The sequence below is a fragment of the Passer domesticus genome, chromosome 1 (assembly GCF_036417665.1).
Source record: "Passer domesticus isolate bPasDom1 chromosome 1, bPasDom1.hap1, whole genome shotgun sequence".
Taxonomy (NCBI): domain Eukaryota; kingdom Metazoa; phylum Chordata; class Aves; order Passeriformes; family Passeridae; genus Passer; species Passer domesticus.
This window is the reverse complement of record NC_087474.1, coordinates 43,197,625-43,314,039: the sequence shown is the minus strand read 5'-3', so window position 1 is coordinate 43,314,039 and position 116,415 is coordinate 43,197,625. Positions and strand designations below refer to the sequence as shown.

The following is a 116,415-nucleotide window of genomic DNA, read 5'->3' as shown; positions in this document are numbered from 1 at the left end:
AATGGTTGATAGTGTGGTGTTTGTTTGGTCATGGGTTGGACTCTATCTCAAAGGTCCTTTCCAACCTAATTGATTCAGTGACTCTGTGAAAGACATAGGGAGAGATTAGTATGTCCACAAAAAGTAAGAGACTGGGAGAAAGCGGATGTGAAACTGGAACAAGAGGTTGCTTCCTGACACAGGGTGTGGGGAGTACAGGGACACAGGGTCCCTAACACTCCCAGCACCAGGCTCCTACAAGTAGGTTGTTTCCTCTTTTCAGCTTTTATCCCTCCCATAATGCATATGATTCTCTGAAAGGACGTTTCTTTCCCAGTGCCTGAAATAGGCTATGCTTGTTTGGCACTTGAAGTGCAAACTTCAAAAACTTCCTTTGCTTTTTTTCCCCCACATTTCTTTGGTAAATAACAGATTTTAAATTAAACTTGTGAGTAAGCAGTTTGTCATCAGTTCTTGCCACAATGCTTGTGACTTTCTTAGCGTCATAAACATCAGCTTAAGCTGAAGATCAAAGCATCAAATTTTCAAGAGTCTTGAGGAAATATATGTACTAGGTGGTCACTGGCATGTCTTCATCATCCTTCACACATAAGATGACTAAGTGACCTTAGGTTTTGGTGATTAATCTTCATCTAATGTATGTTTTTTTGAATAGCTCAAAAGCATTTTAGTGCCCTCAGAAATGCAGGTTATTTGCATTTGGGATGCATGGGATGCAGTGGAATGTCTTACACCGTTTGGAAGCAACCTTCAGGGTTACTTTTCTTGGCACGCTTTGCTGAATCATGCAGCAGTGCCAAGAGCATCTGCTGAAAATGAGTGTTTGTTTTCCATTGATCTCTAGGCAACTGGGTGTCCTCCAAAAGTAATGTCAGGGTCATCAGACACAAATAATGGCAGATCAAATCCCATATAATTTCACTGCAATGAATTTTATTTTACAAATTTTCAAAAAGTCTGTGTGAAATTCTACTTTTCCCTCAAAAATAATAAATTAGAATGGGTTGTTCCTCTTTTTAATTATGTAGTAACAAGCTGCTTTCAGAAATGTTTCGTTATTGATGTTAATTATTGAATTATTGCCTGTTTATGTACACATCAATTTCTTCAGGCAAAAACATGTTGTTTCCAACTAGGTCCATAGCTGACCAACACTTCCTTAGAATTTTCCATATTTCCTCATTTCTTAGCAGTAGAAGTTGTTAGAGATCTTTCCTTTTTGGAAGCTGCACTAGAAAAACCCCACATTGTTTGCTTCACCAGTGTTACTTTCCTGTATGTTTACTCTGATAAAATCTATTGATTAACTTCTTCACAAACCATGGTGGGCTAGATGGGAATTATTTTCAGTTTTACTAGCCCGGAAAGGCAATGTCAGTCATGCCAACAAAAGGAAAGTCCATAGAATGCGTTCCTTCCATCTGTCTGACGTTATTGTTATATGTGCTACATGTTTTCTTTAAATTTTTTACAAGAGTTAATTGATGTTGTATAATGACTGGAAGGGCTTTGCTTCCACTAGCACTTGAGGTATTTTATGAGGGTAGCTAACTCCCAGTTCCCCTCGTCACCCTCAATGGATTAACATACCATTGTAGCTAGACTGAACAACAGGCTGCTGTTCATCATCAGAAACCTTCTGTGTCTGTGGGGAGAAAGCTTTGGAAGCACTTTTTGCATTTGTTTGCATTCTGTTTTGAATAGGTGGACAAATAATTGTCAGTAGGTATAAAGCTGGGAGTAGGCAACATAAAAAGAACCAGCAAAGCTCTGGAAAACATCTAGAAGCAAATATGGCATTTTAGACAAAGTGGCTGAGGAGCTTGGAAGAATATTCTGCTAAATATCAGGTCAGCTTCCGAGACTGACTTCCACCAGAGCACATCAGAGTTAGGAGCTATCACTAATCAGAACTTCCTGCATTTCACTCCTGTTTGGACAAAGTAGGTACCAAGAATTTTATCTGGTTTGGTGCTGATTCAACTGCACCAGCAATAATAAGACATAGACTCTGGACTGTGCAGTTTAAATGAAACAGAGTCTTTTATATACATCTATATGGGTGACACAGGGCTAAGGAGGTTTTTGTTTTGTTTTGTTTTTTTTTCTCTTTGTTGGAAGAAAGCAGCGTTGTTTAGAGGAATGAAACAAACTCAAATATGTTTTAGTTCGGTTACCTCAGCAGTTCCTGAATATGGAGAGAGTACTCCAGTCTCACACTTTTCTTTGTCCTTCTCAGTATTTTGCTTCTGTGGATGAGCAAGGGCATTTTCAGCTGCAGAGTAACCATAAGGAGAAGATAAAATAGAATTTCATTTATGATTGCAACAAACTCAATATCTCAAAACATTGAGAATGTGACGGTATCCTGACTCTCAGTTGAAAACACTTCTGGCAGTAAAGAAGTGCCAGAGGCTGTGCTTTGCTGAAATTACACACATTTATGCATCTGATTCTTGCATGATCTTGATTATGATCAGAAGCAAATTATCATTGATTTTAGTGGAAACAGGGTGTTTCCTTAAACATGGGGTGAGAGGTCAGCTTTGCCAGAAAAGACCTTGGATTTTGAGTGGACAAAAACTTGAACACAGGCATATGGCCTTGCAGCAGTGAGTACTAACTGTTTATGGGCCTGTGCTGCCATCGGGCTGAGGGAAACCTTTATTCCACTCTGCCTGACATCCTCGTGGTCACTGACAATGTCTCACTACTGCAGGTCTATTGATCTGCAGTAGAGTATCTAGTTTTGGGGCCACCAATGTAAGACATATTGACTGACTGAAGTCAGCCCCATGAAGGATGACCAAGATGGACAGGGAGTGAGAACACATGACATATGAGGACACTAAATTGGCTGGGATATGTTTAGCCCCAGGAAAAAAACAAGGTTTAGGGGAGATCTAATGGCTCTTTTCCATTCTCTAATGTGAAGACATGGAGAAGGCAAGGAAAAAGTAACATACCAGGATGCAGCAAAAGAATTTTGTTTGTGTGGAAGCAAAAACATCCACCATAAGAGCTACTAAGCATTGCAACAAGGACTCAGAGGAATTATGGAGTCCCTGTTCTTGGAGATTATCAGTTTGACCAGATAAAGCCCTGAGTGACCTTGTCTGATCAGGGAGATAAAACTGTGAGCAGCCTGGAGTAGTGGATCACCTCCAGAATTCCCTTCCATGCTAAATTAACCTATGACAATTCACAATTACTTCTTCAATTGAAAATACCTTAATAGGTGGTTATCAGAGGCTGACAACAATAGTCACAGGGTAGAATTTCATTGGATTTCTGAATGTTTATTAATACTACTTCATAATATTAGGAGGCAGCATATCTGCATTCTGAGTTACTTTGGTTATGGCAGCAATACAGTTGGGTAATATCAAGAATTATTTTTACATACTCAGATACATTGTAATAAAATAACAAAATATACTGAAGTCACAAACAGGTTTAAATAATTTGCTAAAACCTGGGCAGAGCAGGATCATTTCAGACTTTGTGCTTCTATTGTAATTCTCAACTTTGTTTTAGACAGACGTAAAATATATTAACAGTAAATATTTCACAGTCATTGCTCCAGGACAATGAGTTGAACAACAGCTTGTTGAAATTATGTAGGTGCATGAGACCTTCTTGGTATTCATGGTCACAGTAGTTTACTCCTGTGGAGATTTGCTGGTAACAATTAAGTGGTCCTGGCTTGCCAGAATAGAATAAATTGGACTAATTTAAACTTCAATAAGTTATTTAATAATTCAATAATATTGAATAAGTCAATTCAATAATTCAATAATTGACAGTATTCAGTCCCCAGCCCAAAGTCTCTTGAAGCCACATTAATTTCAAATGTTTCTTGTCAGGTAGCAATAGCCAAAGGCTGGTCTCCACCACAGCCAGAAAAAATGACAACTTCTATCTTTCCATGGTTTGTTTGAACACAAGTGAATTGGACCCCTGTAGAATTAATGAGTCCCCTTTTAAAATTTTTTACATTATAGGCAGTTGCTGTAGTAAGTGAAATACCAGGACTGATCTGTTCAGAAAGGTGCATCTGATGGAAAGGGACATGATGTGAACACTTTGTTCTGGCAACTAAACCAAAGCACAAATTAAAAACTATGGACAAGTCCTAGGAAGACTGTATGGGTCTATGTCATGTATGTTCACCCCATTCTTATGCTCTTCCTTAGGTACTCTTTCTTCTGGGTATAATCAGAAATAGGATACAGGGCCTGTCTGAGTTTCTTCTTTTTGTAAACTACATAGCAGCTGTGAATAATCTGTTGTCTGCTCCAGATAATCTTTGGAGGTCAAATGAAATAGTGTAGAAACAGCACAGACATTTTAAGACAGATGTCTGAAAAGCCAAATTGTGGCTTAGAACCATTGCTAAACCATTGCTTGGTGCCACTGCAAAGCTACTTTGGCTTTCTGTATAAATGCTGGGAAATTAAATATCCTTTGTCATTCAGCTACACTGGAGTAGGCACTATATGTTACACTGCTTGGGATTAAAAAATACCTATTGAGCTAGAATGAAGAAGGGTATCAGTTTAAAAAACCAAAAACAAACAAAACAAAAACAAAACCCCAAACATTAATTTTACAAATTAAGCAAGCAATTTTTATCCTGCTATTTAAAAAGCCATTTGTTCTTGCACTATAACCTGTTTATAAGTTTAAATGCTCTCAGCACCATGTCAAAGGGAGAAAAGGAAGGAAAGAGCAATTGGAGGCAAACAGGCTCCCACTCTGCCCAGGAGATGAGCTGTTGATCTGCTGCAATCATCTGAAATTGTATTCAAAGTCTGGAAGAATCCTGTGGCAAAGAGCAGTAACAGAAGGAAAACTAATATCCTAGTGAAGTGTCTGTTTAGCAGCTGTGTTCCTTCTAGAGCTCTCCTAAAGTTTCCATTTCAGACCAAAAAGACTACTTTTACACAAAGCTAGTTTTATATATATTTGTCTATCAAAATATAAAATAACATTTGCCCTGAGAACTTCATAAACTGTAAGGTCTTGCAGCTATTGTCAGAACAGTTAATCCACATATATCACTCCCCACAAAAAAAGACCAATGAGTAAACTGATAAACACTGATAAACATTGAAAGGCATTAAAATTTACAAAAATACATGTGTGTCTATTGCTATATACAATCCAAGTATTTTAAGTCAGGTAAGAAAGAGATATGCAACAACTTTTATGTTAAAACCTATGTTTTAATGCCCAAAGGAAAAAGCATTTTTTTTTTTATTTTCAAAAGAGAGTACAAGTGAGAGAAAATCCATCTCACTGTTCAAAAAATTGTGAACTTAAGACTTTCAGGCCAGTAAAGTAATTTCATGGCATTCTCATCTCTTCATCCCACTGCAAATACATTTTGTTATCTTCCATACACATCATGCAAAGAGTAAATTTGTGTGTCTTTCTCAGGGAATTGCCTCTAAGAATTAGAGGCTATCCATAGCATACAAAATCTGAAAGTTCATTCATGATTAATCTCTAATAGTTAGGTCTTGCTTCAGTAGAGGGATGTCCCTTCAGGCTGGAATTTGCCGGTGCTGGGGCTGGAAGGTTGACCATTGCTGCAGTGTAAACACAGACTGCATAACTGTGCCAAATGCCTCTTGAATTTGACTCCAACAAGTACATAGAGCACAGGGTTGAGGCAGCAGTGGGAGAAAGCAATTTTACGGCTGATGTGAAAGGCAAGGTTGGAGTCTTTCACATACTGACAGGTAGGCGGTGGAAAAGTAGTCAGGAAGCTGAGGATGTTGTAGGGTGCCCAGCACAGGAAAAAAGCCACCACAATAATGAGGATGAGTCTCACAGTTCTGTGCTTTCTGCGAGATCTTGCTCTAAGCAGGATTTTGAGTATCTTGAAGTAACAGAATATGATGACTCCAAAGGAAAACAGGAAGAGTACATTTCTCACGTAAATGTCCACTTTTTTCCAATTCCCATCGGCATAATCACAGAACCTGTGGTCTTCCAAGTCTTCTTGCACTGTGGTGTGAATCACCTCAGGAACCACAATTAAGATGCTAAGAGTCCACACAGCCAAGGACACCAGAACACCACAGCACTGCGTCTGGGATCTCAGAGTTGAAAGGGGGTTCACTACAAACAAGTACCTCAGGATAGTCATGAGAGTCAAAAAGAAAACACCGCTGTAGTAGCCAATGGAGAAAATAGCATTTGATGCTTTGCAAAGGAACTCACCAAAAATCCATCCAAAGGACTGGTCCACTACCCAAAAAGGCAGCATGCAGGAGAAGACTAAATCAGAGATACAGAGATTCATGATGAAGATGTTTGTTAAAGATGTAAGGTTTTCATATTTCAATAGGATCCATAACACCAAAGTGTTTCCTAGCAGACTGAGGAAAAATACCAGAATGTAGAGGACAGCAGTGAGATAGATGTTAAATGTGAAATAGTCACCCATTTCACAGACGTTGGTTTCATGAGGGTATTCATATGAGGAATTATAATCTAAATAATAGTCTTCATCCATTTTTCTGGCAAATCTTGTACTGTTCTCCAGCAGCTACTTCAAAGGACTGCAACAAATCAAGTGAAATCTTTTGTGAAAATCAACTCAATAACTAAACTCCCACTGTGGAGGCTTCTGTTTTAAGACAGAAAAAGCAGCAGTGAAACTAGTAATTTGGGGAGACAAAGGACTCATTTCTTCTTATGACTAGAACATGAACAGGTAGCTACCAAAGACTTACTGCAAAGTAAGTCAGAAATTCAGTTTCTGAACCAAAATGTTTGGTGACAACTTTCAATTACTGAGTCTCTACTATATGAATGTGCATTGTTTTTTGATGTAAATGTCTCAGGTGCCAAGACTTTCAAATATATTAGTGTTTTTTCAGTTTTCTGGAGTGGTATCCAACTCCTGAGCACTTCACTCTATAAATGATTCTTGGTCGCCAAAGTTCTGTACTGTGTAAACCTAAAAAGCTGAGCAGTACCAGTAGCAAAAACTGTAAGCACTAAGAGCAGGAAAAGTCAGGTTTCTTACAGATTTTTATCTTGAGGTTTGTTGATACTTAAACATCTCGAAGCTGTGGCAGAAGCATCATCATGCTGTGTGCTCTGTGCATCTCTGTGGCCTGATGATTCTCAGGGATGCAACAGGAGCAGAGATCACATCACAGAGCTTTTCTGAGAGTGCTGCTTCTCTGTCTGTGTGCAGGCAGGAATTTAATCCCAGGTGGATGGTGAGTTGAAACTGGCCAACAGGATCAAAAGTTAGTAGGACTGGGAAGATGGCTTACAATCAAGTCACATTAGCCTAATTTCTTTATGAAAATTAGCTTTAAAATAGGTGCAGAAAAATCAGTAATGCCTCCGACCAGTGGTTTAAAGTCTAAATTCACTTTATCCTAGAAGAAGGCTTGTCTGCAACACTATGTTTGGATCTTGCTTTGACTGAAGCCAGAGAGAGACCTGCCACCAAGTTCCTTCAAAGTACAAAGAAACTCCACAGCTCAGGCCAAAATTGTGCTGGTGACATTTTCCTTTTTTAATTAGTGAAGGAAGAATCTGCCTTCTACAGCCAGACAAAGACATGCTGCCTTTGGAGGACAGGAGAGCTATGTCTACACCAGGAGAGCATGTCAGGGAGCACTCCTGGCTGCCAGAATTTAATGCCATCCATGGGTCGTTCAGGTCAGCCGGAACATGACACAGGCAGCACAGGACCATCTATCCAGTGGGTTGTGATCAGCAAGTTTTGGAGGCAAGGGATGTGTAGGATTCAGTACTGTGACAGCAAGTGGCCCTGGAACATTTACCACCAGAGCCACAGCTCTAACTGGAAAGATATTTGTAGCCCTCAGTTTGTATGATGCTGCAGTTTTCAGGCATGCAGGGTAAGTCCTTGCAAAGGCAGTAGCTTTTACATGATACTACAGACAACATTTAAGCAATGAATAGTTTAGACTGAGGTCCTGACCATCATTGTGTCCTATTTCAGCTCAGGCTTGGGTATGCTGCTCCTAAGCAGCTCATTCCTTCCTAAGGAAGAAGAGAAGTATCTTCGTGAATAATCAAGGTTCTCCAGGGATGAGAGAACAGTCCTAAACTGTGTCTTCACCACTTACTGTCTCCTTTCCTGCTGACCACTCAGTGACAGCAAGCCCCAGGGCAGGTTTGCCCACAGGCCAGGAGCTTCACAGCAGGCTGCTCCTGGACAGCTCCTGATCTCTGCCACAATTGCTGCTGGCCTCTGATACAGGAACCTTCTCACAAAGACCTCAGCCCTGATCTCTGCCTCTGCCTGAGAAGTATTCTGACCTGCATATGCCCTGTCCCTCATCACATCATGCCATTCTGCTCTTCACACCCTTGCTGCAGGGTAGGCAGTGGTTAGAGGGCAGGTATTTGCTGGGGAGCTTTGCTCACCCTCCTGCTTGCTGTCAGGAGCTAAGCAATACTTGCAAGGCAGAAAGCACCATTTTACAGAGGTGTTTGGAGATTACATCAGATAACAGTTAACTGCCAAAATAAAGAAGTGTACCAGCACATCTATTTTCTTCACAGTTCAGATGATGGGAGATAGTAAATGCAGTCCAAAAAGTCTTTATTTTTCTCCATCTTCCCCAAGGACACTGATGCTGAGTGTGCAGGCACTTGATTTATGCTGGCAAACAGCTGTGATTGGAAACCCTGTTAGTAACTCTTGCTATTTCCATCTCCAAATTTCCATATGCCATGGCATCTTACCCACCTGACCCAAAAGGCTCTGTCTTGCTCTTTGGGAGGAGCCAGAGGAATGCTTGGTTACATGGGGACAGGTGTCCTCTCTCTGATTTTGTGTCCATCATTTCCAGAGAATGTAGGAAAATGTTTCTGTGAGGTAGCTTGTTCCTGGTTGATTTTTAATGCTGCAAAGTTAGCTCTTGGATAATGCCACATTTCACAAAACAAGTTCATTCATCATATGTCATTCCTGCTGCAGGCTCCATGGAATTACAGATGGAGGCTCCAGCCTACAAAGCATCAGACCTTGTGGATGGTTCATCAGGGTTATATGCTCTGATATTATGTTTCTACCAGCTGAGAAGCCCTCCATCAGGTCAGTGATGGTAAGGAGAACCTTGCAGCAACCTAAGGCACTTAGATATTTTTCTTTTTACCTCAAAACCACTTAAATCAAAACCTGTATTTTTGTTCTACTGTATTTTATCTTCCCCATTTCAACTCCACAAGTAAGAAAAGCTGTCTATGGATTTTCAGTTAAGATATATGCAAAGGAGATAAAAATTACGTGATTGGATCAACAGGTGAAAAATATGTCAGTGTCTCATGCAACTGTTTTCAATGTATATATACAATGGTACAAGTGAGAGCAGAAGTTGGTTGAAAGATGGAAATTACCTTAATTTCAGTTGTCAGGACAAATAGTAATAGAGAAACACATCATACAGTTTCAAGTCATTCCTGCCTTTCTGAAGAGCACTCAGCAAAGCATTCAACATTCATTTCACTTTTGTCCAGAAAAACTGCTTCTCCAGAAGCCTTCATTTTCTAGCAGGGCTGTGCTTTGTCTTGGAGCATCATATTAAAAAAACTCTTCTAATACAGAAATGGGGAAATGATACTACAAGTGACGTCCAGTTCAATTTTCTTTTTCTCTGAAAATTCAGCTTGACTTCTGTCAGATGAAGTTACATATTATTCATCAGTTTATTTCATTTTCAAACTGAGCACTTGAGAGAGTGGCTGGGAGGAGTTGTCCGCTTATTTTGCAGTCAGTGGAGAGAGAGAGAGACACTGGCAGAAGCCACATCAGCCCCCACTCTGTACTCTACCAGTCTCCTCCCCAGGCAGAGGCAGCTGAGACAGCCCCCTTGAAGAAGATTCCTGGCCTTTCCACAGACAAGCTGAGGTTAATCTCATCTTATTTGGAAGAGACAAGGGGAGCGCAGTAGAGAGAAGCCCCCTACCATAAGGCATGCACTGATGGCATTTTTTTATTCATTTTATTCAAAAAGCCTCTGGACTTCACAGCTTGTTCTCCATGTTTCTCAGGGAAAAAAAACAATCAGATGTTTTTGCAGGCTGGTTCACACAGGCAACAAGCATTGACACATAAAATAATTTTCTGTTCCCCTAAACTAAATTTATCTGGTAGCTGCTTCCTTAGCCAATCTCTTGTTCCAGACTGAGATAGGAAGAAAAAAATCCCAAATGTGACCTTTTCTGCCAAGAAAAGGCTTTAGTTTTTCAAACAGGTTTATGGAGCAAGCATTTAATTTAAGGAAATTAAAACACAATAAATAACATTTCTTCTTTCTTGACTGTGACTGGTGTCTGTGTCTTGGAGCACAGCCTCGGAGTCACATGTAGGAGATAGACAGGAAAGCCTTGGAAGTCATGACTGGCAGGTAGACTTGGTCCAAAACATAGAAGTACCCCAGACAATGTGGTCTGTGCTCGTAGATGAACTTTTTGTCTGCCTTAGAGGAAATTTGCACACGGTAACAAAGTCTTCCAGGACATGGATAAAGCAAAAGATCAAGGTAAAGTGAAAAGTCAGTAGGAATTCCCTTGTCCAATTCAGTTTTGCAAAGCCTCAAGAAATCCATCTCATCGAGGAATATCTTACCCTACTTTTAAAGCAAAACATTCTGTTGGGTAGGGATCATTTTCTGAGACAAATGCTCCCACTTTTGCCCTATGGGTTTCACAAGGCAAGTACAACACTCACAGTGTGCCCAGAATTTTGGTGGCCTCCTATTCCCCCTGAGCTCTACCTCTTAGTCCTCACCATCAGCCCTGTGATATCCACAATCTATGGAAGCAGAAACATCCCAAATGAAGACTCTGGAACCCATCCTGAAACACACACTTGAGTTCAAATTTCCATACTAAGTTGGCAGCCCGTGGCTTGGACAGGTGCAGCCTTTGCTGGGTTAAGGACTGGCTGGATGGCTGAGCCCAGAGAGTCACAGTGAATGGTGCCACTTCCAGCCCCTAGTGGTGTCCCCCAGGGAGCTGTGTTGGACCCAGTGCTATTTAATATCTTTATTGATGATCTGGGTGAGGGGACTCAGTCTACCACTAGCAAATTTGCAGTTTTATTGTGCTAAGGCTGGTCAGAAAGGCTGTAGTGCCAGCAGCTGGGCAGCAGCTGGGCAGCAGCTGTCCAACAGAGCACAGGCAGGAGCAACCTTGGCCAAAGAGGTTTGTGTGGAAGTGGAGGTTGTTGGTATCCTGCCTGTGGTTTCCTGCAGCAGGCTTTGTGCCAGCAGGATTGCAGCTCTAGGTATTCTCTATTGTCCCCTAGGGCAAGGGCAAGGAAAAATCCAGCCCCTTATTTTTTGCAGGATGGTGCAAAGGAGAGCATTTCTCCCTGCTTGCAGACAGGCAGGGTTTGGCCATGGTTTTCCTGGTAGTTCATGCAGGGATGGGATGAGTAAGCAGTTCTGCAGGATGATAACAAGTAGTCCTTTTGGTAATAGTTGGCTGTACAGGAAACAGAAAACAAGAGCTTTCTGGGTTTTTTTGAGTGGAGAAATTGTCAGTTTGTTTCTACAGTGTAGACGAGTGTGAGTTTAAATGCACTCCTTGCAAGCAAAGAGCTTGCATCGATCTCTGTGTCTGACATGTAATTCTGATTTTTCTTCATAGCAGCACTCCTGCCAGGCCCAGAACACCAGTCCATTTCTCTTTGCCAGGCAGCAGTGACATGGGATATCACTTTCCTCTCTGCTCCATAGAGAACATAAATGCTCCATTTTTTGCCCATGAAAAAGAACATCACTTGTTTCTTAGTAGCTGTGTTTCTTGGCAGTTGAAACCAAGAAAAACCACTTCTTATTTTTCTTGCTAAAGCGGAACATATCTGCAGGTTTCTGCTGCCAACAAAATGTTGACCCCTCCCTGTCTCTGTGTGAAGATGTACACATACTCTCCTCACAATATACTGGAAGATGGGGCTGTCCCTGAGAGATCTCACCAGCCACTGCACTATACATTTAAATAGCAATCTTAGACCTGAATAAGGAGTCTGTTAAGTAAAATGTGTGTAAAGAAGCTGATTCTATTCCCTCAGAGGTTCTTATAGACAAAAACCAAAGACGATTATTAAGACAAAGGAGCACATCACAGTTTTGGAAGAAATAACCTCATGTCTTTCTCTAAAGCTTAGCAAAGTTCAAGCCTCCACATAAAGTTCATGAACTCATTTTTATGCCTCAGAGACCACATGAACAATAGGGTTGTATTTTTCCACAAAATTCCATTCTACTGGTGTATTTAACCTATATTACCCTTTTTTTTTTTTTTTCCCCAAGAGGACTATAAGCCATATGTCTAAAGAATTTGTGTACAACACTTTGGGTGGGATTTCCAGTGTTCCTGCTGGGCCCATTGCTGCAGGAATGATGCTGAAACAGATGGAAACTGTGCTGACAGCCATTGATATGACCAGTATGCCCTGCTCCTGAGGCTCCTGACTGCAGGCTTAGGATGTGATCTAGGGAGAGATGATGGGGGGCAGCCTCAGCATCTGTGCATGCAGTAAGAGGGAGGTGTATTTTCTGGGGAGATGGATGAGCCGTGTTGCTGCAAGGAGCCCAGCTTTGTCACAGAGTCTGTCCTTGTCCCTGGCAGTGCAGGCACAACCTGTTTTTGTTGACTATTAAATGGGCTCACTCGTACCAGACCATTCCCGGTCATGAAGCCATTCTGATGCTGAAGTCCCAGAGATTTGCAAGGCTTTAGCCAAATGGAGAAAGAAGAGAAAGAGAGAAAATCCTACCCACTGAGCCATGCTTGCACAAAGTGAACGGCTGGGCGTAGTGTAAGGAAGCAAACAACATAGAATCATAGAATGTTAAGGGGTTGGAAGGGACCTTAAAGATCATCTAGTCCCAACCCTCCTGCTTTGGGCAGGGACACCTCCCACTAGACCAGGTTGCTCAATGCCCCATCCAGCCTGGCTTTGAACACTGCCAGGACTGGGACATCCACAAGATCCCTGGGCAACTTGTGCCAGTGTCTCATCCCTCTCAGAGTAAAAGTTTTATTTCCAATATCTAACCTAAATTTCTCCTCTTTCAATTTGAGCTCGTTACTCCCTGTCCCATCACTGCAGTTCCCTATGAAGAGTCCCTCTCTGGCTTCCCCGTAGGCCTCCAGCAGATACTGGAAGGTTGTTATGAAGTCTCCATGCAACCTGCTCTTCTCCAGGCTGAACAGCCCCAACTTTCTCAGCCTGTTTTCCTGGAGCAGGTGCTCCAGTCTCCTTATCAATTTTGTGGCCTACATTTCCATGTTGTTCTTTTGTCAGGGACATGAGAACTGTACTCAGCACTCCAGGTGGGACCTCACAAGAGCAGAGCAGAGGAACAGAATCACCTTTCTTTACCTGCTGGCCACACTCCTTTTGATGCAGCCCAGGATTAATTTGGCTTTCTGGGCTGTGAGTACACACTGTTGGCTCCTGTTGAGTTCTTTTTTTTTTTTTTTTTTTTTTTTTTTTTTTTTTTTTTTTTTTTTTTTTTTTTTTTTGCTTTCCCTTCATCATATCTGTTATGCTTTGCAGAACATCAGAGAGTTTGAGCTTGCCTTATTCACCCCACTTGTACTTACCGGCATCAGCTACTCCCTACCCTGATCCTGGATGGCTCTTTGGCATGCAAGCCCAGCTGTGTGCCTCCACTGCTTCCAATGGGCTGCCCTGGTCAGGCTGGGAGCCCTTGCATGCTCCCCCCAGTGTGGAACTCAGCTGAGGCAGCCTTTTCATGTGGATGCAAAAGCAAGACTGAAGAACAAAGGCTGCAGCCAGGTCAGTGTATGAAGCATCTCTGTATCCCACTCTCCTCTGGCTGTGTGATGGTCCCTGATGGTGTGAATTGCTACCTGCTCTCTTAAAAGGACGTGCTGCATGAAGACTAAATTAAGACTCTCATGAAAACTAAAACCTCCTTACAAGCAGCCTCCTGTTCCCAGAGAGGTAATGTGCCTCAACACGGGGCAAGTGACAGTATGACACTTGCTTATAACCAGGAAAAATTAGTTGGCTGCTCTGTAATCCCTACTTTTTCTCAGAGTGGCAGCTGCTCTGTGTTTTGACAGAAGTTTGGATGGGGCAATCTTTGGCACAGATCTCTTGACATTGCAGACCAGAAGTGCTGCCGCTGTCATGGAGGTACAGGACGTCTGAGCTCACCTTGCTGCTGTTCTGCTGCCCCCTCCGCTGCCACCCATCTGAGTTACTTGGCTCCCAAAATTGCCACTCTGCATTGCAGCCTGTGAGGAGGGTGATGCTAGAAAACCAGATGAAACAATAAAGGAAGACAAAAGAAACCACTCTGCTCACCACTGACCACTCATTTCCTGTGAGTTTTTGAGAAGATCATATACAGATTGCCTATATTATATATATATATATGTTCTCTTTGCCCCTGGTGGCCATCTACTTCTGGAGAGAACCAAAGGCTGGGGCTGTTCGTTGGGTTAAATTTGGAGTCAGAGAAAAGAGATGCAGGATGCAAGGTGGTCAGGACCATAACAGCTTTAAAAAAAAAATTGCAGGGGAGAATGGCCTGAGGCTTTATTAGGTTGATAACCTGATGACATCTCAAATGGTGGTTGGGAAGTAGCTCAATGAGGGGATGGCTCAGACTTTGGGAAAACAGAACTGACTGGTGAAAACAAAGCTTTTCATAATTAAAATTATATTTTCTACAGAAGACAGAGTTGGAGGAATTTCCTTGTGCAAGGACATTTCCAGAGCACAGCCAGTTTCCCAACACTCTTTGTCTGATGAGTCAAAGCAAAAATAAATCACATTTGATAAAACAACCCCAAAACACTGTATATTCAGAGCACTGTTTACGTTAGCAGTGAGGCAATTAATATCTTACACCAGAAACAATTGACCACAACCGAGAACATTCCTGTCCTGTTTTAGTCCCTACTTCCCCAAACCCCAGCACTTCCTCCTGATGTGCCACGCCTGCTCACAAGCTAGAGGCACAGCCCAGGCACGGTGCATCTCTTAAAAAATGTTTCCCCCAGCTCCCCCAGAACAGCAGCAGCAGCAAGGACTTCTCAAGCCACTGATCCTGCAGTGACTGCAGTTCAGACAGCCCTGGACTGCATTTGGTCTGTGTCACCAGGTGAAATCCATCTCCTGGCAGACAGAGTCAGTGCATGCTTTCCTCTCAATAGGCTTTTCAGAGAAACCCTTTCATTTGGCTACCCCTGTGAGCACAGCTGTTATTTTCAAAGATTTGGGCTGAAATACCGCTGGCTGAAACATTCAGTCTGAGCTAAGAAATTCTTAAGATCCTGCTAGACCTGGCTTGGTCTCACACTCCCACATCTTTTTCTCTAGCATTTTGTTCATTTGTTTATATTGAAGATTCACTGTTGTCACAAGAGGCATGTCAAAGTGCTTTACCACTTTGTTGAAGACATCTGCACACTCTCATATGCCACGCTGTGCTGCTTGTACACACATATTTCAGCACCACAGTATGAGCAAGCAGGTGGCCAGCAGCAGCAAGTCCACCCAGAAAAGGGGCTCTTTAGCAGAAAGTCAGCTGTAGCCCACATTCCCCAGCAGGGGATAACATCAGGGGCTCTGTGTGTCAAGCATTGGTGAACCGAGACAAAATCTTAATATTCCAGTTCCTGAGCCATTTCATAACATCTCCGGCCATCTGTCCCTTGGCAAGATCTTGTGGTGAGTGCAGTGAGGGCAAACAATTCTTTATGCAACAAGGGCTGGCATGCTCTTCCCAAAACTGTTCCCCAGCTCCTAGATTGCACTACACTTACCTCAAGATGGCTCCAGTCACTCAGGCCACCTGTCCTCTTTAATCCACCTGGCAGAGGCATATTCTTCTTCTTTAGTGATGTTGTACTCAACCACTGTTCTGTTTTTCAAGGAAAATCAAGTTTGTGAGCTGGGAATGGTGGCCAGCTCCTTCCCACAAATTAAAGGGCAGAAAACCAAAAGGCAAGAAGCTGAAGGCAGTAATTCAATTAGGAGCTGTTAGCGAGAGTCTCCAGGCCTGCTAATAGGTGAAATAATCTAGAAAACTGGTCTCCTTGGACACTTTCTCTTTTCAAATTATTCCTTACTTAAAACAGACTTTAAATACATTTGTGGACGACATCAAGAATCCACACAGGACACAGAATTAACACACACATTTTCTTCTTCAAAACTGGGATGTGATCCCACCTATCGCCTCCCAGTCCAAAGAAGCAGTTCCATGGTGTCTCAGCACAAGGAAGCATATGCAGTTTCCATGCAAAGGCTTTAAGACTCAGAGACAAAACTCTTGAATTGTGCTACATATTTTAGCCACCATCCCAAGTGACCAGAGCTACTTCTGTACATGTCAGTACCTCTTCTCCAGCAGCTGAGCTGACTGAGGTGCAAAGAGCAAGCCCTGATCTTCTAGCAGGCACTTGTGGGGCTGTGCAGTGCAGTGGAATCAAGCGTGCATTTGTAAAACCACCTGGTGTGATAACTGAGGCTGCTTCTTCACTGGGGAAGAGGCAACCAAGCACAAAGGATGTGGGTAATGCAAAGCTCTTGGTCCTGGGGGTCTGCAGCAGCCTGTCTGTCTTGGAAGGTATAGCCAAGGTGCTGTGTAGTCATGGCTGTGTGAAATGCAACAAGCAGATTTTGTGAACTGCTCCTGAGCTTTGTGCCAGTTCTTGTGTAACTCTGCCCTAACCAGGGTCAGGACCCTGCACCAACAAACTCCCTGTTCAGCTCCAAAGGCCAGAGATCACTGGAAGTGTAAACCCCAGCTCTGAATGTACATTCCCATCTCAACCAAAATTGAAATCTGCATTATTTCAGAGTAATGTCTGTGTTTTGTTCCCTTTTGTCACAAACTACCTCTTCTTTTCCTGAAACAAAATGCAATTCTCCCTTACTTTGGAATTTCCCACAGCACCAAAAAGGCCAACTTCTGCTGAGTCCTACTCAAGATGCTGCCACCAGCGGTGTATAAAATTGTCTCTGTGGTTGATGTGAGCAAAGTGAGGTTTGCAGAAGGAGGTTTTTAAAGACCAGACATGACAATGACACAGAAAGAAAAACCAAGATGCTTGGGGAGCTTGTCTGCTGGTAGAGGAGCCTCAGTGAGTCCTTCCCATTCATGTTTTCTTCTGTGATTGAGATATCAAATATCTGAGCTTCATGCACCCATTGTCACTTTCCCCACCAATATCTCTTGTTCCAAGAAAAAGATACAACCTGCGGGTAAAGTCTGGCTGACTCAGCTATTAGGAACAAATTCTTCACTATGGGGATGTTGAGGCACTGAAACAGGTTGTCCAGAGAAGCTGTGGATGCCCCATCCCTGGCAGTGTTCAAGGCCAGGCTGGATGAGCCTGTGAGCAGCTTGGTCTAGTGGGAGGTGTCCCTGACCATGGCACAGGGGTTGGAACTAGATGGTCTTTTCACCTCAAACCATTCTACGATTCTATGACTCCAGGTATAACAAAGCTCCCTAGAGCACATGCACGTTGTGGGAGGCACCCCAAGAACCAGAATGATTCTTGGCATGTCAGCTTTGGTAGCCATCCTGCTCGGCAGCAGCCCACCCTGCTCATGCCCTCCAGCAGCAGCACTGTGCTTCTCTATCCGGGTCAAGGTGTGTGTCTGCTTAAGTTTGACTGCATATTTCTAGATATTACTGGGGTTCTTAGATCTATAAGTGAAGCTGTAGAGATTTGTCTGGTTTTTGCATTAGGACCGGCAGGTTTGGGGCATTGTTCCTGCAGTGACTGCAGAGGGAAGCAGGCTGCGTGCATCGGCCATGGTTAGCCATAGGTGGCAGGCTTGAACAGGGCAACCCCTGCCTTCCCTCGGCAGCCTGAGATCCCTGGTGAGGGACCTGACAGACATAGCTCTCCTCCAGAGGATGAGTTAGATGAACACCTGCTCTTCAGCAGGCACATACCTCCACACCTACATCAGCTGCTGATAAGCAGAGGTGCTGGGAAGCCAGATTTGATTAGGTCTTACACATGGCTGCAGGTGGCTCCACATCCCTTGTGGTGTTTGCAGGGCGCTGGAGCGCTGGTGGTGTGCTGTCCATCAAAGCTGTTAGGACAAGTCCTTTCTTTTGTCTCCCTCTCCACCTCTCCTACTCCCCTCAGTCACTCTCAGGGAGCCTTTGCAGGACTTAATCTCCCATCCAGTCTGGAATTCCAGACTGGAGCAGCAGCCTGGAGCTGGCTGTCTTATTGCTGCCTCACCTTCTCCCTCCCTGCTGCCTTCAAACCACCTGGCTGGGATGTTTCTGGGACCTGTGATTTTTACCAGATGACCAAGTCTCTTCTGGAAAGCACATGAGTGGCTCGAAGCACCTCATGCATATGCATAGGTAATTTATAGTTCAGTTTGTGAAGCCAGACTAAAGCCTTGTCAGCAATAGTGTATTTTCAGATATACTGAGAATGAAAATATTTGAGGTTTGTTCTTAGTGAAAAAGTAAGAAAAACACCCATGTTTTTGAGACAAAATATTTCATGAGGGGCAGCAAAAGGGCATTCTAATTACCCAGAGGTTTTCTTATTTCTAAAAGTGCAAGCAACATTTTCAAGAAAAACCACAAGAGCAGAACATGAAGAAGGGCAAGCCTTGCTTTTAGAAGATGAAGTCTTGGAAGCCAACTTTTCACAACGTTTCTATTTTCCAGCTGATGCTGTTCACTAAATGCTCCCCACTTCCCAAAGGCTGCTGGAAATGACTCAGGCGTGCACAGGGCTGGCAGGGCACAGCTGTGGCTGGGCAGGGGCAGATGCTGCTGACTCAGGCTGGGCGCTGCCCCATCACCTCTGCCTGCCCAGGCTGGACTGGCACCTCTCCAGGGCAGGGACCCCTTCTTAGAGCAGGTTGACACCACCCTGGCCCCGTGGGAGGTGCCCTTGCTCCAGCATACAGGCCATGCATCCTTGAGCCTCACTGTCCTGGTCCCCAGCTTGCCCCCGGGCAAGAAGAATGACAAATTGTTTCTAGAAACTTCACAGTGTTTCCAAAGAGAAGGAGTCTCAAATGAGAGGCACCATATACCCAAATGTGATGGGCAAAAATGCTGTGGTTTTGCTTGAATTTTAAATAAGAATATGGAATGTTTTTTCATCACAACTCCCATACCAACAGCCACTTTCACACTTCATCTGATAAAAATCCCATAATGTCATAACATGGTAAGTAGGTTTCAATGTTCCCTTTCTCAGATACCCTCATACTTTGTCCTGTCTTGGCTTCAACCTGGGTGTATCCACGTTGCTGATTAACACCAAAGTTCTTAAAATACTCTTTAATTTTTCTTATAAACAAAAAAATAATTTATTCTTAAGACATTCTTTAAAATTATTAAACATATTCTTAAATTATTCTTTAAAATGTTCTTAAACAGCTCCAGAAGGCAGGTGATAGAAACATGCAGAAAACAGCAGAAAGAGACAAAAGGATTATATCAGAACTGCAGTCATTAAGGCTTTTTCTCCCATGTAAAGACAGTCCCTTGGCTTCAGTGTTATTTCCAAGACAACAAGTAAATGACCGTGCTACAGTCTCATGGAGTGCAGCTGGAGAAGAGATTATACAAATTGATTAAATACTTGATGTGAACTTATAGTTACCTCTAGTGGCAGATCTGAATTTGTAATGTAGACACAACACTATTTGAAATTAAAGTATTTTTGTTTCAGCCCTTCATCTAGGATTTTATAAGTCTGTCCCTGGAGATGTCTGAGCAACAAGGTATAACTGTGTTGTTTTTATGCTGAAAGAGCAACATCTATCCTTTTTTTTAATGATGGAAGAGGAAAAGTGAAAAAATTTGCACCTTGGCTTGCATAGCCTTATCAGATGTAAAAGAAATTTGGAAAATTAAATATGGGCAAAAAAGATGAGGAAACACTGCCTGTGTCACTGCAAATGGCAGATTTGACTGTTCTGGTTTTCCTGAAGCGCTCTACAGCTTAGTGCAGAGATGATCTGATACCTGGCAAATGAAATATGACTAATTGTGGAAGTGGTTTACCTGAGCTTAGATTGATTTATTTAATATCTCTCTACCTCAAATGACAAAGGAACACTTTGAAGAAAACAAGTTTTTTAAAGTTCTGAGTTTATTTCCACTTCAGAGCTGAGGAAAGCATCGACCCTAGGGAGTCAGGGACCTCTCCCACTAAAACCAGAATTCTCAATCCCAGTATAGCTGAGGCAGAGAGTGAGCAAGTTTGAAAAACTCCTTAAAATGGCAGCAGGTTTACATCTCCTACTACAAAGAGCCAGCCAAAAATAAAGTCAAAACCAAAGAAAACACCACCAAAAGAGCTTCTGCAACACTCCAAAGACTGGTCTTGGCCAGCCCTAGGGCAGGTTTTGCATCCCCTGGTGAGATGAAATACATGCTCACACCTCTGATGCAGCTGTGCAAAAGTCAGGTGGCACAGCTTAAACAGGTTTAATGGAAAGTGAGTTTAAAACTAGTGCCTACCTTTGCCAGCAATGACTGAGCACCCTATTTTGTTGCTTTAGCACAAGGAGGGAGGCCTTTGAGATGCTGGGAAAAGAAGCTAGGAAGCTTTGCTTGACCATGAACAAAATTGATATTCATGAGCTGATCTAACTAAAGCACTACAAAACCATGCAAATGAGATCTCAGTTTAAGTCTAGCTACATCTATTTATGTATTTCTGCACCAACTTCATGCCTTTCTCGCATCAAAGCAAGTGAAATTAATATAAGCCACATTTATCTCAGCCTCAGTATAACCTTTTGTATGCAGGTTTCTCTACAACCTGCTTTTAAACGGTCTTGAAGACAAACCAGCATACTCATCTTTTCTAGAAACTTAGTCAAAACACCACCACATGTTCCTGCAGCAGGGACTGGTACATTTTTATTTACTTCCTGCACTTTTACCAAAGTCAGTATGAAACACCTTTGGAGCACCTCAGCCAGTGCTTTGTGCAGTAGCCCTGCTGTGGTCAGTGGGACTGCACTTGTGGGACTAAATTTGGCCCTGTGGGTCACTGTCCTGCTGAGCTGCATTGGGAAAAAGGAAAAATGAAAATGGAGGAGAAATATGCAAGGGTGAACTTGTATTCTACTGTGGAATTGGAGCCATCATAATGATTAAAAATATTTATTCTTAATTTTACTCTTGAAAAATGAAAACCAGGCAGGAAAAATCTAGGCAGGAACAATCTGGACCTTCATGCATTTTCCTCTTTCCAGTGCTCCTCTAGCAATTTTAGCTCTGGCCCTCCTTTTCCCGCAAATTGTTTTGCAACCTCTGCTCCTTGTTGCACTGTGTGCCGCAACACAAACAGCCCCCTGATGACAATCATGGTCTAATGCACGATGGTGAACAGTCAGGATATTTAAATAGGGTGGGTTTTGGAGTCAGGACCTCAGTCCAGTAGCTGCATTACCTCAGAAAACTATTTTTCTTAGCTGTCTGGAAAACTCTCCAAAACAAGAGTAATGCTAGAGCACAAGCTTTGCTGTAGCTGACCCAGGTTGTCCCATCTTTTCCTCCTTTAGTTAATTTGGACCACCAGAATCAGCGCTGGAGCCCCCATATCCTGTTGTATTTTGGGGCTGTGACTGGATCCTGATAGAGGTATGAGCTGAAACTGTCCCCAGATAACAAAACTCCTGTAAAGATTCCCCTATTCCTCTCTTCCTGAGACACCTCAGCTTATTTTTTTCTCTTTTTTCTCTCTGCCTCAGCTATACTGGGATTGAGAATTCTGGTTTTAGTAGGAGAGGTCCCTGACTCCCTAGGGTCAATGCTTTCCTCAGCTCTGAAGTGGAAATAAGAGAAAACAGCACATCTCAAGGGTGTAAAAAAATAACACTGCAGAATGAACAGTTGAGGGTGAGGTACAAGGCTGGAAGACAAAGAACTTGGTCTAAGGTAGATGGAGGGGGTGTGGGTGTTACAGGATTGTCTGCACCCTTGGTTACCCTGACCTGGCTCAGTTTCCCTGTCCTCTGATGAGCAGGTCTGATCTTCACAGTACTTGGCCCACAAAGCTTTGTGCTTTGGTGGTTTTGCCCTGTTTTCTGGAGGGCGTGTGAGGAGAAACTGACAAGAGCTGGTAGCAGAGCAGAAGGCTTGTGGGAGTCCTGCCCCCAGCTCTGCAGACCAGACAGCTGCACAGCTGCCATGCCAAAAGTGGCAGCCAGGGCACACAGCCAAAATGGCTTTGCACAAAGGGGAACCAGCCACGTGCTGGGGGCCCAGATCCTGCTCTCTGCTTACAGCAGGTAAATTTAAGGGTTAGGTAGTTGCAGAAAGACAGTTCCACACCCAGCTGGCAATGGAGGCAGCAGAGCTTTATTTCTGAGGTCAGTGTGGTGCAGCAGAAGAGGAAGAGACACTGGAGCATCTGAGGGCACAGAAAAAGAAGTTTGGCAAGATGTTCATCCTCATTGCCTGCATTCTGTTTCCTTCTCAGTGCCACACTGACCATTCTGCCCTGTCCCTGGCTGCCTGTGGCCTCCCTGGATCTCCCCTCAGCATGCCACAGGTTTGTGCTCCACTGCTGGATCCATGCTAGCGAAGGCAGACAAGCAGCTGCATGTAGGAGTGAGGGGCTGGCACAGGAATGGCTGCACTCAATGGACTGTCTCCTGTGTTGTGGAGACATCCCTTGCTGGAGGGCTGTGGGCAGCAGAGGCACCACCAGGGTGCATTTTGCCATGGGCTGGTGAGCCCCACAACAGGTGCCATACAGCTGTCTGTATTCCTCCTCTGGCTCTTCCCTGAGTGCCTGTATAGCCCTTGCCATCCTGTGCTCGAGGCTGCCCCTGATGTCCTTGGTGGGGTCCAACAGAGATGAAAGGACTACTCCGAGTAGATGGGACACAGGGAAAGAGACTGTGCAAGTGTAAAAACCCCTAACATGTAGCTGTCTGAACTGAGGAACTCACACTGTCCTTCCTACTCCGGCATTGCTCCAACATGGAGCATTTTGCTCATTTTAATCACATACCGTGAAATCTGTAGGCACTCTAGGACCACATTCACAATTAGAGACAGAGAAGCTGGGTAACAGCTGCAGCGGTCAGGGAGACAACAGCTCGCATATATTAAAACGTACAGAAACACTCTTTCCAGAAAACTGGACTGAAAAAGTCTGACTATTTGCTTAGGGGGGGAACATCAATGCCCAAAGGCAGCCAGTGCTGTCCCCATGCCAGCTTCCAGCTCCATCTGGGCATCCCTACAGCCTCAGGAGCCAGCAACTGCTGAGCACACCACAGCACTGAAAGCTGCTCTCTCACAGGCTCCTGCACAGGTCCTGCTAGAGCGCACGCTGTCAGACGAGGAGGAGGAGGAGGAAGGCACTGAAGCAAAGCCAAGCTGAGAGGTAGGTAATGATCAAAGGCATGGCAATTTGCTTTACCTACCAAGCACTGAGGAAAACCTTCCCAAACCTTGGCACTTTGCTACAAGGGGGCTGACCAGTGGTGATATTGTATCTTTAGGACAGCCTGTAGTTTACTTTCTGATGCTCCTCTGTTATTTTTTTGGACTCCAGGAAGCCGAATTGCTGCTCCTGCAGCTGTCTTTGCACTGTCTTGGAAGGGGCTATCTTGAAAGTCGGTCACTTCTTCCCTGACTGATCCCTGTATTTTTGCATCCATGGCTCTGGATAACCTGGTGCATCAGCGTCCTCTCACCTTTGGCAATCCAGTCCCTATAGTGCCTGTGCTGGAGATGAGAGAGGATGTGAAACACAAGTGTGCTGGGGATGTTTTCAGCTCAGGTTTTTAGCTGTGTGTTCACACTTTGGTGATGGCCAAAGTGTGTGATCCTTTCTCTCCTGTGTAGTTCTCTGAAAACACTCCAAATGAAGTGTAAGACCTGTGTATCCCTCACTGCCAGCAGAGTTGGCTGCTTTTTATGGCAGGCGGGATTTTCTCTCTGCATGCAGCAACTCCCTGCCCTCTGTTGTCACACCACAGGTAAGGCTCCTCCTTGCAGTGCAATGTGCTCTCAGTGGCCACGAAGCAGCCACAGTGGGATGTCAGGGCAGCAGTAGGAAGCAGCTGCCTGCCCAGCTGCTTCTTCCCCAGAGCCTGTGGCTCAGCCCTGCACTGCACAGTGAGACAGTCACTTTGCTGATGCTGCTGAAAACTTTTTGTTTCCCAGAAGATTGGATGCCCTTGCTTTTTGAATAAGATTGATTTTCAGACAGAGAGGGCAGAGTTCCCTGCTGTGCCCCTTGGAATGCTTCAGGACAGCACTGCCAAGCTGAAGCTGGAGCTGTGCTAACTGGAGTTATGGCTGTTTTGCTAGACCAACCTCTCTGAATCCCAAATCCTTTCAAGGTTCCTCCGTTATTTTTGTATTGGTTGTGTGAATTATTTTTTCACTAAGAGTTTCTTGGAGGATCACCAAACACTCTTGGGATCATCAAGATGGAGGGTGCTGAATGCTGTTTCTGATAGGGCTGTGTAACACCTGAAGGCCATTTGTGTGATCTTATTAGCCAACAGCAACTTAAGACAGACCATAGCTTAAGATTCTAGACATAAGGTTAACTAAAAACCAACTTTGTGTTAAAACAAGACTGGATGTCAGACTTGCAGATGTTTCCAGGACTGAGTTTTTAACAATCCCAGTGATTTATTGATGCTATTTTGTCACAAGTTTCTAGAGAGTCTGGAGTACAATGTGTAATTTTCCTGTGCAGTCACTTTCTTCTTTTGTGCAAAGAGGTGTGTTTTACACCAACCTAAACAGCAAGAGCATAAATGAAATCATGATGGGAGCACACTCACACTCTTGAATAGGATGCCTTACTGGGATGTACATTAAGTTTTAACCTCCCTTGGTTTATGTGGTCAGCTGCTGATTGATGTCTTATCACAACACCAATTCACATTTCAAAGAGCAAAGAAAACCCCAAAATGTTGTGCATATTTTTTTTGTATAATGTGATTTCACTTTGTTGCCTTGGACTGAGGATCTATTTTATTTATGTTACAGAGAAGAACTTCTGCTTTTAATTTGCTTTAAATTTTCCAAGCTGAAAGGAGCCACAGTGGGAACAAACGAGAGCTGGTTTGTTCCGTCTTCAGACCCATTTTGCTGATAAAAGTCCTAAATAGTCAAAAAGACAAGTTTACTTTATCCCAGCTTATGGCATCTGTCACTGACAAAGTGAGGTGCAAAGGTTTCCCAGTGCTGACTGCCCCCACCTGCATGCTGGGGTCTTCTTTAAAAAAAGCTGACACTGGGAAGAGTTTTCCAAGTTTGGAATCACTCACTTTGCACATATTTGATAGAATAAAGGTAAAGAAAGCAGATAGCATTTTGGATTAAGGAAACTTAAACATCCAAACCACTTTTTTTTTTTGTTTTGAACATCATTTGAGATTAAATCAAGAGCCTTCTTTTTCTTCAAAGAGTGCCTAAAGAACTGTGACTCAGCTCTTGACTTTGGGATTTCTCAGATGTCCTTTGCTCTGTCCAAGAAATGTGGACACATTACTATTTTTCTTGCCTATGAATTAGGTCTGGTCTTGAGTTAGGTCCTGCTCAGAAAGACCCTCAAAAGGTTAATGCAACTTTTGACCTTTTAACTGTCCTGCCTACCAACTTACAGCGTGTAGGATGTCTTGAATTATTTGTCCTTGGAACTATTTGAGCTTATCAGAAGAGTCAGCAAAAAAAAAACCAAACTGTGTTTTGTAAAAGGAAAAATGAAATTTTAACTATGCAGTGGAAAAGTTAATCTGCTTTATCCCACTCATTTGAAACCCACACCAGAAAAAAAGTAAAGCTGCAGTTTGATATCAAGAAGGAAATCTGACCCACACATCTGCATACTGGAAAGTGACTCGTCCTTCTCTTATTCAACCCAGCTTCTTGCTGGATTTGTTATTTTTTGAACATTTTAGGCCATATCTATTATCTTCATTGAGCTATACATGTCCCTCCCCAGCCCACAGGAGCGGAGGGTGGTGTAGGTGGTGAGAATCTGTTTTACTCTCTCTAGCTTAAAGGATCTTCCTCACTGCTGTGGTGAGAAGCAGATAAGAAGGTGAATGCAAAAAGCAAGCTCCTTTCTGTCAGTGCATGCTCAGCCAAAGTCACTTGCAGCCCCAGGCTGCTGCTGCTGAAGCCTTTTCATGCCTCAGAGAAAGCAGCAGAGGCTTCATTATTTCCTTGTTCTCTCAAGCAGCGCTGTGCAGAATCAGGCGAGAGTTTTTACGTGGTGAGCACTGATCCCTGCAGGTTTTGTATCTGCACTGCTGCCTTCAGCTTAAGACAAGATGGGGGTATGTGATGCACAATAGAACAGTCTGCCCTGCTTGCTCGTGGTGTGTCTGGACACTGAGAGCAAGGGTTGCCCCTCTCCCCCACCACACTCTGGCTCACGAATCCAGCACAGCAGCTGGATGTTTTGCTGTGCTTGTTTTGCTTGCTTGCAGTGGTGTGGATGGTGGGTGTGCCTGGTGTGGACAGCAGGGTGGGTCTTTAGTGTGGAAAATGAGTTCCCAAGAACCTGGTGCCACACCTCGCTAGAGACCTTTGCCCCTGGATGTCTTGACCAGAAAGGTTTGAAATTCTCTCTCTGATATTGGTGAAAAGCCCCCACAGATTGAACACAGCACAAAAGTGTGTCAGCGTCTGCATTCTGCATTGTCAGACTCCTTTAGCCTTATGTTCATCATTGTGATTTTGACCCTTACACTTCCAGCTTTTGCCAAAGACATTCTGATGCCCTCATTGCCAGGGCCTTTGACTCATCACCTCTCATAGAGAGGGCTGAGCAAACCTTGAAGTTGTCAGCACTAGGTATCTTGCACATTTCCTGCAAGAGGTGACAGAAAAAATGTGTTTCCTGAGATGAATAGCTATGAAAATCAGACCAAAAGAACCTAAAAAACGAAGAAAAATAGTAAAGCTGTTCATCAGCTTCCTGTTTACCAGCAACTCAGACAAAGATTTATCTGTGGCATTGCCAAGCTCTCCTCACACCTCTGCTCATACTGCAGCAGCCAAGGTGTGTGTTACTCCAACAAAGCCTCTTTCCATGCCCCTGGCCAGGGCAGAGGCCTGAAGGAGACAGGACAATGCCACACAGATTTGAGATTGCAGCCATTGTGGTCAGGATGGGAAATGCCAGATGTGCAGCTTTCAGAGCATGATGCTTTTGTGCTGAGAGCAGCCTGCCAGTGGCAGGGTGCAGGTTTGAATCCAGACCTCCTGAGTCATCAACCCAGTTTTAAAATACACAGACTTCCCTGTTTTAGGAGCATGATTTCATGTGTTTTACCTTTTTCCTTTAAAAATCAGATAATCATCAAGAGTTTCTTCCAGAGGAGGCTCCGGCAGCATAAACAGAGAGAGACACGGGCCCTGGTACCCACATGGAGAGTTTCCCACCCTGAGGCCTCCTGGCTCCTCACAGCCACTGGGCTGGCGTGGTCTGAGGCTGGTTGAGAGGCAGAAGTGGCACGGCCACTTGTGCTTTTCATGGTCTGTGACAGGCACTGCCTGGCTCAGTGCTGTGCCCTGGCTGGGCTGGGCAGGGTGGAGCAGCTGGGTGCTACTGGTGCAGGGCCACCCAGCAGTGGTGATGGTGGCTGGTGGCCACCTTTGCTCTGAGCCAGTGTGGCCAGTGGCAAGGTGTGGTGGTGAGCTCTGGGCAGCCAGTCAGCACAGGGACCCTTGGTAATCCATCAGTTTATGCCAGAGAAGGAATTACGTGCCAGTCAGTGCAATTAGAGTTGCTGGAAAGCACTAGAAGGAATAAGCAGGCTGCAGGAAAATGAAAAGAGAAGGGGCTGATACAGATTTGCCAAGAGGCAGCTATGTCAAATCAGCCTCAGTTACAGGCTCATGCCACCCGGCAAAGCAGTGGTATCCCATGCCTCAGACCTAGCAAGATTTCTGAGCACCTCAAACAAACTTGTGGGTGCACGTGTGCTCAGACAAACTCCTGAGCTGTTGCCACTGGACAAGGAGCTGCTCAGAAGTGTAAGAGCCATAATGAGGGATGCAGGACTCCAGGCAGCTCTTCAAAATGCAGTTTATTACATCCAAGATGTTAGAGCAGTCCAGGGTCATGGGTGACAGAGCCTGTGCCTACAGCTGTCAGCTCCAGCTGCAGGCAGGGCTGGAGACCCTAAGCTTAGGTTACAAATGCATTATATACTTTTCTTTGCCGAGCATCTTAATACAGTAGAACCAATCTATACTTTGACTTTTATCTATAGCTCATCATAACTACTATAATTACTATATTCATGTTACTATTCTCCAATCACTAGAAATTAGTACACTACAGTTTAAGCTAGAAGTTGTTTTTCAGTTTTCTTGCAGTGGAAAATTCTGAGACCTTTTTTCTACTTGCAACATCTGCTGACTTGTCTGCCTGTGCTATCTTTCTGCTTGGTAAAAACATCTTCTTCTTTGAGGTGGGTTTATCTTTTGCTCTAAGTTATAAAAAACCCCTTCTAACTAACATACCCCTTGCCTCCTTGGTTATCCAGAAAGACTGGCTCAGCAATTCTTTTCTCCTATATCAAAACTTGCTTCCATCTCTATTCCTTCTTCAGCTTCTACATTCAAAAATCTTTCTGCTAAGCATACATATCTGTGAGACTTTCTTGTCAAACTTTCATCCTTCCCAACACAGAAGGATTCTGCATCCAGGACTGCACCCTGCCCTTGCACAAACTTGCACTTGCTGCACTTTGCTGCTCTGGATGAAGGTCTGGTGCATGATTTTGCTACCTTTACACATGCCATCATATTGGGAAGGAGTACAAATGTACTGGGGGACAGGATGACTGCTTAAATTGCCCTTGACAGATGGAAAATCCTGGCAGCAATGGGCTGCAGTGCATTAAAGACAAGTGACCACTTCTCCCCATGGGCAGGGTCAGCTGAGGCCACAGACACAGCATGGGGAAGGCAGCACTTCTGGGGAAGGCAGCACTTCTGGGGAGGGCAGCACTTCTGGGGAAAGCAGCACTTCTGGGGAAAGCATCTGGGTGCTGAAATCCAGCATGAAACAACTGTGAATCATCAGTGCTACCTGACTGCAAAAGAAAACAGCTACCCCAGACAGATTACTCTTCCAGTCTGCTTTGCCAGTTTGGGGCACTGCAATGCAAAAAAAGACTAAGAAAAATTGGACAGTCACCAAAGAAGAACAGAAACTACAATGAACAGTTTAGAAAGCATGACTTCAGAGGAAAAAAAACATTAATTGTGAGCTGTTAAGACTGAAGGAAAATGTTGTCTTGCAATATTTTAAAATAGCTAGAAGTAATTGTTCCTCCATGGCTAAGATAAATAACTGGCTCAAATTATACCAGGACAGTTCTGGATGAAGACAAATTTACCAGGAGTGAATCTGGAGAAGCACTAGGATGATTCATCAGGAGAAGCTGGGGGAAAGCAGGGGCTGTAGGAACAGGTGGAACAGCTGCATAGGAAGAGTAACAGTGGGACAGTGGGACACTGCCCCTGCCTTCAAGGGAGAGGACAGACTCGATGATCGCCCAGTGTCCCATGCAGCCCTGTCTTCTGTGATTTCTCTGTTGTAATTGATTCTTGCTTGCAGCCTTCTCTGCTCTCCACCCTCAGCCAAAACACTGTCAGATGCAAGTCCCAGAGGTGCCTGTGCGCTGGTGAACCAAAGGTTTGGGACAGCAAATATTTAAAAACCTGTGTGCTCCAGGGTGAGAAAAAAAAGCATCAAGTAAGGGACGGATGGATAAGATGTTTGTTCTCAAAGACTCCATATGCAAGAGATGTATTTGTTTACTCCTTTGTGTCCCACAATTACCCTGTTGTAACGCTTGGGTGAGAAAATTCCACTCACTGCTGACACTACTATGAATAAGTTACTGTGCTGGGAGTTTTGCAACACACTGATTTCTGCTTGGGTGAAACCAAACGATTGTGCAAGGCTGCAGCTGTCAGAGCCATAATCCTTGTGGCTTCAGTGCTGGCAGCCAAAAGCAGAGTGTGGAACAGAGCGGGCTGGTCCAGGCCCCACCAAACGCCGCCAGCTGCTTCTCCTACACAAACTCAGCAACAGTTTTTGGAGGATTCTCTGGCTCACAGACCTTTTTATTGCACTGAGCATCTGCTGCAGGAGAGAGAGCCAGAACAATGCCCAGTAGGTTTTTCTGGTGCACATTTGTACATGTCTGCATACACAAGCACTTTGTTACGGTAATACAACTCCACATTTTAGTGGAGGGTGTAAATTTTTTTTGCTGATCAAGCTGAGAAGAAAAATAAAAATTTTTGCCTGCTATCAGCAGAAAAGACACATCTTAGTTCAACTGGAAAGTTTTTGAAACTTTGAAGTTTTTGAGAAAGAAGGGTTAGAAGAAGAGGTTATTTATAAAGCAAAATGCTATATTTGAAAATGACACTTATGAAAATGAAAAATGGCAGTGTTCTGTCTGGGTCTTCTCAGAATAAAGTATTGCAATTGTTCTTCCTTTTTCTCTTTATTTGGAGGGGGGAAATACTTCCCCCAAACAACTTGGCACTTTCAGTGATGTTTTAGTCAACAAAAAATATACTTTTTTGATGTCAAAAAACCCATCACTCATAATCTTACCTGGTCACAAAGTCTTACTCCACCCCCTTTGTACATGGGTATACAAACATGTTATTTGCCTCAAGAAAAGGAAGTGAACCATTCTGCCATATGGCAGATTTTTACCTCAACACTGGCAGTGGTCTGATGAAATTAATTTTTGTTAAGATAATGTGGTCCTGCTAAGATGGTGTGTTGATAGCTGATGCTAATAGACCCAAACACTGTGAAAATAACTAAAGCAGGCAAGAATTCCTCAAAAGATAGCTCCCGTGTGGCATTTCCTCTTGTACCTCACAGGTGAGTGCCAGCCCTAGACATCCAGGGCTCGGTGCCCCCTTGTCCACCCCTGCTGCCCTAAGGAAGAGGGGTGCAAGGTGCATTCACTGAGGGTGCTGCAGCTGGGGAAGGGCAGTTGCTGGAGAGGTTTATTGGGACAGAGAGATGGCCAGGAGGAGGAATCTGAGTGGGACAGTCATCAAAGCACTACCTGCCAAGCTGCTGCAACGCTGCAGAGAACACACTCACCCTGACCCTCCACTGCTACCTTCTGCAAAACTGAGCTGTCCTCATTGTTCTTCTCACTAACAGTGATGACTGCTGGTATTTTGCAAGGCATTTCAGCTGAACAACCCAGCATCTCTGAACATCCCGTAAACCCCTATTGCAGTTAACACTGTTTGTTTTCCTCTGCTGAACTAAGTCATCTCTTCCCTCTTCCAATATGACACAGTAAGACCTCTGAGATGTAAATTGAGAGCAGATGTGAAAGGGAAAGGCCTCCTTTTGACTAAGAAACTTATTTTATTTTGCTGTTGAGCAAAGGCGGAGGAAAGTGATCTTCTTGGATAACAGCACCTGACTTGGCTGCTTACAACAGCTCTGAGATAGGTGGAAGATGAGCATCACATTGAGGTAAATGTGTCCTTCACTTTCTAGATGGGTGCTATGACAGGAAGCAGATCCAGGAAATACTCAGCCTTTTCTTGGAAAATACCCTACCAGGTAGGCTCTCCCACTCTGCTTTTTTTGCCATATTTTCCTAATGGCTGCTACCAGAAAGGTGCCTCCCATCCACCTTGGCGAACAACAGGAGCGATACCAGGGCTTGAGGCCAAAGCAAGCTCTTGCTGGTGGTTTCTGTGGCAACTACAGTTTCCTTTCTGTGTTCAAACTCATTTCATCTAAACCATCTGTAGGAAGAAGGAGATGGTCCTACAAGAGGAGGCATAGGGGTTTTGCAGGAGCTCAGCTGACCATTGCCCCCAGGCTGAGGAACTGCAGGGATTGCACAGGACAATGAAACCCTCTGGGACTGATGCCAGAGACTGAGCTGGTGTGCATGGGGTGTTGCCATTGCCATTGATCATTTCTGGCTGTAGGAGCTGGAGATATGGCCGTGCTGTTTGTCTCACAGCAAGATTCCTTCTGGTAACAGCATTTGCCACAGTCTTTCCATGTAACAGAGTGCTGCAGTGAAGCATTACTTCCCTGACCTGGGGGCTCCGAGTAGTTTGGAGGAGTGGAAGTCTGCATTACTCCAACGTGCTGATCACTTTTGGGCTGACAGTGTCTTCAGCTATAGGAAGGGTTGCATGGGAGTTTTTCCCACACTAAAGCAACTTTTCAGAACCTGCAGCTTTGAGTGCAAATAAAGGAATGGCTGTGGTGGCAGCTCAAAGGGAAATGTGAGCAGTGTGGTGCACGGACACTGGAGACTCCCCAGCCCTGCCATCTGTCTGGGGCTGTGGTGGCTGCTGCAGGCTGATCCTGTCAGCCACTGCCAAAACATGAGCAGAAAAAACTGAAAGCTCCTCATACAGCAATCTTTTTTCTATGTTTTTAAACTTAAATGGGGAGTGCCTGCACCAGCCTTTTCACAAAGTGGTGAAGCCATACTGCTCTCTCCCCTCTGTACTCACAGTACTAAATAGGTGCATGGACCTAAAATGGCTCTAGGCTGGAGCACCAGGGATACCCACAGCCAGATGTCTCTGTTTTGCTGTAAAGTATTTCTTTCCCACAGGAGTATGGAGAGTATCATTAGCCCTGGTGTCAGGGACCAACTAAAATTGAGCTGGAGGGACACTGCAGGGCAGCAGTCAGGTCTCCTGGAGAAGGAAGCTCTGGGGTGGATTTTGTCTAGGGTCTTGACAGGCAGATTTGAGAACTTCTTGTTCCTCAGCTCCCACCCAGCACCTTGGGAAAATCCTGAGGCCCTGGGGGGTATTGCCTGGTGCCTGCTGTCCTATCCCCGGCTATGAGAGCCCCTGATCATGCATTCCCTTCAGACATTTAACCAAGGACCATTCTACACCAGCTGCCTGTCTCTCCTCCCACAGCAAGCCGGGTCCACAGCCCCAGTGCCTCAGCAGCAAACTCACTTGAGCCCAAGGGGGTAAATATTGGGTAAATATTGCTGTCATATGGCTGTACTCTTTGAAGGTGAGAAAATCCTCTTTTCCCCTGGCCATGTCTTCACTGGGTTGTCTGTATGTAGCAGATACATCCTTTCCATGACCTTGCTTTACCACCCTGAGCCCTTGCACTGCCTGTCCTGCCACCTTGCAGCCTCTCTGCACCACTTTCCGCCAGAGTTTAGCACTTTCGAGTGCAGATGACCTTTAACTTCTGTGTTCCTATCTTAACACTCTTGCTGGCTTACCACATTTTCTTTGTTATCCTCCTCACGTGAACTACAAAGGCTGTGTCTTGGCTTGGTAGAAAATTCAGGTTTGACTGTGTAGCCCCTGTGTAACTCAGGGCTTGGTGTTTGCTACTCACAGACTGAAAAAGTGTTGGGAAGGATACAAGTCCTTACAGCCTGGCTCATAGCTGATAAGAAGGATATTGGAAATGTGTACCTCTCCTCCTCCCTCCACAAGATATCTTCCTCTGAGCTTTCAAGGGAAGTTCAGCACACCTGCATCTTGCAGCACCCACATCTGTGAACATACTGGTGGTTATTTGTCTCTACTGTCCTTCAGCTCAGCAGGGCTCTGTCTGTCCATGGCCCTCTTGGATTGCCTGTAGGAGAACCAGTAGGGCTCAAAGTGGGAAGAAGAAAATCTGTCTGTGGGCTTTCCCTGTCCCCCAACATAGGCATCTCCTATTAGTTTTCATCATTGTAATTATCTCCATTTCAGCCAATATCATAATTATATTCTCTTCAGTTCTAAATCCCATCCCTGTGTGTTTTACCTCCCACACACGCTCACACGTGCCAGTCAAAACCAGCCCCTTTCCTAAACTCATCTCTACTCCATTCCTTTCACTGCTTTTGACAAATGACATCCTCTTCTTCCTTTCAAAAATTCCCTTTCTCTGCTGAGAAAAGCTCAGGTTTCAGCTGTGTGTCAGGAAAACCAACCACCACAGAAGCAGCTGCACATAAACCTTCCTGAAAGCCAGGTAGGGCCAGGGACTCACACCTGTATATCACTTCCCAAAACACAGCAGAGATACCCTTGGAAATGTTGCATCAGACTCCATAATTTTACTGTTTTCTCCAAAGCACCGACACCACCACAATTTTTTCCTCTCTCTCTCCTTATTACCAAGCTGTTATCCATGTGCCTTGGTGTGCCCAAAGCACAGCAGCCAGCCCAGCCATCCTCCAGCCATATCAGTCACCAGGACTGCTCGCTTCTCTTTCAGCTTCTGTTCTCTTGAATTTAAGCTCTTTTTCTCACTTATTAGCTCATCTGCATCTTCTTGCTTGCTCCAGTTTTCTGCAACTCATGGAGCATTTCCCTACTGCCTCTCCCAGCTTCGTGCTTCTCTTTGCCTGACTGTGCAGAATTCTGCCTGGTAAAAGTACACAGCTGGGAGATTTCCCAATTAAATTATTCATTTTGAATGAACTGAAATATTTTTGCAAGATCATAATTTGTGCAGCAGAAAATAAGAAAAAATACAAGATTTTTTCAATTTTAGAATATGTACAAATGTTTTAAAATGAAGAAAAGTTTTATTCTTTTATTGGTTTAATGTCAAACTATTGTTTTATTTTTTATATGTATTAAGTTTATCAACCAAACTATTGCAAAAAAGCATATGCTAGAAGAGGAGGCATCTTTAATTTGTTAATGTTTTGTTCCTAAGAAATAATGAAATCTGACCTTATTGATTTTTAAACAAATATAAATAAACCTAAATAGGATAAAGCTACATTATGTCATATGATGTGTCTGTAACACCAGGATATACTATTGACAGATTATTAATCATATAAGTAGTATCTATAGAACACAATAAAATAAAGCTCTGTTGCAACAATTTTCAAAAATTAGTTCTGAAAAAAATATAAACAGAATAAGAGGAGCTGGTCTCTCTTGTGCAATAAGACCAGCTGGGTACTTGGAGGCAGGATGATGCCCTGGTCACTGTTAATATTTTGAACACCTCATCACAGGACAGTTTTTTTTATGACTGTGCTACCAACTAGTACCAGGTCTTTCATTGCATTACTGCTTTTTTCCTCCAGCCTGTTTTCTCACTTTTCTTTTTCTTTCCCCCTGCAGTATTTAGCTTTTCTTCTCTTTGAGACTCTTTCACTACTCACTTATGCAACAACAATCAGTGACCTGTAAAGGTACTTTGGGCCGGAACTGCAACCAAAGAACATGCTAATAACTTCAGTAAAAATTGCGTTTTGGATCTGCCACATACTCGTTTGGGATCTCTTGGGTGAACCTCTGGTATTCTCTGTGCTCTTAAATGTCAGGAAAATTGTGCCTGTTGAGATTAATGCATAAAAAGTGTATCATTTGTCTGACTTATAAAGCTCCACAATGGACAATTTCAGTGTTCCACTAAGCATAAGTAATTTAAAGCAATTAAATAAAATACAAAATATCAAAACTGTCTTTGTTTCAATATTTGTCCTTTTGCATCCTCAAGTAAACAAAATAAACTTGAAAAAAAAACCCAAGGTAGCAAAGAAACTGAAATACCCCACTAAATAAGAACTGATTAAAAAATTATGGCTAAGTGGTATCAGTAGCTTTGAGTTCTTCTTTTGCTCAAAATACTAATGAGTTTTTAATGGGTAGGGATATAAACAGACTGCAGGATACAAGTTGTTACTAGCTGAAGAAAATGAAAAACTAAAATAATGATAACTAAAACTGGAAATTATATATGAGCTTCTGTAAAAAAGCTGCAAATTTATTAGGGTGTCTCCTGTGATGGAGACATGTGAACTTTAACATTTTTCCCGTAAATCAGGTGGGGCTGTGAAGAAGTGGGGTTTATCAAACACGTTAAAAAGACCCATTACCGTGTTAAAGAAGAGAGGCATTTGATCTTTGTTTCGAAGAAGGTGCCTGATACCCCCCTCACTCTTTTCCTGTTTACCACAGATACAAAATCTTCTATTTGTCCCCAAGCCAATCCTGTGTCTGACAGCTGCCCATTCGACAGCCACATAACACAAATTCTCAGCCCTCTGCACAAGCCAAGAGAAGGTGAAGTAAACCTGGAAAACCCTGATCCCAAGCAGCAGGGCACAAGGAGAAGGGGGCCAGGGCCATCTGAGAGAGTAGAGGCTTCCTGCTGTCAGAGGTAAAGTTCATCCATATTCACTGTGCTATTACTGGGCTGACTGTGGCAACAAGGGGACCTGCAGCAGCCACCTCTCCCTTGATACCTTCCGTAAAACTGCTTTTCCAGTTGGACTGTTCTGCTGAGTGATGTGGAGAGGGGAGAAAATGGGAAATGCTGTGGCCTGGTTGGGAGCTGTTGAAGGCATTAATGGTATAAAGGTGGCCTGAAGTAGAACATCTCTGGTCTCTGTTTAGCCCAGGAAAAACACTTGAATTTTTCTGGAAGTAGATGCTTTTTAGCTATAAATCTAGATTTATGTATCTCTACATATCTATCTACACGTTTATAGATCTATATATTTATAACACGGTATTCACTGTTGTTCAATGAATACCGTTTTATAAATATATTCATTTCTTAGTTTTGGTAGTTGAATCTATGCACTGCTTTTAAGAGGTCCTTGACAGACAATAAAGAAGCGAGAACCAGTGCTGCATCACTTAGTCATGGTGTATCAGTTTCACACATCAAAAGCATTAGCAGGAAACATTTTCTACCTTTATCTGTTGCTGCAAGAAGAGTCACATTATCTAGTCACTCACCAACTAAATATTTGAAGATTTACGCCTTATACAAAGTTAAAATTAATAATGCAGATGTCCTAGCTACAGCTAAGTGCTCAGTGTAGTAGAGAACTACACTGTCGATGTGGATTGCAGCGCAGCTTTTCTCTCATTATTTGTTATTTCTGGACAAGGAATTCTTGTGGGGTTGAATGCTGTACTTGTAATAGTTTTCTCTGCATTGTGCTTACCAATTGAAACAGTTCTGGTGCTCCAAGGAAAGCTGAGGCAGGTCAGTGGGGCACGAGCAGCATCCTTACCTGGAGCAGAGGATGGACACTGGCACTCCTCTGGGCTGCACATACAGATCATTCTGTTCTCCCCACAGATGGCACGGCCAGCCAAGAAGGGGTGAACTGTGATTCCTTCCTATCAATACAAAAAGTTCTCACTGTTCTCTCTCTATTTGTATCTCCAGGCAGCAATCTTTAATTCAGGAGAGCACATCATCTACTTCTATAGAATTATCACTTCCATTCATGTTATTACTTCATCTTAACAGCAATGATTATTACAAATTATTCTTCCTTCCTGGAAACTCTGTGTCTTTGAAGCTCTTTCAAAATGTGGTCAACCTGTAAGCAGGTGCACCAGAGGTGCAGCAGAGCCTAAGCTTTCAAATGTCTTAGCGAAAATGAATGCCTTAGTGAAAAATAAAACTATTTTGAAAGAATCATCACTTAAAATGTGAACAGTCAAGTCTGGAAACCTGATCTGCTTTTATAAGGGTCATGAACTGACATCTGAAACAATGAAAAAGTTGGCTGAAGCACTGAGTCAGTCTTGGAGAGCATGTCAGATTATTTTACTATTTTGAGGCTACCTTTGTTGCCATTCTTCAGAAATGAGAGAGAAGGAGCCACTCCTGCTAATGTTTTGGTTTTCTCTGTGCTAGAAAACTGAAGATGGACAGAACAGGCAGGAGCACTAAGCTGCTGTGTTGTGGCAAAAGGCACAGCCAAGCTGCTCCCCAGCTGCCCTGGAGGCTGGTGGCAGCTCAGAGCTTGGCACTGCAAGTGTTGCCGTGCAGCCCTGTGAAGTCCTTGTTGCTGCAGAGCTTTTTGTATGCAATCCGGGACCCACCCATGGAAAAGTAGCTTGCATGTCTCTGCACTCTGTGCCAGTACCTAGCCCTGATAAGCTCTGCTAAAAAAAAGGTTATGCTGCTTGGTGACAGCTACATCAACAAAACACTCTTATGGGGATTTTTATGCTACAGGCAAAAAGTTTCTGCACCCCAGGGAAAACAATAAAATTGAGATCCTTAGATCAGATGCAGGATTTGTATTTTTTTAATCATTGTGACTATTCAGAGATCTGAATTTTTCCCTATCATTGTAATGATGAGGGACTGGTCCACTGGCACTAAAGCAGTTTCAGGAAAAACAGAGAGCATCCCAGAGCTCACACTCACACATGTGTAGGAACAATCAGCAGGCTGCAGGGCAGCCCTTTGGGTGGTAAAGCTGTTCTTAACCAGCCAGTGAGACCAAACCTGCATTTTGCCGTCACCCTCTGCCTGGAGGCTGATCCACAGGCTCAACACAGCCCACACAGAAGTAGAACCCACTGTGGGAGTGCTGTGCCAGGACAGCCAGACATTTCTAATCCTTTCTCTTTCCTGCACAGGTATCTGAGATGAATCCCACCAGCCAATTCGTTGGCACAACAGAATATGACTATGGATATGATGAAAACACTGCTCCGTGTAGCGAAGGAAACAACTTTCGCAGGTTTAAATCCCTCTTTCTGCCAATTCTTTACTGCCTTGTGTTTGTCTTCTGCCTCCTGGGAAACACCTTGGTCCTTTGGGTTCTCCTGACCAGGAAAAGGCTGACAACAATGACTGACATCTGCCTGCTGAACCTTGCAGCCTCTGATCTCCTCTTCGTTTTGCCCCTCCCTTTCCAAGCCCACTATGCTTCAGACCAGTGGGTTTTTGGCAATGCCATGTGTAAGATAATGGCTGGCATTTACTACATAGGTTTTTACAGCAGCATTTTCTTTATAACCCTCATGAGCATAGACAGGTACATAGCAATTGTCCATGCTGTCTATGCCATGAGGATACGGACAGCCACTTGTGGCATAATTATCAGCTTGATCCTGTGGCTGCTGGCTGGCTTGGCTTCTGTACCCAACATCATGTTCAGCCAGGAGCTGGAGATTGAGCAGGCATTGCAGTGTGTCCCCATGTACCCCCCAGGTGACAATACCTGGAAGGTTGGTTCTCAGTTTGCAGTCAATATCTTGGGCCTCTTGATTCCCTTTAGCATCCTTGTTTGCTGCTACACTCAGATACTAAAAAACCTGCAAAAATGCAAAAACCGGAACAAGGTCAAGGCAATCAAGATGATCTTCATCATCGTCATTGTCTTCTTCCTCTTCTGGACTCCTTTCAACATCGCGCTGTTCCTGGACTCTCTGCAGAGCCTGCACATCATCAATGACTGCAAGGCCAGCTCCCAGATAGCGCTGGCCCTGCAGCTGACAGAAACCATCTCCTTCATCCACTGCTGCCTGAACCCCATCATCTACGCCTTCGCTGGAGTGACATTCAAGGCCCATCTCAAAGGACTCCTTCAGTCCTGTGGTCGCGTCCTCTCCAGCCCTCCCGGAGGTGCCGGGGCTGGACAGTCATTTTCGGCACCCTCCCAGCTCTCTGGCTGGTCTGACAGTGCAGGGGTTCTGTGAGCACACCTGAGCCGCCTTCTGCTGGTGAAGGGGCTGGCCAAAGGTCTGCTGTGGTCCTTGAGGTCGCACCATGTGTGCAGCATCCCCTGGGACATGCAATATGCCTGTGCCTCCTGTTGGGATAGGCTGTGACCTGCCACATAAGAATTTGTGACATCGATTTCCCAAGAGAACCAGTGTGTTTGTAAAACGGTGGCCATATACTGACACAGAATAATTTTTAAGTTTTAGAGCTCCTTTAATACAAGCAGGCTGCTTCCTCTAGTATCTCTTTTCTCCTCTGACAAAAGCGTCCCTTCTGCCTCACCCCAATTATATTGTGCCTTGTGGAAGCTGAATCCCTACAACCCTGGGACAAGTGTGTGACACTCCTCTGGAAAGTGGGAAGTGGACAGGCATGGCATGACCTGATATGGCAAACAGAGAATCACCTCAGACACTGTCACAGTTTCCCCTTTGCCTCAGATCCCAGAAAAAAAGCCCCCTCAGCACAGGACCCTGCTTGTTGTGGGATGGTCCCAGGGACACAGCCCTGGAATCCTTGGAAGTGCTGTCACCCAGAGCAGCCTTTGGTAGTGATGCCTCCAAAAATAACAAAACAATAGCTCCAGGCGTCCCCTATACTGATCACTCGTGGAGGATCCTACACTTGAAAATGTTTTCCTCAGAGCAGGTGGGGGCTCTGCGTCACCCCTGGAGCTGTGGGAGCTCTGACTCTGAGCCTCCAGCTCTCGCTGCTAAATGTAACCATCATGAAACTGCCTGTAGCAAAGCAGGCTCCTTCTCTTTTCCCAAATGTCTCCGTTTCCTGCCATTTTATAAATGCTTTCTTCAAATAAACATTAGCTACACCTTTCTTGTCTTGGTTCTTGATATTCTGCCTGATGACTCACAAGCCTTGATTAGGATAAGGAAACTTTGTGCATTTTTGAGTGGGTATCACATAAATGCATCTGATTGAATTGAGAGGCACCCTGAAGCTCTTCAAGAAAATAAATCTTATCTCCACTTTTCTGCTGAGGAAGGTTCGTTCTCCAAATCCCAGTAAAAAATCACAGGGAAAAAATAACATTTATGTTATGGTTGTATTACTGTAAACATACATTTTTAAAAGTTAATCAAGAGAACACCTGAAATCAGGGAAAACAGCGTGGATATTGTCAAAGATTTTATTTTTTAAGGTAATAAAAATTTTAAATATTTTCCTAACTTTATCTTTCCTTCTGAAAATATAATTTCATGTTTTTATCCTTCCTAAAAATTAAAAAAAAAGAGAAAAAATTAACCTTGGTGCCACAATTTTCTTGCTATTGACTATATGGTATAGAAAATACTTCTTTCTTTTATTATAGATAGCATGAGTAGCATTTCTAGGTTTTATTCCCCAATGGAGAAGAAATGTCCTGCAACTCAATTATGATATTGTTTTACTTCACAGAAAACTTCTATTTAGAAATAAAGCTCTCTGTTAGTGCATTTCTGTGGTTTTTTTTGGACTGCATACTGTCTTTAATGATTGAAAAGAAACATGGGTCAGCATCTCAGGTATCTTCTCTCTGTGGCCAGATTTTGGAGTTTGGATGAAAGTATTTAGTTTAAAATATTCAGTGACATTTAGCATCATTTTTCCTGTTGATATTTCAGATCAGGATGGGACAAGACAGAGAACTTATATTGCTTTAACTGATATTTTGAGAAGAAGGGATAATGGAAATGTTGTCTGACCAGCCCTCACTCACTGTCACTTTGCCAATGAGCAGTAAGATTCTCTCCAGGTTACAAGACAAAGGTCAAATTCTGGTTTCTATTTTTTCTGGTACAGCTTCTACTGAAATAATGCTCTGTGTGCAGTAGCAGAACTTAGTCCAAATGATATGTGAAGCCTTAATCAAAAAGTAAAAAAAGTACTTTGCTGGGCTCCCTGAAGAGTTCTTTGCCCCATCTTCCACTGCTGTATTTAAAATACTGGTGTTTAAGAATGCAGGAGTGTAGATCCAAGCCTCACATCCTCTGTCCAAGCACAGCCAGCCTCAACAGAGCCAGACTGCAAATTCTGAGGACACTTTTCCCTTCAGCAGACTCCTCCTTTGGATAATGTGGCTGTGAAAAGGAATGATACATGTAGATATTTTGCCCCTTTTGTTGTAAGAACTACCAGAACAGAGACACAAACACACCCACCATCACCCCAAAGCACTTGTACACAGCAAAGCACCCAGAAGCATTGTGCTTCTTCTCTAAACATGAAATTTTATTTACAATGGTTTGGACCACAAGACTTATGTGATGGAAAGAATCTATGGAGACACTAAACAATGTTCAAAATTTTTGCATATGTATGCACTGAAAGAGTTTTGGAAAACAGAACTACATTCACAGGATAATAAGAGTAATGAGCTGGTAATGCCATTTCTTCAATTATACTTTTCTTTTTTTTAAGGCAGAAACTTGTCAACAACAATCTACTTTTCTCTGTAGGTGTAATAATTTTGGAATAAAGCAGGTAGCAGTTGCACTATTTCCTCAGTTTCAAGGTTCTGACACACAGTAAAATTGGTAAAAGGAATTTTGCAATCAACTCATAACCAGATCAGCTAGTTTTCATGTGATCAGATGCTGTCAGCTGCAAATACCACTGCAAAAGCACCAAGTAATAGTCAGGTTTAATGCTACCTAGATTTCCTGGGGCTTGGTGTGATACTGTGAATATATATGCCAAAATAGATAGCTCAATCTTGTTCCACTAAATTAGTGGAAATTTGATCACTGTTCAGAAGAGGATGGAATAAGGAAATTATTGCTGTTTGTAGAACAGATCTAATGAGATGTTGCACATCCAAAGCAATTACGGTTTCTCCAGAGACCAAGCTGCATTGAAACAGTTGATGTCAGGTTTCCAGTTAAACTACTGAATATCACTTTTCACATTTAGTAACTTCCCTGCCTGGTTCTGAACTGTTTGTGTCCTGAAGGGCTTGAGCTTTCTGACTCTTGATTTTCATCTAACACGTTTCACTGGCTTTTCTGTCTCATGTTTCTCTGTCCTTTTGTAGCATGATGCCTGTGGCACTGTAACCTTGTCCAGGTCCGACCTTGCTCTACTCCAAGGCCTCTTGGCCAAATGTGCACATCCTCAAAAACACCTCCCAAACCTTTAAAGTAAGTGAAGTATACTAATGCTGTGCAAAGCACTGCAAAGGTGCACTGACAGTTAGAAAAGCAAAATAATAATGTATAATGCGGTGCTGTTTGTGATTCCTCCTGGCTTTTCTCCAGCCATGACTGCCAAGTTCAGAGCTTTCACAGTGTTCCTCAGGTCTGTTGACTTACCATGGGATAGCCCAAACTTAAGATGGTATGAGACTGAATTTCAGATGTCCTCCATTTTGCCCACCCTGTACTATGAGAAATCTGCCACATATTTTAGATCCACCACTGAATTCAGTGTGACAGGATACAGCACTCAGTGGAAAATTCCATAATATTTCCTAGGGCTTGACATTAGAGTTAAAAAGATCCAGGAAAGAAGTATGTATTACCTCCTTTTCTTATTTAAGTTCCAGTTATAAAGAAGGATAGCCGGAATAGCCAAAATCAATGACATTGTTCATTTGTGGCCTCACACTTCAACTATTTGTAGTCCTTACACTAAAACCTTGGCTACAGAAACACACCTCACACCACCTTCTGCCTTGTGCGGGTTTTGCTCTTCTCATTAGAAATATGTTGTACCAAAATACATTATCCAGTGCAAGCCCCAAACACATTAATAAATTAACCCAGAAGTGAGATACAAAACTTTCTGTGGTTTGCAGTTTCTGCTGAAATGACCTCATAATGCCACTAAGTTTTGAAGCATGCCTAGCTATAACTTTCTTTAAGAACCCAAAAATCTCAGAGGTGTGCTCACCACTCTGGTGGCCCTTAGATGACTCCTGTGCCCAGCTGTTTGCTCTGTCAGCAGCTCCTTTCCTTCTCTTGGCCTGAAGAAGATAACTGGGTGTCCTATCTCATCCATCCCAGTGCACTGCAGTGTCAGCTGGTCAGTCCATCTCTCCCCCTAGAGACTCAACCTGTTCTCCTCCTTCACACTGATTCTCAAGCTAGCTGACAAACTTTTCACTTGTCACAGTGTTCTGACACAGCTTCTCCAGGCTGTGGCTCATGTCCAGAGCCTTTGGCCCTAATTTTTTTAAGCTTCTTTCTCAGGTAGAGAAAATGTTACGTTATACCTCAGGAGAGACTCCCTGATTTCAAAAATTTAAAAAAAACCTACTACAGGCTGATAGGTAGCACGTGCAGTTTTCATGGGCATGAGCAGAGTACAGTCTTCATAGTGCCATAACAAATCTGTTCTGGGTGCACCACCATCTGGGCTTTAGATCTACCTTATATCTATTCATTTTCAGCAATGGAAGTAGACAGCATTATCAGGCTTACTTGCTAAAAAATCACCTTGGCCCCAAAGAACAAAGAACAAAAAACAAAAGCATTTTACTTGATGTTTTTTTCCAAAATGAATGGTTTCTCATCACCAAAAGCCTTGAAGTCTTCATTCAAGTTACCTGAAAGTTTTATCAATGCCCAGGTTGGCTGTCTACCCTGAACATGTTTCCTAAGGCTGCTTATATCATTAAAGAGAGCTCCATACACTAGGCAATTTATTCCAGCCTAAGGTGGAGTAACTTAAAACAGTTTGCCACCTTCTGCAAATACCTGCCTCTGTCCCTTGACTAGAGAGGGAACCCTTAGATTAGCTAGCCAACGACTAGCTAAGGGTGGGAGAGATGATTCCTGCAGCCTACACCTTCCAGTTTGAAGGAGCTGGGAAAGAATTCCCTACTAACAGACCTTGCAAAGGTCTGCTTTCTGCTCCTCCTTGTGCCCAACCGAAGTTGCCACATGCCTGTCCCTGTAAACTTGAAGACAGTCAGCAAAATGTCTGATGGCAGCTGCTGTGGGTGAAGGTGCTCGAGAGGAGTCCACAGCACAGGTCTTGTTAAGATGTTTATTGAATTCCTCTTTTAGCAAAAAAGATCTGCTTCATGCAATTTCATCATAAAAAGTGGCTGCAGCACACTGGAGCAACAGGAAAGCAACTGCCTCAGTATGCACCTTCCTTCATGCTGTTCTGCTTGGCCTGAAATTCTTGAACAGGTTTGACACAGGCACTGAAGCCAGCATTTCTCCTTCCATGGAAAGCCCAGAAAATGAGATTAACTGCAAGGTCTCATCTTTGCTATAGTTTTACTGGCATATAACTGAAGACCAGTCATTTTTATTTCGGTAAGCTGGTTGGTAATATTACCAGTACTTTTGCCTTTAGTGACTTGTCTCCAGCATCCCCTTCCCTCCACAGGAAAAGATACTTCTTCAAGAAAAAAAGAAAAATTATTTCAGTGCCTTTAAGTGTATCCCCACAGCCTGACTGCAGTGTGCACATAACATGACATTATTGTCACAAAAAGGTCATTTTCTCCTACATTCAGCAACTGAATAATATAAGTAATAAGGAGTAATACAAGCACATCATGGTTTGATTCCCCTGCTTTAGTTCTCTCAGTGGTAGTTTTGTGACAGCTTGTAGAAAGCTCCAAATGAAGTAAGACAGTTTTGTTGCAGAAGTTCTTCATGCTTTTTTGATTCTTCCCTTTGGTAAAGAGTACTTCCCTATTTCTAGAATTTCAATGGATTAGCATGCCGAAGTTTATGTACTCTTTTTTTACTGTTCATTCTAATTTTTTATGGAGATGGAGAACCTAATTTTAAATGGCAATCTTCTCCTGGCAATGTCTCTGACTTTGGGAGACTTTTCTCCCACTGCTTCCTCTGCTTCTATCTCCTAGGAAGTTATATGAATTAGTTAATGTTTATAAAGCCCATTAAAGCCATACAGGAAAGATACTATGAGTAAAATCATAGAAAATAAGTCTGAGACATCCTCTAGTCCTTCACAGTCACTTCTCACTGGCCATGCTTTCTAGACCAATAAATACAATTTCTTTCCCCTGAATTTCTTCAGAGTCTCAACATGGCTGAAAAAGAGATCTTCAAGGGGTTCTGTCTTTTATAACAGGCTCTGTCCTCTATAATATGGCTACAGTTCAAAATGTAGTCACAGGTGCTTCAAATTAAGTGCCTGATATGAAGTGTTGCCTTTCCTTTGACTACATCTTTTTTTGTCTCCTGTATTTTAATCTTGCTCAAACTTTTTGAAGTTTCAGATTATTTGCATTGCCATTTTGGAAACAGGCCATTCCTGATTTTCAAAGATTGGAGCAACTGGGGCTCAGGCAGCCTGAAAACACTTGTCCACTTGTCTTCAGTCTAAGCACCCAGATTGGAGGCACAAAGAATTAAAATTATTTTCAAACGATATGTGCAAAACCATGCCTTTGTCATCAAGTTACACTGGTTGGTCAGGAGTGGTTCATTCACCAACACAAGGATCCACCAAACCCATTATGACAAACTCAAAACTGCTGTTTACCTGCCAGGTTATGAAAATAGAACAGGGGTCTTCCTAGGAAGACTTCTCCTGTGATCTTTCCTAGAACTGTTTGGAGTTTGGTGACTCCAGGAAGACCCTGAGCAAGGCAGAAGGAAGCCCCAGTTTCACAAGACAGGGAGAAAAGAAGTCAAGGACCACCTCTGCTATTCTCAGAAGATTACACCCACATGAAGACCCTGGATGGTGGATTCCAAAGAAGTTTCTCCCTTAAGATCTGAGATAAGGCCCTTCTCCAGGTGACACCCTTCCTTTTCATGAGGCAGTGAAAAGGAAGTTCTTTAGGCAGGATTTTGGATCCTGAAAGCCAATTAATTTCTTTACCAGACAGAGTAGTTCACAAAAGATGAAACATGCTAACGAGACTTCTGAACTAGCAGCCTGTACATTGAGTAGGAAGAGGTGTCCTGAGTGGTAAAAAAGAATTTCAAATTCAGACAGCAACTCAGAGGGAGATAGTATAAAATGGAAATGTGTCTTGGGTCCCCCTGTTATCCACTGTGTCACTGTAGGAAAGGCACTTTCTGCTCAGGCTTGAAAGTTTACAATGTTTTGCTGTCTGTATTACAGCAAAATCTACACAGCCCCTTCCCTTATGTGATTCCAGCCATCACATCCCTCTTCCTATAGCCTTACTTAGGCACTCTTTCTGAAACACCTTTATGAGTCTCTTTAATACACCCTGTAACATGTGAGATCAGGTTATATATCCCTGGGTTTATTGAAATAAATTTTTTAGGAAATGAAAAAATTCAGCTATAATTGTAGCACAAGCCAGTCTTACAGATTTTCAGGAATACTGTAGGAAAACACCCTGCAGTCTTAGAATGGTCAAGAGCTGCTGCCAAGAGTGCAAATTTGAAATAAGTGGCCTTGCTATAAAATTGAAAAAGACTGCATAAGGAGCAGAGAAGTGGCCATATTATTAATAAATTCTGTTTCATAAAGATCTGTGTGACCCAGTGAGATGCATCGCAGAGTCCTGAGGAAATAGGTTGACAGTAGTTACCAAGCCCCTCTCCACAATACTTGGAAAATCATGGTGGTCAGGTGGAGTCCCAGCTGACTGGAAAAAGGGAGACATTGTACCTATCTTTAAAAAGAGTAGGAAGGATGACCCTGGGAACTGCTGACTTGTCAGCCTCACCCTGTGCCTGGGAAGAACATGGAACAGATTCTCCTGGGAATTGTGCTAGGGCACATGGAGGGCACAGAGGTGATTCAGGACAGCCAGCACTGCTTCACCAGGGGCAAGTCCTGTCTGACCAACCCAGTGGCCTCCTGTGATGGAGTGACTGCGAGAGAGGGCAAGGGAAGAGCTATGGATGTTGTTTATCTGGACATCTGAGCAGCCCCCACAACATCCTTCTCTCTAAGTTGGAAAGAGATGGATTCAGTGGATGAATTGTTAGATAGATTAACAAGTGGTTGGACCGTCCTGTCTTGAGGGAAGTTGTCAATGGCTCAGAGTCCCAGTGGACATCAATAACAAGTGGTGTCCCCCTGAGGTCTGTAATGGGACCAAGCACTATTTAATATCTTTATTATCAAAGGAATTGTGTGGGCTCTCAGCAAATTTGCAGATGACACCAAGATGAGTGAGGCTGCAGACACACCTGAAAGATGGTATGCCATCTGGGGGGAGCTGGAAAAGCTTGAGAAGTGGGTCCATGGGAGCCCTGTGAGGTTTAACAAGTCCAAGTGCAAGGTGCTACACTTGGGTTAGGGCAGCCCCAGGTATCAGCACGGGCTTGGGTATGAACTGACAGGGAACAACTCTGGGGAGAAGGACTTGGGGGTGCTCATGGATGAGAGGCTGGACATGACCCACTGATGTGCGCTTCCTGCCCAGAAAGCCAAACACATCCTGGACTGCATCCAGAGCAACATGGCCAGTATGCAAGGGAAGGGATTCTGCCCCTTGCTCTGCTCTGCTCTGCTCTGCTCTGCTCTGCTCTGCTCTGCTCTGGTGAGACCCCACCGGCAGTGCTGCATCCAGCTCTTGGATCCCCAGCACAAGAAGGGCATCAAACTGTTGGGGCAAGTCCAGAGGAGGCCACGAAGACAACTAGAGGGATGGAGGATTTTTCCTATGAGAAAAGTCTGAGTAAATTTGGTTTGTTCAGCCTGAAAAAGAGAAGACTTCAGGGTGATTTAATTGCAGCCTTCCAGTGTCTGAAGATAGCCTCCAAGAAAGGAGAGGAACCTTTTACAAGGGCATGGGGTGACAGTACAAAATGCAATGGATACAGACTGGAAGTGAGTAAATTGAGATTAGAAGTTTCCAGAGTGGTAGAAATACTTATTGATCTGAGAATGGGATTTTATTGAACCAGCCAGTCTTAACCCTGTAGAGATGGAGTAGTTCCAGCTGGAACAGAAGAAGCTGTCACCCATAAAGTCTTCATCCATCAGTTCTGATCTCATCCAGGAAATCAAGCTTTTTCAGAGGAGAAGAAACTTACCCCCCTTTTGCAATATGTCACAGGAAGTGCTGTTTCCTATTTTCAGATAAGTGCTCGTTCACAAAGAAGAACCCACAGTTAGACCAGCTTGATGAAACAGTGAGTAACTGATTTTTTCCCTTATCTTTCCATCTAAAGTTGTGTGTATATTTGAGAGAAATTTACTAAGTAGGGAGGCACTGTGCCTAATGACAGTGGCAGTAGAGCTGACATTGAAGCAGAGATAATATCTTTGGGAACAATTGGGTCTTGTAACTAGCTTAGAGCTTGGGATAAGGCTAAATGTGAAAGTAGAGAATTCAACTGGACAATTGGTGTAGAAAAGGATAATCTGTTTTTGTACCAGAAACTTATTGGGTCTTGGTTTTGAAGGAGTTCCAGGAGACTGATAGCTTGAAGTGGCATTCTGCGAAGGATAAAAATTGATCAGACATTAAATCCTTCATGCTTAACCTAAATGGTTACTTTTTAAACCTAATTCTACTTTCAACTTGCTCTGTCAAATGCAGTTGGCAGGTGAACTCCATCCTTATCCTATCACATGGTTTCTCTGTATTATTCAAACATTTAATCTATTCCATTATCATGTTCTAAAGGGATATTGTGACTGGGTCCTCTTTTTAATGTGATGTCTCTGTGCCACCACATTAGAAAGTCTTTACTCCATACCTCAGCTACATCTCAATGAGGTATTGGTTTTATACTCAGATTGTAATTTTTGTTAAAGAGGTTTTACATTAATAAAATCATCAGTACTACACTGGAATTTTTCTACTCACACACAAGAAAAGGTGAGCTCCTCTGCTTGAATAAATGAGATTTACCACTTTTATATTAGCAAAAAAGCTACAATAGACTACAAATTATTTTTCATTATTTTTTATGTTCTTGGGAGAATTTCACTGTCATTTGCCTGGAACAGCTGACAGCAACAGAGCAGGGGGCTTGAACCTCTCAGTGTAGGCACCCTTGGGGCAATAACAAGACATCACATGATCCTATGGCATATGCTGGCAACCTCCACTCCAAGCTATTACCCTTCCATTTTGTACTTGAGTTCATCCTCAGAATGGTTGGGTCTCCAGTTGCTGCTTGAACTACTCTGAATTCAATGTTTTATCAGATACTGAAAAAAAGAAACCCAAACCTAACCACAGCAAAAAAAACCCCTAATGCACATACGAGCGCAGAAGTTAGCTTACACAAGAGAAGAGCCCTTGTATACATATATTCATGATTTGGAAGAAGATACTTAACACGTGTCAAATTTCTCTTTCTCAGAATTCTATTTTTCAGTGCTTATGATATTCCTTTACTGTAAATTTGTTTAGGTAAGAACACATCCTACTTCTTTTGTCTTGAGGCCCATAGACTGACTCTATTTAACTGCAGAAAAGCTCAGAATTTTTGCCAGACTGCCTCTCTGGTTTTGATGGGGAACATAAACAATCAGATCCCTAGGGCTCACAGAGAATTAGGCCTGCTTTTTTCAGCCCAGGATATATTTTACTTTCAAAGTTTTGCAGGGTTGAAAAAAACCCATCAGTTAGGAGGTAAGTAATTCTGAATGCTTCAAATGCTCATCTGTTAGAAAAGAGGAAGCGGTTTCCCAGGCAAGGTTTAATTTTGGAAGGGGCTCTTTGCCCAGTCAATCCTAGAAAGAAATCCTGTGGTCACTACCACATGAAAAGTTGTGTTTGAGGGAAACTATCAGTTCAGAGTCTTACACAGATTATTTAGTTTACACTGCCATCTTTTCCTTCATCTTTCCTGGTAACTTAAGGAAAAATTCTTACTTTTATGCTTGCTCTCCAAGCAAGTGCAGGTGTCTGTGCAGTCTGTCTCTGCAGTTTTGCTCCTCCTAGAAAGTCAAAGTTAAAGAGGTAGTGCTGTTAGCAGGAAACACTGGGTACCTCTCTTGCAGAGCCTGCCATCAGAGTATGTGGTATTATATTTTGTTATTTAAGTTTCAGTATTACTCAGTGCAATGTTGCACTTCTCTCTCCATGAAGTGCCCTAGATGCTGCTGACACATACTTTTAAGCTGGTTACAAGTCATTAAGCAATTTCTTTTTCTGTATGCCAAATGCTGGCATTTGTGAAAGGAGGAGAGTGAGGGTGAGGGCAGTAGCACTGTGTTACCCACTCATACATTTTAAAAGAGAAATCTTCTCTTAAATTGAAAAAAGGTGAAAGGAATTTTGGGGAGATCATTCAGTTTTGAAATAAGCAACTCCATTCATGCACAGATGCTCTTGTAACTTGTAGCTATTACAAGTTCTTGTTTCTGAGGGCAAACTTTTTCCAAATCCCCTCTAGAGCACAGCAGACTCATTGGGCTGTGACAAATGTCATCCCTAAATAAGTCACTGTAGCAACTCAGGAGCTGTTTTGCTTGAATGACATGACAATATCATGTCTAATAGTCCTACCAGCACCTAGACATCTTCTAGCTTAAAGTGACACTGCAGACAGCAGCTAATGCTCAAGAGCTAGTGAGGCTTCTCTCAAAGCAGCCAAAACACAGAAATCTGGAAAGACGTGTTTCAGGGCTACACCTTCATTGCAAGAATCTCTGATGTTGTCATAAGTGTGAATAAAATTTAGAGAAATGAAATTACCTTTATTTGGGCTCACAAAGTTACAAGTATTCAGCAAACCAAATTTTATCCCATCTAAGATGTAACTCAATGTTCTTTGTAAGAATTTTTTTTTCCAGAGTCCTGGTATTTGGTCCATTGCTTGGCCAAACCTCTCTGTATCCGGCTTCTTTGGCAACTCAGAAGGTAACCAGTCCTCCAAGGGAAAACAACAGTAGCCTCTTATTGGACTGTTCATGTATTTAGATACTCTTACACGGTTAAACACAGAATAAATTAGTAAGTTCTCCTCTTATATGTCTACCTTAGCTTTGACATGTTGCCTACTTTTGCAAACATCATTCAGAATTTCTGTTAGTAACCAAAACTACCCTGTGCAGAAAGAGTGGGACTGTGGTCAGGACAGTGAGCACTGATGGCCACATGAAAATGAAAATATTAAAACTTTCTGAATATTCATGTGTAATTTTGGACAGAAAAAAGGAAATAAACCAAATTATTAAATACAAGTTCTCAAATCAGAATTGCTCCAATTATGTTTAAACATAAGAGCAGAGATAAACCTGGAGATCTCTTTGCTGCAACACACTTATTTCTGAATGTTCAGACCTAGATAATTTAAGAGCCAAAACCAGACATCATGTCAAGGGCTATAACTTTTGCAGAAGATGCTTCTTTCTGCACAAAAATGAAAATGGGAAATATGGTTAGAGATAAATGAAAAAAATTAAAATCAAGTGCAACTAGTAATTTCCAATAGAGTTTTTTTATCCAGGGCAGTTTTCTAGTTCTTTGTGATTAACGCTGCCTGTGTGCAAAGGAGAAGCATTTTTTTAAAAAGCATCTCATAAAATATTTTTAATATTTTGTGCTTGTTTTGAAAAGGAGGACCATATAAATACTAGGAGATTTCCCACCAGGTCAGAGCCAGTAAACAAAACAACCACAGTACATGTTGTCTTTCTAGGCAGGGTCAGTGTCAATTGTATAGGGCAGAAGCTAAATTGTGGTGGGAAGGTGAACTTGGTCTGATTGGGATGGACTTATTTTCTTGCCATCAGCCCTTATGGGGATGTTTTTGAGGTTTGTGAGCACAGCTGAGACAGATGACCCAAACTGACCAAAAGGATATTCTGTGCCATACAATATCACACTCAGGAATAAAACTAGGGGCAGAGGGAAGTTTTTCCAGAGCAGGCATTGCTCAAGGACTGCATCTGCCCGCTTGTTGAACATGGCAAGCATTCATCCTTGCATTACATCTTGTGGGTTTTTTCAGTTTCATTCTCTTTTTCAGCTGTCTTTTTCTCAACCTGCAAGTTTTTCTTTCTTCAGCTCTTCTGATTCTCTCCCTGATCCCGCTGTGTGGAAGTGAATGGGTTGTCCAGATGGGACCTTAGCTGCCAGCCGGGGTCAACCCTGAACAGGACACAAGGCCTGGACAGCAAAGGAGACAACTCTGTAGGGAGTCAGTAACTTTAGTTTTGTTGCTCCCACAATTATTTTCTGCTGGGGTTACAACTCAAAATAAGTTCCAAACTTTGAAGAAAATAAAAGTTACTTTCTTTTTATACAGATACAAAGATTCTGCAAGGCTAAGCGCACCAAGGCACTTTTAGATCAAATATTAGGGAAAAATCATTCACAGAAAGGGATATCAAGCTCTGGAACAGGCTGCCTAGGGAAGTGGTTGAGTCACCATCCCTGGAAGTATTTAAAAGCTGTGTTGGTGTGATGCTTAGGGACATGATTCAGTGGTGGACTTGACAGTGTTAAGTTAATGGCTGGACTCAATGATCTTAGAGGTCTTTTCTGATTGAAATGATTCTACAATTCTATAGTACTATGATTCTATATATATATATATTTACTTGTGTATATATGCACACAAAAAATCATTTTACTTCCATGTAACCAACAAAATCTGTTAAAGAAGGTTATTTGTATTATACATATATCCACCAAGATAAAAATCCAAATATCTTCTGGATCCTGAATGCTCTGTAATGACATATCAGGAAATCAGCCTTCTCTTAAACGGCTGAATAAGCTGACATGAGCTTAAGACACTTCAAAAATTTCACCTGCTGCAGCTCAGAATGGCCCAACATGTAATTAAATTGCCTATCTACTAAAAAGCAGAGCAGGGGCCTGTCTCTCAGTCAATCCAGATATGGGCTGAGTTTCTTCAGTGACATTTAGACTTGCAGAGCTCAAGTGCAGACAAAATGAAATGGTGGTGGTTTTGAGACTGTGGTCTCTGCAAAAGATGCCTGCAATCACATGGGGCAGAATACACCACTGAAAAAAAAGGTGTAATCAGTAAAGGAGAGAACACTGGTGCATGACTTGAGTGTTCAGGGATCACACAGCAAGCTGGGCCAGACACGCTGCCTGAACTCTTCTGCATCGGGACACTGTTGCCTTTGTCCAAGAACAGGTCGGACGTTTCCAGGAACAGGCTGATTTCAAAACCAGCACCATGCCATGGGCAGCCACCTATCTGTTATGAAGTGTCTGATAAAAGCAGTCATGATAGCACAGGGAGACAGAGCAGCCCTTTAAACAGACAGCAAGTAGCTCTCTTTGAGTGCCTACCAAAGGCATCGATTGCATTTCCTCACTAAATGACCAGGGAGCACTTGTGGTCCCTCTGACACTTCACAAAATCCTCTGCCCAGCTTCTCATGGGACACACACGAATTCTTCTGTGTTCCCTGGGGGTCTGTGAGAAGACAGTTGTCCTGAGCTTATCAGAGATCAAGTTACACAAATCTGTGCTTCTGCATCTGGCTCACAGTCCTACCAGGAGGCTGGGAAAAGGGGAGGCTTTGGAGACTGGAGGGGCTGACACCCAGACCCATTCTTGCAGGGAAAGTCCAGTTCTCCAACCATCCCTAAACCAAAACAGAAGGGACAGAGAGTTTGCACAACCCTTGTAGTTCCTCATTGTTGCCTTACTGGAAACACTGACTGACAAAGGGTGAAGAAGAATAACACATGAGGAACTGTAGTGCACACTCTTAGCTACAGCCATATCACTGCCTTTTGCCTTTGTACTCCTTCTCTACCAATCTGAACTTTGCAGCTCCTGAATAAGGGCTGTAAACAACTACTGAAACAAGGAATCAAAACTCCATACATCCCCAAACAGCAGTGGAGAGGCCTTTCAGCTAACAGGAAGATGCCACAACAGAAACGGGTATTAGAGGCTACTCCAAGAGCAACTCTTTTGCATCATTTGCTAAGGTCTTTGTCTGTTCTCTCTACAGGACCATGCACCAATTTCATTCCAGAGGTATCTGAAACCAGCACTTCCACTGCCTACACTGCCATAGGCTCTGTAAAAGACCCAGCGTTTGCCATTTTAACCCAGACCAACACTGCCGACTTTCCACTCTTCAACAGCCACAATAGCACAGGTGGGTGTGTTTAGTACTGTCCTAATTCCCATAGGCATTAAGGCTTCCAGAATGTCACTTGAAGCAACCTGTGCTTGAAGTCAGCTGTTTTTTCACCCATTTCACAGTGCCTTTGCATGCACCATTTATATCTGACCAATGCCTGGTCCTCCATGGGTAAGGGCTACAGGATAGACCAGCACGATGAGCAGGTGGCCAGATCCCTAGGAGAAGCAAGACTATGCTCTGCATGCCAGGCACAGTGCTCTCCTGAGGCTGCTTTCCTGGCTTTCTACACTCCTCTGAAAAGCCACTGGATGAGCACAAGAGCTACCCAAACTACCCACAACTCATTAAATTCATCCATCCTTTCCCCCTGCGTCAGGCAACTGACAGGCTCTACTGAGGAGCAAAAATGTACATGTGGGTAATTACACACTTCCAACATGAAGCAGTGTGACTCCCCAGATGTATAGATGGGTTTCCTGGGAGCTCTGCTATTTCATTCTCTTTCACACCTTGACATCATAATGCTTGTGTGCTCATCAGCAAAATGCATTTCAAATGAGAACATCAGCATGTTTCACTCCCTTCACTGCTAAGCTTGGAGATTCTTCTCATTTAATGTCTTTTTTTTTTCTCCTTTCCAGACCAATACACCATGGGAAATGAAACCACAGACTACACCAACGGGCCACTGACAACAGAATTTGACTATGGTGATTCGACACCATGCATGGGAACTGAGGAAAAGCATTTTGCAGCACAATTTTTGCCACCTCTTTATTCTTTGGTGGTGATATTTGGCCTGACAGGCAACATGCTTGTTGTCCTTATCCTGGTAAAATACAAGAGGCTGAAGAGTATGACTGACATCTACCTGCTCAACTTGGCGATTTCTGATCTGCTCTTTGTATTTTCCCTCCCTTTTTGGGCTTATTATGCAGTTCACGACTGGATTTTTGGGGAGGCACTGTGTCGAATTCTGTCAGGTGTCTACCTCCTTGGCTTCTACAGTGGCATCTTCTTCATAATCCTGCTGACCCTGGACAGGTACCTGGCCATAGTGCACGCAGTGTTTGCTTTGAAAGCCAGGACAGTTACCTACGGTGTCCTCGCCAGTGTTGTCACTTGGGCTGTTGCTGTTTTGGCTTCTGTTCCTGGGGTAGTATTTCACAAAACTCAGAAGGAAAGTTCAGGCTATACTTGCAGTTCTCATTATCCAAGTGAATCCACAATAAATTGGAAGTACTCTTTTATTTTAAAGATGAACATTCTGGGACTTATTGTTCCAATGCTCATTATGATTTTCAGTTACTCACAAATTCTAAAAACATTATTGAGATCTAAGAATGAGAAAAAACAGAAGGCTGTCAGACTTATTTTTGTAATCATGATTTTTTACTTCATCTTCTGGACACCATTCCATATTTCTTCTTTTTTGCATACATTTCAAAATTCACTTTTTGTCCCCAGTTGTGAACTTAAAGGTCAACTGGAGAAAACAATTCAAGTGACAGAAACAATCTCAATGATCCATTGTTGCATCAATCCCGTGATTTATGTATTTGTTGGAGAAAAATTTAGGGCATATCTTTATACCTTTTTCCGAAAGCATGTCGCTCCTCACCTTTGCAAAAAATGTCCAAATCTTTATCGTGAAAAATTGGAAAGAGTCAGTTCCACATTCACACAATCCACTGCGGAGCACGACATCTCTACTGGACTGTAAAAATACACCAGAACATTAGTTAGCAAATTTTGCATCACTTGCTTTGCCTTAAGGAGTGCCTGACATTATTTAAGCTCTTTATGTCAACCACTACTGAAAACTGTATGACCCACTATTCTTGTGGTCAACTGTTCCCTGGGATTACAGCATTTTCCATTGCTAAACTAGAGAATCAATGAGCTCTCCAGAAAACATTCACTGCATATCTGGGTCACATCAGGATTTAAACAGGGCCCAGACAAATATGACTGTGCTTTTTTACAAAAATCTGTCCACTGAGGTTTAATGAGAGAGGAATACGATATTGAAAAGTCTAAGCAGTAATAAGACCACAAGATCTTACTGGGATCATTTAACCCATGATTTTTTTCTATTTTGCTAATAATGCAGTCATCTTTAAACATAATCCTTTAACAGCTTTAAGTTATAGCATTTTGATTTTTGCTTTTTAGTTTTATGTCTGCCATATCACCATTCAGTTGCTGACTTTTTCCAAAGGGTGCTTTAAATGAGCAACATTGTGATTTTTGTGGGTGCAATTCTTCAAGCAACTGCACACACCAAGTTTACTGACTGCACAAGACAATGATACACTCCCAACTGACCAGTCATATCCCTGCAAGAAAATAAAAACCAAACCAAAACCAAACCAATAAACGCCCTTCAGCAAGATCTGCAACACCTGAATGAAAATTACCTTGGTATGTGCTATGCAAGTTTCTGCATGAATAAAATATCAGGACCCTCTGAAGGATGTGAGCACAGTACTGAGAGCAGGCCTCCCTAGTTCTGGACGGTAAATCGTGAAGAAGAAGAGTTGGCACAGCTACACGTGACACTGGTGTGTCCGGGTAGGGTTCTACATGCTCTTCACACACACAGCAACTCTGACTTTTGGGATACACTTCGAGGAAGACAGTGGCCTTGGAACTGCGAAATCAGCCCATTCCAGACAAGGCATACCTTCCTGCCTTCTTAGGAGAAGAGTGTCTCTAGCCAACTGGTGCCTCAACGAGAACTGCATGCTTATTGAAGACTCAAGACCATTGGCCTACTGGTGTACAATGGCCATATATTTATTCCATTATGAGAGTTTCCCTGTAAAAGAAAGGAATTCTAGAGACATGGGCTAGCAAAGAAGAGGAAGGAGGAACATAGCAGACAATTTCCTACTTCAAACTGTAAAGAAGGGCAGGTGAGCACTCCTTATGCAAGTGAACTGTCCTGGTTTTTCCCCCATTTCCTTGGAAGGGCACAGCTCATGCGTGGAAAGACTTGCTCATGGAAATCTGGAGAGGCAGGTTCAACTAACCTCCAGCATGGACACCAGAGGGAATTCTATGCTACTTAAGGTCAGGCATGTGATGTAGATGCCTGAATTAACAGCAAATCTCTTCAAGGTCCCTCAGTGGTCAATAGAGAATAAGAAGTGCCTGAGCCAGAAGCAATCATGGGATTTAGTCTCAAGGGAAGATTAACTGTCCACCTGTGGAAAGAACCTGAAAATGTCAGCCTCTTAATTTGGGTATCAGATGCCTCAGTCTAGGTGGTGCAAACACTCTTCTTCCTCTTGCCTCAAAATGCCTGGGCACTGCTTTTGTCTGTTAGCTCTTATCCCATCAGCTATTGTAACCTTGTGAGGTTATATAGCCACAGATAAACTACACAAAAAACTGTCCTCACAGTAAACTTTCTGGATTAAAAATAACAGTTTTCCTGTCTTTTCTACTTTCTTTACTGAAACAATGTGAAAGCACCTTTATAATTTTCAAGCATAAATTAGGTCAGTGCAATACAAATCCTGCTGTAACAGTGATATTTCTACTGCTGTGTTTAACTGTAAATCTTTCTCTTGTTGGAATGACATTTCTGCCTGTTTTCATGTTAATGCAGTGAAATTAATAAAATCAGTGTCTGGAAATCTGTGTATACTCTGTGGCCCATGTTCTCTTCTATAAGCAAAAGGGCATTGGCTCTGTTCTCAGAGTGGAGATGAGAAAAAGACAAAAGGCACTTGCAATACCACACTGCAAACCAAGCAAACACAGAACTGTCTGCCCAGTCCAGAAACTTCTGCAGCTGGCACAGCTTTTATCCACCAGCAAACCTGAGAAGAGTGACCCACAATAGCTTTGGAAAAAGTCTGGGCCCACAGGTTTTAAATTAGTGACATTTGGAGAAATAGGGTTGTGTGTATTATAAATAGGGAAAGAGTGGCAATAAAAGATGTCACTATATTAATATTGGGATAAAACCAGGATTCTCCATAGACTCTCTGCAGAAAATTTTAGAACTCTTTGCACCATATAGAGTGATCCCAGACAAGCAGTGCGCCTGTTGTCCCAAGTTTTATGTGTAAGGAAATTAAGTCCTCAAAGTTCAGTATGAAAATATGCTTCTGCTTCACCTGCCATTCTCCCTGCTTCACTGTGCCCATTCCTTTTTTTTAGCCTATGATCCACACCTCCTTCTCTCCCCTGCACACTCTTCTTATCTTCTATCTTATCTTCTTATTCACCTCAGGATAAACAAAACTCTATAACCACTCTCCCCCACTTTTTTTTTTTTAAATCTGATTTCAATCTCCTATTTTGTGCTGTAGGAGTACAAATAAACTAAACTTAAACATTATGTTGTTGTTATGTGCCCAAGCAAGATAATCCTTGATTCTTCATTGCAGCTTTGCACTACGACATGCCCCTGCATGATAAGAGAGACATACAGTTAGGAAGCTCCAAAATAAACATTTCTCTTTCCAGTGAAAATTACAGGAGGGATAAATACAAAGAATATAAGGACAAATTTACATGGTATCTTGCTGCAGTTAATCAGAAACAAAGGAATTGCCAGGAGAATAACATGACATGGCACAACAGGCAAATAGATACTGCTCATTTTGAAATTTAATTTTTCTGCTCTTTTCAACTGCTGATGCCTATTGCCCTTCACTAGGAAGTGTTTAGTGTGGTCACTGGGGCCTCAGAAGCATTACTCCCTAATAAAGTAATAAAAAAATTTAAGCTAACAGTGGGAAAAAACCAAACTGGGAAATTCTGGTGCATTTAGAATATCTATAGCGACCAGGCCAGAACAAAGGGGTGCAATATGCTTTGTTCCCATATTTTGGGTACCCATATTTTGGTGACACCTGCCTACTAGGAGCTGTACTTTATTAAAAAAAATTGAACAAGAGGATTTAAAAATAAGGTTGTCACAGTTTGTGTCACTGCCAATATGTTTTGTACATCTGTTGACAGTGAGAGCAATGTTGGTTTGAATGTTTGAAGTCTGGAATGACTGATGCTGGGAAGGTGGGACCTGAGAGAGAGGAGGGCAGCATTTTTAGAAACACAAGCCAATATGCAAAACTGCAAAAACCTCCAAGTGATGCTCAGCTCAGACCTGTCTATGGGGTTGTGCCAGTAGGATGTTACCCATACGACACAACCTATCCTGATATCAGACTTTTTGAGTGGAATGCAAACCAAATGGATAGAAGTAAAAGAGCCATCTGGACATACCCTACAGAGACAACAATATAAGGTATGGACAATTACAGACTGTATCTAACCTTTGACTCTTGAAAGTACTCTCTGGTTTCTAGGGACTGGTGTTGCCCTGAGCATGGATTCTTTCACCTGATGTACAACAAGCTGATTCACCCTTGCAGTTGAGATATTTTTTTCTTTTATATCTGGGCAGAGATGGGTGCTAGGTCATGAATCTGCAAAGCTAGCACACCTCCAAAATGCCAGGTGATCATTTTTATACACTTCGAACAATAAAATATTGACATTTCCCACATATGTACCAACCTAAAGCTGAAGTCCTTGGCTTTGCATTCTCTGATCTCCATTTAAGGTAGTGCACACTTTCTTCACCCGCATGCCCTTTGAAGAAGGGGGTTTTGTGAGTAAGAGGCAACCACAGTCTATAGGCAGGTATTTAACTCCATTAATGACTAAGCAAACTTCTTTGGCTTTATCAACAGTTTCATTTTCTTTGCAGCTTGATTTATAGTGTACTCCTGTTCTTACTTCTCAGGTTATATATTTTGGTTCCTGCATGTTTGTTTTTTCCTTCATTTTTCTTATGTTCTTTTATTTATCCTCTATTATACTTTGGTGAATTTTTATCTCTGTCAAGCTACTTTATTGACTTACTGGGATATACTTTGTCATCAAACAGACTCTGTTCACCCTTTGTGTGACCTAGTTTTCACCAGGAAGAAATTTGGTGTGTGATTTTGCCAGCGTGCTTGATTAAAGGTCCAGGAGTTACAGGTACACAGGGGAAGCATATCCAAGGCACAGATGAGATAGCCCCAAAACACCAAACTCTAGACCTAGAATTTATGTACTATAGATGTACCTGAAAAAAAACCCCAAAGTGTGTGAATTAAAGGCCTATGTAAAAATAGATCCTGAGAGATTAAATTTTGTGAAATGCATAACTGTTGCCCACAACTAAAATTTATTGTATAATAACAAACTTTTATCTACAAATTGGGAGAGCATACACCAGAAACCTAGATAAAAATAGTAGAAGGAAGCAATGTTCTCTTCCTTGCTGCATAAGGAAACATAGTTCAGTAACAGCAGCTTGGAGAAAGCCAAAACAAAAATAATACCGTGACAATAAGACAATGTATAATGACATATATGTCAGATTTACAATGAAGAAACAAACAGCCTAAGAATAATAGGTGAAAAAGCCCCCAGCCTTTGATGTTATTGACAATAAAGAACAACATGAAGAAATCTTCATCAGCTTTAGAAATGCTTGTATCTTCCAGAATTTGGTTTTGTAACCCATCTTATTTTACACCTATGTGTGAAGTGTTTGGTTTTTTTTCACTAGTCTCTACGATAGAAATCTTAGGGTGTGGTACATTGTGCTTTTCCCCTGTTGTCCACAAGAGAATATGTCTCACAGATGTTAAGATTGGGTGTGATTGTGATGGCGGCTCAAATGATGAGTCACCAGAACTTGAGAGCCTGAAAGAGAAGGCCGATAAGAAAAAATTGCCTAAACAATAAAGTAGTTTGAACTGGTTGTCTTTATTCAGCCTCATCAAGACAAAGACACATGTTACTTGATGAAATAAAATATCGTATGCTAATATTAACCTAGTTTGGACACAGATGTGGTGAATAGAACAAGTAACAAGATTCATCTAGTTCATGTTCACTTGTCTTAATTTGACCTTTTCTCCAGATGAAAAGGATTAATCTTTGCTGTAGCAATAGACTTTTAATAAGACTGTTGTGCTCTATCATGCTGTGTATACCTAAGAAAGGTATTTATCATTCTGTCCCAGGCTTCCTTCTTCCCCCCAGCCTTTCTTCTTCAGGTGGTGCAAGTTTGCAATAACTTGAATGGAAACTGTACGTTGAATTTTCAAGTTTCTGTACCCATAATTATACTTGATGACACTTGTGTATCACAATGGTACGTGAGGTTTTGGTATGTGTCCTAGCAGCCAGTTCGGTACCAGTGTAAATCTCACAAAAATTACAGCATCTCCCCTGGAAATGACACATCACTCAGATACCTACACTTCAGTGTGATGGGCTGATTGCTGTAAAGATGAATCATATAATCAAACATTGGATAGGAAAGATTGACAAATGCAGCTTAGCTTGACAGTGTACATGGCTGCACACTTGCTGAGTGCATCAACTTGAGCCCCACAGATGGGGAACGTAGCTCACTTCCATTCCAGGAATATCTTTATGGAAGGAAGGAGCATCACACCACTAAACACAGCTCCTACTCATCTCTGAATGAAAACCATGATAGGTAAAATTCAAAGCTATATCAATCCACTGAATCATTACTCTTGTAATTGAACAATAGCTTCAGTTTCTTGGTAAAATGATAAGATTCAGCATAGGTAAAGAGTCTTAAAATCTACTGGCATTCATGACAAGCAGCAGTGCACTTATCCAAATAAATGCTTGGCAAGGGATTGAGAAAAGCTGAGAAAAATCTGACTTGCAACAATGGATGTGTTGCTTGCGTTGTCCACACCTGTGCTCACACACACAAGATAAAGGCAGCAGAGAAGAGGTGAGACAGCATTAAGATGATCAGTCCCAGATTAGTGTGTTGAAATTTCAGACTGGATGGGAGACCAATTCCTGCAGGAAAGATCTTGTCCTAACAACACTGATGAACAGCACATCACCCAATGCCCCACAAACAACTCAAGGGGATTGGATTTGCCTACAGCCTCATGCAAGACCTGACCAAATCTGGCCTCTCAGCAGCTCTGCTTATCTGCAGCTGGGGTAGAGCTAATTGTAGATATCCTGCAGGTGCTGACAATAAAGCCACACAACCCAGTACTTGGGCTGCCAAGTGCCACAGGAATTCACACTCTCTCTGGGGATTTGCTCATCCAGCTGTAAGATGCAGCTGGTGAGCAGACCAAGTGCATTCCCCTTATTCAGCTCTTACAACTGTGAGTGGCAGAGGCCCTCTGTTGGTGCGCAATACTCTTCACCAGTAAATAAAATGCTACACTCTGCTTCTTGACCAGACTGAACTATGGGAACTAAAGCTATAATCAACAAAATCAAACACGTTAATAAAGCCAATGAATCTGTGGGAACAAGGGACTGTTTCTGAAGACCAGCCCACCACAGGTCTTAGTTTAAAGCAGTGGTAGTTGTTCTTGTTATTGTCAGTCAAAATGCTGTAGGCAAGTTTTGAAGGAGCAGATTTCAGAATTAAAAAGCTTGATGAAAAACAGGCAAGTCCAGAAACAGGTTTGAGACTGTTTCCCCTGTTCCTGTAGTCTGAAATTATGAAAGGGATTAGTCTCTCCAGGGGGGTTAAGTAACATGTAATATACAGCAATCAATGCAGTCTTCATGAAGAGATACTTAAAATATATATTAATTTTAGTGTGTAGATTGTTTAGAAATTACATATTGAGAAAGTAAATTGACACAATACCTCGTTTCAGAATTATAATAATTCAGTATGAAAGCAGAATTTTTTATCCAGGAAAGTTAGGCAGTAACTGGGAACTTGTTTTAAGTGTAGTGGAAACAGTATTAGAAGCAGCTATTTCCACTGACTGTGTGGGGGGTCTAATATAGTCAGTCCATCAAGCATGGTGGGGTGAACACGCCCTTAGAATACCCTTCAGAGGCCTTTAATTTTGATTCCGAGACTCCAGCCTTTAAAGACCTCATTGGAACAGCTGATTAGGAAAGGAAGAGAAAAATTCATTTGTACTATGGAATAAAGATTAGTCCCTCATGCAAAGAAAGGTTGATAAGGAAAAAAGAGTGAGCTTTCACTCTTTACTGTCTCCCCACAGATCTGAGGGATAACTCAGAAGTTGTGATTCCCTTGACTTCCATTAAGGAATGGCAGCATCCAAAAGAAGATTGTGCTTTTGTTTTAAAATCTTTTAGGGATACCAAGGAGTGACTGCAGAAAAGGCATCCCTTTAGTGGCTTCACTGATGGGACGAGATCCTCCAATACCCTACCAAGAGATGTCAAGGTGAGGCAGGGGGTAGTACTTCACCAGGTATCTTCTCAGGGGTTCTCTCTAAGGGCTTCTCTGGCATTTGGTCAGGCACCATTCCCCTTCTTGCTTTCTGTATTTTCCCTAGCTCTTTTGTCATTTCTTTGATGTCCAGGAAGGATCTAGAAATCTGCTCACAGCGCAGCTTCAGTTTAAAAGTCAGAGGAATCAGATACGAGGAAGGAAATTGATAAGAGATCAGATTTTATCAGGCTTTTCTAAAGCTTAATTCCAAAACATAAATAACAGTGATGTTTTAAAAGATCAGACTCACTACACAGACTAAGTCATAGTCTTATGAGAGGGATTAAAATAAAAAACATAATCCAGAAAACAAGGTGAAAGAAAAATAGGATTGATCAACTATCCTGAAATATAAGGACTGCAACTCAGAGCAAGACAACAGAAACTGCAGGTAATTCTGAATAGAAGCATAAACTTTATTCAAAGGCTCCACATTTTCCTAAAGGACAGAAAAACATAAAAAAAATTTAAAGACTTAAAAATGTAAAGGGATGAATCACATGTTAACCATTCTTGATTCAATCAGGTTAGCTAAAAGAAAAAGATAATTATATAAACTCTTTTTCTAAAACTATAGGGGTGGGTTGTGAAACTTCAACCCCTAGGAGGATCCTCTAGAATTTCAACATATCTGCACGCCTCAAGAGCTAGAAAAGTAACATCTGATGACCCATTTTTAGAAAAAAGAGAACCAGAGAACTGCTCCTTCATTTTTTTAAAATGAGAATTTTTTTTTGCTTGAAGTTTTCAAACTGATACATCCTTCTTCACACAGGAAGACGTGTTTTTGACCTTCTTTTTGTGACGGACAAGTCATTTTAGCATTACTCATGTTGTAATAATACAAGACATCACCTGCACCATAAGATACATGGTAAGTCATCTTTGCCTCTTTTATTTTTTTTACATTTAGTAGCTACATAGGCAGTATGATGTCTGAAGTGAAACATACTAGTGGAATCCTGCCAGTGTACTCATCTTTAAAAATTACGCTGGCATAATACATGTTAAATGGAATACCCTAGTTTTAAAGGACAAAATCACTAGAAGACTTGAGCAGAGCATCCAGGCACCCAGGTAGGGAAAGAAATAAATCTCTAGTGATTGATCTGAGGAAGAAACATAATGGAGTATGCCTCCCTGATTTTGTCTCTGAAAATGATGTGCAATGATGGAAATATGGATTTTAAAACTGCTACTTCAAAACAAAACAGTTGTTTGAAGGTTGAGTTATTTAAGAGTACTTATGCTTCTCACAAGATGACTGCAGAAAAACTAGTGTTGTATTTTAGACACTGACTCATTGGAGCCTGTTTACATGCAGGACTTTACACTTAGCACTTTACCTCCATTTGCCACAGCCTTATAATTATTACAATTTTATGGGACTATGCAAATGAACTGAAACTCACTCTAATAAAATCTTTGCTTCTTAAAACACAGAAAGCTGTGACCTGAAACTCAGCATGAAACACGGACACGAGTTTACTCATCTTTTCTATGGTGAGCCTTTATTTTAAAAAATGCATGACTGCTAGTCTCAAGCAGAGAAACAGAATTTGTATAGCAGATTGCAGGTTTCTGGAAATATTTCATTTTTCTAAACTGTACTCAAAACTATATAGAACTTTTTGTTTAAAAATATTGTTTCTTCAGAGATCTTTGTTACCTAGCTTTCAGGATTTTTTTAATGATCAGGAAACATAAGCCCAGTCAGATCCCTCTAGTTAAGTGAACAACCTACTCTAGTTAGGTGAACTGATTAACCCAGTGAAATATTCCAGCCAGCAGCCAACAGTGTCTTCTAAAACATCAAGATTATAGGATAAAGTACAAACCTGCTTATAGTTAATTTTTTTTTTGTTTCCAAATTAGTATTTTTAGTCTCCTTTGTCAGCCTGTGCTGGATACTATACACAATTCAGAGTAGTGAAATATTTTTGCAGAGAGACTTGTGAAGCAAAGGCTGGGCTAGAGGAATGGGGTTTGGTTAGCAAAAGCAACTGCTCAAAGGGGAAGCCACAACTTAAGCATGTGAAAAGGGTTGTAAGAGAGAAGACAAGATACAGGGAAAATGTGGTGGTCATTCCAGGAAGGCAGAGAAAAAAGAGAGAAGGCATTGAGATAGCAGTGAAAGGGAAGAAGGGTCTGTCACAAAAAGAATTATCACAGCAGTATCAGGGCAGCATTTTTCTATGAGTCCCATCAATCACCTACTCATAAAATCCCACTCTGGGTTTATGACTTAGTAGTTTTTCATAGCCATATTTATGCATGGCCATCCCACAGGTGCAAAATGAGCAAGACAGGGAGTGCTGAGTCTGGTACTTGTCCCATAAGCCCAGTATACAGCATGGCTTACTGACACACTGTATATGAGGATACTCAGATATGTGCAGGGATGTACTGTCAGGGCATGCAACATGGATCTAGCAATTCTAGCTGAAGAAAATCTTAAATATTTCCTTGGGTAATGCCCAAGTCTCATCATACTTTGAAGTAAAGAATTTAATGTTTTAGACCAAAGTCACTTTTTTAAAAGTGAAAGTACTTAAGAAATAGACTTTATATTATACTTTATAAGAAATATACTTTATATTATACTTTATACAGTATATTTCTTAAGTACTTATAAGAAAGAACTTAAAAAATATATTTACTTGCTGAAAGTACTTAAGAAATATAAACCCTTAGCTACTTTAAAATCAAGTTATTTATTGACGACAGAGCCACAGCCACTTCCGTTACCAACAAAACCATAACTGCTGCATTGTAATAACTACACAGTTAGTATGACTATGGAAAAAAAAACCTGTTTCACAAAGATTGCCAGAGTTTCCTAAAAGGCAGTCTTTGAAGAGGTTGACAGCACTTATTTGTCATCAAGAGATTGTATCTGGGCAAAGCTGAGACCCAAACAATTACAATTTGCTAATATTCTCTTACTCCTCATTCTCCAAAAGAAAACTTTACACTGTACTCAACATACCAAAGTAATATCTGAACATGGATGTTGTTGTTCTTAAAGTAATATCTGAACATGGATGTTGTTGTTCTTATTATTCTTATGAGAAGAGCTGGTAGCCAGACTCAAAACTTGGGGAAAGAGCATAAAAACGTTTTGCAAAAGCAGCATTTCTTTTTGTACAAGGTGCAGATTTTGCTCCAAAAAAACTTCCTCTTTTGGAGCAGATGTATATCTGCACTGTGCAGCATAAGAATCTCCATCAGGAGCTGGCAGCAGAACCTCATTTTTAAGTTCGGAGACCTAGCAAATAGCCCCTTCCCCAAGACCACATCTTAGGTTTAGCTAAGTCAATGACTTTGACACAGATTAAGGGCACTGGAATCTTGAGCAATTTACTTTTACAGCAGTAAATAGTCCATTCTCCTGAGAGGTTTCAGCTACAGGCATAAAGAGATGCTTTGGGGATTTAACAATCTCTAAGTCAGAATGGACCACTATAAGCTTGTACCAAAAAGCAGAGCAGGAGTCTGTCTCTCAGTCAATCCAGCCATGGGCTGAGTTTCTTCAGTGACATTTAGACTTGCAGAGCTCAAGTGCAGACAAAATGAAATGGTGGTGGTTTTGAGACTGTTGTCTCTGCAAAAGATGCCTGCAATCACATAGGGCAGAATACAACACTGAAAAAAAAGTGTAATCAGGAAAGGAGAGAACACTGGTGCATGACTTGAGTGTTCAGGGATCACACAGCAAGCTGGGCCAGACACGCTGCCTGAACTCTTCTGCATCGGGACACTGTTGCCTTTGTCCAAGAACAGGCCGGACGTTTCCAGGAACAGGCTGATTTCAAAACAAGCACCATGCCATGGGCAGCCACCTATCTGTTATGAAGTGTCTGATAAAAGCAGTCATGATAGCACAGGGAGACAGAGCAGCCCTTTAAACAGACAGCAAGTAGCTCTCTTTGAGTGCCTACCAAAGGCATCGATTGCATTTCCTCACTAAATGACCAGGGAGCACTTGTGGTCCCTCTGACACTTCACAAAATCCTCTGCCCAGCTTCTCATGGGACACACACGAATTCTTCTGTGTTCCCTGGGGGTCTGTGAGAAGACAGTTGTCCTGAGCTTATCAGAGATCAAGTTACACAAATCTGTGCTTCTGCATCTGGCTCACAGTCCTACCAGGAGGCTGGGAAAAGGGGAGGCTTTGGAGACTGGAGGGGCTGACATCACAGTCACAGCCTTTCTCTGCTCCCAGTGTGTAGCAGGACTTTCCTGATGGCTTTCACAGCTCTGCTGCACCCTCACCTCCCAGGCCCTGACTCGTTGCAAAGGAAGGCCAGTCCCTCACATAGTGCCTAAATTAAGAATAGCCATGGCTCAAATTCAATCCACCATTCCTGTTTCTGGTTTAGCCAGGCAGCTGACAATCTCTACTGAGGAAGAAAAATGCATATGACAATGTACATGTGGGAAATGACACACAGTACACTTCCAACATGCACCAGTGTGAGTGCACAGCTGTATGGATGAGTTTCCTGAGAGCTCTGCAACTTCATTCTCTTGACATCGTAATGCTTGTGTGCTCATCAGCAAAACGGATTTCAAATGAGAACATCAGCATGTTTCACTCCCTTCACTGCTAAGCTTGGAGATTCTTCTCATTTAATGTCTTTTTTTTTTCTCCTTTCCAGACCAATACACCATGGGAAATGAAACCACAGACTACACCGACTGGCCACTGACAACAGAATTTGACTACAGTGATTCGACGCCTTGCCCTGCAACTGAGGAAAAGCATTTTGCAGCAAAATTTTTGCCACCTCTTTATTCTTTGGTGGTGATATTTGGCCTGACAGGCAACATGCTTGTTGTCCTTATCCTGGTAAAATACAAGAGGCTGAAGAGTATGACTGACATCTACCTGCTCAACTTGGCGATTTCTGATCTGCTCTTTGTATTTTCCCTCCCTTTTTGGGCTTATTATGCAGTTCACGACTGGATTTTTGGGGAGGCACTGTGTCGAATTCTGTCAGGTGTCCACCTCCTTGGCTTCTACAGTGGCATCTTCTTCATTATCCTGCTGACCCTGGACAGGTACCTGGCCATAGTGCACGCAGTGTTTGCTTTGAAAGCCAGGACAGTTACCTACGGTGTCCTCGCCAGTGTTGTCACTTGGGCTGTTGCTGTTCTTATTTCCCTCCCTGGGGTAGTATTTCACAAAACTCAGAAGGAAAGTTCAGGCTATACTTGCAATGCTCATTATCCATCTGAGCAGAGAAATGCATGGAAGAAATTCCTCACCCTAAAAATGAACATCCTGGGACTTCTTATTCCAATGTTAATCATGATCTGCAGCTACACACGCATTATAAAGACATTACTGCAGTGTAGGAACGAGAAGAAACATAAAGCAGTCAGGCTTATTTTCATTATCATGATTACCTACTTTTTTTTCTGGGCACCATACAACATTTGCATTCTCTTGCGTGATTTTCAAGGTGCATTTTCCATCTCTACTTGTGAAGGAAATGGTCAACTGCACAAAGCAATCCAAGTGACGGAAACAATCTCAATGATCCATTGTTGCATCAACCCTGTAATCTATGCCTTTGCTGGAGAAAAATTTAGGAAATATCTTCGCAGCTTTTTCCGAAAGCAGATTGCAGTCCACTTGTCTAAATACTGTCCTGTTTTCTATGCTGACACAGCTGAACGTGCGAGCTCCACCTACACACAATCTACTGGAGAACAAGAAGTTTCTGCTGCATTGTAAGTTGTGGCGAGTGAAAAAGTGGAATTGACTCTTATGAGATCAACTCTTTGATGAAAGCCTGCTGAATCTCTCCTGGATATTTGTCACTAAGGCAGCTGAAAAAAAAACCAAAACAACACAGAATACATATTTATCAAAGATTGCATTTGCTCACAGACTTGGGTATTTGCAAATACATGAAAAGGATGTGGCAAATTACCTGACTGGGGGCCTGAGCTAGCAGGCTAACAGATTTTTTGAAGTGAACTAGAGGTTAGAAAGTTGCACTGGTTCTTTGGAAACACCTCTTGACTTTGTGCATCACACAAGATATCTCACTCATTTAAACTCAGTCTCAGTCATATTTTTTACTAGTCTGGTTGTGTGTCTTTGTAAATAATGCTAAATTACTAAGGTCTATCATACAGCATGGAATGAAAAATTTTATACATTCAGAATGGACTCTGATATTTCATGGTATATTTTTCTTTGTGTATGGTTGAGTCCTAACCACTTAGTGCTTTCTCATAATAGTTCTAACTGCTTGGGCTAATACCTGAGTGATTTTTGAGTTTGATACTTCTGAATGGTCTTTATGACTCATCTACTCTTTTATATGCTACTCAAGCTAAAAAAGAGAGTATAATTGTGCTATCATTAAAAAACTAATGTCCTATAACCGATCAGAAAATCAGTGTGGTAACAGTATTTTAAAAATAAAGTATTTCACATGGAGCTTTAAACAGGTTGGATCAAACGTGAAGAGTGATTCAACAGTGTTTTAGCTTCTTAGTGCAGTGATTTTGCGTGCCTTTTTTGTAGCCTACATAAGAGAAAAACTTTTTAAAAAATGAGTGCAGGCACAATGGCTATCAAACCACAACAGTGGTGAAAGAGATGTGAAAATTATTTCTGAATTGGATTGACACAGATGTTTTTAGAGATAAGTATATGTTATAAACACTTAACAAAACATCTGAATAAGTAAAAATATTCCCTGTTCTGCAGAGGCAAGGGCATAGAGCATTTCTCTTTTGTTTTAGAAGCTCGTATCATTTGGGGGGCTGTGACAGTGGGGTGTTTTTTGCCATTTAGGAGTTTTACAGAGAGCAAAAGTTTCCATAATTAGTAAGACTGGTGGTTGAATATGACTGATTCTCTCCAAAGCTCAGAACCTGTAAAGCATGGGAACACTTAGAAAATATGAAATAAATACCGGGCTACTCAGGTGCTTAAGAACATACCATAATCACAGTATTAATTAATTTGGGCCAATTTCTCCTTCTAACAGTTCCTACATTTCCCCAAAGACATATGGTATTGGACAACTTTGGAGACAGGAAAAAAAAAAGTGAATATTTTGTTTGCTGTTCCTATCCAGAAGAACAATTTCTGTTTCCCAGCTTCTCTAGACAGCCTTTTAAATAATATTTTCAAAGAAACAAATGTTTCAAGAAGTCTTAAAGAAATTTTACAGTGGAACATGCTTGTGAAAGCAGGAAGTGAAATAGGGAAATCTTTACTTATCAAACCACTTGTTTTGTGTTATTTATTTTGTCATATTAAGCACCACTTTGGAACTACATCCATATGGGAAGTATAACAGAAGTATACCACACCTCATTTACAAGATTTTTAGCTGCATACTCTTCTTTAAGGCTCTGTGCATCAATTACTTTCTGGACTTTGTACATGTTTTTTAAATGGGAAAATATATCAGCATAATGACAAATACACGCCTTCTAATCAGGTTTGAGTTTTGGGGTTTTTTTATTTTTACTTATAGAATACATGTATGAAAACAATTTTATATTTTATTCTGCTCTTGACAAGAACTTTCGCTTGGTCTTAAAAACACCCTGCCTTTAGGAAACTACTTTTTCTGGAGGGCTTTGATGCCAGACACAGTAATGCCTCTTTGTCAGGCCTTCTGGAGAAAACACAACAACCAAATGTGCATGGGCACACTGACAAGCTTTTTGAGAGGCACGTCAAAACTGCCCTGATCCTTCCACAGCATGGACCTCTAATCATGGATCTTTCTAAGCAACAAGCAGCTTCCGGAGGAAAGAGGTGGAACTGAGGTTGGTGGCCCTGTGGTTCGGCAGCTTATCTAGAGTTTCCATCACTTCACTGGAAAGGGATCACACTTCAGCACATGAAAACAAGTCATATTTCAGCGACTGCAATGAACTGTGATCCACATTCAAGGAGGCAATTGAAAACACAGCATTTGGTTGCACTGCTGGTACGTTCAGTTAAGGACTCTGCCAATAACTGTAATAATACTTTGTATTATAACATCCATTAAAGTTGGTTCACTTTTTTTGTTAGACTTCTTGATCTTTTCCCACCTCCATCCCCTTATATTTGGAACAGTCCAGAAAAATGAAAAAGAAAAATAAATTCCTCTTTATAACACTGAAAGAACAGGCAGGACAAAATTGGGGTTTTACAAGTGGACTAAGAACCAGCATAATCAAATAACACAGTACCATCAAGATAACTCCAGTGGCCTTAACTGCTTCTCACTAATAATATAATAATAAATATGCTACTTTGATTTTGTTTACATTTACCAATGGAAAAAGCAGTATCTCAGACAATTCCTATTAGTGGTTTTTAAAATAAATAAGTTTATAAAAGAATTCCAGTGTATTTAGTGACTTAAGTAATTAGGTCATCTAGCTCAAATCTAACAATTACAGCGGACTTGTGCACACACTTCCCTCCAGTTCTTAAGATTACAGTGCCACCATGTGGTCTCACTGTAAAGTTTGATGCCAACAAACATGCACCACTGCGGGCAGGCTTTTGGGGCTTTTCTCATTCAAAACATTTTCTAGGATGAATTTCTTCACAAAAAATGTGATTAGGTATTGGAATGGGTTTTCCAGGGAGCTGGTGGTGTCACCGTCCCTGGAGGTGTTTAAGGAGAGAGTGGATATGGCTCTTGGTGCAGTGCTACAGTTTGGTTGACAGGGTGGTGTTGGGTCATGGGATAGACTTGATGATCTCAGAGGTCTTTCCCAACCTAATTGGTGCTGTGATCCCTTTTCCTAAGAAAATCTCCTAATGGAATGACTGCCCCCACTACAGGCATTATCAGTATTATGCAAACAGCATCAAGGCACTGTGGTCACTAAGAATGGAAGGGAGGTCCATTGGGTGCATAGGCAGGGTCACCCTGTCACGATGCAGGCAGATGCCAAGAGTGCGGTTCAGGATTACAGATCCTGCTCTGGAAGGAGAGCATTTGACGTTCTTGCCCACAGCTTGGAAGATACAATCTACAAGAATGAAAGTGAAGTGCAAGGTCCTACACCTGGCAACACCAGAGACTGCTCCAGGTTGGGTGTAGAAGTGATTGAGAGCAAAACAGTGGGGAAGGACATGGGAGTGATGGTTGATGAAAAACTCAACTTACTCCACTCTTCTCTGGCCACAATTACCATTGCACAACTACTTTTTGGTTTTCTTTCTCCTTAAATATATTACCACAGAGGCGTTATTGCCATTTCTAATTAGCACAGTCCGCCTTTGGATCTGCCAGGATTTGGCTCTGCCAGACACGGAGGACGCCTCTGGAGGCTGCTCCAAGAAGCCGCCCCAGCTACCAAACACCAGGCCCTGCAAACCCAACACAAAGTACCTGAGGGGGGCCTGCAGGGAAGCCAGAGAGGCACCCATGGTCAGGAACTGCAGTGACAGGACAAAGAGAAACGGCTACAAATTGAAAGAGGGTAAATTTAGGTTAGATATTAGGAAGATTTTTTTTCCTGTGACAGTGGTGAGGAACAGCTTGCCCAAAGAGGTTGTGAACGCCCCATCCTTGGCAGTGCTCAATGCCAGGACAGGGTATAGGGTGTTCAGTGGGACGTGTTCCTGCCCTTGGCAGGGGAGGCTGGGGCTAGATGCTCCTTCAGGTCCCTCCCAAGGCCTCGTTTCCCAGTGATTCCCCAAGTTCCGCTCCGTCTCTCCCTGCGGCCCGCGCTCCCTCAGCGAGGCGCCGCCCGCTCCCCCACGCGCGCTCACAGCGCCCCCTGCGGGCGGAGCCCCCGCTCCCGCCCCGCCCACACCCGGTGAGGCCCCGCCCCCTCAGCCCCACCCCGGCCCCGCCTCCCTCGTGCCGACCCCGCCCCGCGCCTGCGCAGAGCGAGCACCGCCGCTTTCCCGCGCGGGTGAGGGGCCGGGCCGGGCCGGGCCGGGTCTGCCGGGGCCGGGACCGCCGGGAGCGCCGGGCACCCGGTGCCCAGCAGGGACCCTGCCGTGCGGGCATTGGGCCCCGTGCGGAACGGGCCTCCCGCTGGGGAAGGGGCCTCCCGCTGGGGAGGGGGTCTCTGGGGTGGGGGCCGGCCAGTCCCCGCCCCTCCGTGCCCGTTCGAAGTCGGTGCCGCCGGGGCCGGGCGGCGTGCGCTGAGCCCGCGGCCCGACAGGGACAGGGACGGGGACGGGGACGAGAGGGCTTCGGGGCTGCGGCGGGAATGTCAGGGTGCTCACTGGGCTTTGCTTCTTAGTTGAAGGATGAGAAGTAGTAAGGAGTCGTTTTTTGTGAAGTTCATAAGGTCTCCCCGGAGCTCGGAGTATTTTTCTAAAGCTCTTGAGGTAAGTGGTTTGGGTCACCTGGGTGAGCTTGGTGAACGGGCATGTGGTTTCTGTGTCGGTGTTAGCTGCATGTGCCGTACAATAAGCTAACTTATGTGTGTACACCTGGAAATCAAGCTGTTTCTATAGCAGGGGTGCTTAGTGTGTCATAAGGCTTGTTGAACAAGAACAGTTTTGTTGGAGAAATAGCTTCAATTTCAAAACCCAGTGACATTTAGGGAAGGGACATGTAGCCTGGAAGGCCTGGGTGGTCGTCACTCATCTAAGCACAAACTTTGAAAGGACATTCTGCATTGTTTTACACCTGGGGAGCTTAGTTGGGAGCCAAGGCACTGGATGGCAGGATCTGGTCCTGAAGGCTTCTGTGCCAGATATTTAAGTCAAAATATTCTGGACTCAAGGGAATGAGGGGGACACCCATGAGGTGTTTTAGCCCTTTCTTCTGCCAATACCTGTTTGCATGGTAGCTTTGTTGTGAGCTGTTTCGAGGATATGCACTTGTGTAGTTTGCACAAGATTACATCTGCATAAATTATTTGCTAATTAAATAAATGTTGTTGTATGTATAATTTACCTGCAGTCTATAAAAGAATTCCAGTCAGAAGAACATCTCCAGATCCTCGAAGAAGCGGCAGTACTCAATATAAAAGAAAATGATAAATCACTTTACATTTGTGATCCTTTCAGTGGCGTGGGTTTCAGTCATCTCAAAAAGGTATGTCACCCAGCAACTTACTTTGAGCTGTGTTCTTTCCTTTTTAGAAGCACTCATGTGCATACTTAAATCCTGCATGTTCTCTCCTGCACTGAGTGTAGCAGTGTGCCTTATTTAGGGAAGAAGGTGACCAGCAAAGCGTAATGATTATTTCCAAACATTTGGACCGGTAAATTATACAGTCGGTTCTGATTCTGCTGGAGTCCCTGAGCTGGATTTTACACCGTTTATCTCCTGATGAACATGATTTGGTTTGATCTGCAAGGAATTGTCTAGGGGACAAAGATAGGCTAGCTGGAATTCTTTGGTCATAGCCACAGCATCAGCTGCTTTTACTGAGGCCAGAAAATCTACAGGAATTGTACAGAAAATACAGAACTGAAAGTAAAAACAAAACTCAGCTACCTGGAGGTGCTAGAGGAGAAGGAGGAGGACAGACCAAGAGCCCTGCCTTCTTCAGAATTCAGGGACTAAGAAAGCCTTCCTGATGCTACTGCAGCCTCTGCTTATTTTCTTTGTGCTTTTCCTGTTATTTTTTTGCAGCTTGGCTGTAGGATTGTTGGACCACAGGTAGTTCTGTACTGCATGCAGTCGCAGCGGTGTGTCCCGAGAGCTGAGCACCCCGTGTTCAACATGACCATGGCCGATGTCACCGTGTCCTGTACCAGCCTGGAGAAGGATGTGAGGGTAAGGCCTTCCCAAGGATGGGGTGTTCAGCTGGTTACCATTGGTATTTGCTTTGCATTGTTCATTAATAAGGCAGCATTCAGAACACGTGTGTCTCCTTGTGCCCGTGTCTAGATCCATCAAGTCTTCTGTGGCTTGTAAACTATATGTAGTTTATTCATATATTTATACACCTCAAATATGATTATATACATTTACTTTATCCTGGTATCTTTTTTCTAATGTTACCTAAAATGTCAACCATCTGCAAAATTTTTCTCATACAGCATAATTGTCGTGGTTTTATTTAGGGTATATATTATGTTCATCCTATCATAACTGCAAATAAAATGGAAATTACAATTATGTTTTAATGGATCCCACATATATCTAGTTAGTATTTTTAACAGTTTTTAGGGGAAATATTGGAGAATTGAAATACATGTTTTTGGTGTAAGGTGAACATCACTGTCACATAGGGTTTTTTTCCCCCTGATGGTTTTCTCTGTTTTTTTTTTCCCCATCCAGGAAGAAGTTCATAAATACGTGCAAATGATGGGTGGATGTGTATACAGAGATCTCAACGTGTCAGTGACTCATCTTATAGCTGGAGAAGTTGGCAGCAAGAAATATTTGGTAGCTGCTTCCCTGAAGAAACCTATTTTGCTTCCCTCTTGGGTTAAGACATTGTGGGATAAGTCTCAGAAAGGGTATGAAAGAAACAAAATTTTTTATTTTCTTTTGGGTAATGGTAATTCTTATGTACAGACTAATTTCTTTTCCTAGTTGATTTTACTTGCAAAATAACTTCTTTCTCTTTTCCATTCCTGTAGCATAATGAGGTACACTGATGTTAACATGGAAGACTACGCCTGTCCTGTGTTCCTTGGCTGCACGATTTGTGTCACTGGCTTAAGCAGCTCCGACAGGAAAGAAGTGCAGCGCCTCACTGCTGAGCACGGTGGGCAGTACACGGGGCAGCTCAAGATGAATGAATGCACTCACCTCATAGTTCAGGAGCCAAAAGGTAAAACTGACAGAATAAATGCTGTTTTCGCTTCTGGAGTTGGAGTAGTGTGAAGGTGTGTAAGCGCAGGAGCTTGAACTGCCTCTGCCTGCTTCAGTGTTGTTCTTACTACTTCTCTCTGGGGAATCTCTGTTGATGGAAAGAGGGCCTTTGCTTTGCTGTAAAGACATGAGAAAGAGAACAAAAGAGGAAAAAAAGCCAGAAATATAGATGGCATTTAAAGAAAGGAAAAGGGAGAATCCTAGAGGGGATAAGGAAAGAAATACTTTTTTTGGGAGAGCAGAATAGGACTTCATTTGTACCGTGATTGAAATTGGATTGTGGCCTGATGTTTTTTAACTGATTATTCTTTGTGCCTTCCAAATTCCCTGCTAAGGTAAAATGAAAGCTCCTTTTCCTTTCTCTTGGGGAGATGAAAGGATTTTAGTTTTATTTTGAGAAGAAAGGAACGGTTTTCTTTTTTGCCTTGATATCCCTCTTTTTGCTTACAGTGAAATATGCTGGGACTTTTTTCCCTTTTCTTTTGTGTGCTTGAAAGCTTTAAAGCCTTTTTTCCTTTTTTGTTTCTTTAATGTTTTGTCATACTATGGGTTAGCCATCCACGAGATTTTCCTACTCTAACTTTAATTGCAACATAAGCAGCTTATCAACAGGTTAGTATAACATAATTTGTCCATTAAAATCAGTTATTTGAATTTCTATGTTTTCTTAATGTCCAGCCATCTTTCGGCAATCACGGTTTGATGCTTTAGTCTTTTAATGATTGTGACTTTTTTTTAAAATTTGTTTTCATCTGGAAGGTCAGAAGTATGAATGTGCCAAAAAGTGGAATGTGCACTGTGTGTCTGTGCAGTGGTTTTCTGACAGCATCAAGAAAGGCTTCTGTCAGGATGAGACAATGTATAAAATAGAGGCTGGATCAAAACTGAGTAATGCACCCAGTACCTCAACACCTACCAATGACACCAGCAAGCCTACTAGTAAGTAAGATATTTTAAAATGTGTTTCAATAAGGTAGGAAACATTTGTATGAAGGAGGAAGAACTATTTTGAGATGAGTAAGGTTCTTGCTTTTATAAATGGTGGTTTGATGGTTTGGGTTCTAGATTCAGTTTAAGCTTAGAACATAACAGATTGCTTTTATGCACACTGAATATTCCAGCATGTGTAGACTTGAAATGTGTGGATGGTTGATAAAAAAGTAAACTTGAATTAGGTGTATGATTATCTGCTTGAGAACCAGTGGTGTATATCTGTAAGTCCTACAAAAGCACAATTGTTCGTAGATTTATGTTTAAAACAAGTGTTTATAATGAGTTTAATCTTACAGCAGTCTTAGGGGTGGGGGGGAACAAATAAGTTTTTGTTAATATTTTTCTATTTAATTTTTCTATATACACTTACTTTTATTTATTCCATGCTAATAACAGAAGGACAGTTAAAAGTATTTTGTAAGGGCACATGCTAACCTAAAAGATACAGCCAGCTTTAACGTGCTTCCACCTTTTGCTGGCTCCACTAAAATTAGCGTTGATTTCTCTACAATAAAGAGTCTTGTTTAGTTTAAAAAGTATTTCTGCTGGGTGTCCACAAAACTGGAATAAGAGCTTTGAAAACAAGTCTCATTGGCTGCTGTGTCATAGGTGCATCCTTTAGGAAATAAACAGAAGATGTATCAGCACTCTTTCTAGTAAGATTATGTTCAATCTGTGTGTAAAGAAACCCCTTCGTTTAACAAAGATTTTGCTTACCTAGTATTTTTCGTTCTTTAAGCTTTACATTTCCTTATAGCACCACAAAATCCTAAGTGGCAAGTTTGTATTTTCTGCAGTGAAGCAGCAGAGAGAGCTGAGCCAAATCTAATGCCTCCTTTTTTAATTTTATTTTTATTTAAAGGTCATGCCTTTTCGGATGTCAGCCACATTTCCAATATAAATTTGAGTGGAGTTAATGAAACTGCATGTAGTTCAGCTATGAGCAGCAGACTGGATCCTGTTTCTGATGAGCTGGAAAACCTGGACATAAGTTCTTTTCAAGCCGCTGAAGATCTGTTAGATGGGTGTCGGGTACGTTTAATGGTGTATACTTTGAAACATTCAGTTTTAACAATGCCAAAGCAGCTATGTTGAAGCACTGTTACTTTCTGCTTGAGTAAATAATTTCCATGGTCAGCAACAAATACCAGATTCATTTTGTGTCCATGTGCTTGTTGTGTGTCTACCTATCTGTGTGTGACTATAATTACATTAAGAATGTAATAGAAAAGTTTATATTCATAGGCATCTGTATTTAAACATTAGAGTGAATGGGTTCTAGAATTAGTGTGTGAGTTTATTTGGGTGGGGGTTTTTTGTTTGGTTGGTTTTTTTGGTTGTTGTTGTTTGTTTGGGTTTTTTTTGTTTATGCAATTTCAGGGGTTTGTTCCATTAGTAAACACTGACGCTTTGGTAGATTTATTTGCAAAGCTAAATTAATACATGCTTAACTTTTTTTGCTGCTTCTCAGAAGCTGCAGCACTACTTTCTGTGTTCTGCAGCAGTTGAAACAAATTATACCAAAACATTCTACTTTATTTTTTCTTGGGTTTTTTTTTTGTTTGTTGGGGTTTTTTTTACATTTTTGAGGCTTTATTTGTTGCTCTGTTCTCTTTATAGATCTATCTCTGTGGCTTCAGTGGCAGGAAGCTGGACAAGATGAGAAGGCTTATTAATTGTGGTGGTGGCGTTCGATTTAATCAACTTAATGAAGATGTTACTCATGTCATTGTGGGGGATAACAACGATGAGCTGAAACACTTTTTGGACAAGACGGCTCACAGGTTGTGATAACTGTATTGCTTAAGTCTAGTTACACCTTGTTTTCTTTCTCCTGCCACTTTTGGGGTCCCTAGCACAGAAAATGCATCAAACTGTTGGCGTGAGTTCAGCGAAGGGCCACCAAGATGGTCAGAGGGATGGAGCACCTCTCCTGCGAAGACAGGCTGAGAGAATTCGTTTGAGAAGGATTTGGGGTGACCTAATTGTGGTGGTCTTCCAGTACCTAAAGGGAGCCTACAAGGGAGGTGGAGAGGAGCTTTTGGCAAGGACATATAGAGACAGGACAGGGGGAATAGCCTTAAACTGAGAGAGGGGCGGTTTAGTTTAGATATTAGAAAGAAATTCTTTACTATCAGAGTGGTGAGGCTTCTCTGGTTGCCCAGAGAAGCTGTGGTGCCCCATCCCTTTAAGTGTCCAAGGCCAGGTTGGAGCAACCTAGTCTAGTCAAAGGTGTCCCCTGCTCATGGCAGGGGGGTTGGAACTAGATGATCTTCCAAACCATTGTATGATTCTTTGAAATCACATACTGATTTGAAAATACTAAGTAGTTCTTGATTTAAATGAGAAGACTTACAGCTAGTGGTGGTAAGTATGTCCCCATGTTCTTTTCAGTACTGTGTCTTGGGTAGCCATGGATAGAAAAGCAAGTGTTCTTATTGGTGAAAAGAGGTGTTAATGTGTGCTTATTAGTGCATTGAGGAGGAAGAACTTGGCAGTGCAGCAGTGGCAGATATAATTTATGTTATATGAAATGCTCTGCTTTCAGACTGAAGGAATTAAAGTCTTTTAAGACTTTAACTGGGTTGTAAATTGCCCAAAGCTTGCTTAATATGAGAGCTACAGACTTTGTGTGTGTATATATACTGTGTTTTTTGGTCTGAAACCTGCTGTGACTTGTTTCTATAACATTTTATTTTATAGGCCTCATATAGTGACAGTGAAGTGGTTGCTGGAGTCATTTGGTAAAGGTTGTCTGTGTCCAGTGGAGCACTATATCCCTCTAAACTACCAGCAGTTAGAGAATCCAATTTTAGAACAACCTGGAATGAAGTCAGTTTTTCCAAAAAAAACCAGTCTCTTGAAGAAAGATGCTATGAACAGTATAAAGCACCAGAAAACTGCTGAAGATGACTTCCTCTCTCAATATGTAGATAACTACTCTGCACTAGGTACGTTATAGGCTCAGCATAGTGTAGAAAATTTAACTGCTCATAATTAGTATTTGAGCTTGCATAATTTCCTTATTAGAAATTCATTCACATCCAGTATGTCAACTTCTACTTTGTGTTTCAAAATTCAAATTTAAATAGGCCGATACAGAACAGTTTTTAATTAAAACCTGGCTGAAAACAGCATAATCCTGTAATTTCTTCATTAAACTGTTTTGGGTTGTCTTTGATGGTCTTGTCAAACAATTATTATGCTTGGTTCTTTTTAATTTTTCTTCAACCTTTCAGATGAAGTTGAAAAACTAGCATCCTTCAGTGATGTGACAAACTCAACTGCCCAAGGAGAGAATCAACCTTCTGTCTGTAATGGGACTTTGGCAGAGTCTTCTGCACTGGCTGAAGGAGGCTTATTTTTCAGGAAGAGATTTCTTCTCCTGGGTTTTGGTGAAGAGGATGAGTCCTGCATTGCAGATATTATAAAGGAGAATGCTGGGGAAGTTCTGCCACTGCAGAGCAGAACCATTGCAGACTATGCTGTGGTACCTTTATTAGGGTGCACCGTGAAGGCAACTGTTGGTGATGTCGTCACAAATACGTGGCTGGTAAGGGAGTTACACTTCTTCAATTCCCAAATAAACAGGTATCTCTATTAGAAATTTGTCGTGTCAGAATGCAGTTCTTAATGGCTTAAATATAAAGATACTGAGATATCAGCCTCATTTCATTTGACATTTGCTAAATAAAAACCTTCATTAAAGCCTCTGCTCCTGTAGGGTGTTTTGTCGCCGTTAAATAGGACTGCATTGTCATGACCTAGGCTTATATGAGGTCTGACAGCATTCTGTGTAAATGAACTGTTGAGGGAGCTAGTTGACTAATAATGATTTGATATTTTTGGGTTTTTTTCATGCTTTTTATATATTTTTTAAATTTGTGGTAGAAGAGCAAGTCTTTATAGCTTTAAAATCAAAGAATGCTAACCATAGTTGGCAAGAGCAGGCCCATGATACAGACTACCTGCTGTTAGTAGCTTTTAGTATTAGGTAACATCCTGTGAAGTAAATCTATACAGACTCTCAGATCATGTACTGAACTGGAAACCTCCAGTTTTATGGGAACCTCCAGGGTTGGAACTTTAGTAAAAGAAAAGTTCTGAATAATGCTTCAGTATGTCAACCTTGACAAAATAGATATGGTCTAAAAAAGAGTTTGATCCAGTGGGAAGGAATTTGTCTCAGGTGTGATGATGGAAGCACATTGCTTATTGTTGAGTCCATAAATGCTGTTGTAGAGTTGCTGAAATCTTGTTGGCTTTGTTACTGTTTGTTTTGATTGACATTTTTGTCTTTTATCTTCTTGAAGATAACATGCGTGGAACAGCAGGCCCTTTTAGATCTCCGATCCAATCCACTTTTCACACCAGTCCTGGTAATGGAAGGAGCTACCCCTCTGGAAGATTGTGTTCTTTCTTTTAGCCAGTTCACGGGTGCAGAGAGAGACTCCCTTGCTTATCTGGCAGAAATGCTGGGAGCCAGGTACTTCTGTTGCAGTTTCTCCTTGTTCTTCAAGAGCCAATGTGTTGCCATTATGCATTTCTTCTGTACAGATACTGGAGTTAAAGCTTTTGAATTCCATCCATTTACAAAACCTGGTGCTGAAGCAATGAGACATCATTATATAGGTCTTTAATTTTGCTCTCTTCTAAGGAAATATGGTCATTACTCAGTCTAATTTCTACCAGAATATGCTCAGTCTCTTATTTCTCAGTAACTGAGTCTCAGTAACTTTTCACTCTGCTCATGAACCAATCAGTGAAAGTCAGGTTTTCAGATGTGGCCTTCCAAGTTGCTCTTTGCTTGTCTAGCAAAGGACCACTTCAGTACTATCTGGCTCTGCCTCATAAGCCTGGTGAACCCCATTTACTCTCCCAGCTCCTAAGAAATGGTGCTCTATTTGCTTAGAATTCACAAAAATCTTTGAAAAACTTTTAACAAAAGTATGTTTAGTCATGACATGGCAAAATAGTGTAGCTTTGAGTAAGTATCATTTGGTTTGGTTTGTAGCCTGTTTGAACTAAATTCTTTGCTGAGTTCTCAACCTTGGCATCTTTTTGCAAGACTGTGTCCTTGATGAAGAGAGAGACTGTAATATAAAGAAAACTGTTCTTCATTTGGAAGTGATGCTTGTTGACTCTGGAAGGGAAGCAAGCCTGTTCCATTCATCTTGCTGAAGAATGTTAGGCCCAGCGTAGGATTTGAAAGTAGGATTTTGCTGGAGGTTTACTGGAGTCTGAAAAATATTGTTTTCAATGCTGGTAGATGTGAAACATTACCGTGTAACATTTTTTTGTTGATATTTTGGGGGTTATTTGGGGGGTATTTGTGGATTTTTATCTTTTCTGCAGGTTAGGCTGTAAAGTGCAAAGTGGGTTGTCTTAAATATCTACATCTATTGGTTTTTCTTCTGTTGTGAGAATACAATTTATAATAGTATAAATGTGCCCTAGATTAATGCTGTTTATGAGTAAATGAATGTTTTATCAACCTAATTGCAGAGTCCAGGAATTCTTTGTGCGGAAAGCCAGTGCGAAAAAAGGAATGTTTGCCAGCACCCATCTCGTGGTGAGAGAACCCAACGGCTCCAAGTATGAAGCTGCGAAGAAGTGGAATTTGCCAGCAGTCACTGTAGCTTGGCTTTTGCAATCTGCAAGGACAGGAAAGAGGGCAGATGAAAGCAAGTTCTTGGTTGAAAATGCAGAGGCTGAAGGTTGGTTCTTAGCAAGTTAGGGGATATGATTGTGTCGTTGTACTGTTTGTTCACAATAAAGAAGGCAGGTGTGGTGAAATTTTCTTTCCTAACACCTTCAAAGTATTAGAGCTAAAGGATTCTTCCCAAATAAAAAGATAGAATTATAGATTGGTTTGAGTTTGCAGGAACCTTAAAGATCATGTAGTTCTAACCCCTTGCTGTGGACAGGGACACTTTCCATTAGATCAGGCTGTACACACAACCATGCTGTTGAGTTGTGATTATAGAAATGATATTGTGTGTTTGCTGCAAATCTAGTGGAGTCTTGTGGTTATCAGTCAGTTGGGATTCAAGCTTAGTGTCTCAACATTGTTCTTTTTGGCACATATGCTGTTCTGTAGCTTGCATGGAAATTTATGAATTTATGAGAGATCCATCTTAGGACTTCAGACTTGTTAGTCTGCTATTATTTGATGCCCCTCTCTTCAGTTCTTCATGGTTGCTGCTTAAATAAGAGTGTGTGGTGTCTGTGTTCAAACAAAAAAACCAGTTTACTTGCTTATGTTTTCTTTGTTTCTTTTAAAGATATGGAGAGTTTCATTACTCAGCTTAGCAAGACACCAGCAACTGTTAAATCTCCTGATTTGGAACAGCCTATTCATCTTCTTGAAGCTGGAAAAAAACCTGTGACTCCCCTTGATATCAACAGGTTTCAGAGTAAAGCTTTCCAAGCTGTAATCTCTCATCATACTGGGAAGACAACTCCTGTTGCACAAGGGGGACCACTTCAGAAAGAACCATCTTTAAATCTTGATACACCATCAAAGTTTCTTACTGAAGACAAGTTCTTCAAGCCTTCTTTTGATGTAAAGGTGATTTTTGCAAACTTTTTAGTTTGTGTGGCCAGTACTATTTAATATGTGCGTAAACTATAAACAGCACAGAAACCTGTGCTTTTACCCATTTTTATGCTGTTTACATACAGACTTTCCCTTTTGAACAAAGCCAGGAAAACTGGCTCATTTATATAGTTTAGTTAATAGCCTGTGGTCTAAGTTTATTAAATAGTAAGTGTTGTAATGTCCTTAGCTCCTTTGTGCTTATTGCACCATATGCTTGTGTGTCCTATACCTCAGATAGTATCCAGTCTGCATTCTCTGCATCTAGATAAATGTGACAAGGCACCTTGGAATTGCTGCCCATATTTGGAAACAAGCGTTGCATTTTCTGATGAAATGCCACTTTGATGGCATGTTTTAATGTAATAGCTTGAGAGCAAGGTGCAAGTACACTAAAGTAGTTGGTTGAGGTTAGGAGTAGCTGGGTTTGGTCACTGGCTTCTCAGAGGGCAGTGAACAGAGACATTAATAAACTGTTGTCTTCTTGTTTTGCTTCTGCAGGCTCCAGGATTGGGTTTGCCTTGTACAGCTTTTGTGCAGTGGACTACAGTTGCACTTGGTAGCTGTAGTTTGCTGTCCTGGTTTAGGAGTACAAAGTCCTACTGTATTTGTAAAACTTGCACTTGAGTGAGAGTTTTGTAAGGTGTTCATTAAAGGCAGTCAGTTTCTTCTTTTTGTTTGGTAGGATGCTCTGGATGCTCTGGAAACTCCTAGAGGTCCTGAACAAAGAACCAGGAAACTGAGCACGCCTCTCTCTGAAGTCATCGGCAGAAACTTGAAACTGGCACTAGCAAGCAGCACAAATCATGCAGCAGCTCTTACTGCCAGCCCTCAGTTGGCTGCTGCACAGCCAGAAGTGGTAGGAAATTTGGGGGTTTAGTTACTGGAGCATAGGTTTAATTAAGAAAAAGCTTTATCTTTTGAGATTTAAGTTACAAAGGAATTTGTGAATTGTTATTTGTGATAAATGCATATGATCATGTGTTCTTCAATGACAGTTAAAGGAATGTAAGAGGAATTTCCATATGGTAGGCAAAGAATTTTAAAACCTTTTTCTACTATCTGCATTACTGTCTTGAATATTAAGCAGTTGCTAAGTAAAATGGCAAATAAATATGTATCAATTTAGACTCTGTAGTATTGGAATGAGATACCACACTTAAGAAATTCTCAGGTTCCAGCTAAACAGGGTTAGATATTTTGTCTTGGGCTGAAGTTTGGAGTTCTTTATTAATGCACGTGTCTTCTTTTCCTACCTACGTATGTGCTTAATAGGAGAAGAAAAGTGAGAGAAAACAAAAAGGTGTAGGAGGAAAGGGAGGATTTATGTATTGCTTGCCATATTAGTGCACTGTTTGCTGTTGGAGGGGCGAGAAAGCTAATGACCTCTGGAAAGGAAATGTTGCTACTTCTTGTTTTGTAGCTCCTTAGTCTTACTTCTCTCACTCCTCTATAGTGAAATACTTCAGTAGTGTCAGGTTTCATAATTTCTTCATTTCACTGTTCAGCCTGTGATGAAAGGAGTAGAGTATGTTCTAGGGAGACTGGCTGAATCTTTGTTTTGGCATTTCTAGTGCATGGTATGTTAATAATGCTGGGTTTTGAGCATGGGTAGGGGAGCATAAAAAATAGAGGAAGTGTGTTTATCTTACCTTTGTTGTCACTGTATATTTCACTACGTGCTCCACTAAATATTAAAATACTTTTGTTATTGATACAGAAGCCTTCTAATCATGACTCTCCTGTTTTTATCCCTGCTGCTTGACCAGGAAGAAGAGCCCAAGCCTCTAGCTGATGCTGTTATATATGTTAGTAAAAAACTTAGTAAGAGGCAAAGGGAGCTGAATGCAGTAGCAGCTTCTCTTGGAGCAGACTACAGGTATTGGCCAATACAGTGACTTCTGACCTTTTGCACTGATGTGAATTTTAATAACTTTGAGTCTTTGCAGCCTATTATGCCTTTTACTGCAGATAAACATTACATTTCACCATCCTAAACAACGTTAAAGTTATCTACTTGTAGTGTGAAATAAAGCCATTTTTCCCTGCCACTTCCCCAGTCCCTGTGTTCTTTGTAAATCCATCTCAGAAAGACTGTTTGTCCAGAAGTCTTCCTGAACTGCAGATTTTTTTTTTTCTCCTTTGATTTGAAGAAATGTAACTTTTGGATGGTGTAACATTTGCTTTATATTTTACATTTTGAATCTAATGTGAATTTGTCTATGTTTCTCCTTGGCTCAAAAAAAAAAAAAGTTATTTTCTATATTGTAAGCTTGGCTAAAGTCAGTGTTACTGATTTTTTTAGTAAGTGTTATTATTCATTATGTGAAGGAGGTTACCCTTATGATTGGTAGTACCTTAGAAATGCTGAGGATACTTGGATCAGATAGAAAATACTTGTTTTTATCAGTGTAAAAATTAACAGTCCTCATTTTTGTTTATTTTGAGCTTCAAGGATCAATATTTCACTTGCAGTTCAATATGACAACAAAAGAAAAGCTCTTGTCCTAGATCACAAATCCTTTTCAGAAACTATTTTAAAATTCCACCAAAATAAAAAACAAAACATAAAGCAACACCTATACTTTCCATATGTTTATCCTATTTAATTTTATCTTCTTCAGGAATGCTTTCAAAACACATTCAAGTTGTGCTATCATGAAACTGAATGCTGCCTTTCTGTCAGAGCAAGTGGGCTCAGTATTTATTGAGGCATAACAAAATAGGCAAAACTACTTTAACTTGAACAAGAGACAGGACAATTTTTGAGCTGGATTTATGATACTTTTTGATGTTTGAAATTCCATCTTCAAGTTGTATTTTATTCTCTTTTCCAGATGGTGCTTTGATGAAACAGTAACACACTTCATCTACAAGGGCGGACAGAATGATAACAATAAGGAATACAAATCTGTTAAAGAACGGGGTATACATATTGTTTCAGAACATTGGCTTTTAGAGGTATGAAGCTTGTTTTGTTCTCTATTTAAAAGTAAAGGGAAATGAAGGCTTAAAACCAGTTATATGGCAGTGGGTTTCCTGTATGCATTTATACTAAACATGTATAAGGACTGATGTGTTGCATCCTGCTTTAAATTAATAAATTGAGTGATCTGTTTTCACTGATGTACATTTACATTGTTCTCCATAAGGAGAAAATAAATTCCACTGAACACTTCTGCTACATTTTTCCCAGAATAGCAACCACGTTTTCCCCTTGTGTGAAGTACTTCTTTTGACAGTGTTTTTATTGTACTTTTCTTATGTTTAGGTGTGAAGTTTCTTTTATCTTAGTCAGTTCCTCATCTTTCTCTTATTAACTCATGTTATTGCAGAGTGCCCGAGAATGTAAACGGCTTCCTGAATCTCTCTTTCCTCACACTTACAATCCCAAAATGAGCCTGGACATCAGTGCAGTGCAAGACATCAGGCTCTCCTCCTCCTCCAGTAAACCTCTTTCAACTGGAAAACCAGCAGAGGAAAATGAGGTATGATGTGTGATAGCAACATGTGTTCCATGAAGTGATTTGAATTCAGTTAATAGTTATATTAACATAGTAATAAAAACTTTTTTATAAAACATAAATACTTAGTCAGCAATGTCCTGAATTAGGTTAGCTAGTCATTAATAGTAGCTATTGCAGATGTTCTGTAAGGTTTTTCTGCATTTGTAAAATTCATCTTCCAGGATGATGGAGGAAAACTCATGCATTTCAGTATTTGCTTTCCAGATTTGAAGAGATAGATGTCTTTTCTTTTAGGTAGTGGTATCCAAGGTGTGAACTTGCTTTAGTAGATATTAAGACTGCAGAATTGAAGTTGTCATCCATGCTACTGTTCACTGTTCTACTGTCATTGCAGTAGCAGAAAGGATAGATTTACTCTAACGCAAGATTAATGATCTTCAGAATTTATACAAGTGTCAAACATGGTTAAAAAGAAAAAAAAAAGAGTGTTTGAGGAATCTACTTGTCTTAATTGGTTTTAGATTATTCCAGTGGATGAAGATGATGCTGAAGATGATGTAACTACTGACCAAATTAAGGAAACAGTCACTGTAGAGGAAGAGCAAATTGTAGCAAGTGAATCCAAAGGAGGTAAATGTAAATCACTGTTTTCAGATATTTATGGACTGTCAAACTATCAATATGAGCCTTTGCAGTTCAGGTGCTGAATGCGAAGATCTGGAAACTTTAGGTAGCAGATTAATATACTTGTCAAGTACAGCTAGCTTTTATTGCTGCTGGATGCCAGCAGAGGGTTTTCCTTTCTATTTTAAAGATCTTGACATCTCATAAGAAAATCATGACCAATCATTGGAAGATACTTAATTGCCATTTCTGTGTTTTTAAAACACTGAAATTCATCCTTAATGTAACAGATTTTTGGTTTGGACTATATATTATGTAATTAAATGTGTTATTGTGGATCTAAGTTAGATTGTGTGAGGAGATTTCTCCTTGTGTCTAAGAATAGGTAACTTAGGGCATATATTTCCCTTGATATTCTTGCCCAAGTACTTTTCCTCTTTTTAACGTATAGTCTTTGTTCTGGTGGAGGAGGGAGGTTGACTGCAGTTGTTCACTTTTCACTTGTTTCAGTATAAGAGTTGTGATATTACAAGTTTTGTTTCTTCTCTTAAGTTTTAACTCAAGCACTAGAAATGAGGGAGAACTTCCAAAGGCAGCTGCAGGAGCTCATGTCTGCCACATCACTAGTGAAACCACCAGGGCAAAGAGGTTCCCTTTCAAGGAGCAGCTTTGATGGCTCTCCAGCCACTCCTGATAGCGCACGGTCTGTGCGAAATGGCCGCAGTAGGGTCTTGGAAGCTCTAAGGTATGGACTTGTATTTAAACGTGTCTTGTTTTGTCCTTGCATGTATTTAGACATTCATTGAAATTTGAATAGGTCTCCAGGGTTTTCAGATGTATTGTCTGTTTTTACTGATGTGCTTGAGTTGCTTCTCCTGCAATTCAGAATCTTTAACTGGCTGTGCTAGGTAAAGTCAGAATATTTAATACCCACTTAATCCATAGTGGGTATCTTTTGTTTTTTGTAAAAACCAGAATAGTATGATTGGTTTTAATGTTCAGGTTCTGAACTGGCTTATTTTCTTTCTCTTCAGATTCCTTAGTGTTCTTATAGCTTTTGAAGAAAGTGTGTATGAATGCTTACATAGGCGATAAAGAGGTAGTAGGCATTACTGCAGAGCACCTCTGTGAATGTTTCTTCTCTTATTTTTCTTTTCTCTCCAAATGGAGAATAGGATTTGAACTCCATCAGTACTGATGTGCAGTAAGACAGTAATGGAACCATTGCAAAATAATTCATTTAGCTTGGTGCCTATTTTCAAATAAGTAGGCTTAATAAGGAGTAAGGTATGGTGATTTTATAATCACTTATTAATATGCACATAATAAAAAATATCTACTGGTATTTTGGGTGCCCATTTTCAGCCAGGCTGACACTTGGGTTCATAAAGCCAAGGTGCTAGAATAGCTTCTATACTGAGATTTTCCCCTTTCCCAGCCATAATTTCTAATAATGAGGTCACTTGGGTTCTGCAGTTGTTGTGATCATTAACACATTGCCTTCTAGAATGGAAGTCTTCTGTAAAATGAGTCTGTAAGGTGTCTTGGTTTTTCCCTTAGGCAGTCCCGCCAGGCACTGGCAGATATAAATACAGAGCCATCCCAGAGTGAGCAGATCATTTGGGATGATCCTACTGCAAGGGAAGAGAGAGCAAGACTTGTCAGCAACCTTCAGTGGCCTAATAGTCCCTCTCAGTACCTCGAGCAAGGTCAGAGTAACACCAATAAGAACATGGATGAGTCTGCCCTCAAAGGATTTGTACCTGATGCAGAGATGGCTGGTACAGGTAAAATTACAAATGCAATGTCCTTGTTTTGTGCAACAGCATCCAGTTGGTCTTTGGGACTTCTAAAATACAGTAGCATTTGAGTTCTACTTACAAAAAAGTGAGCCTTGTTGGCATTTCTCAAAGGCCAAGAATACAATTTCACATCTTTGAGCTACATTATGTGTTACTGTTTTTTTAAAGAGAAGCTTTCCCATTTATTAGTAATCAAACATCAAATAGACAAAATATTCAGTCTAATATTAGTTTTAATATTTACTAAAAATAGACTGCTGTGGCTCCAAAAAATGCCCACAACTTGAAAGACTTAATAAAAATTTCCAAGTTGTTTTGGTTTCCTTTTTTTTTTTGAACCACAGCTGGTTTCCAGGTAACCCCTCAGGTAAGTATGGTGGAATTCTAATGGGAATACCATAAGCAAAATCTTTTCCATTATAGTGGAAATATTTATAGGTGAAAAATTTGAGTACAAGATTAACTCACAGACCCAAAAAACCAAGCTGTGTCAAGCTGCTGATGGACATGCTTGGGTCAGGATTTGGTAAATATACTTTATTTATGTTCCCTGTTCTTGAAGTCTAATGTCTGTTGCTAGGATTAAGGAAGCAACACACCTTTACTGCCAAAACCAGATGTTTTTTCATCTAATTTGCTTTCTTTCTGTTCTGAGATAGCAGAATCCTTTATTTCTCTCTCCCTGCTGCCACCTACTCCTTCACTCAGTCTACTTGCAGAATTTGTGGCAGCAGTCTTCCTGAAAACTGACCTTGTCCTAGAGGAGGTTAAAGAAAATTAGATAATTCCATGCAACAGGTTTTTGTTTCAACCAAATCAGTGCAGTTTAGCCAAAGAAATGAGATAATTTGAGGTTTTCAAGATTTTTTTTTTTTAAAGCTAGGCATTCAGGGACATGGTTGCAGTATTGGTATTGGTGGTTTGTGATATAAGGAAGAGCATCTTTATGAAAGGCAGGTGAAATACAACTGTACATGTTGTAGCAGCAATTGTGGGGATTTTTTTTATTTTTATTATGTCTTTTACTTTATACATAATTATATTCTACCAAAGGCAAGTCATGCAATACCACTTTACTTTCACAGCTGTTGCTGAGGCTGGGCATGGAGATGTGGTTGAAAATCTGAAGATTCCCATATGCAGAGATCCTGAAACACCAATTAAGGATAACTTGATCCCTACTCCACAGGCCCCCAGCATTGCTTTCCCCCTGGCTAACCCTCCTGTGGCACCAGAGCCCAAAGAAAAGGTTTGTCAAACAGAAAGATATTTATGATGATTTGTGTTCTGAGAGATGCAGTTATACTTAAAGAAATTTTGAATTTGATGATAAATATAAAATGTGCAGATCTGGATTTAAAATCTTGAGGTGGATTACTTTTTTGTAGTTCTAGTCTCTTTTTTCTGTTACTTTGAATACTCCCCTTCCTTTGACATTTTTAACAAATAATATTTGCTCAAAAAAATAAAGCTTGTTTGTTTAGACAAATGAGGCTTTTTGTCCCATTAGTTAGTGCTGGAATGCTAAGGCAGGCTTTGGAGTGAAGAATTACTGTGTGTACTACTTGGAACTCCTCCAGCTATGTTAGGATGACAGAAAAAAATTAGGCCTTTGTTTCTTTGGTGGTATCTGGAATTTTATGTTTAAGTACAAATAGAAAATTATTTTCTGCCAAAACCTGGTTTAAAAGTCTGGTTTATTTTGAACTTGAAAAGGGAAAGTGAGCTTATAGTCGCAGTATGTCACTTGAGGCTCAAAGTTTCAGCAGTTGTGTGTCTTCAGAGGCATAGCGTGTCATCTTATTGGAAAGGCCCTCAAAAAATAGAGTATTCTGACTTGACAGAAAGTGAATGAATGAGGCAGCATGATAGATCAGTGTTGATTTCTTCATGTGTTAAACCTGGCATTCCATGGATGTGAATGAAGGATTACTTGTTATGACAGATTAGTTCAGCTGTGCCCTGAAGAAAGGGGGAACCAAGAGTTTCAGCAGGAGCCTGAGGATGATATGATAAGATCCAAGGTTTTTGTCTAGTGACTGACAGTTTGGTTCTGCTTTTTCTAGCTAAAAGAAAACTTAATATATAAATAACCCAGAATATTTGGCAGAGAAATAGTCAGCTGTCAAACTAATCGTTCTGTCATATTTTCAAAATCTGTTACTGTATTTCTAGGTTGTTACTGAAGATGAGAAGGCTGATGAAAAAACAGAAAAAGTCCGTAAATTTCAGCTGTCTTCTCTTAATCCTCAAGAAAGATTCGATTACTGCCATCTGATTGAGAAATTAGGTACCAGATATTTGTGAAATGCAAAGAATACTATGTGTCTGTATGTGTCTGCTCAGCTGTGGCGTGTTGGGGAGAAGAAAGGGCTTCTGTTAGTGACTCGTCAGATTTGAGGTCTGACAAATTTATGGCTTTCTGTGCTTGTGAGCAATTCTTTGAATATAGTGTTATTATTATGTGAGTGATCAGCTTTGCCATAAAACAGCAATGGTTTTGTCTTCTGATAGTTTTCTTTTAGCTGTCTTTACAACAGCCTCGTTCTTTACTGTTGGGAATGTCCAGGATGGGCTCTCTTCTGGTGTCTCTCATTCCTGTCTGTGTTGCTGTGGCATTTTACACAGCCACTCTTTCCTGTCTGCTTCTCCCTCCCTAGCAGCTTCTGCCCACGTCACTTCAATGACAATACTCTCCATGTAAATTAGAGCTGAGTTTTTGTCTGAATTCAAATAATTCTTACTTTGAGGTGATTCTTTCTGCGTGCAGCATGACGCTTGAATAATTTGAATGCATTTCATTCCTCACTTCAAGGTGGAATAGTACTTGAGAAACAGTACTTTGATGCGAGCTGCACACACATTGTTGTGGGACATCCTCTTCGGAATGAGAAGTTCTTGGCTTCGATGGCAGCTGGAAAGTGGGTGCTCCATCGTTCCTACCTGGAGGCGTGTAGAGGAGCTGGCTGCTTTGTTCAGGCATGTCACCCTAGCGCTAGGACATGAGTGTGTTTTACTTTTTTGCAAGACAACTTCACAAAACCAATTGCTAGTTTAGGGTGCCCAAGCCATGGGAATTTTAGAGAATCCAAAATCTGAGCAGTTTTTGGCCAGCTTTGTCTGAAAACAAGTCCTGCACCAAACTCCTGATATAAGATAAATGAAATACCTATGCTTTTTATAATTGTTTCTTAAAATTGAGTCTTTGAATACCTTTTGGTAAATTCTCACTGTTATCAGCTAAATTTACATGGCTCCTGTTAAACCAGGAATAAAATCTTGATTCTTTCAATAAATGAACATATATTATTTTTTAATAATTTCATTTTATAACCATGTATGTAAATATTTTTTAACTCTACCTCTTCCAGTGCCTTCCTAACTGTCTGACTCCTGGGTCAGACAGTTCTTTTACATTGATCAGGCTAACTTTAAAGTAATCCTGTAGTCTGTTTCATATCCTTATATATTAAAACTAACTTTAATTCTTCTGGAAGATACTGCAGAGATGCAATCAGTGGTATCTAGTGTAGTGAGATGCTTTGTTTTGCTGTTGCAGTCTATTGTAGATATAACTGCAAGAGGAATCAGGTTGTGTGCAAGACTTGATGTCACAGATAACATGAGTTAATTTAAATAAACATGTGCAATTCAGAGCCATATCTCTAATTTTACCTATAACTGTTTTGGCTAGATAAAATCCATATATATATATATAGCTAGAGTGAGATTTGTTTCAGGTTTTTTTAGTTTCTGTTTTTGGTGTGGGTTTTTAAAATCTATTTTCTGCTGGTAAAATTGGCAGGACTGTTTTGTGATTCAAGCTTATGATTGTTTCAGGAAGAAGACTATGAGTGGGGAAGTAACTCCATACTTAATGTTTTGTCTGGAATCAATGTGAACCAGAAGAAACTAGCACTGGCAGCCATGAGGTGGAGGAAAAAAATTCATAAAGGGAAGCAAGAAACAGGTGTTGTTGAGGTATATAGATACTCCTGTAATGCAAGCTGTACAGTGTGGATAGACAGGACAGGGATTGTCTCCAAGAAACTAAAAACTTCACTGTCAGGGGAAGGTTCTGTCTTGTTATCAAGAACAAAATGTCTTGGCTTGATACATTCTAGTTAAGTAATTTTGTTTTTAAAAAAGTTTCTGTGATGGTATATTAAAGCTCTCTTAGTATCCTCTGAACCAGTGTTCATGTTTTCCAAAGCTGGAATGTGGCTACTTATGTACGTAAATGTCCCTCAGCCATGAAGATGATTGTTCTTCAGAGCTAACCTAACTCAGCTCTGCTAGGAAACCAAAACTGGTTACTGGTTTCTTAGTCTTTCAGTGAGATTTTTGGAAGTGAGACTTGAACTCCCCAAAGCCTTTCAGCTCCTCTCAAATCAGGGGCTGCAGTTGAGGATTCATTGGAAGATGATGTTTCAATTATGTCAGGAAAAATCTGGTGTGTGTTTTACAGTAACCTTTTTTAAATGAATGCTTGTTACAAATCCCCCACACCCTTTGCCTATGGGCAAGCTACACTGGGTGTTTGTAGGAGGGAATGGGTTGGCCCTCTGTGCTGTTACTGTAACCAAGTGCATCCTGGGGGAACAGGGGAAGATGTTTCCAAGTAACTGGTGATTTTTTAAGATAAATTTTTCACAGTGTCTGGTGTTTTGGAAAGCATACTCTCTGCAAGGGTCTTCCCTTAGAAGGGACTGGTAGCTGTATGTTCTGTGGATTTTTCTTCTGGCATGCATACTTAAAGGCAAAACTAGGTAATTGCAAGTCTTCATCTGATGTATATTCTCAAAAGGGATAAATTACAGACCCATTAAATCTTTGTACTTTTTTCAGTACCAGCATACTTTTGACTGAACTGTCATTTATCTAGGGAGCTTTCAGTGGCTGGAAGGTGATCCTGAATGTTGATCAAACCAAGGAAGCAGGATTCAGGCGTCTTCTTCAGTCAGGAGGAGCAAAAGTATGTAGTTGTTTGAAGAAAACAATGAAATGCATATATGTTGTTTAATTATTTTTGTCTTTCTGTTTAACTCTCTGCTGGGCATTTTTCATGTGAGTAAAAGGTCTTAATGAACAAAATTGCTTACACAGGGTAGCTGAGACATGGTCAAAGGGTGGGAGGAAAAAGCTTTGTCATCTTCACTTTGCAAGTGGTCAGGCAGAACAGCTTGTCTGAGGTTACACAAGTCAGTACTGCTGGTGGGAATTGAGGATAGAATTTCTGTGCCCTGCTCTGATGGGAAGGATCACCTTTTTGGACAGGTATGTGATGGTATAGAATGCAGCTGTAAATGGTATTTGATTTCCCACTGGTTTCTGATAGTTTGATGAGTGAAATTAAAGGTCATGAACTGCATTTGTCTTGGCGAAGAAACACAACTGAACTTTTGTGGGTCGTGTTTTGTCTGTAGGTGTTCTCTGGCCATTCTGCATCTCTCTTTAAAGAAGCAACTCACCTCTTTGCTGACTTCAGTAAGCTGAAGCCAGATGATTCCAGGGTGAACGTGGCAGAGGCGGCAGCCCAGGGAGTGAACTGCCTGAAACCTGAGTACATCGCTGACTACCTCATCCAGGTGGGCACCCAGGGCTCTCCACCTGCCCCACTGCCCCAGCCCCCTGCAGGGGATGGCTGCTCTACCAGTCATGGGCCTCCTTTGCCAGGAATTGTTGCCACAAAGTGCCTGTGTGGAGGGCTTTGATCTGTGGCTCCAAATATATGCTCTGAGATGACTTGTTCTGGTGATGGCAGTGGGATCTCTTGCAGGGTAGGGAGCTGCTTGTAAAACGTATTTAAAACGTAGGTGTGTAAATGTTTGTTTTGTTGTTTCAGTTTTAGGCAACTAATAAGCTGTTTCTGTTATCTCAGAAGCTGCTCTTCTTGAGCTGACCCATTCTTTTTTTTCTTTCTTTACTGAAGGATCCACCTCCTCCTATGGAGTCTTACTGCTTGCCAGAAGCTGAGTCTTACCTTCAGAATAACTCAGATCTTGGAATTGGATCATCCCAGAAAAGGAAAGCACTGGGAGAAATGAGTAGAGTCAAGCGATCCAGAATACACTAAACATATTCTCTGTTCTTAATCTGTACATTTTTAAATTCATATTTATATTTTTTCATTCTTGCCCAAAAAATTAAAAGCTTTGAGTTTTACTTCTAACTTGTCCTGAGATTAAAATAAACTTGCAGTAATGCTTATAGGAAAAATTGCTGTGGTTACCAGTGGCATCTAAAACATGGCAAGAATTACATCCAAAATATACTTCACCTTGTCCAAACTATCCCATCACTAGACTAGTGATTTTGTGTGTGGACACAGTTGTATAACAATAGTTCAGAAATCATTTGTAAAATGCTTATCACATCTTTTATCTGTGTGTTTTGGGGAAAATACCAATTGATGAGAATTCCATTGCATTTCCCATATAGTAATAGACTTAGATTTTTACATTATTTTTCATCTTTTGGTATTTTCTATTGGAAGGGAAGAGAGAAATCTGACAAAAAGAACTGGCTTGTAAATTTTTGTACTAATAGAGGGTGTATTAAATTATTTCTATAGACTACAGGTGCTGTTGCTGCCATCCTGAGTGCTAATAATCTGCTCAGCAACTGTAGAAACAATTCTGTTACCCAAGAGGTGAAGCTTGTCTTGACCATGTTCCCTGTTTGAGTCTGTGACAGGAACCAGAGGCAGACAAAGACTTCAGTTTCTGGCAGCTGGAAGTGTTCTTAGACAGCCAGAATATTTGACAAAGTCTTAAGTCTTTTCAGTAACAGTGGGTCTGGGTCTGTTTTTACAGAACTTCATGTATGTGAGTGCACTGTGTTAATCTGGGCAAAAGTGTTCTCATGGAACTGAAGAGCTGTATTTAAGCAGCTGGAATTACTGCAGCCTGCTTGAACAGAAAAGCACAGCATCCAGTTGCACAGGACCAGTGGAGTTGTCTGGAAGAATACATGTAACACTGAAGTCTATTTAATTTACTTCTTTTTTTTTTTTTTTTTGATGGCCAGGGTGCATTTTACGTTTATTTTCTATCTACTGAATACGTTTTTTTAGAAACGGTTTGCATCAGTATTTGTTGCAGATCCAAGACTGAGCCACAAGCATTTAAGCCTTGTACAACCTGGAGAGTCACTCTGGGCTGGGCAGAACAAACCTTTTGCTGCTTGGGGAAGGACAAAGATACCTGAGCTGTGGGGTCTCTAGGTGAGAGAGAACAGGAAAGCAGCTTGTCTTTATGTGCAAGGCTGTACTTTGTGCTTCTGATTTCCTACTTTAGCGCAGCAGATTTTTTGTCAGTGAGCTCTGCAACCTGCTGTCAGGATGACCTGAAGGAATTGTCAGAGAGTATTGAGAATGAATGTGAGGGATTTGATTCTTTTAAAGTAAAATCTGTGCCCCTATCCCTGGGGTCTTGGCTGTGACAAGACTGCTATGTTAAGCTGCAGTGACTACCATCTTTTGGAGTTTTTTTTTTAATAACAGCTTGATGTTTTTTTGGTATATGTGGACATTAAACATGTCCAACTTGTTCCAAGTCCACATACTGAAAATAATGCCACTGTTAGTGCCTGAACATCACATTTTTAATTGACTTGAACTTTGAATTCTGTATTTCACTGTTCTACCTCTGAAGTGCTGCTTTGTATTGCAGGCATTTGAAATAGGTGTGTTACCAGGCAAGACCTAAGGTTCCTTTGACTTTTTCTTCCCAATCTCCAGAAGCTGCTGTGGAAGGGTAATGTTAGTATTCTCACTTTATAGATAAAAACCTGTTCCCTGACCAACTTCACTTAAGCTTTAAAAGAAGTCTTGGAGCCACACAGATCCTGCAGGTGCTGTGAATCCTGGGGCAGGGCAGAAGGGGGAGCAGCTAAAATCAGGCACATACCAACCCACAGTGAAACCAGTAACCTGGGATCTGAGTGCTCCATGTTCTCCAGTGTTCTCTGCCCTTGTGGATACTGGTTTGAAGCCAGGGCTGAGGCAGGACAGTGAGGGAGGGCTGGGGGAACAGAGCAGAAAGCAGCTGTTCCAGCCAGAGCCAGCTCCTCTTCTGCTCTGGGCCTCAAACATCCAGCTGTCTGTATGCCACACACAGGGGAACACAACACAAGCAAGACAGACTTGGGAAATGGAAATTCAGTTGGTGCTGTTAAGATAAATTTATTTTCTTCAGCTTTCTTCACAGGAAACATCATGAAAGTGCTTTACACAGTTTGAATACCATTACTCTACCATGGGACAAAAGGACAACAGGTGTGTGCGCTGCACAGTTAGAAGTTGTCATATGCAGAAGCCATGATAGGTAAACCAGGGTAAAAAAAACCAACAAAACTACTGACAAAAATATATATAGTTCAGGTTTTGAACTTAAGTTATGACTATTAACACAAAAAAATATATAAATATACAGGCACCATTAGGTTCCTGTGTTAACTGTGGGGGCCACACAGGGATTCTCAGAAACAGATCATATTGAACTCTGCTGAAACAGTTTCTGCTGTGCTCCATAGGCTCCCAGCCAACCATTTCCCCAGACAGTATAATTTTTTTTTTTTTGTACTACACTGAGTCCACAATTATCTTAATTTCTTCACATTAAGTCTGGTGCTGAGGCATTCTGGTACATTATTGAAAACAAATTCAGGGATTTTTTTTTTTCCTTTTGATTTACAGAGGGATCCTCTTACAATTCTTCCCTCAGTATTCTCTTCATTAAAAAAAAATTAAAATGCTTTAGGCTAGATCCTGCTGTACAGGTAAGACAGTTTTGTTTAAGCTAGAGCATTACCAGTCATGTAATCCTACTCCTTTCCATAGCTGAGCTGTGTTGTACTGTGAACAGTGCTACTGCCTCCCGTTTGCTGTATTCAGTGGGAATTCAGCTCCCATGTAGCCTCTGACCCAGGTTTCAGTTCTTCAAGGAGACCATACTTACTTGCTAGGCAGTTTTGCAATGTTTGTGATACTACAGCCCTGACAAAAACAATGCAACATGATCAAGACTCAGGAATTCTTGCCTGCTGCTTTTTGAATAAGTGGTGAATAATTCAGGCACCTTACTCAGAAATCCTTGGCATGGTAATAATGTAGATGAACAGAACAAGGAGGGAATACTCTAGGGCAAAGAAAGGTCAAAAGATTTTTGCTGAGTTTTGAGTTCCAGGAAAACCAGTGAGCAGAGCCCATTACCTAGAAAACACTGTCATACCAGTTTCCAAAGCCACTTTGCCTTTTTCCCCAGTTCCCAGAGTAGAGACACAGTGCACGGTCAAAGAACTTGTCAGTCCTGAAGGTTACTGGGCAGTTAGTAAGTAACAGTACAGAGCTACAGTGGCAAGACAGGGCCTGGGTGAGTACCAGCAGAGGTGAGGCTTCCAGAGGCATGGGAGAGGCTATGAAGTATTACATTCTAACAACTTTCAGATTCATTGGCTCTGTTTTCCCACCCACGTCCTCAAAAAGTTAAAAATTCCCAACTCCCCTTGGCCAACTTAATGGACTCCCAGCAGCCATGACTGTTTTTTGACAGAGTACTGCTGTAATAGAACACTTAACAGATACAGATCTTGGATGCAGCATCCAAGGTACATTGTTCTCAACCTGGTATCAGCATTAGTACTGGAAGGCAGCTGCTCTCCAGGATGTGGTACTCTGATAATTGAGGTAATGCAGCTCTCAAGGGCCAGGCTGTGCATCCTACCAGGCTTGAGTCTGCCCTTATGACACATCCTTTGTATCTGTAAACATAACATGACTGGGAAATGCAGTCAGTGCTTAAAGACAACTTCATTTACAGCTCCATGCTCTTTAAAGCACAAGATGATGAGAATGAAGAGATGAAACAAACCACAGAGATTTAGCCTACCCTCCAGTGTTGCTTCATTTCAAATACTGTAATGCAGTTTCAATATCCAGTTAAATACTACTCCAGGTATATTAGATTGAGCATGGCTGAGCTCATGTGGTGCTGGTCAGAGACTAAGTAACAGTAATGCATCTGCTTCATCTCTGGCACAAAGAGGAGAATTATCCAGAAATTTAAAACAAGTTTCTATGGGGCTTGTTCACTGGCACTTGATTCTGGCTGTCACACCTAAATGCCAAATGATCCCAAATCTCTGATCTCAAATCAAATGTTAATGAAACTGACTTTGTGTGACAGAAATAACTCCATTGAAACCAGTGAGTTTAAGGTCTGGGAGACCATACACATATTTTGTCTTTTTCTCAAAAAATTTGTTTATTGTATCAGCCAGTTTTTATGGTTTGAATCCCTTTGCTATGGCTGTACATACTCTGAAAGATATACAAAATAAGTGGTTTGTTTTAATTAAAAAAGGAAGCTTATGATAATATTTTAACTTGCCTACGGTTTTCCGTAGGCAAGTTACTTGAAATAAAGCAGATGGATGTAATGTGATGACTTCATTGCTGTAACTGAGCTAGAATGGAAATTCAGTACAGAATATAGGAGACATGAAAAGGACTAGAAAACATCAGATTGAGCAAAAATTAGTGAGAGTTTGCCATGCTACTCGCTGCCAGAAGAGTGGATTATATACATGATACTGAAGACTTCAGTACATCGAATGGCAAAAGCCGATCCCCATGGAAGTTACTGGTGATTGACAGGATATTCTAAATTAGTCTAAATTTGGCAAATCAGGGGCAGGTGAGTTGTCAACAGGAAAAACCAAGGCAATAAATACTGGAAAGGTTTCAAACCACTCATACATGCTCTGGTAGAAGTTGTGACATGAGTCTGAATTAGTTGTGATCTTTCAAGGGGACGATCTAGGCATCACCAGGGGCAGCTTGATGAAGACATCTGCTCACTGTGTAGTTGCAGTCAAGAAAGCGAATAAGTTGTTAGGCTGTATTAAAGACAGAACAATACAGAAAAATATTACAGCATCTGTTTCTCTTAGTGGTGATAATGAATATTTGCTGTTTCTTCAGCACCTTAAAAAAAGTGACATGTTAGAAAAATAAGGCAGGAAAGTGGTAAGAGAATGGAAGAAGCAGCTCCTTGGAGCTGGAAGGACAGTAAAACTAAGGTAGTTTATTTGTTAATAAGGGGATAGATGACAAACATCTTAAAAGCAATTCTCCTTCCCACCATGTAAGACACATACTTGAAAGTCATTTTAATCACCTACCAATAAATATATGGACCTTAATTTCACTCATTACCATCCTCACCATAAGTATTCCAAAAAACCCCACCTTGTTCTTCAGTGCTTATTATTCAGCTAGCTAAACATTTTCTCTGAAGCAACTGCCAGTTTGTTGAAATTTAACAGTAATCATTTCTGACAGAGAACTGTCACAGCTGATGCACAACAACAACTGTCTTAGAGGTGCTGCAATGATAAAATTTCAATAAGAGAATGTCTTCTCTCTGTCCAGGACCAACCAGAGCTCTCATTTGTCTGTATGCAGGCCACCATAGTGTTGTTCTCTGGTTCTATTTGAAGCACCATTGTAAAAGCTGAGCAATGAACCTTGAAATCACCAGCAAAAGCACACAAAGGCGCATTTGTAAGTTACTACTTCATGTTACTTCAGCTAACTGATAAATCAGCAGATAATAAGTACAATAATTGCCTCTGCTGTATCTGTATTCCTTCCTCTTACCTATTCTGCTTATCCCACTCACACCTAAGTTTTTGATAGTTTCTTCTCTTTATTTCATAACACCCCCTCCATGGCCAACTATTTCCCTTTTGTTCATTCATTTCCTCTACAATTTGACTTAATACCAGCTTTTACAATTTTTGAAGATTATTCTCTCTCCCTATTTCCCTTGTATCTGCATGCCATTTCAACTTAAGTAAGGGAAAGAATAAAGAGCAGGAAAAAGTGTTTACACATGGAGAGAAGAAAAACACATTCCTGTGACAAAATACCCCTTAGTATCAGGAGTGAACATTTCTGGTTCACATGATTTGAACAAACTTTAAAACAGCCACATTATAAGAAATGGCTATCAACTGTGAGCAGGATTTTATTTCAGTCATGGGGTTTACAAAATAAAGCAATATTGATTTTAAAATGATCCACATAAAAACAAATAACCTCATTAATATGCCATTTGGGTTGCACAGATAATTGAATAGAGGAAATACCAGTTGAGTGCTCAGCCTGAACTTTTTCCTTACTCATACATACTAAAATAAGTCAAATTACATAATACTTAAATAGGACGTATATTACATTCCATAGAAATAAGCCTTTGCCAAAGTAGTATTAAAATACTATAATAAAAGCTAATTTTAATAAAGATTTTTAGTCCTCTGTAGAACCTTCCATCAGCCCCAGCCCTTGACAAAGAACAGCTTTGGCCTCACAACATCCCTGTGAGGTAGGTTGTTGGTTATTTTGGTACAGCTGGGGAAACTGAGGCAAAGTGAAACTAAATTATTTGAACATAGCAGCTCAGTAGAAAACCTAGGCCAGATCCCACTCTCTTGGTCCCACGCTTCCCATGCTCTTGCTCAGAAATGGGCTTGGCTTCTTTTCAGTGCACACAGTTCTTTTAGATGATACTTTCCAATCCAATATTCCAGACACACTGCTTTTCCTGGTGACTCATTAATACTGTGATATGTTTTTAGTATTTGTATTCTGGCTATGCAGAACTTCGCTGAAGTGAACACTGAACTTCATTAACCTTGCTGCATCAACACATACTCTTAAGCAACTGAAGAGAAATCCATGATGTATGTACCATTTAGAAGCTACTTCATTAAAAAAAAAGTCTTCATAGCTATTTGAAACAATGTCTCAGCCTTTAATCATGTAGAAGTGAAAAATAATTTTCTTAAATACACAATTTATTTCCTAAGAGGATTGTTGAGCCATCTTGAAATTTGTCCTCAGTTTTCTCTTTAGGCAATGGGTCAGCTTCATACTAATGCAAAATCCTACCTTCTCTCTGAGCCCATTCTCCCAATTCATTGAAAGGAAGAAATAAAATGTGCTGCCTTCCCCAAGTATTGAACTTTAAACAGTTTTGCTGATTTAAAGTCAGATGAATCTGTCACATGTTCAAGCAGTGCCTACCCACACAGCACTTGTACTATCCAACATCTGACACTCCACTCCCTCAGGCTATACACTTAAAGCTGTCATTTAGAAAACAGCCCTCCTAATCCCTCTCTTCATATAGCACCCGTGTTTTATTTGCATAATTTCCACTCTCCCTAATTTATTTATTTATCTTCCTTTCTGCTTTATTTCACTTCAAACAGAACACAGCAGAACTACAGGTGATGCCTGAGAAGCCAAACTTTAGATACACAATTGTAATGACTTAGACTCCTCAGTTCTGTTTTCTGCTGTCACTTCCTCCTCCAACTCCTAGAGCTTTGAGGCTCTTGTATTAACCTCAGTAAAGACAAGCTGTCTTTTTAACTTTTTCTGGAGTTTATCTGCAAATATATGTCAAATTTCATCCCCTCTGTACATACCTAATTCAGATACCTGAAGTTTGAGTACACTTACTCTTTTCTTATACTGCTTCATAAAAGCCCCTATTTAACATTAAAAACAAGTTGTAACATTAAAATCTGAAAACAGGGAGAGAGAATTTGGGAACAAAGTTACAGTCCAGCAACAAAACCTGGATCATGGCTGTTCATAAAGATTATATAGTATTCAAGGTGGTTTTGGAATAATTTAGCTTCTTGGGCCAATGAGGTATAAATTTCTGACCATGTCAATATTGCGGAGAATAATATTACTACCTTGTAAGTAAGCAACCTTATTTAAGCACATGAAGCCCTATTAATTCCTGCTCCATTTTAGTTAGGGTATTTAAAAGAAAACCACAAGCAAGTTTAAAACTGCTCAACCAGGCAGAAATTAGAAAGGCAAAAAGCTACAACTATTGCAAAAGCTCAGATAAGCAAACTCCAAAGATGTGCAGCCCAATTGAATTTATATTGTGTTACTTGACCTGAACACAGGGGTCTCAGCCATGGTGTGGTCAAAGTTTCCAAGAGCTGGCACATGCAGTCAAATACCAAAAGCCCTCTTCCCTGTGGTGTGAGGCCTCTAGCACAACTGCTACCATTAAAAATTCATCTAGGTTACTGTGGACACGACTGGTAAAGCCAGCCACAAAAACAAAACTGAAGTAGTTTTGTACAGGACGCAGTCCCTTTTAAATGTCAATTCCTCTTCACTTGTGAATATGATTGAACATTACACAGCTAAACTGGGAGAGAAGGGCAGGGGCAAAACTAATCCTCTCCTATATTTATCATCAGCTCAAGTAAATACATATTCCAGATACCTACAGTAGGCATTTGGGAAGTCCAACTTTATTAAAATTACCTGGTTTTTAGCATTTGAACATCCTTAAGTACAGACTATCACTGAGAAACACAAATCCAAACTGTTCTTTTCCCAGTAAGCACTGGACATGTCCATGTTCTACCAGCAAATTGGTAACTGTATGGCTATGTTTTATTGTAAGCCAAAGTAAAACAGAACCTTTAAATTGGGAATTAACAAGCGACCCACCAAAAAAGCATGTCACATGCCAGGGAGTCCCTGAAGCAGCACACAACTCCATTATATGGACTGGCATCAAGAATCTCACTTCTACAACTGACAACCCTTCATTTATGGAATAAGCCTTCAACAAGCATTTTGAAGGAATGAAAAGGACATTCTTTGCATGCCTTGAAGGAAAGCAACAAAAAACCAGGATAACGCTGGACTTCAAGAGTCTCCAAAGTGTACCGAGCTTCTGCAGGGAACTGACTCAAAATTTCAGGCATGCAGAGCAATTACAAGGCAGATACTGACAACTGGCATTTTGATAGCTGGTGGCAGCTATACTTAACACAAGAAACGCTTCTTTTAAAACACTGTAATGTTCTGTACTATGGAAATGTGCTGCATTTTTGATTTTTTTTTTCCTTATGCCTCCAGAAAGAAACTGGAATGATATGCTTGAGAGAAGCCCCCAAAGGAACACCTTTAGTTATCAGTACCCAATGGGCTCCAGTGATAGCAGCCATGCAGAGGTTGCAGTTTTTTTCCCCATTCTTTAATTTAGCAGAAGTACCTTTAAGTGAAAAGCAAATCAAAGCTTCATTCATACCCAACTCACAATCTCAAACCAGTCCTCTGTGGTGGGAGCAAGAAGACACTGTGCCAAGAAGCAAACTAAACTTCTATGTATAAATAAGAGTTTTATTGATATTCACTGCTATAAGCTCTGAAACAGAGCCCACCTGACTGTAAGGACAACTGTCCGCTCCAAGAGCTATCCCTGAAGAGATCCAAATGCTCTGTTTCCTCTGCTATTGTACAGCCATGAGCTCAAACTAAAATGTAAAGACTCACTAGACTCCAAAATCCATGTATATTTCCATTTTATTTGATTTGAAACTTTTACAGGGTTTTCTTAAACTGCCAGGATTCATGCCCAAAAACCTCAGATAAAGGTGGTACAATGGACAGTCTCATCTACCCTTCACAAAGGAGACTAAAACTCTATTCATGTGCATTAGTGATTGCAATCTCTTTAGAGCATCAGGAAAAGCATAAGACTTCACATCTCTACCCCATCAAGTGACATGTCCATTTACCATGAATTCCACAGATATTGTGACAACAACACTTTTGCTGGCAACAATGGATTTTCAAGGAAGATACATGGCTCAGAGTCCAAGGTATTGGTAGCAGTCTTTCAGTGGGGTTTTGTTTCCAAATGAAGTGTCCAACTTTAGGAATAGTCTCTTGAGCCATCTCTTTAATAGCAGCTTCTAGCAGAATTTTTATGGACAGTTAACTCTGCAAGGGCAAGGCCAGTTTTAGTCTGTGCTCAAAAGAACCAGGTGAAACCCCAGCCCCACTGAAGTCAACACCAAAATCTGCATTGACCTCAGAGAAGTAAATTTAAAGCAAGTCAGCAGTTAGTCAAAGGGAACCCAACCGGGTGATTCCTGAACTATCCTTATCTTCTGCACATACACAGTACTCTGACACACGTAAGCAAGCTTTGTTTTGTTCCCTTGTTTTTCTTGCCATTGGCAACACTTATGGATGTTGGGTCTATTTTTTGGCATTTACTCTGAGAAACCTCAACACTGGAGCACACCACTATTGTACTTCATTTTGCTTCTGATGTAAAAATTCAGAGAAGAGAAAAACAGTTACAGCAGAACACTTCTGGTACTTGACAGGTTTGGTTCACTGAAACAGTTACAGCAATGTCCTATATTCCTCCTGTACCAGTGCCATTTTGCCTACTTACACTAAATTAAGTAACTTTACCAAGTCACTGCCTTCCATCATTACTAAACTTTCTGACTGTGAATAAACACCATTTATAGTTATATTTGGAGGACTGCTGCCTCAGACAGCTGCACGCTTCACAGAAGTAGCCAAACAAATCAGGCTTACCAGCTTTAGTTATCTCTCTGTATATTAAGTTATTCTGTTTATCAAATAAGCATCACTCCTCAAAAACAAGTAATTGTTTTTGATAGAAGACAGTTTTTATCTAGCATCGCTACTGCCACATGTCTTATTATTAAAGAACAAATTCTGAAGACTGTAGTTGGAGTCTGGATACCTCTGTGTCAAATCAAAACTCTTAGTGCTTTAGGGTGAGAAAGTCAAACTTCATGACAAAAACCAAAATAAAACCCTATTTCACTACAACATTTTACCATTATTTAAATATACTGCAAATCGATATCAGAAACAAGGCAGGCATTTCTTTTGTGGATAATAGAAAAAAAAACACTTAGACAACTTAGAAAATGGCTAATGCAAACAAACCATTCAAACCCATCATTCCTCAAATCTGATACTGAATGAGTTTTAATTTGTTTTGCAGTTACTTCCGTACAGCACTCTAGAAAGGTAAACAAACTACAGCTCTGTTGTACTCGGATAGTGTGAGTGGTATGGGACGCTCCAGAAGTCTCTAGTAGGCTATGGCTACACGTGACAGGATTCCTCAGAAGGGGAACGAACAGGTTTGTCATTAAGGTCACTTAAATCTTTGTATAGCAAATTGGAACCAAATGGCTGACTTCTGCAGGATTTCTGACAGGAATCCAGTAGAGCTGGTTTCAAGTTTCAGATGGCCACTAAAACAGCTGTAACCTTCTCTTCCAGAAGTTGTGATCCACATGGTGTCCACAATGAGTGCATCAAGTCTGAGGTAGTCAACCTTTACGAAGGCTCAGTATCTGAACATAAAAAGATTTTGAAATGACCACTGGCTGTAGGTATCTTTCTGAGCAATTAAAGCACACTGATGACTCTTGTTCAATCATTTACATTAATTTGCCCCATATCCAATGGAGAAGTTGCAACATATTATGCTTCCATAGTGCAGGAGAACCAATCACTTATGTCAAAGCAGTCTGCACTTGCTGCAGTAGATCCAGCAGAAATAAGGTGGCACGTTCATCATAGCTGTTAGCTGTAGTTTAGTTACCTTAGTAGAAGGGTTACCAAAAAAGCATTCCTTAATTGTAATGTGTGTGCAGCTCTACTGATCCCCAAGCACAGCATACTGGTTGTCTAGCTGAAGTTTAAGTGCCTGGTTTTTTGAGACCTCATCCCTACCTCTAGTTTTGTATTTTACTACTTCAAAGCTCTTCTCCATTTCTTTATCCCTATGGGAAAATAAATGTAATCAGTAAATATCTTGTCACTAATTTGTGAATTGTGAATTTCTAGTCCATTTCCACCCCATCCCAACACAAACATTAGGAACACAGAACAAAGACTAAGATCTAGAGTTTAACAGAACACCTAAACATTCCCAAGAAAATCTTTTAAAACCTTATCTCCAAATTAAGCTCATCACCCGGTACAGCTTACATTAACATTCCCAAAGTAAATTTAAGTGCATTTATGAAAAATAGGTTCTAGAAAGCAGAAATAATTTTCTAGAATGCTCATTCAAAATTTCATCTTTGCTCAATTTGCACCATTCAAATCACAAAGCATGAATAACAGCATGTCTCCTTTGCTACACCAAAAAAATACCCAGAGGAAACAAAGCTTCTCCTAAGCTGTATTAAACACTAACATAGCAAGCAAGAGAGAAAAAAACCCCCAATAATAAAAAAACACCCCAAATCTCCCAAGTGAATTAGGTATTGGCCTAGCCATCTCCTCTACTGGGAATACAGTTATAGAAAGATCAGGACTGAAAGATAGGGTGAGACTGAAGTCTTCAGCACCACATAATACAAAATATTTCAGCAAAACTGGGGGAGCTCGTCTCTGTAAATCACAGCTCAGACAGCAAGTGTATTGATTTGTAGTGACACTGCACTCCTCCAGTTAAACCACTTCCACATCTCTAACAAGAAGGCTGCAAGCTCAGGACTTCTACATCTATCTGCTGAAGGAAGTAATACAGAGACTCAACATGCCTAGTCTAGTGTCTGAGGGAAGCAGATGCTGTCGGTAGCAGAAATATTCAGAGAAATCCTTCAGCTGTCAAAGAACACAACTGGCAGTCTTGCTTGGCTGTCTCACTGGGCTACATCCTATGAAAGTTATTGCACAGGAACAGAGATGGACAACACATTTATCACCCCTTAGTTATTTCTTTCCTCTATGGAAAGATTCAGGCTTAAGCACTAGGACAAAGTAAGAACTTAGAGGAGGCAGCTAGAAATCTCTTGGGGAAGCAGTGGAATGCACTTACTTTCGGCTGTCTACGAGCTTGGCGGTGGACTGCAGCGAGGGGAACTGCGTGTCACTGTAGATCTCTGGTGGTCCCTGCTGCGCTCTCCGTGGCCGCCCGCCTTCCCTGGCACCTGGCGGCCGGTACACGCCACCCGTCTGCACCGGTTCTGGAGTTTCTGTAACTAGGAAAAACAACAAGATTCACACACGAGAACTAGATGAAAAGAACCCAAAACAACCAACACACAAACTGAACTCCACAAAGAAGAAATGAAAAGAACCTTACAAGTATGTTTTTCCACCTTTTAAGTTTTGGAAGCAAGTTTTAGACAAGGCAGGAAATCACCTAACTTAACCTACACGCAGTCAAATTGAAACAGGACTCCAGAGTATTGTCTCTCCAAGTTTAGGGAATCAGAACTACTAACGAGGACTTCATGTTTCTCATTTGCAATTTATTAGCAACAATTTAAACACATTTAAAACAGATCTAAACACATAATTATATAGATGCCAAATCTTATTTAAAACACCTCTCCAGATGCAAAAGGGACTGCCCAAACAGATTTTCACCTTAAGTGCAAACTAAGATGAAATAACACTAATTAGGTTTACCTCCTTTACAAACAAGAAAGCACATAGGCTATTTTTCAATTAATTTCTCAGTGGAAAAGTATATTCTGAACTCAGAGGATGACGAAGTAGTTTATCTCCACTGATGTTAATAACCTGTACTTAATAAAAAAACTGAATCCTATCCTAGTTAAAAGAATCAATTTTGCAATGTCATGTTCTCAACATTTTAAGAACTGATTTGAAAAGTGTGCTACTAATGGCCACAATAGATCAGATACTGGCTGAGCATCCACTGAAGTGGTAAAGCAGCATTTTTTGATGAAGAGAAATGCATCTAACAGATATTTTACACACAGCAGAACAGAGGGATGTCCTGTGAAGACAAACTGCTTCCCCCCATTCTGAATCTGGAAATAAAACAACCCCTCCACATGTGTTTTAAAGTATCTGACAGATACTTTAAATTCAATTCTGTTCCTCAGATCCCTTGACACAAAGTTTTCCTTGATGGCTGGCATGCCAAAACAGCCATTAGCTCATTAAAGGGTGCCTGAACAGGAGCTGCTCCTTGAGCTTTACCCACTGAGCAGCTAAATTCAACCTGATGCAGTTCTGATTGGAAAAAAACCAAACAAGTCCGAGTTTAATTTACCAATTGGTTCAACGACAGGGGCTGGTGCAGGAGCTGACTTGTTCCAAGGACCAGATGATCTGTCTACATTACCACCACTACCAGTCTCTTCCCAACTGTCACCAGGTTCTTCTCTTTTTTCACTTTCATCATCTTCTTTTTCACTGTAAGAGAAAAACGATCGGTAGCACCCTACAAACAGAGGTTTAAGATTTGCCAGAGGTTACACAATCTTCGTAAGACAAGATTTCATGGCTGCCATGCTGAAGATACTAAATTAAACTAGACTACATTAGTCCTGTAATCACTGTACTAGCAATTCCATCTGAACAACTTCTGGCATGCTGCTATATAACTTGGCAACTGAAAAAGAAAAAATGCTCCTAAAGGAATAATAATTTAAAATAATTCAACTTGAACAAAATGATCAAAGAAATTGGCGTCTGATTTTAAGCAGAAAGGTTTTTTTCTTACTAACACACTCATGCATTTGGAAGGAATGACAAGATAAAGCAGGAAAGGTCTACAAGTCCAGCTTCCATAAAATGCTTCAGTCAAGAGGAAGAAATAGTGGAGTAGTGCTGAAAGAAAGCAAGTCCTGAGCTCACTTTTCCTATAACCACAACCACCTAAGAAACACCCTTATATGTATGGGTAATATACAATCCACAAATAAACTTGTCTCTTTTCTTAAAGCAGGCCAAAAAAAAAAAAAGCGCACGAGACAAAAAAATGTAATTTTTTCAAAGACAGACCCAATGCAAAAGCTCGGCTGTATTTTATTTTGCATAGATGTAGTCAGACACACAAAATAATTTGCTGGCCAAAGCTACTACAGAAAGCTGTGTGGTAAAGTAGGACAGATGTGGAGGGTGAGGCTGTAGAAAAGAATCAAAGACATTGATTTAAACAGCAGCAACGTGTGAATTCAGAAGTTTATAATACACCAAATATCTGTGTAAGCTTTCTGTGTAAGTATTGGTCAGAGAACAGAAAAGAAATGCCTGTAAATGGCCTTTCACTGCTCATCCAAACATAGCAACACCATAGTAAGGTGGCCCAAGGGCACAAACACCTGATTTTAGATGATAGTCAGAAGCATTGTCTACAGACTTAACTACAACAGAGCAAGCAGGGAGCATCCCAGCCCCACCAGACACTCTGTATCTTTGTTTCATCAGAGACCTCCAAAGATGGATAATTTATAACCTCTAGTGGGTTTTTCTTCCATTTACTTCTCCACTCTTCCCTTGAATCCATTAATTGAATGGTTACAAAATCCTGTGGCAAAAACTTCCACATGCCTGAAAATCTGCCACAGTATGAAAAGTATTTGGAATGCTGGCCTTTGTCTGGAAAACCAAAGTCAAGGCTTTTCAGTCAAGCAGCACCAGCAGCCAGTGAAGCTGCAGCTCGCTGGTTGTCCAATCAGACATGTGATTATCCACTGTGATGCTTCAGTGCCATGGACAGCTTGTGGGACAAATTCATGCAAATGGCCCAAAGGACTAGTTAACCGAAGGGAGTGGGGGAAATGCTATGATCCAAAAGAGTAACTAATTCCAGAAACATCAGACCTGCTCAAATAGTGAAGAAAGCATCTATTGTACTGGTTACAGGTAGGCTGATTTTAAGATGACATTATTGTGAACATCAATACCTGGACAACGAGGATTATCTGACATTCTCAGTCTACAACTGAAGTAATAAAAACCCTTTTTCTGGCCTGATGAAAAGGTTTGTTTAACCAGGACAGACATAAGTAGACTTACTTTCCACCAGACAACAGGAAAAATCTAATGAAAAAAATCAAACAAGGAATCATGAATTAGATTCATAAATCCCCTGGAATATTATCGTGGGACACTACTTTTACCAACTGTATTTTTGTTTTTTTGAAATTCAAGTTCAATGGTTCAGGAATCTGCTCCCCAACTGAAGATGCTGAGTAGATTGAGTTAGACACCCTTACAGCGGTCAAATGATTCAGTGGGAATTACTATCCTGCACTACTCTGAGAAATTCCTACTTGACTATCTTTATAGAGCAGAATGTTAAGCATTTTTTATTAAAAATCCTGCATCTCAAACAAAATAGACAGATTTGCTGAGTATGAACAGAGATTCAGAAAATAAAGAGAACATTGGCAGAGACTAGTCAAAGTTAAATTACCCAGTAGCAAACTTGGGTACTATGAGAAACACATCAAACCTCTCTTTAACTGGACTCCACGAAAGCAGCTCTGTAGAAAAAAACTCATCCTTTTTAGACACTGGTAAGGATTATACTGAAGCAAAAAAAAAAAAAAAAAAGAAAAATAAAAAGTAGTACCTTATTTGCATGGACTGAACTCTAAGACCACTATAATCAATTTCTTCCTTTTGTTCAAACTCCTTCCAATCATCCTCTTCCTGTAAGAAGAGAAAAATAGAAGTTGTCACTTTCTCTGTAAATGAAGTAGAGAAGAAGAACATAACTAAGATAATACAAAAAGAAAAAACCTGAGGGTGAAGGTACAGTTCCAGGAGAAACCAAACTGTGTGACTCGCTGCCAAGAGGGGAGCATCCCCTCATCTCCTAAATTACTGTGTGTCACCTGGGATGCACCTGAGAGCTGACTTTAACTCACCAGAACAGCTAAGAAATGCCCCAGCAAAAACTCATTCAAGCAAAGAAAACCACATCACCTCAGCCAAAACACATCAGGAAATCAAGGAACAACAAAGTATGGAACACGACCGTGCAGTCATGACCAGGGCAATACAAGAGCAAGATCTCTCCCTTTCACTAACAGTTGGCTTTTACAACAGCCTGAATGCACACAAAGCTTTAAATTCACTTTTCCATCACCTGTTTCATGAGCCAAACAAAAAAGAACATTTGGAATAGCTTACAGTGGATTTATGATAAAGATTAATAATGGTACATTTGACTTTTTCACATTCACAACCACATTTACAGCCTTGCTTCCTAAGCAGTATTTTTGTAACAGTAGGAAGGTCAGCTTCAAGACCACAGCGATCTTAGTACACAAAATATGTGTATCTTTCAAGAGAACCACTTGAGGGTTTTAAAAAGGGAGTCTGTTTGGGAAAAGAGGGACTTTTGTCCTACTGTGTCACCAGGAGGTTCTGGGATTATTAAGGTAGACCAAAAATGGACCAGAAGAGAAAAGCAGTGCTCCCATGTTCCCAGCCCCAGCTTTAAGACACACACAGCCTAATTAGCAATTTACCCAATTCTTACACTCTATGTGAAATGCAGTTATATTCCTCCAAATAGGAGATCCTTGTGAGCAAGGTCTGCCAAGGTACAGCCCCCTTTGCACTGAACAGCTGGGAATAAAGCTGCTTTCAGAGCCCTGTGGTGGGATCTCCTACACAGTCAATCTCCACCAGAAAAACTCTGACCTGCTTTAGAGTAACAGCAGAAGTAGGAAGTGACCTCATGTTAACTGCACTGTCTGCTGAAGATTCTGTCTTCTGGAAGAGCAGCAGTCCACAGTTCTAAAATCTTTTAGATTTCTTAAATCCCCATCTCCATGGAAACATTCATTTCCAAGCTAGCATACCTTTCACATTTAATGACTTTTGTTTCTAATTCAAGTGCTAGCTTCAGTCAAAGCCAGATATTTTGCAAGCAAGTGAGCAGAACAGCTGAAAGATTAGCACTGACCTTGATCTACTTAGAAAGCTACTGCACGTGTCAAGCTCCCCAGGTGAAACAACAATAGGAAACAGGAGAGTATTTCTTAAAATTAATTTTGAAAAATACAGCATCAGAGCTAGTGCATCAATCTAGCACAAGAGGACAATATCCTTAAATCACTGATCCTCTAAGTAGGCATGAAGGAAGCAGGTATCTAACTTCCAAAAACCCTTTCACAAGCCATCTTTTTATACTCTGAGACTAGAATGTTATAGGGATAAAGATTCAATTCGTAGCAGTAAGACAGGGAACACATCCTCAGATTACTACATATGGAAGCCTCCAAAGGAAAACAATACCAAGAGACAAAAAAACCAAACTAGAAATAGAGACAAAAGGCACAAGTAATTTTTTAGGTCCTATTTGTCTGGTCTACAGCAGACAAATATATAACAAACGTACTGCACGTGTCAAGCTCCACAATTTAAAAACCATCAGAAAACAGCAGAGTCTCTCTTGAAATTCGTTTAAAAATATACAACATCAGAGCTCGCATAATAACTTTTGGTTTAAATTTCATTACTTCAGTGACGATATTGTTGACAGGAAGAACAAGGGGGGAGGAAGCAACAGAGAGCTACTAAGTCAACTACGGACATTTAAGCTTCTCTTGCATTCTCATCATTTCACTGTAATACGCTACCAAAAAAAAAAAAAAAAAAAAAAAACCCACACCAAAAAAACCCCTATTGGCAGCAAAATGCTGCCTGGCAACAAGGCAGAGAGCTCGGCGGACTCTGGGGAAATCTTATCGCCAAGGTCCGCACGCCACGCTGCACAGCCCCAGGTGGCACCCGACGCCAACCTCCGCTTCCGGCCGCAACACCCGAAACCCGGGAGGGAGCGCCGGGCTGAGCCGCAGCGGCACAGCGGGAAGGGGCGCCGCTTTCTCGCCTCCCCCAGGGCAAGGACAGCCGACCAAGGCTCCCGCACCCCGCCAGAGGAGGCGGCAGCGCCCGCCCGGCGGGCCCGGGGCGGGGCCGGGAGCGCCGCCAGCCCCGCACGGCCCCGGGCGCCGCATGGCCGGGCGGCGGCGGCGCCCCCTGCCGGCAGGAACCCGCGGCCTCCCGCCCGCACCTTGCTCGCCGCCTTGGCCGAGGAGCCGCCGGCGGCGCTGGAGGCGGCGGCGGCCCCGGAGCCGCCGCCCTCGGTGGGTCGCGGGGTCCCCGCGGCCGCGCCCGCCGCGTTGGAGCCGGCGTTGGAAGCGCTAGAGGCGGCAGCGGCGGCGGCACTTCGGCTGCTCTTCTCCTTCCGCTTCTTCTTGTCCCGCTTGGCGAAGAAGTCGTCCAGGCTCCGCTCCTCGGTCTCCGCCATGGCGGCGGCCGGGCGGGGACAGGAGGGCAGCGGCGGCCCGGGCTGAGAGGTGAGCGGCGCGGCCCTCCCGCTGCTCGGCGAGCGCGGCCGCCCGGCTGCGGCTGCGGCTGCTGCTGCTGCGGCGGCGGCGGCTCCGGCCCGGGCCCGCCCGGCGGCCCGCGCACCCCACGCCTGACGCGGCCCGCAGGGAGCGGAGGGGCTGAGGGGAGACGGGGCGGGGCCGCGCCCCTGACCGCGCACGCGCTGCCACGCCGCGGCCAATGAGCGCCGCCGGCCGCTCGGGGGCGTCTCCAGAAGGGGGGCGAAAGGCGCTGACGTTGAGGCGCGTGAGGACGCGCGCGGCGGGCGGCGGCGAAGCGGCCGCGGATTGGCCGAGCCGAGCCGCGCCGGGCGGGCCGGCGCGTGCGCGCTCCGGGGCCGGGCTCGCGCCGGCCCGGGCGGCCCCGCCCTTCCGCGTGCGGGCAGCGCCGGGGTCCGTGAGGGGCGGAGCGCGGTGAGCGCCCGCCGGGAGCGGTGTGCCCAGCGGGGCGGGAGAGGTGGTCCTGCCCCCCCGCTCAGCCCTAGTGAGGGCGCGTGTGGAGTGCTGTGTCCAGGTCCGGGTTGACCAGGACAAGAGGGGCGAGCTGCTGGAGAGGGGGCACTGGAGGGCCGCAAAGATGATGAGGGGACTGGAGCATCGCGTTATGAGGGCAGGAGGGACTGCAGGAGCTGGGCCTGTTCAATCTAAAGACACAGATTGGGTGGTCTCATAAATTTACACAAATGCCTCCAAGGCAGGTGCCAAGAGATTTCCAGGTTCTTTTTCATAGTGCTCAGCTGCAGGATAAGGAGTAATGGCCATAAGCTAAATCATGAGAAATTTCACCTTAGTGTGGAGAAGAGCTTTATATTGAGGATAGCAGAGCACTGGAACAGGCTGCCTGGGGACAGTGTGGAGTCTCCCTCTCTGGATGTGTGTTCCTCTGTCACCTCCTCTGGGTCACCCTGCCTTGGCAGCAGGTTGGACTGGATGGTCTCCAGAGGCCCTCCCAACCCTGACAATTCTGTGATTGAGACCAGCATAGCTCCTCTGTGAGCCCTTGGCTGCTTCCTGCATTGGATGCAGGCCCTTTCTGTCAGGACCCATCCCAGGAGACAGAGAGCTGCTGGAGCTGCCCCAGGCCTCAGCTGGTCCCTCAGGCTCAGGCCAGCCCAGCTCCTCCAGCCCTTGAGGAAAGGTGACATTCATTCCCAGCATGGGCTGCGGGGACAGAGGCACTGCCACACCCCAGCAATGCCTGTGAACTTATGCTGTCATTGCACAGGGTGCAAGGAAGTAATTTAGCTTTCATCTTGGGTCTGTGTGGTTAAGTAAGTCTTGAAACACCACTCTGTCTAGGATGTCTGGATGCATTGGCCTGAGCTTCCTAGCTGCTTTTCTGACTGGGTTGAAGCCCAGGGAATATATGCTGGAGAACAAACTTCAC

At 41.8% G+C, this 116,415-nt stretch overlaps 6 protein-coding genes and 2 long non-coding RNA genes across 16 annotated transcripts; 4 read left to right on the top strand and 4 right to left on the bottom strand.

Moving 5' to 3' along the window:
* Positions 1–4,837: 4,837 nt before the first annotated feature.
* Positions 4,838–6,626, bottom strand: XCR1 (X-C motif chemokine receptor 1). The gene has a single exon (XM_064401117.1). It carries the CDS (start codon positions 6,524–6,526, stop codon positions 5,531–5,533), a length of 996 nt encoding a protein of 331 aa, XP_064257187.1. The 5' UTR covers positions 6,527–6,626; the 3' UTR covers positions 4,838–5,530.
* A 29,387-nt stretch (positions 6,627–36,013) lies between these two features.
* Positions 36,014–40,302, top strand: LOC135287877 (C-C chemokine receptor type 8-like). Its single transcript, XM_064401105.1, has 2 exons — positions 36,014–36,183; positions 38,418–40,302. The coding sequence occupies exon 2, from the start codon at positions 38,427–38,429 to the stop codon at positions 39,480–39,482; it is 1,056 nt and encodes a 351-aa protein (XP_064257175.1). The 5' UTR covers positions 36,014–36,183; positions 38,418–38,426; the 3' UTR covers positions 39,483–40,302.
* An 8,150-nt stretch (positions 40,303–48,452) lies between these two features.
* Positions 48,453–58,109, top strand: LOC135298707 (C-C chemokine receptor type 5-like). Of its 2 annotated transcripts, none has more exons than XM_064416533.1 (3): positions 48,453–48,554; positions 54,328–54,477; positions 55,107–58,109. In XM_064416533.1, exon 3 carries the CDS (start codon positions 55,118–55,120, stop codon positions 56,186–56,188), a length of 1,071 nt encoding a protein of 356 aa, XP_064272603.1. In that variant the 5' UTR covers positions 48,453–48,554; positions 54,328–54,477; positions 55,107–55,117; the 3' UTR covers positions 56,189–58,109. The 2 variants fall into 2 exon arrangements, with proteins under 2 accessions (XP_064272603.1, XP_064272610.1); XM_064416540.1 differs by lacking the exon at positions 48,453–48,554 and adding an exon at positions 51,171–51,241.
* On the bottom strand, positions 48,610–55,035 carry LOC135298716 (uncharacterized). The gene is made up of 3 exons (XR_010360768.1): positions 54,896–55,035; positions 50,252–50,316; positions 48,610–48,861 (listed from the first exon to the last, which is right to left on the bottom strand). It is a non-coding gene; the product is annotated as an uncharacterized LOC135298716 (long non-coding RNA).
* Positions 58,110–63,992: 5,883 nt separating the features above from the next.
* On the top strand, positions 63,993–71,814 carry LOC135298691 (C-C chemokine receptor type 5-like). 2 transcript variants are annotated; one of them, XM_064416511.1, is made up of 4 exons: positions 63,993–64,148; positions 64,533–64,631; positions 65,201–65,260; positions 68,419–71,814. In XM_064416511.1, the coding sequence occupies exons 3-4, from the start codon at positions 65,224–65,226 to the stop codon at positions 69,498–69,500; spliced, it is 1,119 nt and encodes a 372-aa protein (XP_064272581.1). In that variant the 5' UTR covers positions 63,993–64,148; positions 64,533–64,631; positions 65,201–65,223; the 3' UTR covers positions 69,501–71,814. The 2 variants fall into 2 exon arrangements, with proteins under 2 accessions (XP_064272581.1, XP_064272584.1); XM_064416514.1 differs by lacking the exons at positions 63,993–64,148; positions 65,201–65,260 and having other exon boundaries at positions 64,215–64,631.
* On the bottom strand, positions 68,739–73,456 carry LOC135298703 (uncharacterized). Its single transcript, XR_010360758.1, has 2 exons — positions 73,132–73,456; positions 68,739–69,595 (listed from the first exon to the last, which is right to left on the bottom strand). It is a non-coding gene; the product is annotated as an uncharacterized LOC135298703 (long non-coding RNA).
* A 158-nt stretch (positions 73,457–73,614) lies between these two features.
* On the top strand, positions 73,615–106,582 carry TOPBP1 (DNA topoisomerase II binding protein 1). Of its 5 annotated transcripts, none has more exons than XM_064416476.1 (29): positions 73,615–73,660; positions 73,997–74,084; positions 74,665–74,799; positions 75,343–75,486; positions 75,994–76,175; positions 76,299–76,492; positions 77,293–77,472; positions 78,389–78,558; positions 79,147–79,310; positions 80,230–80,477; positions 80,766–81,079; positions 81,840–82,012; positions 83,032–83,243; positions 83,811–84,097; positions 84,810–84,983; positions 85,885–86,003; positions 86,962–87,085; positions 87,460–87,612; positions 88,113–88,221; positions 88,768–88,960; positions 89,776–90,002; positions 91,103–91,266; positions 92,193–92,307; positions 92,833–92,996; positions 93,858–93,998; positions 94,903–94,992; positions 95,444–95,605; positions 95,950–97,774; positions 98,216–106,582. In XM_064416476.1, exons 2-28 carry the CDS (start codon positions 74,004–74,006, stop codon positions 96,091–96,093), a joined length of 4,563 nt encoding a protein of 1,520 aa, XP_064272546.1. In that variant the 5' UTR covers positions 73,615–73,660; positions 73,997–74,003; the 3' UTR covers positions 96,094–97,774; positions 98,216–106,582. The 5 variants fall into 5 exon arrangements, with proteins under 5 accessions (XP_064272546.1, XP_064272536.1, XP_064272557.1 ...); XM_064416466.1 differs by lacking the exon at positions 73,615–73,660 and having other exon boundaries at positions 73,925–74,084; positions 95,950–96,991; positions 97,691–97,774; XM_064416487.1 differs by lacking the exon at positions 73,615–73,660 and having other exon boundaries at positions 73,925–74,084; positions 85,894–86,003.
* CDV3 (CDV3 homolog) lies at positions 98,178–115,148 on the bottom strand. Of its 3 annotated transcripts, none has more exons than XM_064416499.1 (5): positions 114,713–115,148; positions 112,259–112,338; positions 109,949–110,091; positions 108,740–108,902; positions 98,178–100,916 (listed from the first exon to the last, which is right to left on the bottom strand). In XM_064416499.1, the coding sequence occupies exons 1-5, from the start codon at positions 114,947–114,949 to the stop codon at positions 100,892–100,894; spliced, it is 648 nt and encodes a 215-aa protein (XP_064272569.1). In that variant the 5' UTR covers positions 114,950–115,148; the 3' UTR covers positions 98,178–100,891. The 3 variants fall into 3 exon arrangements, with proteins under 3 accessions (XP_064272569.1, XP_064272562.1, XP_064272576.1); XM_064416492.1 differs by lacking the exon at positions 98,178–100,916 and adding an exon at positions 105,415–107,693 and having other exon boundaries at positions 114,713–115,147; XM_064416506.1 differs by lacking the exon at positions 98,178–100,916 and adding an exon at positions 105,415–107,261 and having other exon boundaries at positions 114,713–115,146.
* Positions 115,149–116,415: the final 1,267 nt, after the last annotated feature.

What these genes read in the sequence shown, in the direction of transcription:
- LOC135298691 (XM_064416511.1), top strand. Translation starts at nt 65,224, where the DNA reads ATGAAACACGGACACGAGTTTACTCATCTTTTCTATG. An exon ending in GTTTACTCATCTTTTCTATG is followed by an intron (nt 65,261 to 68,418) that starts GTGAGCCTTTAT and finishes TCTCCTTTCCAG; the next exon opens with ACCAATACACCATGGGAAAT.
- TOPBP1 (XM_064416476.1), top strand. Translation starts at nt 74,004, where the DNA reads ATGAGAAGTAGTAAGGAGTCGTTTTTTGTGAAGTTCATAAGGTCTCCC. An exon ending in GTTTCAGTCATCTCAAAAAG is followed by an intron (nt 74,800 to 75,342) that starts GTATGTCACCCA and finishes ATTTTTTTGCAG; the next exon opens with CTTGGCTGTAGGATTGTTGG. An exon ending in TCGCTGACTACCTCATCCAG is followed by an intron (nt 95,606 to 95,949) that starts GTGGGCACCCAG and finishes TCTTTACTGAAG; the next exon opens with GATCCACCTCCTCCTATGGA.
- LOC135298707 (XM_064416533.1), top strand. Translation starts at nt 55,118, where the DNA reads ATGGGAAATGAAACCACAGACTACACCAACGGGCCACTGACAACAGAA.
- LOC135287877 (XM_064401105.1), top strand. Translation starts at nt 38,427, where the DNA reads ATGAATCCCACCAGCCAATTCGTTGGCACAACAGAATATGACTATGGA.
- CDV3 (XM_064416492.1), bottom strand. Translation starts at nt 114,949, where the DNA reads ATGGCGGAGACCGAGGAGCGGAGCCTGGACGACTTCTTCGCCAAGCGG. An exon ending in CGGCCAAGGCGGCGAGCAAG is followed by an intron (nt 112,339 to 114,712) that starts GTGCGGGCGGGA and finishes CTCTTCTTACAG; the next exon opens with GAAGAGGATGATTGGAAGGA. An exon ending in CCCTGTCGTTGAACCAATTG is followed by an intron (nt 108,903 to 109,948) that starts GTAAATTAAACT and finishes TGTTTTTCCTAG; the next exon opens with TTACAGAAACTCCAGAACCG.
- XCR1 (XM_064401117.1), bottom strand. Translation starts at nt 6,526, where the DNA reads ATGGATGAAGACTATTATTTAGATTATAATTCCTCATATGAATACCCT.